General features: G+C 52.4%; 1 protein-coding gene across 1 annotated transcript; it reads left to right on the top strand.

Moving 5' to 3' along the window:
* Window positions 1-18,383: 18,383 nt before the first annotated feature.
* LOC129835456 (cytosolic phospholipase A2 zeta-like) lies at window positions 18,384-120,118 on the top strand. Its single transcript, XM_055901092.1, has 12 exons — window positions 18,384-18,398; window positions 19,022-19,164; window positions 19,575-19,770; window positions 19,912-20,017; window positions 20,621-20,761; window positions 23,144-23,326; window positions 23,411-23,584; window positions 25,945-26,016; window positions 26,184-26,267; window positions 27,081-27,235; window positions 115,406-115,580; window positions 119,502-120,118. The coding sequence occupies exons 1-12, from the start codon at window positions 18,384-18,386 to the stop codon at window positions 119,699-119,701; spliced, it is 1,644 nt and encodes a 547-aa protein (XP_055757067.1). The 3' UTR covers window positions 119,702-120,118.
* Window positions 120,119-135,113: the final 14,995 nt, after the last annotated feature.

The raw sequence follows: 135,113 nt of genomic DNA, 5'->3' as shown, positions 1-135,113 counted from the left end.
CTGGGGGTCCCAGATGCACACTGTGTACCCTGTATATGTGTACCCTGTAGATGTGTACCCTGTATATGTGTACACTGTATATGTGTACACTGTAAATGTGTACACTGTATATGTGTACCCTGTAGATGTGTACCCTGTAGATGTGTACCCTGTATATGTGTACCCTGTATATGTGTACACTGTATATGTGTACACTGTAAATGTGTACACTTTATATGTGTACCCTGTAGATGTGTACCCTGTAGATGTGTACCCTGTATATGTGTACCCTGTAGATGTGTACCCTGTATATGTGTACACTGTATATGTGTACACTGTATATGTGTACACTGTAAATGTGTACACTGTATATGTGTACCCTGTAGATGTGTACCCTGTAGATGTGTACCCTGTATATGTGTACCCTGTATATGTGTACACTGTAAATGTGTACCCTGTATATGTGTACCCTGTAGATGTGTACCCTGTATATGTGTACACTGTATATGTGTACACTGTAAATGTGTACCCTGTATATGTGTACCCTGTAGATGTGTACCCTGTAGATGTGTACCCGGTGTATGTGTACCCTGTATATGTGTACCCTGTAGATGTCTACACTGTAAATGTGTACACTGTATATGTGTACCCTGTAGATGTGTACCCTGTAGATGTGTACCCGGTGTATGTGTACATTTACATTTACATTTAAGTCATTTAGCAGACGCTCTTATCCAGAGCGACTTACAAATTGGTGCATTCACCTTATGACATCCAGTGGAACAGCCACTTTACAATAGTGCATCTAGATCTTTTAAGGGGGGGGGGGGGGGGGGCAGAAGGATTGCTTTATCCTAGGTATTCCTTGAAGAGGTGGGGTGTGTACCCTGTAGATGTGTGCCCTGTAGATGTGTACCCTGTATATGTGTATCATGTATATGTATACCCTGTACCCTGTGAATGAATAAATTCATTAATACAACACAACCCAAAGATCTTTTACATCTCCTTCTTTCCTGCCTTCCTTCCCTCCCGTCCTGGTGTCTGGGAAGCACCAGGACCGCCTGTCCCTGGCCAGAGGCTTCTACCTGGAGAAGACCTTCGGAGGCTGGAGAGACCCTGGAGCCGCCTGACCCGGGCCCATATCCATAAAGAAACTCAATAGTAGAAGTGCTGATCTAGGATCAGGTCACCCCTGCCCATGACTTCTTATTAATTATGATCTAAAAAAGTAAAACGGATCCTAGATCAGCTCTACTCTGAGACGCTACGAGGCCTGACCTGAGGATGCCACTGGCTCTGAGGGAAGGAGGAGGTAGAGGTTTCCCTTTGCTATTTTTAATGGTGAAGGGTAGAATTGTAGATAGGGTAATCTGATCCAAGATCTGTGGCTAAAGGCAGGGAGTAGGAAGAATATGTCCCTAATTGTTGATACAGGGATGTGTGTTCAGGGCAAATTCTACCTCAAGCCGTGCGCTCAGAATCTCACTCTCTCTCACACACACACAATTCAGATCTCATCCCAATGGAAATACATGGTTTAAACACCTTTCACTGAATGGAAATGTATGGTTTAAACACATCTCACTGAAGAATGAATGTCTGTTGTTTCTCTGCCATGCTCTTCTGTAGGTTGCTGCACTGAAAGCTAATGTTGTTTTGAATCACTTGGCCTAAATGTTGTTGGGAGAAAGAATGTCTAGTCAGCCATGATAGACATTTGTACTATGAAAGTATTACTTACTCTTTGTGTATTTCTCTGCTTCCATAAATAAATACCTTTTACTAAACAGATCATCTGATGATTCATAATTTGCTTGGATACTTGAACAAATAATAATAACTGATAATACATTAGACTTACATATATGTGACGCTTTACTTAAAAATGATTGGAAATAATATCCTGAATTGAAATAGAATTTACCCCAACCCTGGTCTTAACTATAAAATAACACCTTTAACCTAGTCATCATTGTGTTGTGTGGTTAAAAGATAAGGCAGGACTACCCACTAGTTCACAGTAGATTTTTCAGCCACTTAATCAGTCTTCCTCTCCTTCACGTATTTTCTCTCTTCATCATTGATGTAGTGAGACAGACGCACAGTCTGAAAGAATGAAGAAAGACACAGAAAAAACTGTGTACAGTATATTATTTCATAAATATTGCATTTGGTGAACTAAAGTGTTGATAGCTAAGGAGGGAGGAGGCAATACAACAGGGATGTTGTCTGATGATAAGGTAAACATTTGGGCCAGTAACAGTAAGTAACCGTAACCGAATCCCGAGCCGGCGAGGTGGAAAAATCTGCCGTTCTGCTATTGAGCAAGGCAGATACCCCCAACAATATCTGCACCGAGGACATTGAATTTGGCAGTCCCCCGCACCTCCCTGATTCAGAAGGGTTGGGTTAAATGCAGAAGACACATTTCGGTCGAATGCATTCAGTTGTACAACTGACTAGTTATGCCCTTTGCCTTTTAGAAGAGTTCTCTGGAAGAGGGAGGAGGAAGAAATTAAACAGAGGTGTGTGCTGATAAGGTAGAAGGGTTCTCTGGAAAAGGGAGGAGGAGGAGGAGGAGATACAACAGTTAGAGGTGTTGTGTGTCTGTTAATGTGTATTCATATCTAAACTCACCTAGAGCCAAAAAGCATGTCCCTTCAAGCCGAGTACAGATACAACAGCCAAGACAAGACACAATGGTTTGACAGTTTTAAAATGTGTTTTATTGATCTGAACTAACCAGTTTTAGAACGTCTCCTGTCGGCTGTTTCGTCTCCAAGATTCAATGTGTAAAACCTGAGCTTTTAGTCTGAAGCAATTCTGTTCAGTGTTGAAACTACAATCCCACTCTGCCCTTACACTAATACTCAGTCTAATTTGCCTATCCCAAGAACAGTCGATCATTACTTGTATCAGGTCAAGGGGGCCTGAAAAACGCAGATCAACATGATCAAATAGACTAGACACAGCTAGGAGACGTTATCTAGGCCCAAGCAGGATTGACAGTTTAGCGGGCATCCTCAGAGTCAAGGCTGCAACTTTCACTGGAGGCGGGGCGACATGTCCCACCCCACATTCTGAAATTGCATTTTTGTCTCCCCATTTTTTCTCCCCAAAAGAAGCCACGGTGTGCTTTAGGACCATGCGGACGCCTCCGATTGCTCATGTAGGCTGTTTGGAGTGTTTATCTGACTGGATAAGAAAATAAATAATGATAATAATAACTATGACCGGACCTGACCTTGGTCCGGTCATTTTCTCCCCACTCCTAAAACCAAAGTTGCACCCCTGCTCAGAGTCTAGGTATGGTGCCTCACTCTCTCAACCTAACAAGCTTCCCGCTGTCCGGGTCAGCGCTTCCACCATAGACATCTTAATGATAACCGCTCCTGGATTAAATCCTTTCCCCACTCCTACTGATGCAATAGTACAATAGGCTGGGTCTAGGTTTTAGGTCGATTTTTATTCAGTTAAGAAGCAGGTTCATGTGGTAAAATTAACAAATTCCTCATGGGTGGAATGTTAATAATATTGTTCATAATTTCCCTAATTATTAAACATTCTTTCAAAAAACAAGCTGAAGATCTGGTGTTTCTATGTCAAACGGTTTTGTTATATTTCAGTCTTCTGTGATGTATACAGTGTAATATTGGGATGCAAACTCAATATTGAATACATTTTAACTCTATACCTGACATGATACAGTGTCACGCCCTGACCTGAGAGAGCCGTTTTATTTCTCTATTTGGTTAGGTCAGGGTGGGATGTGGGGTGGGCATTCTATGTGTTGTATTTCTTTGTGTTTGGCCGAGTGTGGTTCCCAATCAGAGGCAGCTGTTGATCGTTGTCTCTGATTGGGAATCATACTTAGGCAGCCTGTTTTGCCACCTTAGTTGTGGGTAGTTGTCTTTGTTAGTGGCCTGTATAGCCCTAGTAAGCTTCACGGTCGTTTTTGTTGATTCTTGTTTTGTTGGCGACATTTATAATAATAAAGAGAAATGTACGCTCACCAAGCTGCACCTTGGTCCGGTCATTTCCCTGACGACGATCATGACATACAGGTGTCTTCTTTTTTTAAAGCCCATAAGCATGTGTGTGAGGTGTATACGTTTGTCTCAAAGTAGATACCAAGAAACACTCTGTGTGACCCTGATTTAGCCCAATGCGGTAAAAGGCTAACTAGATTCTAAAAATCCTCAATCAATTAACCTAATTAAGAAACTTAAGTAAAACAACACTGATGAAAAGTGTCCGTAAAAACAAAACTGAGTTTAATAGAAATTCCCAAAAGTCCATAAAAGTCTGGGTTTTATCGCAAAAATCACACAAGCATGTTACATGTAGATACAGTGCCTTTGGAAAGTATTCAGACCCCTTGACCTTTTCCACATTTTGCAATGTTACAGCCTTTTTCTAAAATCCATTTCCCAAAAAATGATCCTCTGCAATCTACACACAATACCCAACAGAGTAAAAACAGGTTTTTCGAAATGTTTGCAAATGTATTAAATATAAAAAACAGAAATACCTTATTTACACAAGTATTCAGACCCTTTTCTATGAGACTCAAAATTGAATTCAGGTGCATCCTGTTTCCATTGATCATCCTTGAGATGTTTCTACAACTTGGAGTCCACCTGTGGTCAATTCAATTGATTGGACATGATTTGGAAAGACACACCCCTGTCGATATACTGTAAGGTCCCACAGTGGACAATGCATGTCAGAGCAAAAACCAAGCCATGAGGTCAAAGGAATTGTCCATAGAGCGTCGAGACAGGATTGTATTGAGGCACAGATCTGGGGAAGGGTTCCAAAACGTCTCTGCAGCATTGAAGGTCCCCAAGAACACAGTGGCCTCCATCATTCTTAAATGGAAGACTCTTCCTAGAGCTTTCCGACCGGCCAAACTGAGCAATCGTGGGAGAAGGGCCTTGGTCAGGGAGGTGACCAAGAACTTAATGGTCTCTCTGACGGAGCTCTAGAGTTACTCTGTGGAGATGGGAGAACCTTCCAGAAGGGCAACCATCTCTGCAGCACTCCACCAATCAGGTCTTTATGGTAGAGTGGCCTGGCTGGACGGGTCCTGGCTGGACGGCTCTGGCAGGTCCTGGCTGGACGGCTCTGGCAGGTCCTGGCTGGACGGCTCTGGCTGGTCCTGGCTGGACGGCTCTGGCTGGTCCTGGCTGGACGGCTCGGGACAAACGGGCAGCTCTGACAGCTCGGGACAGACGGACAGTTTTGGGCAGACTGGCAGTGCAGGCGGCTCTGGGCAGACTGGCACACCTGTAGGGAGGAGACAGAGAGACAGCCTGGAGCGTGGGGCTGCCACAGGACCCACCAGGCTGGAGAGACCTACAGGAGGCTTGATGTTAAGAGGAGGCACCTGAAGGACCGGGCTGTGAGGGAGCACTGGAGCTCTGGTGCGCAGCCTTAGCACCACTCCCCCAGGCTGGAGTACTACTCCAGCCCATACCCTCCAGAGTGCAGGCACAGGTTGAACCGGGGTGTGGATGAGCACTGGAGATCTAGTGCCTACTCCACGCACCTCTCTCTTAGGCTCCACTCCCACATTTGCCCGGTATGAGCGAAGCGTAGGCACAGGATGCACTGCACCCTCCCAGCGCCCCGGAGACACAGCATGCAGAACCAGTGCAGGATACCCTGGACCGAAACTGCGTACCGCAGACCAGACTCGCTGAGCAGGCACAACATGCCCCGGCTGGATGCCCACACTCACACGACACTTTCGGGGGGCTGCCCTATAGCGCACCGGGCTATGGGCACGCACTGGCGACACCGTGCGCTTAACCGCATAACACGGTGCCTGACCAGTGACGCGTTGCTTATAATAAGCACGAGGAGTGCGCTCAGGTCTGCTACCTGGCTTAGCCACACTCCTCTCTAGCCCCCCCCCACAAAAAAATTATGTGGCTGCCTCTCGTACCTGTCACGCTGCCTTGCTGCCTCCTCATATCACCGCCGCTCAGCTTTCGCTTCCTCCAGCTCAGCTTTGGGGCGGCGATACTCCTCAGCCTGTGCCCAGGGTCCTTCTCCGTTCAAGACCTCCTCCCATGTCCATGAATCCTGGGATTTCTGCGGTTGCTGTCGCTGCCCTTTTCCCCTCTGCTTGATCCTTGAAAGGTGGGTGGCTCTGTAACGGTTTCTCTCCTCCTCTTGGTCTGAAGAGGAGGAGTAGGGATCAGACCAAAATGCAGCGGGTTGTGAATATATAAATGAATTTATTTCAAGACGAAGACGAACACGAAAAACACTTGGAAAATACAAAACAACAAAACGACGTAGACTGACCTAAAACATGAGAACTTACAAATACACGAAGAACGCACGAAAACAGGTACAGACTACAAACCAACGCTACACTCCCGTGTGGTACTAACATACATACAGACACGGAAGACAACCACCCCCAACAAACAATGTGAAACAACCTCCCTATATATGGTTCTCAATCAGAGGAAAACGTAAAACACCTGCCTCTGATTGAGAGCCATACAAGGTCAATTAAACCTGACACTTAACATCGAACAAACAACACAGACTGCCCACCCAGCTCACGTCCTGACCCACTAAACACAACTATACAAAAGGAAAACAAGGTCAGGAACGTGACAGGTATTGTGTGTAGATTGAGGAGGGGAAAAAATGATTTAATACATATTAGAATAAGGCTGTAACCTAACAAAAAGTCAATGGGTCTGTATACTTTCTGAGGTTACTGTATTCATTATACTTTTATTGCCACAAAACTCACATTCTTATAGGACTACAAATAAACTTTTTTTTAATATAAATAAAATCTGGTGTCTAAACAGGAAAACCACTTGAGACAAAGTTTATTTTATTCACTGGAGAATCCCCCCCAAAATGTATCACTTTTGAGTTATACTTTGCTTTTATACCTTATACTGGTATTTTTCTGTTGAAGCAATTAAGCCCTAAAAAAATTGCACCACTCCAAAATTGCACCACTCCACAAGGAAGTGTCATTAATAAGATGGCGCCGGAGAAGAAGACTGATGTTTTACGTATTCCCAACCAATTGTGTTTTTGTTAGTTTCATCTAGGAATCTAGGAATACTTCCTGCTGTTCAGGTCAGCGCTTCCACCATAGACATCATAATGATAATCTCTTCTGGATGGTTAAACCTCAGATTAAATCCTTTCCCCACTCCTACTAATACATCAGGCTGGGTCTAGGTTACTTTATTCCAAAAACCCAGAAACACATTCTTATTTAGTTAAGTAGTTCCCCTTTCGTGCCATCAAATGACCAAAACGCCCTCTAGTGGCCTCATAGGTGGACATTAATATTTTTCACAATTTCATAATTAAAAAACAATATTAAAAAAAAACGGCAGAAAATCCGGGGTTTCTAAGTCAAATGGTTTTGTTACACAGTATGAATGCCAAGAGTGTGCAAAGCTGTCATCAAGGCAAAATGTAGCTACTTTGAAGTATCTAAAATATAAAATACACTACCGTTCAAAAGTTTGGGGTCACTTAGAAATGTCCTTGTTTTCCATGAAAACATACATGAAATGAGTTGCAAAATGAATAGGAAATATAGTCAAAACGTTGACAAGGTTATAAATAAAGATTTTTAATTGAAATAATAATTGTGTCCGTCAAACTTTGCTTTCGTCAAAGAATCCACCATTTGCAGCAATTACAGCCTTGCAGACCTTTGGCATTTTAGTTGTCAATTTGTTGAGGTAATCTGAAGATATTTCACTCCATGCTTCCTAAAGCACCTCCCACAAGTTGGATTGGTTTGATGGGCCCTTCTTACGTACCACACGGTCAAGCTGCTCCCACAACAGCTCAATAGGGTTGAGATCCGGTGACTGTGCTGGACGCTCCATTATAGACAGAATACCAGCTGACTGCTTCTTCCCTAAATAGTTCTTGCATAGTTTGGAGCTGTGCTTTGGATCATTGTCCGGTTGTAGGAGAAAATTGGCTCCAATTAAGCGCCGTCCACAGGGTATGGCATGGCGTTGCAAAATGGAGTGATAGCCTTCCATCTTCAATATCCCTTTTACCCTTTAACCCTATAAATCTCCCATTTTACCACCACCAAAGCACCCCCAGACCATCACATTGCCTCCACCATGCATGACAGATGGCGTCAAGCATTCCTTCAGCATCTTTATATTTTTTCTGCGTCTCACGAATGGTCTTCTTTGTGATCCGAACACCTCAAACTTAGATTTGTCTGTCCATAACACCTTTTTCAAATCTTCCTCTGTCGAGTGTCTGTGATCATTTGTCCATCTTAATCTTTTATTTTCATTGGCCAGTCTGAGATATGGCTTTTTCTTTGCAACTCTGCCTAGAAGGCCAGCATCGCCTCTTCACTTTTAACGTTGAGACTTGTGTTTTGTGCGTAATATTTAATGAAGCTACCAGTTGAGGACTTGCGAGGCGTCTGTTTCTCAAACTAGACACTCTAATGTACTTGTCCTCTTGCTCAGCTGGGCACCTGGGCCTCTCACTCCTCTTTCTATTCTGGTTAGGGCAAGTTTGCACTGTTCTGTGAAGGGAGTAGTACACAGCGAGATCTTCAGTTTCTTGGCAATTTCTCACATAGAATAGCCTTCATTTCTCAGAACAAGAATAGACTGACGAGTTTCAGAAGAAAGTTGTTTGTTTCTGGCCATTTTGAGCCTTTAATCGAACCCACAAATGCTGATGCTCCAGATACTCAACTAGTCTAAAGAAGGCCAGTTTTATTGCTTCTTTAATCAGAACAACAGTTTTCAGCTGTGCTAACATAATTGCAAAAGGGTTTTCTAGTGATCAATTAGCCTTTAAAATTATAAACTTGGATTAGCTAATATAATGTGCCATTGGAACACAGGAGTGATGGTTGCTGATAATGGGCCCCTGTACACCTATGTAAATATTCAATAAAAAAAATCAGCATATTCCATTTGCAATAGTCATTTAAACATTAACAATGTCTACACTGTATTTCTGATCAATTTTATGCTATTTTAATGGACAAAAAATTTGCTTTTCTTTAAAAAACAACGACATTTCTAAGTGACCCCAAACTTTTGAACGGTAGTGTATATTTGTATTTGTTTAGCACTTTTTTGATCATTTCATTGTTTTGAAGTCTTCACTATTATTCTATAATGCAGAAAATAGTAAAAATAAAGAAAAATCCTTCAATGAGTCGGTGTGTCCAAACATTTGGCTGGTACTGTATTCCAGTCTTCTGTGATGTGTACAGTTTAATATTGGGATGTAAACTCAAAATTGAATACATTTAAACTCTATACTTGACATGGTGCAGGTGTCTTCTTTTTTTTAAAAGCCCATAACCATGTGTGTGAGGTGCACTCTTTTGTTTCAAAGTAGATTTGTTTAAGACTACCACTCAGTGTGGCCCTGATTCAGCCCAATGCGGTAAAAGGCTAACCAGATGCTAAAAATCCTCAGTCAATGAACCTGTCACGACTTCCTCCGAAGTGGGTCCCTCTCCTTGTTCGGTCGACGTTCGGTGGTCGACGTCACCGGTCTTCTAGCCATCGCGGATCCACTTTTATTTTCCATTTGTTTTGTCTTGTCTTTCCACACACCTGGTTTCATTTCCATCATTACATGTTGTGTATTTAACCCTCTGTTCCATTGTTTATTGTTAGTGCTTATGCACGTTATGCTGGTGTGTGACGGGTTTTACCCATTGATTTATTTGTACTGTTTACGGTGGTTTTATTTAGTAAACTGCGCCGTTGTAAATCAGTTTCGCTCTCCTGCGCCTGACTTCTCTGCCGCCAGTACGCACCCTTTACAGAATTCCGGACCCAAACTTATGGAGTCAGCAGGAGCAGGTAACACAGGTATAGGGGTGGAGGAGTGCGACCGGGAGCACGCAGCAATGCTCCACCATCTTGGCACCGTCATGAACCGCGTTGTCCAGACAATAGACCGCTGGGAGAGACAACCAGGAGTTCTCCCAGCGCCTCCACCAGCACAGCCGGGGTCTCCACTACGCGCCCCTCCTTCTCCTAGTCCCAGTGGGATTTGTCTCTCCATTCCCCAGGAATATGATGGGACGGCTGTGAACTGCCAGGGGTTTCTTCTTGCAGCTGGACTTTAAACCTGGCAATCATCCACCCCGCTCCTTCGGGCCATGAGAGGTTGTCCGCCCTCGTCTCGTGCCTCACCGGGAAAGCCCTGGAGTGGGCCAACGCCGTGTGGAGAGAGGGAGATGCGGTGTTGGACCAGTTTGAGGAGTGCACCCGCCGGTTCCGGGCAGTCTTTGACCACCCGCCCGAGGGTAGAGCTGCGCGTGAATGCCTATTCAATCTGAATACAGGGGACGAGGAGCGCCCAGGAGTTTGCCCTGGAGTTTCAGGCCCTGGATCGACCATTATCGCTGCAGTCTGCGCGAGGACGTCCGTCGGGAGTTGGCCTGCAGAGACACTACCCTCACGTTCGACCAGCGGGTGGACCTAACGTTCAGATCGGGGTCTGTTGGTTCCATCCCCGCGCACCCCCTCTCCGATAACCATGGAGCTGGGAGGGGCGGTGCGCAGGAAGACTGGAGGGGGTTCCAGCTCGTGCACCATCTGTGGCCGCAGAGGTCACACTGCCGGTCGGTGCCGGGTTGGTTCCTCTAGGTATCAAGGCAGCAGGCAGGGCGCTCTGGCGTCACCCCAGGTGAGCCGGCACCATTCTCACCCAGAGCCCTCTGTTGCACTTATGTTTGTGTATGTCACTTTCCTGAGTTTTCCCCGCATTCCCAGCATTAGGTGCTCGTTGATTCAGGCGCGGCTGGGAATTTTATAGATAGATCCTTCGCCCATAGTTTAGGGATCCCCATTGTACCCGTGGCTGTGCCCTTCCCCGTTCATGCATTAGATAGTCGACCATTAGGGTCAGGGTTGATTAGGGAGGCCACCGCTCCTCTGGGCATGGTGACGCAGGGGGGTCACAAGGAGAGAATTAGTCTCTTCCTTATTGACTCTCCTGCGTTTCCCATGGTGCTAGGCCTACCCTGGTTAGCTACCCTGGTGAGGACTCTCACGGGGTGGTCGCGAGAGTGCTCGGGGAGATGTTTAGGGGTTTCCGTTGGTGCTACTACGGTGGCAAGTCCAGACCAGGTCTCCACCGTGCGTATTCCCCCAGAATATGCCGATTTGGCTCTTGTCTTCTGTAAAAAGAAGGCGACTCAATTACCACCCCATCGACGGGGAGATTGTGCGATAAATCTACTGGTAGACGCTGCACTTCCCAGGAGTCATGTGTATCCCCTGTCGCAAGCGGAGACGGTGGCTATGGAGACATATGCCTCTGAATCCCTGCACGAGGGGTACATTCGGTCTTCCACTTCACTTGTGGTTAAGGCTTTGAAGGCGTGGAGACATTGGCTTGAGGGGGCTAAACACCCTTTCCTCATCTGGACTGACCACCGCAACCTGGAGTACAGCCGGGCAGCTAGGAGACTGAATCCTTGTCAGGTAAGGTTTGCCATGTTCTTTACCCATTTTGTGTTTACCCTGTCCTACAGACCAGGTTCCCAGAATGTGAAAGCAGACGCACTGTCCCGGCTGTATTACACAGAAGAGCGGCCCATGGATCACAGCGTGGGAGCAGGACACGGACTTTGAGCAGGCATTGCGTACAGAGCCCGCGTCAATACGTTCCGTCTGCTGTCCGTGACCAGTTGGTCTACTGGGCCCACACATCACCCTCCTCTGGTCATCCGGGGATTGGTCGGACGGTGTGTTGTCTGACTGGGAAGTACTGGTGGCCCACCTTGGCTCGGGACGTGAGGGTTTAGGTTTCCTCCTGCTCGGTGTGCGCCCAGTGTAAGGCTCCTAGACACCTGCCCAGAAGTAAGCGACATCCCTTACCCGTTCCACAACGGCCGTGGTCACACCTGTCGGTGGATTTTCTAACGGATCTTCCTCCCTCACAGGGAAACACCACGATCTTGGTCGTTGTGGATCGTTTCTCTAAGTCCTGTTGTCTCCTCCCTCTGCCCGGTCTCCCTACGGCCCTACAAACTGCGGAGGCCCTGTTTACACACGTCTTCCGGCACTACGGGGTGCCTGAGGATATAGTGTCTGATCGAGGTCCCCAGTTCACTTCGAGAGTCTGGAGGGCGTTCATGGAACGTCTGGCGGTCTAGAGTAATGGGCAGGTGGAAAGAGTGAACCAGGATGTTGGCAGGTTTCGGCAGTCTTATTGCCAGGAATGGCCGGGGGAGTGGGCGGCGTTCGTGCCCTGGGCAGAGATGGCCCAAAACTCGCTCCGCCACTCCTCCACTAACCTCTCCCCCTTTCAGTATGTATTGGGGTACCAGCCGGTTCTGGCACAGGGGCATCAGAGTCAAACCGTACCTCGTGGAGTGGGAGGGGGACGGTCTGGAGGAGAGGTGCTGGGTTCCAGTGGCGGAAGTATTGGACCCTGAACTGCTGCGGGAGTTCTACCGTTCACCGCTCCGCTGGAGCTGGGGGGGGGGGGGGGGGGTACTGTCACGATTTCTACTGAAGTCGGCTCCTCTACTTGTTCGGGTGGCGTTCGGCGGTCGACGTCACCGGCTTTCTAGCCATCGCCGCTCCATTTTTCATGTATCCGTTTGTTTTGTCTTGTTCCCTGCACACCTGGTTTTCATTCCCCAATCAATCTAGATGTATTTATTCCTCTGTTCCCCCTCATGCCTTTGTGTAAGATTGTTTGTGTGATATGTGTTTTTGTACGCACTAGGCTTGCATGCGTTTTGGAGGCCTGTTTGTATACATTTGATGGTTGTGACTGTTTTTGTGCGTTTTACACTTTGCCTTGTTGGTTGGAGGTTTTTGAACGTAGCTGCGTCCGTCTGTATATTCTCTCCTGCCGAAATAAAGTGTGCACCTGTTCACAATTCTCTGCTCACCTGCACCTGACTTCAGCACAAGTACGCACATGCCTGACAGCATGATAATGTAAATACTTATGATTATTTTTGCATCTCTAACTCACATCCCTATAGGACTACCAATAAATAAAAAATATCTAGTTATATGAGAAGCACAATATATTTTCTTCATAAAAGATGGTGTCTAAACAGGAAAACCACTTGAGACCAAGTTTCTTTCATTCACAATTTAAAAAAAAAGTAAAATACACCTACTCACTTTTGAGTTGTACTTTGCCTTCATAACTTATTACATAACATACTATATGTAGGCCTACTGGTATTTTTCTGTTGAAGCAAATAAGCCCTAAAAATAATCACACCACCCCTGTTTCTCAAGGTAGTGACGCTAAGACATACTCACCACCATGGAAAAGGTTACGTAAATTGGTCCGGCATATTTCTCCTTATCTGACTCTTGAGGGTATGGGTTTGTGTGTGTGTGTGTGTCTGTGTGTGTGTGTGTGTGTGTGTGTGTGTGTGTGTGTGCGTGCGTGCGTGCGTGCGTGCGTGCGTGTGTGTGTGTGTGTGTAACTGGGCCTATATAAGAGGACGGGACTAGAGTGTAGAGATCAAGAGGAGATCAACTGGAGGTGAAGATTAAGACTGGACTCGTCTGCTGTACTACACTATACATCTCTGGTAAGACTTCTCTGTCTATACACTGCATGTAGAGTTTGTGTGTTTTATTGTTTATATATATTATATTGTCATGTTGTAAAACACTTTGTAACAATCTGTCTTTGTAAAAGGTACAAAACAAATAAATGTTGTTGATTGTTGTGTAATAGGATGATGCAGGTGACCTTTATTCAAATCAGTCTTTGGCTTCTTTGGCTCTAGTTTTGCAGTCAGATTGATAGATGTGTTTATTACATAAAACATATATATTAGAATGTCTTTGGGTTTCCTATAGAGTCCTATAGGTTCTTGGAACCAAATGTGATAATTTTGAGTAATTGACTATCAAAGGTACTGTTATTATTATTATTATTATTATTATTATTATTATTATAATTTTCTTTCAAATAATATCTTATTGAGAGTTTCCTGATCGTATGACATGCATAAAAACAAAATGATTGGTTTGTGATTAAAGGATCTGTTTAAATGGACTCAGCAAGAGCAATGTTGAAACAAACAGTTACTCGTAAGGTAAGAAACTCATAATCACAATATAGAATAGGACATTTGAAGAGAATCAAACATAATACCTTTTTATTGAAATGATATGCTACTACATAGCTGATATCGCTCAAATGTACATTGAATAAAACTATTTTATGTTGCTTTCAATTGTAAGTTCTATCATAATGAAAGGAAACTTACTTCACTATGTTTATGTATAGTTTAAACACTCATAAGGCAAGAAAGTCATCAGAATATGAGGATGACATTAGTCTGCAACATACCACACTGTACTTTAAAACATATATATGAATATGCATCCAGAATGAAGGATCAAAATATACTTTAGCTACAAAGTGAGAGTATAAGCTGTCAGAATTATGTTTATTTATCTCCAAATAAAACGTGTTATTGAAATGCTATGTTACTTTAGAAGTGTTATGGCTTGATTATGGTTCGATGAAAGATGTTGAATAACACGTTTTCCTTAGCTATCAACACTTTAGTTCACCAAATGATATCATTATGAAATTATATCCTGTACAAATACTGTTTTGTCTCTCGTTCATTCTGTCAGACTGTGCGTCTGTCTCACTCCATCAATGATGAAGAGAGAAAATACGTGACGGCGAGGAAGACTTTGATTAAGGAGTGGCTGAACAGACAGGATATTGACTGTGAACTAGTGGGTACTCCAGTCTTTTCTTTCTTTTGATCACTCTCTCTCGCGCATGCGCTAGTTCTCTCTCTAACGCTGTGCTCTCTCCACATACATCTACATATGGATCCCTCCGCCACCCACATGTCTGCCTGTTGTTAGCCCAGCTCGCCACTCTTTCTTATATAAAATATGATGGAACACTGATGTGAAATTCTCTAGATCCGATGCCTTTCTTTCTTTCTTTCTTCTCTCTCTCTGTCTGTGTCTCTCTCTCTATCTTTGTCTCTCTCTCTTTCTCTGTGTCTCTCTCTCTCTCTCTCTCTCTGTCTGTGTCTCTCTCTCTCTCTGTGTCTCTCTCTCTCTCTCTCTCTCTGTCTCTCTGTCTGTCTCTCTCTCTGCCTGTGTCTCTCTCTCTCTCTGTGTCTCTCTCTCTCTCTCTCTCTCTGTCTGTGTCTCTCTCTCTGTCTGTGTCTCTCTCTCTCTGTGTCTCTTTCTCTCTCTCTCTGTCTGTGTCTCTCTCTCTGTCTGTGTCTCTCTCTCTCTGTGTGTCTGTCTGTGTCTCTCTCTTTGTCTGTGTCTCTCTCTCTCTGTGTCTCTCTCTCTCTCTCTCTCTGTGTCTGTCTGTGTCTATCTCTCTGTATGTGTGTCTCTCTCTCTCTCTCTGTCTGTGTCTCTCTCTATGTCTGTCTCTCTCCCTCTCTCTCCCTCTCTCTCTCTCTCTCTCTCTCTCAATTCAATTCAATTCAATTCAATTCAGTTCAATTCAAGGGGCTTTATTGGCATGGGAAACATGTGTTAACATTGCCAAAGCAAGTGAGGTAGACAATACACAAAAGTGAAACAAACAAAACGAATTAACAGTAAACATTACACATACAGAAGTTTCAAAACAATAAAGACATTACAAGTGTCATATTAAATATATACAGTGTTGTAACAATGTACAAATGGTTAAAGCACACAAGTTAAAATAAGTAAGCATAAATATGGGTTGTATTTACAATGGTGTTTGTTCTTCACTGGTTGCCCTTTTCTTGTGGCAACAGGTCACAAATCTTGCTGCTGTGATGGCACACTGTGGAATTTCACCCAGTAGATATGGGAGTTTATCAAAATTGGATTTGTTTTCGAATTCTTTGTGGATCTGTGTGATCTGAGGGAAATATGTGTCTCTAATATCAATCAATCAATCAATCAATTTTATTTTATATAGCCCTTCGTACATCAGATAATATCTCGAAGTGCTGTACAGAAACCCAGCCTAAAACCCCAAACAGCTAGAATGCAGGTGTAGAAGCACGGTGGCTAGGAAAAACTCCCTAGAAAGGCCAAAACCTAGGAAGAAACCTAGAGAGGAACCAGGCTATGAGGGGTGGCCAGTCCTCTTCTGGCTGTGCCGGGTGGAGATTATAACAGAACTATGCCAAGATGTTCAAAAATGTTCATAAGTGACAAGCATGGTCAAATAATAATCATGAATAATTTTCAGTTGGCTTTTCATAGCTGATCATTAAGAGTTGAAAAACAACAGGTCTGGGACAGGTGGCGGTTCCATAACCGCAGGCAGAACAGCTGAAACTGGAATAGCAGCAAGGCCAGGCGGACTGGGGACAGCAAGGAGTCACCACGGGCGGCAGTCCCGAAGCATGGTCCTAGGGCCCAGGTCCTCCGAGAGAAAGAAAGAGAGAAGGAGAAAATTAGAGAGCCAAGATTTTCAAAATGTTCATAAATGACAAGCATGGTCAAATAATAATCAGGAATAAATCTCAGTTGGCTTTTCATAGCCGATCATTAAGAGTTGAAAACAGCAGGTCTGGGACAGGTAGGGGTTCCATAACCGCAGGCAGAAGAGTTGAAACTGGAATAGCAGCAAGGCCAGGCGGACTGGGGGCAGCAAGGAGTCACCACGGCCGGTAGTCCCGACGTATGGTCCTAGGGCTCAGGTCCTCCGAGAGAAAGAGAGAAGGAGAAAATTAGAGAGAGCCAAGATTTTCAAAATGTTCATAAATGACAAGCATGGTCAAATAATAATCAGGAATAAATCTCAGTTGGCTTTTCATAGCCGATCATTAAGAGTTGAAAACAGCAGGTCTGGGACAGGTAGGGGTTTCGTAACCGCAGGCAGAAACAGTTGAAACTGGAATAGCAGCAAGGCCGGGCGGACTGGGGACAGCAAGGTGTCAGCATGCCCGGTAGTCCTGACGTATGGTCCTAGGGCTCAGGTTCTCAGAGAGAAAGAGAGAACGAGAGAATTAGAGAGAGCATACTTAAATTCACACAGGACACTGGATAAGACAGGAGAAGTACTCCAGGTATAACCAACTGACCCTAGCCCCCCGACACATAAACTACTGCAGCATAAATACTGGAGGCTGAGACAGGAGCGGTCAGGAGACACTGTGGCCCCATCCGAAGAAACCCCCGGACAGGGCCAAACAGGAAGGATATAACCCCACCCACTCTGCCAAAGCACAGCCCCCACACCACTAGAGGGATATCCTCAACCACCAACTTACAATCCTGAGACAAGGCCGAGTATAGCCCACAAAGGTCTCCACCACAGCACAACCAAGGGGGGGCGCCAACCCAGACAGGAAGTTCACGTCAGTAACTCAACCCACTCAAGTGACGCACCCCTCCTAGGGACGGCATGAAAGAGCACCAGCAAGCCAGTGACTCAGCCCCAGTAACAGGGTTAGAGGCAGAGAATCCCAGTGGAGAGAGGGGAACCGGCCCTGGAGAGACAGCAAGGGCGGTTCGTTGCTCCAGAGCCTTTCCGTTCACCTTCACACTCCTGGGCCAGACTACACTCAATCATATGACCTACTGAAGAGATAAGTCTTCAGTAAAGACTTAAAGGTTGAGACCGAGTCTGCGTCTCTCACATGGGTAGGCAGACTGTTCCATAAAAATGGAGATCTATAGGAGAAAGCCCTGCCTCCAGCTGTTTGCTTAGAAATTTTAGGGACAATTAGGAGGCCTGCGTCTTGTGACCGTAGCGTACGTGTAGGTATGTACGGCAGGACCAACTCGGAAAGATAGGTAGGAGCAAGCCCATGTAACGCTTTATAGATTAACAGTAAAACCTTGAAATCAGCCCTTGCCTTAACGGGAAGCCAGTGTAGGGAAGCTAGCACTGGAGTAATATGATCAAATTTCTTGGTTCTAGTCAGGATTCTAGCAGCCGTATTTAGCACTAACTGAAGTTTATTTAGTGCTTTATCCGGGTAGCCGGAAAGTAGAGCATTGCAGTAGTCTAACCTAGAAGTAACAAATGCATGGATTAATTTTTCAGCATCATTTTTGGACAGAAAATTTCTGATTTTTGCAATGTTATGTAGATGGAAAAAAGCTGTCCTTGAAACAGTCTTGATATGTTCGTCAAAAGAGAGATCAGGGTCAAGAGTAACGCCGAGGTCCTTCACAGTTTTATTTGAGACGACTTTACAACCATCAAGATGAATTGTCAGATTTAACAGAAGATCTCTTTGTTTCTTGGGACCTAGAACAAGCATCTCTGTTTTGTCCGGTCATACATTGGGCAGGAGGTTAGGAAGTGCAGCTCGGTTTCCACCTCATTTTGTGGGCAGTGTGCACATAGCCTGTCTTCTCTTGAGAGCCATGTCTGCCTACGGCGGCCTTTCTCAATAGCAAGGCTATGCGTCTGTACATATGAGTCTGTACATAGTCAAAGCTTTCCTTAAGTTTGGGTCAGTCACAGTGGTCAGGTATTCTGCCACTGTGTACTCTCTGTTTAGGGCCAAATAGCATTCTAGTTTGCTCTGTTTTTTTGTTAATTCTTTCCAATGTGTCAAGTAATTATCTTTTTGTTTTCTCATGATTTGGTTGGGTCTAATTGTGCTGTTGTCCTGGGGCTCTGTGGGGTGTGTTTGTGTTTGTGAACAGAGCCCTAGGACCAGCTTGCTTAGGGGACTCTTCTCCAGGTTCATCTCTCTGTAGGTGATGGCTTTGTTATGGAAGGTTTGGGATTCGCTTCTCTCTCTCTCTCTCTCTCTCTCTCTCTCTCTCTCTCTCTCTCTCTCTCTCTCTCTCTCTCTCTCTCTCTCTCTCTCTCTCTCAATTCAATTCAATTCAATTCAATTGACTTTATTGACATGGTAAGTTCGTTATTACTTACATTGTCAAAGTATACATATCGAAAAATAAAAATCAAATATATATGTATATATATACAAAATATATATATATTTATATATAAATAAATGGTGGGACCAACAGCAATAATAACAGTAGTAGTGGACATGGGATTACCATTAACAACAACTACAACTACAACATCTCTCTCTCAGGAGGATGTTCCTAAGATAGCATTGCTGGGGTCAGGTGGAGGACAGAGGGCAGCAGTGGGCATGCTAGGATCACTGCATCAGCTGGCACAGGACGACCTGCTGGGCAGCCTCCTCTACATGTGTGGGGTGTCAGGCACCACCTGGTACAAACACACACACACACACACACACACACACACACACACACACACACACACACACACACACACACACACACACACACACACACACACACACACACACAGAAACACACACACACACACACACACACACACACACACACACACACACATGCTTATTTATTATCATTCTTAGCAGTAAAGTTCATTTTGAATGTGCTGAAACAAATGAGGTATCTGGCTCTCTCTCACCCCCCCCTCTCTCTCTCTCGCCCCCCCCCCCCTCGCTCTCTCACACACACACACACACACACACACACACACACACACACACACACACACACACACACACACACACACACACACACACACACACACACACACACACACACACACACACACACACACACACACACACACACACACACACACAGGTGCATGTCATCCCTGTACAGCGATCCAGATTGGTCGTTGAATAAGCGCTGTGATGAGGTGATAGAGAAGCTGAAGGGTCCTACGGTGGACTTGAAGAAGGCTGTGGACTGGCTGAGACAGCGGAAAGTAAACGACCAGGACTTCAACCTCACTGACTTCTGGGGCGCCTCCACTGCCTCCTATTTCATGAAGGAGGTCAGTGTATGGTTTATGTGTGTGTGTTCGCGTGTGTGTCTGTGTGTCTGTCTGTCTGCCTGTATGTCTCTTTCTCTGTCTCTGTTGAGCTGATTATCTCTTCCCTGTCTCTTCCCCCTTTTTCTCTCTCTTTTGTATCAGATGGACACTCGCCATCTCTCGGACGATGCTCACAGGGACAGCACCAACCCCTACCCCATCTACAGTTCCATAGAACTGGACCGCAACAAACAGCATTGCACTAAAGGTGACTGTTATGCAGCATTCATGGAAACTCAGAAACTCAGAACTTCTGAGTTAAAATAAACGTTATTCCCGTAGAGCTTCCTAACGGTTGATTCTGATACTCTCAGAGTGGAAACCTCGGGTATCATCTTTGTATAATGAGTTCTGAGTGCACTGTGAACGCAGCATCAATCAATCAATGAAATGGATTTGTATAGCGCTTTTTACAAAGACAATTGTCTCAAAGTGTTTTAGAACTAGAACAATACAAACAACGTATACTATTAATACAATATGAACAAACACTCTACTGTAGACACCCAAAAAGCAAGCCAGGCATTAGTCGGGCTCTGTTTAGAAGTCTATAGTTCACCTTTATTTAACTAGGCAAGTCAGTTAACAACAACATTTTTATTTTCTATGACGGCTTAGGAACAGTGGGTTAACTGCCTTGTTCAGGGGCAGAACGACATATTTGTACCTTGTCAGGTCAGGGATTTGATCTAGCAACCTGTCGGTTACTAGTCCAATGCTCTAACCACTAGGCTACCTGCCTCCCTATACAGTGCACTATATTGTGAATATAGTGTCATTTCAGATAATTTCCCCCCACTGTTTTCTGTAGGGGTATGGTTTGAGATGACCCCCCACGAGAGTGGCTTCTCCGGATTGGGCGCTTTCATTCCCACTTCCTGTCTCAGGAGCCAGTTTGAAGGCGGGACTTTGAGAGAGAAGAGGAAGGAAATAGACATGGTTCTGCTGCAAGGTGGGGAACGCATAGACGCACACATGCACACACACACATGCACAAGCAAACGTGCACACACACATCAATTTATTGTTGTTTGCTTGTTGTTGCTGGGCAGGTATCTGTGGGAGTGCCATTGCAGACGGGCAGATGGACCATGCTTATGTGGTAAAAAGGATCTGGGGCTTAATTGGAGGTAAGTTACAGTTTACAGTGCATCGCGCTAGTTAGTCTGCAAGGCTAGTGTGTAGAATTGTAAGTTGTATTTCGGATCATTGAAACAACATTCTCTTTGAGTTCATTTGTGAAAAATAATGTTTATTTTTTCTGCTTTACCAAAATGTCTTAAAATCAGGTTAACTTCTTGCACTAAGGTAGTCTTTCACCCCTCCCCTTACCCCACCCATTAAGATGATAAAACACCCATCAAAGACAACGATAGAGAGACCATATAAAAAAGATAAGTCAATAAGAAAGAATACAACAACAATACAACCCAGGAACAGACCCAGTACAGACACACTAAGAAACAACAACAATACAACCCAGGAACAGACCCAGTACAGACACACTAAGAAACAACAACAGTACAACCCAGGAACAGACCCAGTACAGACACACTAAGAAACAACAACAATACAACCCAGGAACAGACCCAGTACAGCCACACTAAGAAACAACAACAATTCAACCCAGGAACAGACCCAGTACAGACACACTAAGAAACAACAACAATACAACCCAGGAACAGACCCAGTACAGACACACTAAGAAACAACAACAATACAACCCAGGAACAGACCCAGTACAGACACACTAAGAAACAACAACAATACAACCCAGGAACAGACCCAGTACAGACACACTAAGAAACAACAACAGTACAACCCAGGACCAGACCCAGTACAGACACACTAAGAAACAACAACAGTACAACCCAGGAACAGACCCAGTACAGACACACTAAGAAACAACAACAATACAACCCAGGAACAGACCCAGTACAGACACACTAAGAAACAACAACAATACAACCTAGGAACAGACCCAGTACAGACACACTAAGAAACAACAACAATACAACCCAGGAACAGACCCAGTACAGACACACTAAGAAACAACAACAGTACAACCCAGGACCAGACCCAGTACAGACACACTAAGAAACAACAACAGTACAACCCAGGAACAGACCCAGTACAGACACACTAAGAAACAACAACAATACAACCCAGGAACAGACCCAGTACAGACACACTAAGAAACAACAACAATACAACCTAGGAACAGACCCAGTACAGACACACTAAGAAACAACAACAATACAACCCAGGAACAGACCCAGTACAGACACACTAAGAAACAACAACAATACAACCCAGGAACAGACCCAGTACAGACACACTAAGAAACAACAACAATACAACCCAGGAACAGACCCAGTACAGACACACTAAGAAACAACAACAATACAACCCAGGAACAGACCCAGAACAGACACACTAAGAAACAACAACAATACAACCCAGGAACAGACCAAGTACAGACACACTAAGAAACAACAACAACGAATAGAATCACCTTCAATCAAAAACAAATACAAAAAATGTAAACATTACTAGACAATAAACTACAGGACAATACTAGACAATAAACTCCAGGACAGTAGTAGACAATAAACTACATGACAATACTAGACAATAAACTACAGGACAATACTAGACATTAAACTACAGGACAATAAACTACAGTACAATACTAGACAATAAACTACAGGACAATAGTAGACAATTAACTACAGGACAATAGTAGACAATTAACTACAGGACAATAGTAGACAATAAACTACAGGACAATACTAGACAATACTAGACAATAAACTACAGGACAATACTAGACAATACTAGACAATAAACTACAGGACAATACTAGACAATAAACTACAGGACAATAAACTACAGGACCATACTAGACAATAAACTACAGGACAATAAACTACAGGACAATAGTAGACAATTAACTACAGGACAATAGTAGACAATACGGTTGACTCCATTCCAGCCAATACAATGAGCCAGTCCTCTTATAGCTCCTCCCATCCAGCCTCCTCCAGTCCATGTATCTCCCCACACACAGATAGTCGGATGGTTAAAACAACTGCTTACTGTGTTGGGGACTCTCTGTGTGGGGAGATAAATGGATCAGAGGAGGCTGGTGGGAGGAACTATAGGAAGTCAGGCTCATTGTAATGGTTGGAATAGAATTCGCTAAGAGGACATCTTCAAGGTCCGAGGGAGACACATGAGTTTTACATGTCTCAGGCAGGGCTACTCACTATGAGAGGGGGGTGTGTTTCCAAATCACCTCCACTACACCTGACCAACCTGTTCTGTTCTGCAGGGTACGAGAGCATGATGTTCAAAGAGAACATGAATATGGTTGGAGAAAGCAGGAAGGTAAAGGTGTGTGAGTGTGTGCCCTCCCGAGTGGTGAAGTGTGTGTCTGAGCTGATGGTGAATGCTGAGGACCCAGATCCACTGAAGACAATGGAAGTCATCACCACACTGGGACAACTACTGGAAGGTGAGGCACACACTTATACACACACAAACATGCACAAAGACACCATAATCATGACCTGTGTGATAATGTGTGTAATGACTCCAGGTCATGTGAGCAGTAAGGGCGAGATGCTGTGGAACATGGACTCTGAGAGGTGGAAGAGAACCAGCCTGGTGGAGAGAAAGGAGTTCATAGAGACAGTCAGTCTGGAGCTCATCCTCTCCTCAGACAGCTGGACAAAAGACTGGGAGGACCAGTGCTGCATCTGCAACGGTAACGGTAACAAAGGCATTATATTACTCCAACACCAGGTTAGCCCATTGAACTACAGCCTGTACTCTGAGATAAAAAGAGTTCCAAAAGGATTCTTTGGTTTTCCGTGTGGGAGAACCCTTTGAAGAACCCTTATGGGTTTCATGTACTGTCGAACCCCATTAGGTTCCATTTATAACCTTTTCTGGAAAAGGTTCTACATGAAACCTAAAATTGATATTCAAAGGGTTCTCCCACAGAGACAACTGAAGAACCCTTTATAGGTAGGTAGCACTATGTAGTACTTTTATTCTTAGATTCATTAGACCCTGCACCTGCACAGGTAACACTAACTTTCACCCTGCCACTTCTATTACCTGACTGGCTTGATGACTCAAGACCATGTTAGTTCACTGAGCTGATGCCTTGGAGCTGAGATTTTTACAGAAGGTTTGGGGACCTGAATGTAAAATGCAGAATGGTTATGTGGTAATATGGTCTTAGTGTAAGAGGGTATATGGTACTAGGTTGTTATAAACAGTGGGCATCTGTATCTAGTACAGCTCCAATAGGGGAGGCTGGTGGAGGGAGAAATCAGAAGACGGCTTATTGTAATGCTTGGGAATGGCGTGAGGAACGGTATCAAACACATGTCAAACACGTGTTTGGTACGATTTCTCATTCCGTTCCATCCATTACAATGAACCCATTTGAAGCTAATGATTTACTGCTGTGCCACGGGGCTTTGCTAAAATCTGTGGAGAAAAAACACTGATAATCACACGTTGCTATTTATTGCTGACCAGGAGATGTGTTCACTAATGTGCATTGTGAACGGATAATGAACCTCCGAGTAATGAACCTATTCTCGACACAATTGGCTGGAAAGCCTCAATGCTTCAGGAAGCTTAGTTTCCCCATCACTAATCCTAACCAATCCAAGTTAAAGGATAGCTGAACTTCCTGATTTGGCCTGGTTTTAGATTTGGTTCATTAAGAAATGCTAGCTGCCATGACTGAATTCAAACGTGAGTTGGATTCGGGGTGTGAACTGATGTGGGTGTGTGATCGCAGATAGCTAGCCAAATTACTTCACGAATTATTGTGGTGTGTGACCGTGGCAAAATAGATTTGACTTTGGATAGCCAGGGCTACTTAGGGGCCGTCAATAAATGTAAAAGAGGCAATTGCACACCTTTTAGTTCTCAATAAATGTTTTAAATATTCATTTCTACAATTTATAGTTGGTTTGAGGTTTTGAAGTCATTGAAATTTGGAGCTATTGGAATTTGAACATATTGTCCCATGTACATTGTGTAATTTACCGATGGTCTCTAACTAGCCCCATAGGGATATCCAAAATCAAACCACATTTACCACTGCCATTACTATTTGGTCACGTGCAGCTGTCCTCTGAATTGATGATTACTTGTGTGCTGCCAGCTGTGGGCAGGACTGAAATAAACCCAACCTTCATTTACGTTGTGACATTCTCAAGAACAAAACTATGTTTTTGTTTAATACAGTCAAATGTTTCTGACTCAATGTCAGGCTGTTTTCTAAATGAGAAGTCGTTTTTTTAGGGAAAGTTTACTTTTAATGCCTAAACCTAAACTGTCGAAGTTCATGCTTAACCTAACCCTTCCCTTAACCACTCACAATTAACACCTACTACTGCTAATTGTACTTGTCAAGTTCCTGACCTGTTTTCTCTTGTTTTGTATGTGTTTATTGGTCAGGGCGTGAGCGGGGTGGGCATTTCTATGTGTTGTGTTTCTATGTTGGGTTAAAGGGTTGCCTGGTATGGCTCTCAATTAGAGGCAGGTGTTTGGCATTTCCTCTGATTGAGAGTCATATTAAGGTAGGTTGTTCTCACTGTTTGTTTGTGGGTGATTGTCTCCTGTGTCGTCCGTACCATACGGGACTGTTTGACTGTTCATTCGTTTGATGTAGTCTGTTCCTGTCCGTGAGTTCTACATGTAGTTATGTAAGTTCATGTTCAGGTTTCGTCTACGTCGTTTTCTTATTTTGTAATTTTCCAAGTGTTTTCGTATTCGTCTTTGTCTTTCAATAAATTACTTTGTCATCATACCTTGCTGCGTATTGGTCCACCGATCCTTCTCTCCTCTCCTCGTCTGAGGAAGAGGAGGAAGACGACAGCCGTAACAGTACTATGTAGTTGAGCTCTCTAACTTTTTTTTTACCCTTCAGTAATGCTTTGTAGAAATGTGCAGTTTCCACGCTACAGTCACTTGGACAGGTTATGGTGGCCTTGTACTATCGTTACAGCATGCACGTTTTGGTATGAGACTGTGTGGTACTGTCACGTTCCCAAACTCTCTCATCATAATGGCATGAGATAATGTTTATTCTCTTGTCCTCTGCAGATGAAGGGAAGCACGGGGTGACGATGGGAAAAAGGGAGAAGTCGGTCATGGTGTCATCCTGGTCCTCTGATAGTAATGTTTTTTTCATTACCTTTTCTATCCAGTATGATTACAGTATGAAGTGTGTGTGTGTGTATTCCAGTAAAGGAAGGATACAGAACAGACTATACTCCATCACTGAGATTATTTTTGACCAGTTGATATGAATCATTTGAAATTGGTGCGTGTGTCTCCTCCAGACTGGTGGATTGTACGGAACATTTTCCCTCTGGTCATAACATGGGAATGGGGAACAGTGTCCAACTTCCTCTTCAAGATCCAAGGTACAGTAACATCAGACCTCTTCCTAACATGATAGCATAACTAGTATCCATCATAGCCAGGATCTTATGTTTCCTTCCAAAATAGCAGCTTTCTTGGTTCTCTCTCTCTACCCCCCGTCCCCCTCTCTCTACCCCCCGTCCCTCTCTCTGTACCCTCTCTCGCTCTCTCTCTGTACCCTCTCTCGCTCTCTCTCTGTACCCTCTCTCGCTCTCTCTCTGTACCCTCTCTCGCTCTCTCTCTGTACCCTCTCTCGCTCTGTACATCCCCCCTCTCTTTCTGTTCACCCTCTCTCTCATTTTGCTCTCTCTCTGTACCCCCCTCTCTCTACACTGCCTTCCCTCTCTCTCGCTCTCCCTTTATACGCTCTCTCTCTTGCCCTCTCTCTACTCTCTCTCTTGCCCTCTCTCTACGCTTTCTCTCGCCCTCTCTCTCCCCCTCCCTCTCTCTGTTCAGCCGCCTCTCGCTCTCTACCTCGTCCTCGCTCTCTACCTTGCCCTCTACCTCCCCCTTGCTCTCCCTCTACCCCGCCCTCCCTCTCTCTCTCTGAACCCCTATCTCTGAACACCTACCCCCCCCTCTACCCTGTCCTCCCTCCTTCTCGCTCTCTCTCTACCCCACCCTCCCTCACTCCCCTCTCTCGCTTTACAATTCTCTTTTTCTCTCTCTCTACCCCCCTCTCTCTCTGTACCTCTCACCCCCTCTCGCTCTGTACACCCTCTCTCTATACCATCTCTTTCCATCCCCTCACTCAACCCCCCTCTCTCTCGCTCCCTCTCTCTCTACCCCCACCCCCTTTCTCTCTATCTCCCCAGATACTAACGTTGTGAGCAGCATGGCATCCAAAGAGAAGATTCACCTGGTAGATGCTGGGTTAAAGATCAACTCTCCTTACCCCCCCGTCCTGCGCACATCCAGGGAGGTCGACCTCATCATCTCCTTGGACTTCAGCGCGGGAGACCCCTTTGAGGCAAACACACACACACACACACACACACACACGTGCACACACACACGGTTTATTCCTGTTTCATTACCTTTCTATCCAGTATGATTAAAATGGAAGGTGTGTGTGGATTCCAGTAGTCTTTCAGAAGAACATGAAGTGCCTAGGTAGCAGTGACCCTCTCTCTCTTGCTCTCTCTCTAGGTAGTAGTGACCCTCTCTCTCTTGCTCTCTCTAGGTAGTAGTGACCCTCTCTCTCTTGCTCTCTCTAGGTAGTAGTGACCCTCTCTCTCTTGCTCTCTCTAGGTAGTAGTGACCCTCTCTCTCTTGCTCTCTCTCTAGGTAGTAGTGACCCTCTCTCTCTTGCTCTCTCTAGGTAGTAGTGACCCTCTCTCTCTTGCTCTCTCTAGGTAGTAGTGACCCTCTCTCTCTAGGTAGTAGTGACCCTCTCTCTCTAGGTAGCAGTGACCCTCTCTCTCTTGCTCTCTCTCTAGGTAGTAGTGACCCTCTCTCTCTTGCTCTCTCTCTAGGTAGTAGTGACCCTCTCTCTCTAGGTAGTAGTGACCCTCTCTCTCTAGGTAGTAGTGACCCTCTCTCTCTAGGTAGTAGTGACCCTCTCTCTCTAGGTAGTAGTGACCCTCTCTCTCTAGGTAGTAGTGACCCTCTCTCTCTAGGTAGTAGTGACCCTCTCTCTCTAGGTAGTAGTGACCCTCTCTCTCTAGGTAGTAGTGACCCTCTCTCTCTAGGTAGTAGTGACCCTCTCTCTCTAGGTAGTAGTGACCCTCTCTCTCTAGGTAGTAGTGACCCTCTCTCTCTAGGTAGTAGTGACCCTCTCTCTCTTGCTCTCTCTCTAGGTAGTAGTGACCCTCTCTCTCTAGGTAGTAGTGACCCTCTCTCTCTCTCTAGGTAGTAGTGACCCTCTCTCTCTCTCTAGGTAGTAGTGACCCTCTCTCTCTCTCTAGGTAGTAGTGACCCTCTCTCTCTCTAGGTAGTAGTGACCCTCTCTCTCTCTCTAGGTAGTAGTGACCCTCTCTCTCTCTCTAGGTAGTAGTGACCCTCTCTCTCTCTCTAGGTAGTAGTGACCCTCTCTCTCTCTCTAGGTAGTAGTGACCCTCTCTCTCTCTCTAGGTAGTAGGGTCTCTCTCTCTCTCTAGGTAGTAGGGTCTCTCTCTCTCTCTCTAGGTAGTAGGGTCTCTCTCTCTCTCTCTAGGTAGTAGGGTCTCTCTCTCTCTCTCTAGGTAGTAGTGGGTCTCTCTCTCTCTCTCTAGGTAGTAGTGACCCTCTCTCTCTCTCTAGGTAGTAGTGACCCTCTCTCTCTCTCTAGGTAGTAGTGACCCTCTCTCTCTCTCTAGGTAGTAGTGACCCTCTCTCTCTCTAGGTAGTAGTGTATCTCTCTCTCTCTCTAGGTAGTAGTGGGTCTCTCTCTCTCTCTCTAGGTAGTAGTGGGTCTCTCTCTCTCTCTCTAGGTAGTAGTGGGTCTCTCTCTCTAGGTAGTAGGGTCTCTCTCTCTCTCTCTCTAGGTAGTAGTGGGTCTCTCTCTCTAGGTAGTAGGGTCTCTCTCTCTCTCTCTAGGTAGTAGGGTCTCTCTCTCTCTCTCTAGGTAGTAGGGTCTCTCTCTCTCTCTCTCTCTAGGTAGTAGGGTCTCTCTCTCTCTCTCTAGGTAGTAGGGTCTCTCTCTCTCTCTCTAGGTAGTAGGGTCTCTCTCTCTCTCTCTAGGTAGTAGGGTCTCTCTCTCTCTCTCTAGGTAGTAGGGTCTCTCTCTCTCTCTCTCTCTAGGTAGTAGGGTCTCTCTCTCTAGGTAGTAGTGACCCTCTCTCTCTCTCTAGGTAGTAGTGACCCTCTCTCTCTCTAGGTAGTAGTGACCCTCTCTCTCTCTCTAGGTAGTAGTGACCCTCTCTCTCTCTCTAGGTAGTAGTGACCCTCTCTCTCTCTCTAGGTAGTAGTGACCCTCTCTCTCTCTCTAGGTAGTAGTGACCCTCTCTCTCTCTAGGTAGTAGTGACCCTCTCTCTCTCTAGGTAGTAGTGACCCTCTCTCTCTCTCTAGGTAGTAGTGGGTCCCTCTCTCTCTCTCTAGGTAGTAGTGGGTCCCTCTCTCTCTCTCTAGGTAGTAGTGGGTCTCTCTCTCTCTCTCTAGGTAGTAGTGGGTCTCTCTCTCTCTCTCTAGGTAGTAGTGGGTCTCTCTCTCTCTCTCTAGGTAGTAGTGGGTCTCTCTCTCTCTCTCTAGGTAGTAGTGGGTCTCTCTCTCTCTCTCTAGGTAGTAGTGGGTCTCTCTCTCTCTCTCTAGGTAGTAGTGGGTCTCTCTCTCTCTCTCTAGGTAGTAGTGGGTCTCTCTCTCTCTCTCTAGGTAGTAGTGGGTCTCTCTCTCTCTCTCTAGGTAGTAGTGGGTCTCTCTCTCTCTCTCTAGGTAGTAGTGGGTCTCTCTCTCTCTCTCTAGGTAGTAGTGGGTCTCTCTCTCTCTCTAGGTAGTAGGGTCTCTCTCTCTCTCTAGGTAGTAGGGTCTCTCTCTCTCTCTAGGTAGTAGGGTCTCTCTCTCTCTCTCTAGGTAGTAGGGTCTCTCTCTCTCTCTCTAGGTAGTAGGGTCTCTCTCTCTCTCTCTAGGTAGTAGGGTCTCTCTCTCTCTCTCTAGGTAGTAGGGTCTCTCTCTCTCTCTCTAGGTAGTAGGGTCTCTCTCTCTCTCTCTAGGTAGTAGGGTCTCTCTCTCTCTCTCTAGGTAGTAGGGTCTCTCTCTCTCTCTCTAGGTAGTAGGGTCTCTCTCTCTCTCTCTAGGTAGTAGGGTCTCTCTCTCTCTCTCTAGGTAGTAGGGTCTCTCTCTCTCTCTCTAGGTAGTAGGGTCTCTCTCTCTCTCTCTAGGTAGTAGGGTCTCTCTCTCTCTCTCTAGGTAGTAGGGTCTCTCTCTCTCTCTCTAGGTAGTAGGGTCTCTCTCTCTCTCTCTAGGTAGTAGGGTCTCTCTCTCTCTCTCTAGGTAGTAGGGTCTCTCTCTCTCTCTCTAGGTAGTAGGGTCTCTCTCTCTCTCTCTAGGTAGTAGGGTCTCTCTCTCTCTCTCTAGGTAGTAGGGTCTCTCTCTCTCTCTCTAGGTAGTAGGGTCTCTCTCTCTCTCTCTAGGTAGTAGGGCCTCTCTCTCTCTCTCTAGGTAGTAGGGCCTCTCTCTCTCTCTCTAGGTAGTAGGGCCTCTCTCTCTCTCTCTAGGTAGTAGGGCCTCTCTCTCTCTCTCTAGGTAGTAGGGCCTCTCTCTCTCTCTCTAGGTAGTAGGGCCTCTCTCTCTAGGTAGTAGGGCCTCTCTCTCTCTCTAGGTAGTAGGGTCTCTCTCTCTCTCTAGGTAGTAGGGTCTCTCTCTCTCTCTAGGTAGTAGGGTCTCTCTCTCGCTCTAGGTAGTAGGGTCTCTCTCTCTCTCTAGGTAGTAGGGTCTCTCTCTCGCTCTAGGTAGTAGGGTCTCTCTCTCGCTCTCTAGGTAGTAGGGTCTCTCTCTCGCTCTCTAGGTAGTAGGGTCTCTCTCTCGCTCTCTCTCTCTAGGTAGTAGGGTCTCTCTCTCGCTCTCTAGGTAGTAGGGTCTCTCTCTCGCTCTCTAGGTAGTAGGGTCTCTCTCTCGCTCTCTAGGTAGTAGGGTCTCTCTCTCGCTCTCTAGGTAGTAGGGTCTCTCTCTCGCTCTCTCTCTCTAGGTAGTAGGGTCTCTCTCTCGCTCTCTCTCTCTAGGTAGTAGGGTCTCTCTCTCGCTCTCTAGGTAGTAGGGTCTCTCTCTCGCTCTCTAGGTAGTAGGGTCTCTCTCTCGCTCTCTCTCTCTAGGTAGTAGGGTCTCTCTCTCTAGGTAGTAGGGTCTCTCTCTCTCTCTAGGTAGTAGGGTCTCTCTCTCTCTCTAGGTAGTAGGGTCTCTCTCTCTCTCTCTAGGTAGTAGGGTCTCTCTCTCTCTCTCTAGGTAGTAGGGTCTCTCTCTCTCTCTCTAGGTAGTAGGGTCTCTCTCTCTCTCTCTAGGTAGTAGGGTCTCTCTCTCTCTCTCTAGGTAGTAGGGTCTCTCTCTCTCTCTCTAGGTAGTAGGGTCTCTCTCTCTCTCTCTAGGTAGTAGGGTCTCTCTCTCTCTCTCTAGGTAGTAGGGTCTCTCTCTCTCTCTCTAGGTAGTAGGGTCTCTCTCTCTCTCTCTAGGTAGTAGGGTCTCTCTCTCTCTCTCTAGGTAGTAGGGTCTCTCTCTCTCTCTCTAGGTAGTAGGGTCTCTCTCTCTCTCTCTAGGTAGTAGGGTCTCTCTCTCTCTCTCTAGGTAGTAGGGTCTCTCTCTCTCTCTCTAGGTAGTAGGGTCTCTCTCTCTCTCTCTAGGTAGTAGGGTCTCTCTCTCTCTCTCTAGGTAGTAGGGTCTCTCTCTCTCTCTCTAGGTAGTAGGGTCTCTCTCTCTCTCTAGGTAGTAGGGTCTCTCTCTCTCTCTCTAGGTAGTAGGGTCTCTCTCTCTCTCTCTAGGTAGTAGGGCCTCTCTCTCTCTCTAGGTAGTAGGGCCTCTCTCTCTCTCTCTAGGTAGTAGGGCCTCTCTCTCTCTCTCTAGGTAGTAGGGCCTCTCTCTCTCTCTAGGTAGTAGGGTCTCTCTCTCTCTCTAGGTAGTAGGGTCTCTCTCTCTCTCTAGGTAGTAGGGTCTCTCTCTCTCTCTAGGTAGTAGGGTCTCTCTCTCTCTCTAGGTAGTAGGGTCTCTCTCTCTCTCTAGGTAGTAGGGTCTCTCTCTCGCTCTAGGTAGTAGGGTCTCTCTCTCGCTCTCTAGGTAGTAGGGTCTCTCTCTCGCTCTCTAGGTAGTAGGGTCTCTCTCTCGCTCTCTCTCTCTAGGTAGTAGGGTCTCTCTCTCTCTCTAGGTAGTAGGGTCTCTCTCTCGCTCTCTAGGTAGTAGGGTCTCTCTCTCGCTCTCTAGGTAGTAGGGTCTCTCTCTCGCTCTCTAGGTAGTAGGGTCTCTCTCTCGCTCTCTAGGTAGTAGGGTCTCTCTCTCGCTCTAGGTAGTAGGGTCTCTCTCTCGCTCTCGGTAGTAGGGTCTCTCTCTCGCTCTCTCTCTCTAGGTAGTAGGGTCTCTCTCTCTCTCTAAGTAGTAGGGTCTCTCTCTCTCTCTAGGTAGTAGGGTCTCTCTCTCTCTCTAGGTAGTAGGGTCTCTCTCTCTCTCTAGGTAGTAGGGTCTCTCTCTCTCTCTAGGTAGTAGGGTCTCTCTCTCTCTCTAGGTAGTAGGGTCTCTCTCTCTCTCTAGGTAGTAGGGTCTCTCTCTCTCTCTAGGTAGTAGGGTCTCTCTCTCTCTCTAGGTAGTAGGGTCTCTCTCTCTCTCTAGGTAGTAGGGTCTCTCTCTCTCTCTAGGTAGTAGGGTCTCTCTCTCTCTCTAGGTAGTAGGGTCTCTCTCTCTCTCTAGGTAGTAGGGTCTCTCTCTCTCTCTAGGTAGTAGGGTCTCTCTCTCTCTCTAGGTAGTAGGGTCTCTCTCTCTCTCTAGGTAGTAGGGTCTCTCTCTCTCTCTAGGTAGTAGGGTCTCTCTCTCTCTCTAGGTAGTAGGGTCTCTCTCTCTCTCTAGGTAGTAGGGTCTCTCTCTCTCTCTAGGTAGTAGGGTCTCTCTCTCTCTCTAGGTAGTAGGGTCTCTCTCTCTCTCTAGGTAGTAGGGTCTCTCTCTCTCTCTAGGTAGTAGGGTCTCTCTCTCTCTCTAGGTAGTAGGGTCTCTCTCTCTCTCTAGGTAGTAGGGTCTCTCTCTCTCTCTAGGTAGTAGGGTCTCTCTCTCTCTCTAGGTAGTAGGGTCTCTCTCTCTCTCTAGGTAGTAGGGTCTCTCTCTCTCTCTAGGTAGTAGGGTCTCTCTCTCTCTCTAGGTAGTAGGGTCTCTCTCTCTCTCTAGGTAGTAGGGTCTCTCTCGCTCTCTCTCTCTAGGTAGTAGGGTCTCTCTCGCTCTCTCTCTCTAGGTAGTAGGGTCTCTCTCGCTCTCTCTCTCTAGGTAGTAGGGTCTCTCTCGCTCTCTAGGTAGTAGGGTCTCTCTCGCTCTCTAGGTAGTAGGGTCTCTCTCGCTCTCTAGGTAGTAGGGTCTCTCTCGCTCTCTAGGTAGTAGGGTCTCTCTCGCTCTCTAGGTAGTAGGGTCTCTCTCGCTCTCGCTCTCTAGGTAGTAGGGTCTCTCTCGCTCTCTCTCTCTAGGTAGTAGGGTCTCTCTCGCTCTCTAGGTAGTAGGGTCTCTCTCGCTCTCTAGGTAGTAGGGTCTCTCTCTCTCTCTAGGTAGTAGGGTCTCTCTCTCTCTCTAGGTAGTAGGGTCTCTCTCTCTCTCTAGGTAGTAGGGTCTCTCTCTCTCTCTAGGTAGTAGGGTCTCTCTCGCTCTCTAGGTAGTAGGGTCTCTCTCGCTCTCTAGGTAGTAGGGTCTCTCTCGCTCTCTAGGTAGTAGGGTCTCTCTCGCTCTCTAGGTAGTAGGGTCTCTCTCGCTCTCTAGGTAGTAGGGTCTCTCTCGCTCTCTAGGTAGTAGGGTCTCTCTCGCTCTCTAGGTAGTAGGGTCTCTCTCGCTCTCTAGGTAGTAGGGTCTCTCTCGCTCTCTAGGTAGTAGGGTCTCTCTCGCTCTCGCTCTCTAGGTAGTAGGGTCTCTCTCGCTCTCTCTCTCTAGGTAGTAGGGTCTCTCTCGCTCTCTCTAGGTAGTAGGGTCTCTCTCGCTCTCTAGGTAGTAGGGTCTCTCTCGCTCTCTAGGTAGTAGGGTCTCTCTCTCGCTCTCTCTCTAGGTAGTAGGGTCGCTCTCGCTCTCTAGGTAGTAGGGTCTCTCTCTCTCTAGGTAGTAGGGTCTCTCTCGCTCTCTAGGTAGTAGGGTCTCTCTCGCTCTCTAGGTAGTAGGGTCTCTCTCGCTCTCTCTCTCTAGGTAGTAGGGTCTCTCTCGCTCTCTAGGTAGTAGGGTCTCTCTCGCTCTCTAGGTAGTAGGGTCTCTCTCGCTCTCTAGGTAGTAGGGTCTCTCTCTCTCTCTCTAGGTAGTAGGGTCTCTCTCTCTCTCTCTAGGTAGTAGGGTCTCTCTCTCTCTCTCTAGGTAGTAGGGTCTCTCTCTCGCTCTCTAGGTAGTAGGGTCTCTCTCTCGCTCTCTAGGTAGTAGGGTCTCTCTCTCTCTCTAGGTAGTAGGGTCTCTCTCTCTCTCTAGGTAGTAGGGTCTCTCTCTCTCTCTAGGTAGTAGGGTCTCTCTCTCTCTCTAGGTAGTAGGGTCTCTCTCTCTCTCTAGGTAGTAGGGTCTCTCTCTCTCTCTAGGTAGTAGGGTCTCTCTCGCTCTCTAGGTAGTAGGGTCTCTCTCGCTCTCGCTCTCTAGGTAGTAGGGTCTCTCTCGCTCTCTCTCTCTAGGTAGTAGGGTCTCTCTCGCTCTCTCTCTCTAGGTAGTAGGGTCTCTCTCGCTCTCTCTCTCTAGGTAGTAGGGTCTCTCTCGCTCTCTAGGTAGTAGGGTCTCTCTCTCGCTCTCTAGGTAGTAGGGTCTCTCTCTCGCTCTCTCTCTCTAGGTAGTAGGGTCTCTCTCTCGCTCTCTCTCTAGGTAGTAGGGTCTCTCTCTCTCTCTAGGTAGTAGGGTCTCTCTCTCTCTAGGTAGTAGGGTCTCTCTCTCTCTAGGTCGTAGGGTCTCTCTCTCTCTAGGTAGTAGGGTCTCTCTCTCTCTAGGTAGTAGGGTCTCTCTCTCTCTCTAGGTAGTAGGGTCGCTCTCGCTCTCTAGGTAGTAGGGTCGCTCTCGCTCTCTAGGTAGTAGGGTCTCTCTCTCTCTCTAGGTAGTAGGGTCTCTCTCGCTCTCTAGGTAGTAGGGTCTCTCTCTCTCTCTAGGTAGTAGGGTCTCTCTCTCTCTCTAGGTAGTAGGGTCTCTCTCTCTCTCTCTAGGTAGTAGGGTCTCTCTCTCGCTCTCTAGGTAGTAGGGTCTCTCTCTCGCTCTCTAGGTAGTAGGGTCTCTCTCTCGCTCTCTAGGTAGTAGGGTCTCTCTCGCTCTCTAGGTAGTAGGGTCTCTCTCGCTCTCTCTCTAGGTAGTAGGGTCTCGCTCTCTCTCTAGGTAGTAGGGTCTCTCTCTCTCTCTAGGTAGTAGGGTCTCTCTCTCGCTCTCTAGGTAGTAGGGTCTCTCTCTCGCTCTCTAGGTAGTAGGGTCTCTCTCTCGCTCTCTAGGTAGTAGGGTCTCTCTCGCTCTCTAGGTAGTAGGGTCTCTCTCTCTCTCTAGGTAGTAGGGTCTCTCTCTCTCTCTAGGTAGTAGGGTCTCTCTCTCTCTCTAGGTAGTAGGGTCTCTCTCTCTCTCTAGGTAGTAGGGTCTCTCTCGCTCTCTAGGTAGTAGGGTCTCTCTCGCTCTCTCTCTCTAGGTAGTAGGGTCTCTCTCTCGCTCTCTCTCTCTAGGTAGTAGGGTCTCTCTCTCGCGCTCTCTCTCTAGGTAGTAGGGTCTCTCTCTCGCGCTCTCTCTCTAGGTAGTAGGGTCTCTCTCTCGCTCGCTCTCTCTAGGTAGTAGGGTCTCTCTCTCGCTCGCTCTCTCTAGGTAGTAGGGTCTCTCTCTCGCTCGCTCTCTCTAGGTAGTAGGGTCTCTCTCTCGCTCGCTCTCTCTAGGTAGTAGGGTCTCTCTCTCGCTCGCTCTCTCTAGGTAGTAGGGTCGCTTTCTCTCTCTAGGTAGTAGGGTCTCTCTCTCGCTCGCTCTAGGTAGTAGGGTCGCTCTCTCGCTCGCTCTCTCTAGGTAGTAGGGTCTCTCTCTCTCTCTAGGTAGTAGGGTCGCTTTCTCTCTCGCTCTCTCTAGGTAGTAGGGTCTCTCTCTCGCTCGCTCTCTCTAGGTAGTAGGGTCTCTCTCTCGCTCTCTCTCTCTAGGTAGTAGGGTCTCTCTCTCGCTCGCTCTCTCTAGGTAGTAGGGTCTCTCTCTCGCTCGCTCTAGGTAGTAGGGTCGCTCTCTCGCTCGCTCTCTCTAGGTAGTAGGGTCTCTCTCTCTCTCTAGGTAGTAGGGTCGCTTTCTCTCTCTAGGTAGTAGGGTCTCTCTCTCGCTCGCTCTCTCTAGGTAGTAGGGTCTCTCTCTCGCTCGCTCTCTCTAGGTAGTAGGGTCTCTCTCTCGCTCGCTCTCTCTAGGTAGTAGGGTCTCTCTCTCTCTAGGTAGTAGGGTCGCTTTCTCTCTCTAGGTAGTAGGGTCTCTCTCTCGCTCGCTCTAGGTAGTAGGGTCGCTCTCTCGCTCGCTCTCTCTAGGTAGTAGGGTCTCTCTCTCTCTCGCTCTCTCTAGGTAGTAGGGTCTCTCTCTCGCTCTCTCTAGGTAGTAGGGTCTCTCTCTCGCTCGCTCTAGGTAGTAGGGTCGCTCTCTCTCTCGCTCTCTCTAGGTAGTAGGGTCGCTCTCTCTCTCGCTCTCTCTAGGTAGTAGGGTCGCTTTCTCTCTCGCTCTCTCTAGGTAGTAGGGTCTCTCTCTCGCTCGCTCTCTCTAGGTAGTAGGGTCTCTCTCTCGCTCGCTCTCTCTAGGTAGTAGGGTCTCGCTCGCTCTAGGTAGTAGGGTCGCTCTCTCGCTCGCTCTCTCTAGGTAGTAGGGTCTCTCTCTCTCTCTAGGTAGTAGGGTCGCTTTCTCTCTCTAGGTAGTAGGGTCTCTCTCTCGCTCGCTCTAGGTAGTAGGGTCGCTCTCTCGCTCGCTCTCTCTAGGTAGTAGGGTCGCTTTCTCTCTCGCTCTCTCTAGGTAGTAGGGTCTCTCTCTCGCTCGCTCTCTCTAGGTAGTAGGGTCTCTCTCTCGCTCGCTCTCTCTAGGTAGTAGGGTCGCTCGCTCGCTCGCTCTCTCTAGGTAGTAGGGTCTCTCTCTCTCTAGGTAGTAGGGTCGCTTTCTCTCTCTAGGTAGTAGGGTCTCTCTCTCGCTCGCTCTCTCTAGGTAGTAGGGTCTCTCTCTCTCTCTAGGTAGTAGGGTCGCTTTCTCTCTCTAGGTAGTAGGGTCTCTCTCTCTCTCTAGGTAGTAGGGTCGCTTTCTCTCTCTAGGTAGTAGGGTCTCTCTCTCGCTCGCTCTCTCTAGGTAGTAGGGTCTCTCTCTCGCTCGCTCTCTCTAGGTAGTAGGGTCGCTCTCTCGCTCGCTCTCTCTAGGTAGTAGGGTCGCTCTCTCGCTCGCTCTCTCTAGGTAGTAGGGTCGCTCTCTCGCTCGCTCTCTCTAGGTAGTAGGGTCGCTCTCTCTCTCTAGGTAGTAGGGTCTCTCTCTCGCTCGCTCTCTCTAGGTAGAAGGGTCGCTTTCTCTCTCTAGGTAGTAGGGTCTCTCTCTCGCTCGCTCTAGGTAGTAGGGTCGCTCTCTCGCTCGCTCTCTCTAGGTAGTAGGGTCTCTCTCTCTCTCTAGGTAGTAGGGTCGCTTTCTCTCTCGCTCTCTCTAGGTAGTAGGGTCTCTCTCTCGCTCGCTCTCTCTAGGTAGTAGGGTCTCTCTCTCGCTCGCTCTCTCTAGGTAGTAGGGTCTCTCTCTCGCTCGCTCTCTCTAGGTAGTAGGGTCTCTCTCTCGCTCGCTCTAGGTAGTAGGGTCGCTCTCTCGCTCGCTCTCTCTAGGTAGTAGGGTCTCTCTCTCTCTCTAGGTAGTAGGGTCGCTTTCTCTCTCTAGGTAGTAGGGTCTCTCTCTCGCTCGCTCTAGGTAGTAGGGTCGCTTTCTCTCTCTAGGTAGTAGGGTCTCTCTCTCGCTCGCTCTCTCTAGGTAGTAGGGTCTCTCTCTCTCTCTAGGTAGTAGGGTCGCTTTCTCTCTCTAGGTAGTAGGGTCTCTCTCTCTCTCTAGGTAGTAGGGTCGCTTTCTCTCTCTAGGTAGTAGGGTCTCTCTCTCGCTCGCTCTCTCTAGGTAGTAGGGTCTCTCGCTCGCTCGCTCTCTCTAGGTAGTAGGGTCGCTCTCTCGCTCGCTCTCTCTAGGTAGTAGGGTCGCTCTCTCGCTCGCTCTCTCTAGGTAGTAGGGTCGCTCTCTCGCTCGCTCTCTCTAGGTAGTAGGGTCGCTCTCTCTCTCTAGGTAGTAGGGTCTCTCTCTCGCTCGCTCTCTCTAGGTAGTAGGGTCGCTTTCTCGCTCGCTCTAGGTAGTAGGGTCGCTCTCTCGCTCGCTCTCTCTAGGTAGTAGGGTCTCTCTCTCTCTAGGTAGTAGGGTCGCTTTCTCTCTCTAGGTAGTAGGGTCTCTCTCTCGCTCGCTCTCTCTAGGTAGTAGGGTCTCTCTCTCGCTCGCTCTCTCTAGGTAGTAGGGTCTCTCTCTCGCTCGCTCTCTCTAGGTAGTAGGGTCGCTCTCTCGCTCGCTCTCTCTAGGTAGTAGGGTCGCTCTCTCGCTCGATCTCTCTAGGTAGTAGGGTCGCTCTCTCGCTCGCTCTCTCTAGGTAGTAGGGTCGCTCGCTCGCTCTCTCTAGGTAGTAGGGTCGCTCTCTCTCTAGGTAGTAGGGTCGCTCGCTCTCTCTAGGTAGTAGGGTCGCTCTCTCGCTCGCTCTCTCTAGGTAGTAGGGTCTCTCTCTCTCTCTAGGAAGTAGGGTCGCTTTCTCTCTCTAGGAAGTAGGGTCGCTTTCTCTCTCTAGGTAGTAGGGTCTCTCTCTCGCTCGCTCTCTCTAGGTAGTAGGGTCGCTCTCTCGCTCGCTCTCTCTAGGTAGTAGGGTCGCTCTCTCTCTAGGTAGTAGGGTCGCTCGCTCTCTCTAGGTAGTAGGGTCGCTCTCTCGCTCGCTCTCTCTAGGTAGTAGGGTCGCTCTCTCGCTCGCTCTCTCTAGGTAGTAGGGTCGCTCTCTCGCTCGCTCTCTCTAGGTAGTAGGGTCGCTCTCTCTCTCTAGGTAGTAGGGTCGCTCTCTCTCTCTAGGTAGTAGGGTCGCTCTCTCTCTCTAGGTAGTAGGGTCGCTCTCTCTCTCTAGGTAGTAGGGTCGCTCTCTCTCTCTAGGTAGTAGGGTCGCTCTCTCTCTCTAGGTAGTAGGGTCGCTCTCTCTCTCTAGGTAGTAGGGTCGCTCTCTCTCTCTAGGTAGTAGGGTCGCTCTCTCTCTCTAGGTAGTAGGGTCTCTCTCTCGCTCGCTCTAGGTAGTAGGGTCGCTCTCTCGCTCGCTCTCTCTAGGTAGTAGGGTCGCTCTCTCGCTCGCTCTCTCTAGGTAGTAGGGTCGCTCGCTCTCTCTAGGTAGTAGGGTCGCTCTCTCGCTCGCTCTCTCTAGGTAGTAGGGTCTCTCTCTCGCTCGCTCTCTCTAGGTAGTAGGGTCTCGCTCGCTCTCTCTAGGTAGTAGGGTCTCTCTCTCGCTCGCTCTCTCTAGGTAGTAGGGTCTCTCGCTCGCTCTCTCTAGGTAGTAGGGTCTCTCGCTCGCTCTCTCTAGGTAGTAGGGTCTCTCGCTCGCTCTCTCTAGGTAGTAGGGTCTCTCTCTCGCTCGCTCTCTCTAGGTAGTAGGGTCTCTCTCTCGCTCGCTCTCTCTAGGTAGTAGGGTCGCTCGCTCTCTCTAGGTAGTAGGGTCGCTCTCTCGCTCGCTCTCTCTAGGTAGTAGGGTCGCTCTCTCGCTCGCTCTCTCTAGGTAGTAGGGTCGCTCTCTCGCTCGCTCTCTCTAGGTAGTAGGGTCTCTCTCTCGCTCGCTCTCTCTAGGTAGTAGGGTCGCTTTCTCGCTCGCTCTCTCTAGGTAGTAGGGTCGCGCTCTCTCTAGGTAGTAGGGTCGCTCTCTCTCTAGGTAGTAGGGTCGCTCTCTCGCTCGCTCTCTCTAGGTAGTAGGGTCGCTCTCTCGCTCGCTCTCTCTAGGTAGTAGGGTCGCTCTCTCGCTCGCTCTCTCTAGGTAGTAGGGTCGCTCTCTCGCTCGCTCTCTCTAGGTAGTAGGGTCGCTCTCTCGCTCGCTCTCTCTAGGTAGTAGGGTCGCTCTCTCTCTCTAGGTAGTAGGGTCTCTCTCTCGCTCGCTCTCTCTAGGTAGAAGGGTCGCTTTCTCTCTCTAGGTAGTAGGGTCGCTCTCTCGCTCGCTCTCTCTAGGTAGTAGGGTCTCTCTCTCTCTCTAGGTAGTAGGGTCGCTTTCTCTCTCGCTCTCTCTAGGTAGTAGGGTCTCTCTCTCGCTCGCTCTCTCTAGGTAGTAGGGTCTCTCTCTCGCTCGCTCTCTCTAGGTAGTAGGGTCGCTCTCTCGCTCGCTCTCTCTAGGTAGTAGGGTCGCTCTCTCGCTCGCTCTCTCTAGGTAGTAGGGTCGCTCTCTCGCTCGCTCTCTCTAGGTAGTAGGGTCGCTCTCTCTCTCTAGGTAGTAGGGTCTCTCTCTCGCTCGCTCTCTCTAGGTAGTAGGGTCGCTTTCTCGCTCGCTCTAGGTAGTAGGGTCGCTCTCTCGCTCGCTCTCTCTAGGTAGTAGGGTCTCTCTCTCTCTAGGTAGTAGGGTCGCTTTCTCTCTCTAGGTAGTAGGGTCTCTCTCTCGCTCGCTCTCTCTAGGTAGTAGGGTCTCTCTCTCGCTCGCTCTCTCTAGGTAGTAGGGTCTCTCTCTCGCTCGCTCTCTCTAGGTAGTAGGGTCGCTCTCTCGCTCGCTCTCTCTAGGTAGTAGGGTCGCTCTCTCGCTCGATCTCTCTAGGTAGTAGGGTCGCTCGCTCGCTCTCTCTAGGTAGTAGGGTCGCTCGCTCGCTCTCTCTAGGTAGTAGGGTCGCTCTCTCTCTAGGTAGTAGGGTCGCTCTCTCTCTCTAGGTAGTAGGGTCGCTCTCTCGCTCGCTCTCTCTAGGTAGTAGGGTCTCTCTCTCTCTCTAGGAAGTAGGGTCGCTTTCTCTCTCTAGGAAGTAGGGTCGCTTTCTCTCTCTAGGTAGTAGGGTCTCTCTCTCGCTCGCTCTCTCTAGGTAGTAGGGTCGCTCTCTCGCTCGCTCTCTCTAGGTAGTAGGGTCGCTCTCTCGCTCGCTCTCTCTAGGTAGTAGGGTCTCTCTCTCTCTCTAGGTAGTAGGGTCGCTCTCTCTCTCTAGGTAGTAGGGTCGCTCTCTCTCTCTAGGTAGTAGGGTCGCTCTCTCTCTCTAGGTAGTAGGGTCGCTCTCTCTCTCTAGGTAGTAGGGTCGCTCTCTCTCTCTAGGTAGTAGGGTCGCTCTCTCTCTCTAGGTAGTAGGGTCTCTCTCTCGCTCGCTCTAGGTAGTAGGGTCGCTCTCTCGCTCGCTCTCTCTAGGTAGTAGGGTCGCTCTCTCGCTCGCTCTCTCTAGGTAGTAGGGTCGCTCGCTCTCTCTAGGTAGTAGGGTCGCTCTCTCTCTAGGTAGTAGGGTCGCTCTCTCGCTCGCTCTCTCTAGGTAGTAGGGTCTCTCTCTCTCTAGGTAGTAGGGTCGCTCTCTCTCTCTAGGTAGTAGGGTCTCTCGCTCGCTCTCTCTAGGTAGTAGGGTCGCTCTCTCGCTCGCTCTCTCTAGGTAGTAGGGTCTCGCTCGCTCTCTAGGTAGTAGGGTCGCTCTCTCGCTCGCTCTCTCTAGGTAGTAGGGTCTCTCTCTCGCTCGCTCTCTCTAGGTAGTAGGGTCTCGCTCGCTCTCTCTAGGTAGTAGGGTCTCTCTCTCGCTCGCTCTCTCTAGGTAGTAGGGTCTCTCTCTCGCTCGCTCTCTCTAGGTAGTAGGGTCTCTCGCTCGCTCTCTCTAGGTAGTAGGGTCTCTCTCTCGCTCGCTCTCTCTAGGTAGTAGGGTCTCTCTCTCGCTCGCTCTCTCTAGGTAGTAGGGTCTCTCTCTCGCTCGCTCTCTCTAGGTAGTAGGGTCTCTCTCTCGCTCGCTCTCTCTAGGTAGTAGGGTCTCTCTCTCGCTCGCTCTCTCTAGGTAGTAGGGTCTCTCTCTCGCTCGCTCTCTCTAGGTAGTAGGGTCGCTCGCTCTCTCTAGGTAGTAGGGTCGCTCGCTCTCTCTAGGTAGTAGGGTCGCTCTCTCGCTCGCTCTCTCTAGGTAGTAGGGTCTCTCTCTCGCTCGCTCTCTCTAGGTAGTAGGGTCGCTTTCTCGCTCGCTCTCTCTAGGTAGTAGGGTCGCTCTCTCTCTAGGTAGTAGGGTCGCTCTCTCGCTCGCTCTCTCTAGGTAGTAGGGTCTCTCTCTCGCTCTCTCTCTCTAGGTAGTAGGGTCGCTCTCTCTCTCTAGGTAGTAGGGTCGCTCTCTCTCTCTAGGTAGTAGGGTCGCTCTCTCTCTCTAGGTAGTAGGGTCGCTTTCTCTCTCTAGGTAGTAGGGTCTCTCTCTCGCTCGCTCTCTCTAGGTAGTAGGGTCTCTCTCTCGCTCGCTCTCTCTAGGTAGTAGGGTCGCTCGCTCTCTCTAGGTAGTAGGGTCGCTCTCTCGCTCGCTCTCTCTAGGTAGTAGGGTCTCTCTCTCGCTCGCTCTCTCTAGGTAGTAGGGTCGCTTTCTCGCTCGCTCTCTCTAGGTAGTAGGGTCGCTCGCTCTCTCTAGGTAGTAGGGTCGCTCTCTCTCTAGGTAGTAGGGTCGCTCTCTCGCTCGCTCTCTCTAGGTAGTAGGGTCTCTCTCTCGCTCGCTCTCTCTAGGTAGTAGGGTCGCTCTCTCTCTCTAGGTAGTAGGGTCGCTCTCTCTCTCTAGGTAGTAGGGTCGCTTTCTCTCTCTAGGTAGTAGGGTCGCTCTCTCTCTCTAGGTAGTAGGGTCGCTTTCTCTCTCTAGGTAGTAGGGTCTCTCTCTCGCTCTCTCTCTAGGTAGTAGGGTCGCTCTCTCTCTAGGTAGTAGGGTCGCTTTCTCTCTCTAGGTAGTAGGGTCTCTCGCTCGCTCGCTCTCTCTAGGTAGTAGGGTCTCTCGCTCGCTCTCTCTAGGTAGTAGGGTCGCTCGCTCGCTCTCTCTAGGTAGTAGGGTCTCTCTCTCGCTCGCTCTCTCTAGGTAGTAGGGTCTCTCTCTCGCTCGCTCTCTCTAGGTAGTAGGGTCGCTCGCTCGCTCTCTCTAGGTAGTAGGGTCGCTTTCTCTCTCTAGGTAGTAGGGTCGCTTTCTCTCTCTAGGTAGTAGGGTCGCTTTCTCTCTCTAGGTAGTAGGGTCGCTCTCTCGCTCGCTCTCTCTAGGTAGTAGGGTCTCTCTCTCTAGGTAGTAGGGTCGCTTTCTCTCTCTAGGTAGTAGGGTCTCTCGCTCGCTCTCTCTAGGTAGTAGGGTCTCTCTCTCGCTCGCTCTCTCTAGGTAGTAGGGTCGCTCTCTCGCTCGCTCTCTCTAGGTAGTAGGGTCTCTCTCTCGCTCGCTCTCTCTAGGTAGTAGGGTCTCTCTCTCGCTCGCTCTCTCTAGGTAGTAGGGTCGCTCTCTCGCTCGCTCTCTCTAGGTAGTAGGGTCGCTCTCTCTCTCTAGGTAGTAGGGTCGCTCGCTCGCTCGCTCTCTCTAGGTAGTAGGGTCTCTCTCTCGCTCGCTCTCTCTAGGTAGTAGGGTCTCTCTCTCGCTCGCTCTCTCTAGGTAGTAGGGTCGCTCTCTCGCTCGCTCTCTCTAGGTAGTAGGGTCGCTTTCTCGCTCGCTCTCTCTAGGTAGTAGGGTCTTTCTCTCTCTAGGTAGTAGGGTCTCTCTCTCGCTCGCTCTCTCTAGGTAGTAGGGTCTCTCTCTCGCTCGCTCTCTCTAGGTAGTAGGGTCGCTCTCTCGCTCGCTCTCTCTAGGTAGTAGGGTCGCTCTCGCGCTCGCTCTCTCTAGGTAGTAGGGTCTCTCTCTCGCTCTCTCTAGGTAGTAGGGTCGCTCTCTCGCTCGCTCTCTCTAGGTAGTAGGGTCGCTCTCTCTCTCTAGGTAGTAGGGTCGCTCTCTCTCTCTAGGTAGTAGGGTCTCTCTCTCGCTCGCTCTCTCTAGGTAGTAGGGTCTCTCTCTCGCTCGCTCTCTCTAGGTAGTAGGGTCGCTTTCTCGCTCGCTCTAGGTAGTAGGGTCGCTCTCTCGCTCGCTCTCTCTAGGTAGTAGGGTCTCTCTCTCTCTAGGTAGTAGGGTCGCTTTCTCTCTCTAGGTAGTAGGGTCTCTCTCTCGCTCGCTCTCTCTAGGTAGTAGGGTCTCTCTCTCGCTCGCTCTCTCTAGGTAGTAGGGTCGCTCTCTCGCTCGCTCTCTCTAGGTAGTAGGGTCTCTCTCTCGCTCGCTCTCTCTAGGTAGTAGGGTCTCTCTCTCGCTCGCTCTCTCTAGGTAGTAGGGTCGCTCGCTCGCTCTCTCTAGGTAGTAGGGTCGCTCGCTCGCTCTCTCTAGGTAGTAGGGTCGCTCTCTCTCTCTAGGTAGTAGGGTCGCTCTCTCTCTCTAGGTAGTAGGGTCGCTCGCTCTCTCTAGGTAGTAGGGTCTCTCTCTCGCTCGCTCTCTCTAGGTAGTAGGGTCTCTCTCTCGCTCGCTCTCTCTAGGTAGTAGGGTCGCTCTCTCGCTCGCTCTCTCTAGGTAGTAGGGTCGCTCTCTCGCTCGCTCTCTCTAGGTAGTAGGGTCGCTCTCTCGCTCGCTCTCTCTAGGTAGTAGGGTCGCTCTCTCGCTCGCTCTCTCTAGGTAGTAGGGTCGCTCTCTCGCTCGCTCTCTCTAGGTAGTAGGGTCGCTCTCTCGCTCGCTCTCTCTAGGTAGTAGGGTCGCTCTCTCGCTCTCTCTAGGTAGTAGGGTCTCTCTCTCGCTCGCTCTCTCTAGGTAGTAGGGTCGCTCTCTCGCTCGCTCTCTCTAGGTAGTAGGGTCGCTCTCTCGCTCGCTCTCTCTAGGTAGTAGGGTCGCTTTCTCGCTCGCTCTCTCTAGGTAGTAGGGTCGCTCGCTCTCTCTAGGTAGTAGGGTCGCTCTCTCTCTAGGTAGTAGGGTCGCTCTCTCGCTCGCTCTCTCTAGGTAGTAGGGTCTCTCTCTCGCTCGCTCTCTCTAGGTAGTAGGGTCGCTCTCTCTCTCTAGGTAGTAGGGTCGCTCTCTCTCTCTAGGTAGTAGGGTCGCTTTCTCTCTCTAGGTAGTAGGGTCTCTCTCTCGCTCGCTCTCTCTAGGTAGTAGGGTCTCTCTCTCGCTCGCTCTCTCTAGGTAGTAGGGTCGCTCTCTCGCTCGCTCTCTCTAGGTAGTAGGGTCTCTCTCTCGCTCGCTCTCTCTAGGTAGTAGGGTCGCTCTCTCGCTCGCTCTCTCTAGGTAGTAGGGTCGCTCTCTCGCTCGCTCTCTCTAGGTAGTAGGGTCGCTTTCTCTCTCTAGGTAGTAGGGTCGCTCTCTCTCTCTAGGTAGTAGGGTCGCTTTCTCGCTCGCTCTAGGTAGTAGGGTCGCTCTCTCGCTCGCTCTCTCTAGGTAGTAGGGTCTCTCTCTCTCTCTAGGTAGTAGGGTCGCTTTCTCTCTCTAGGTAGTAGGGTCTCTCTCTCGCTCGCTCTCTCTAGGTAGTAGGGTCGCTCTCTCGCTCGCTCTCTCTAGGTAGTAGGGTCGCTCTCTCGCTCGCTCTCTCTAGGTAGTAGGGTCTCTCTCTCGCTCGCTCTCTCTAGGTAGTAGGGTCTCTCTCTCTCTCTAGGTAGTAGGGTCTCTCTCTCGCTCGCTCTCTCTAGGTAGTAGGGTCGCTCGCTCGCTCTCTCTAGGTAGTAGGGTCGCTCTCTCTCTCTAGGTAGTAGGGTCGCTCTCTCTCTCTAGGTAGTAGGGTCTCTCTCTCGCTCGCTCTCTCTAGGTAGTAGGGTCGCTCTCTCGCTCGCTCTCTCTAGGTAGTAGGGTCTCTCTCTCGCTCGCTCTCTCTAGGTAGTAGGGTCTCTCTCTCGCTCGCTCTCTCTAGGTAGTAGGGTCGCTCTCTCGCTCGCTCTCTCTAGGTAGTAGGGTCGCTCTCTCGCTCGCTCTCTCTAGGTAGTAGGGTCGCTTTCTCTCTCTAGGTAGTAGGGTCGCTTTCTCTCTCTAGGTAGTAGGGTCGCTCTCTCTCTAGGTAGTAGGGTCGCTTTCTCGCTCGCTCTAGGTAGTAGGGTCGCTCTCTCGCTCGCTCTCTCTAGGTAGTAGGGTCTCTCTCTCTCTCTAGGTAGTAGGGTCGCTTTCTCTCTCTAGGTAGTAGGGTCGCTCTCTCGCTCGCTCTCTCTAGGTAGTAGGGTCTCTCTCTCGCTCGCTCTCTCTAGGTAGTAGGGTCGCTCTCTCGCTCGCTCTCTCTAGGTAGTAGGGTCGCTCGCTCGCTCTCTCTAGGTAGTAGGGTCGCTCGCTCTCTCTCTCTAGGTAGTAGGGTCGCTCGCTCTCTCTCTCTAGGTAGTAGGGTCGCTCTCTCGCTCGCTCTCTCTAGGTAGTAGGGTCGCTCTCTCGCTCGCTCTCTCTAGGTAGTAGGGTCTCTCTCTCGCTCGCTCTCTCTAGGTAGTAGGGTCGCTCTCTCGCTCGCTCTCTCTAGGTAGTAGGGTCGCTCTCTCGCTCGCTCTCTCTAGGTAGTAGGGTCGCTCTCTCGCTCGCTCTCTCTAGGTAGTAGGGTCGCTCTCTCGCTCGCTCTCTCTAGGTAGTAGGGTCGCTCTCTCGCTCGCTCTCTCTAGGTAGTAGGGTCGCTCTCTCGCTCGCTCTCTCTAGGTAGTAGGGTCGCTCTCTCGCTCGCTCTCTCTAGGTAGTAGGGTCTCTCTCTCGCTCGCTCTCTCTAGGTAGTAGGGTCGCTCGCTCTCTCTAGGTAGTAGGGTCGCTCGCTCTCTCTAGGTAGTAGGGTCGCTCGCTCTCTCTAGGTAGTAGGGTCGCTCTCTCGTTCGCTCTCTCTAGGTAGTAGGGTCGCTTTCTCTCTCTAGGTAGTAGGGTCTCTCTCTCGCTCGCTCTCTCTAGGTAGTAGGGTCGCTCTCTCTCTCTAGGTAGTAGGGTCGCTCTCTCTCTCTAGGTAGTAGGGTCGCTTTCTCTCTCTAGGTAGTAGGGTCGCTTTCTCTCTCTAGGTAGTAGGGTCTCTCTCTCGCTCGCTCTCTCTAGGTAGTAGGGTCTCTCTCTCGCTCGCTCTCTCTAGGTAGTAGGGTCTCTCTCTCGCTCGCTCTCTCTAGGTAGTAGGGTCTCTCTCTCGCTCGCTCTCTCTAGGTAGTAGGGTCTCTCTCTCGCTCGCTCTCTCTAGGTAGTAGGGTCGCTCTCTCGCTCGCTCTCTCTAGGTAGTAGGGTCTCTCTCTCGCTCGCTCTCTCTAGGTAGTAGGGTCTCTCTCTCGCTCGCTCTCTCTAGGTAGTAGGGTCTCTCTCTCGCTCGCTCTCTCTAGGTAGTAGGGTCGCTCTCTCGCTCGCTCTCTCTAGGTAGTAGGGTCGCTTTCTCTCTCTAGGTAGTAGGGTCGCTCTCTCTCTCTAGGTAGTAGGGTCGCTCTCTCGCTCGCTCTCTCTAGGTAGTAGGGTCGCTCTCTCGCTCGCTCTCTCTAGGTAGTAGGGTCTCTCTCTCGCTCGCTCTCTCTAGGTAGTAGGGTCTCTCTCTCGCTCGCTCTCTCTAGGTAGTAGGGTCTCTCTCTCGCTCGCTCTCTCTAGGTAGTAGGGTCTCTCTCTCGCTCGCTCTCTCTAGGTAGTAGGGTCTCTCTCTCTCTCTAGGTAGTAGGGTCGCTTTCTCTCTCTAGGTAGTAGGGTCTCTCTCTCGCTCGCTCTCTCTAGGTAGTAGGGTCTCTCTCTCGCTCGCTCTCTCTAGGTAGTAGGGTCGCTCTCTCGCTCGCTCTCTCTAGGTAGTAGGGTCGCTCTCTCGCTCGCTCTCTCTAGGTAGTAGGGTCGCTCTCTCGCTCGCTCTCTCTAGGTAGTAGGGTCGCTCTCTCGCTCGCTCTCTCTAGGTAGTAGGGTCGCTCTCTCGCTCGCTCTCTCTAGGTAGTAGGGTCGCTCTCTCGCTCGCTCTCTCTAGGTAGTAGGGTCGCTCTCTCGCTCGCTCTCTCTAGGTAGTAGGGTCGCTCTCTCTCTAGGTAGTAGGGTCGCTCTCTCTCTAGGTAGTAGGGTCGCTCTCTCTCTAGGTAGTAGGGTCGCTCTCTCGCTCGCTCTCTCTAGGTAGTAGGGTCGCTCTCTCGCTCGCTCTCTCTAGGTAGTAGGGTCGCTCTCTCGCTCGCTCTCTCTAGGTAGTAGGGTCGCTCGCTCGCTCTCTCTAGGTAGTAGGGTCGCTCGCTCTCTCTAGGTAGTAGGGTCGCTCTCTCGTTCGCTCTCTCTAGGTAGTAGGGTCTCTCTCTCGCTCGCTCTCTCTAGGTAGTAGGGTCGCTCTCTCTCTCTAGGTAGTAGGGTCGCTCTCTCTCTCTAGGTAGTAGGGTCGCTTTCTCTCTCTAGGTAGTAGGGTCTCTCTCTCGCTCGCTCTCTCTAGGTAGTAGGGTCGCTCTCTCTCTCTAGGTAGTAGGGTCGCTCTCTCTCTCTAGGTAGTAGGGTCGCTTTCTCTCTCTAGGTAGTAGGGTCTCTCTCTCGCTCGCTCTCTCTAGGTAGTAGGGTCTCTCTCTCGCTCGCTCTCTCTAGGTAGTAGGGTCTCTCTCTCGCTCTCTCTCTCTAGGTAGTAGGGTCTCTCTCTCGCTCGCTCTCTCTAGGTAGTAGGGTCGCTCTCTCGCTCGCTCTCTCTAGGTAGTAGGGTCTCTCTCTCGCTCGCTCTCTCTAGGTAGTAGGGTCTCTCTCTCGCTCGCTCTCTCTAGGTAGTAGGGTCGCTCTCTCGCTCGCTCTCTCTAGGTAGTAGGGTCGCTTTCTCTCTCTAGGTAGTAGGGTCGCTCTCTCTCTCTAGGTAGTAGGGTCGCTCTCTCGCTCGCTCTCTCTAGGTAGTAGGGTCTCTCTCTCGCTCTCTCTAGGTAGTAGGGTCGCTCTCTCGCTCGCTCTCTCTAGGTAGTAGGGTCGCTCTCTCGCTCGCTCTCTCTAGGTAGTAGGGTCGCTCTCTCGCTCGCTCTCTCTAGGTAGTAGGGTCTCTCTCTCGCTCGCTCTCTCTAGGTAGTAGGGTCTCTCTCTCGCTCGCTCTCTCTAGGTAGTAGGGTCTCTCTCTCGCTCGCTCTCTCTAGGTAGTAGGGTCTCTCTCTCGCTCGCTCTCTCTAGGTAGTAGGGTCGCTTTCTCGCTCGCTCTCTCTAGGTAGTAGGGTCGCTCGCTCTCTCTAGGTAGTAGGGTCGCTCTCTCGCTCGCTCTCTCTAGGTAGTAGGGTCGCTCTCTCGCTCGCTCTCTCTAGGTAGTAGGGTCGCTCTCTCGCTCGCTCTCTCTAGGTAGTAGGGTCTCTCTCTCGCTCGCTCTCTCTAGGTAGTAGGGTCGCTTTCTCGCTCGCTCTCTCTAGGTAGTAGGGTCGCTCGCTCTCTCTAGGTAGTAGGGTCGCTCTCTCGCTCGCTCTCTCTAGGTAGTAGGGTCTCTCTCTCGCTCGCTCTCTCTAGGTAGTAGGGTCGCTCTCTCGCTCGCTCTCTCTAGGTAGTAGGGTCGCTCTCTCTCTCTAGGTAGTAGGGTCGCTTTCTCTCTCTAGGTAGTAGGGTCTCTCTCTCGCTCGCTCTCTCTAGGTAGTAGGGTCTCTCTCTCGCTCGCTCTCTCTAGGTAGTAGGGTCGCTCTCTCGCTCGCTCTCTCTAGGTAGTAGGGTCTCTCTCTCGCTCGCTCTCTCTAGGTAGTAGGGTCGCTCTCTCGCTCGCTCTCTCTAGGTAGTAGGGTCGCTTTCTCTCTCTAGGTAGTAGGGTCGCTTTCTCTCTCTAGGTAGTAGGGTCGCTCTCTCTCTCTAGGTAGTAGGGTCGCTTTCTCGCTCGCTCTAGGTAGTAGGGTCGCTCTCTCTAGGTAGTAGGGTCTCTCTCTCTCTAGGTAGTAGGGTCGCTTTCTCTCTCTAGGTAGTAGGGTCTCTCTCTCGCTCGCTCTCTCTAGGTAGTAGGGTCTCTCTCTCGCTCGCTCTCTCTAGGTAGTAGGGTCGCTCTCTCGCTCGCTCTCTCTAGGTAGTAGGGTCGCTCTCTCGCTCGCTCTCTCTAGGTAGTAGGGTCGCTCTCTCGCTCGCTCTCTCTAGGTAGTAGGGTCTCTCTCTCGCTCGCTCTCTCTAGGTAGTAGGGTCGCTCTCTCGCTCGCTCTCTCTAGGTAGTAGGGTCGCTCTCTCTCTCTAGGTAGTAGGGTCGCTCTCTCTCTCTAGGTAGTAGGGTCGCTCTCTCTCTCTAGGTAGTAGGGTCGCTCTCTCGCTCGCTCTCTCTAGGTAGTAGGGTCGCTCTCTCGCTCGCTCTCTCTAGGTAGTAGGGTCGCTCTCTCGCTCGCTCTCTCTAGGTAGTAGGGTCGCTCTCTCGCTCGCTCTCTCTAGGTAGTAGGGTCGCTCTCTCGCTCGCTCTCTCTAGGTAGTAGGGTCTCTCTCTCGCTCGCTCTCTCTAGGTAGTAGGGTCTCTCTCTCGCTCGCTCTCTCTAGGTAGTAGGGTCGCTTTCTCGCTCGCTCTCTCTAGGTAGTAGGGTCGCTTTCTCGCTCGCTCTCTCTAGGTAGTAGGGTCGCTCTCTCGTTCGCTCTCTCTAGGTAGTAGGGTCTCTCTCTCGCTCGCTCTCTCTAGGTAGTAGGGTCGCTCTCTCTCTCTAGGTAGTAGGGCATCTCTCTCTTTAGGTAGTAGGGTCGCTTTCTCTCTCTAGGTAGTAGGGTCGCTTTCTCTCTCTAGGTAGTAGGGTCTCTCTCTCGCTCGCTCTCTCTAGGTAGTAGGGTCGCTCTCTCTCTCTAGGTAGTAGGGTCGCTCTCTCTCTCTAGGTAGTAGGGTCGCTTTCTCTCTCTAGGTAGTAGGGTCTCTCTCTCGCTCGCTCTCTCTAGGTAGTAGGGTCTCTCTCTCGCTCGCTCTCTCTAGGTAGTAGGGTCTCTCTCTCGCTCGCTCTCTCTAGGTAGTAGGGTCTCTCTCTCGCTCGCTCTCTCTAGGTAGTAGGGTCGCTCTCTCGCTCGCTCTCTCTAGGTAGTAGGGTCTCTCTCTCGCTCGCTCTCTCTAGGTAGTAGGGTCTCTCTCTCGCTCGCTCTCTCTAGGTAGTAGGGTCGCTCTCTCGCTCGCTCTCTCTAGGTAGTAGGGTCGCTTTCTCTCTCTAGGTAGTAGGGTCGCTCTCTCGCTCGCTCTCTCTAGGTAGTAGGGTCGCTCTCTCGCTCGCTCTCTCTAGGTAGTAGGGTCTCTCTCTCGCTCGCTCTCTCTAGGTAGTAGGGTCGCTCGCTCGCTCGCTCTCTCTAGGTAGTAGGGTCGCTCGCTCGCTCGCTCTCTCTAGGTAGTAGGGTCGCTCTCTCGCTCGCTCTCTCTAGGTAGTAGGGTCTCTCTCTCGCTCGCTCTCTCTAGGTAGTAGGGTCTCTCTCTCGCTCGCTCTCTCTAGGCAGTAGGGTCGCTTTCTCGCTCGCTCTCTCTAGGTAGTAGGGTCGCTCGCTCTCTCTAGGTAGTAGGGTCGCTCGCTCTCTCTAGGTAGTAGGGTCGCTCTCTCGCTCGCTCTCTCTAGGTAGTAGGGTCGCTCTCTCGCTCGCTCTCTCTAGGTAGTAGGGTCGCTCTCTCTCTCTAGGTAGTAGGGTCGCTCTCTCTCTCTAGGTAGTAGGGTCGCTTTCTCTCTCTAGGTAGTAGGGTCTCTCTCTCGCTCGCTCTCTCTAGGTAGTAGGGTCTCTCTCTCGCTCGCTCTCTCTAGGTAGTAGGGTCTCTCTCTCGCTCGCTCTCTCTAGGTAGTAGGGTCTCTCTCTCGCTCGCTCTCTCTAGGTAGTAGGGTCTCTCTCTCGCTCGCTCTCTCTAGGCAGTAGGGTCGCTTTCTCGCTCGCTCTCTCTAGGTAGTAGGGTCGCTCGCTCTCTCTAGGTAGTAGGGTCGCTCTCTCGCTCGCTCTCTCTAGGTAGTAGGGTCTCTCTCTCGCTCGCTCTCTCTAGGTAGTAGGGTCGCTCTCTCTCTCTAGGTAGTAGGGTCGCTCTCTCTCTCTAGGTAGTAGGGTCGCTTTCTCTCTCTAGGTAGTAGGGTCTCTCTCTCGCTCGCTCTCTCTAGGTAGTAGGGTCTCTCTCTCGCTCGCTCTCTCTAGGTAGTAGGGTCGCTCTCTCTCTCTAGGTAGTAGGGTCGCTTTCTCTCTCTAGGTAGTAGGGTCGCTCTCTCTCTCTAGGTAGTAGGGTCGCTTTCTCTCTCTAGGTAGTAGGGTCTCTCTCTCGCTCGCTCTCTCTAGGTAGTAGGGTCTCTCTCTCGCTCGCTCTCTCTAGGTAGTAGGGTCGCTCTCTCTCTCTAGGTAGTAGGGTCGCTTTCTCTCTCTAGGTAGTAGGGTCGCTCTCTCGCTCGCTCTCTCTAGGTAGTAGGGTCGCTCTCTCGCTCGCTCTCTCTAGGTAGTAGGGTCTCTCTCTCGCTCGCTCTCTCTAGGTAGTAGGGTCGCTCTCTCGCTCGCTCTCTCTAGGTAGTAGGGTCTCTCTCTCGCTCTCTCTAGGTAGTAGGGTCGCTTTCTCGCTCGCTCTCTCTAGGTAGTATGGTCGCTCGCTCTCTCTAGGTAGTATGGTCGCTCGCTCTCTCTAGGTAGTAGGGTCGCTCTCTCTCTCTAGGTAGTAGGGTCGCTCTCTCTCTCTAGGTAGTAGGGTCGCTTTCTCTCTCTAGGTAGTAGGGTCGCTCTCTCGCTCGCTCTCTCTAGGTAGTAGGGTCTCTCTCTCGCTCGCTCTCTCTAGGTAGTAGGGTCTCTCTCTCGCTCGCTCTCTCTAGGTAGTAGGGTCGCTCTCTCTCTCTAGGTAGTAGGGTCGCTCTCTCTCTCTAGGTAGTAGGGTCGCTCTCTCTCTCTAGGTAGTAGGGTCGCTTTCTCTCTAGGTAGTAGGGTCGCTCTCTCGCTCGCTCTCTCTAGGTAGTAGGGTCTCTCTCTCGCTCGCTCTCTCTAGGTAGTAGGGTCGCTCTCTCGCTCGCTCTCTCTAGGTAGTAGGGTCGCTTTCTCTCTCTAGGTAGTAGGGTCGCTCTCTCTCTCTAGGTAGTAGGGTCGCTCTCTCGCTCGCTCTCTCTAGGTAGTAGGGTCTCTCTCTCGCTCTCTCTCTCTAGGTAGTAGGGTCGCTTTCTCTCTCTAGGTAGTAGGGTCTCTCTCTCGCTTGCTCTCTCTAGGTAGTAGGGTCTCTCTCTCGCTCGCTCTCTCTAGGTAGTAGGGTCGCTCTCTCGCTCGCTCTCTCTAGGTAGTAGGGTCTCTCTCTCGCTCGCTCTCTCTAGGTAGTAGGGTCTCTCTCTCGCTCGCTCTCTCTAGGTAGTAGGGTCGCTCTCTCGCTCGCTCTCTCTAGGTAGTAGGGTCTCTCTCTCGCTCTCTCTAGGTAGTAGGGTCGCTTTCTCGCTCGCTCTCTCTAGGTAGTATGGTCGCTCGCTCTCTCTAGGTAGTAGGGTCGCTCTCTCTCTCTAGGTAGTAGGGTCGCTCTCTCTCTCTAGGTAGTAGGGTCGCTTTCTCTCTCTAGGTAGTAGGGTCGCTCTCTCGCTCGCTCTCTCTAGGTAGTAGGGTCGCTCTCTCGCTCGCTCTCTCTAGGTAGTAGGGTCTCTCTCTCGCTCGCTCTCTCTAGGTAGTAGGGTCGCTCTCTCTCTCTAGGTAGTAGGGTCGCTCTCTCTCTCTAGGTAGTAGGGTCGCTTTCTCTCTAGGTAGTAGGGTCGCTCTCTCGCTCGCTCTCTCTAGGTAGTAGGGTCTCTCTCTCGCTCGCTCTCTCTAGGTAGTAGGGTCGCTCTCTCGCTCGCTCTCTCTAGGTAGTAGGGTCGCTTTCTCTCTCTAGGTAGTAGGGTCGCTCTCTCTCTCTAGGTAGTAGGGTCGCTCTCTCGCTCGCTCTCTCTAGGTAGTAGGGTCTCTCTCTCGCTCTCTCTCTCTAGGTAGTAGGGTCGCTTTCTCTCTCTAGGTAGTAGGGTCTCTCTCTCGCTCGCTCTCTCTAGGTAGTAGGGTCTCTCTCTCGCTCGCTCTCTCTAGGTAGTAGGGTCGCTCTCTCGCTCGCTCTCTCTAGGTAGTAGGGTCTCTCTCTCGCTCGCTCTCTCTAGGTAGTAGGGTCGCTCTCTCGCTCGCTCTCTCTAGGTAGTAGGGTCGCTTTCTCTCTCTAGGTAGTAGGGTCGCTCTCTCTCTCTAGGTAGTAGGGTCGCTCTCTCGCTCGCTCTCTCTAGGTAGTAGGGTCTCTCTCTCGCTCTCTCTCTCTAGGTAGTAGGGTCGCTTTCTCTCTCTAGGTAGTAGGGTCTCTCTCTCGCTCGCTCTCTCTAGGTAGTAGGGTCTCTCTCTCGCTCGCTCTCTCCAGGTAGTAGGGTCGCTTTCTCGCTCGCTCTCTCTAGGTAGTAGGGTCGCTCTCTCTCTCTAGGTAGTAGGGTCGCTCTCTCTCTCTAGGTAGTAGGGTCGCTCTCTCTCTCTAGGTAGTAGGGTCGCTTTCTCTCTCTAGGTAGTAGGGTCTCTCTCTCGCTCGCTCTCTCTAGGTAGTAGGGTCTCTCTCTCGCTCGCTCTCTCTAGGTAGTAGGGTCGCTCTCTCGCTCGCTCTCTCTAGGTAGTAGGGTCGCTCTCTCTCTCTAGGTAGTAGGGTCGCTTTCTCTCTCTAGGTAGTAGGGTCTCTCTCTCGCTCGCTCTCTCTAGGTAGTAGGGTCTCTCTCTCGCTCGCTCTCTCTAGGTAGTAGGGTCTCTCTCTCTCTCTAGGTAGTAGGGTCGCTCTCTCTCTCTAGGTAGTAGGGTCGCCCTCTCTCTCTAGGTAGTAGGGTCGCTCTCTCGCTCGCTCTCTCTAGGTAGTAGGGTCTCTCTCTCGCTCTCTCTCTCTAGGTAGTAGGGTCGCTTTCTCTCTCTAGGTAGTAGGGTCGCTCTCTCTCTCTAGGTAGTAGGGTCGCTCTCTCTCTCTAGGTAGTAGGGTCGCTTTCTCTCTCTAGGTAGTAGGGTCTCTCTCTCGCTCGCTCTCTCTAGGTAGTAGGGTCTCTCTCTCGCTCGCTCTCTCTAGGTAGTAGGGTCTCTCTCTCGCTCGCTCTCTCTAGGTAGTAGGGTCGCTCTCTCTAGGTAGTAGGGTCGCTCTCTCTCTCTAGGTAGTAGGGTCGCTTTCTCTCTCTAGGTAGTAGGGTCTCTCTCTCGCTCGCTCTCTCTAGGTAGTAGGGTCTCTCTCTCGCTCGCTCTCTCTAGGTAGTAGGGTCTCTCTCTCGCTCGCTCTCTCTAGGTAGTAGGGTCTCTCTCTCGCTCGCTCTCTCTAGGTAGTAGGGTCGCTCTCTCTAGGTAGTAGGGTCGCTCTCTCTCTCTAGGTAGTAGGGTCGCTCTCTCTCTCTAGGTAGTAGGGTCGCTCTCTCTCTAGGTAGTAGGGTCGCTCTCTCTCTCTAGGTAGTAGGGTCGCTCTCTCTCTCTAGGTAGTAGGGTCGCTCTCTCTCTAGGTAGTAGGGTCGCTCTCTCTCTCTAGGTAGTAGGGTCGCTCTCTCTCTCTAGGTAGTAGGGTCGCTCTCTCTCTAGGTAGTAGGGTCGCTCTCTCTCTAGGTAGTAGGGTCTCTCGCTCGCTCTCTCTAGGTAGTAGGGTCGCTCGCTCGCTCTCTCTAGGTAGTAGGGTCGCTCGCTCTCTCTCTCTAGGTAGTAGGGTCGCTCTCTCTCTCTAGGTAGTAGGGTCGCTCTCTCTCTCTAGGTAGTAGGGTCGCTTTCTCTCTCTAGGTAGTAGGGTCGCTCTCTCGCTCGCTCTCTCTAGGTAGTAGTGTCTCTCTCTCGCTCTCTCTCTCTAGGTAGTAGGGTCTCTCTCTCGCTCGCTCTCTCTAGGTAGTAGGGTCTCTCTCTCGCTCGCTCTCTCTAGGTAGTAGGGTCGCTCTCTCGCTCGCTCTCTCTAGGTAGTAGGGTCTCTCTCTCGCTCTCTCTCTCTAGGTAGTAGGGTCGCTTTCTCTCTCTAGGTAGAAGGGTCGCTCTCTCGCTCGCTCTCTCTAGGTAGTAGGGTCTCTCTCTCGCTCGCTCTCTCTAGGTAGTAGGGTCTCTCTCTCGCTCTCTCTCTCTAGGTAGTAGGGTCGCTCTCTCTCTAGGTAGTAGGGTCGCTCTCTCTCTCTAGGTAGTAGGGTCGCTTTCTCTCTCTAGGTAGTAGGGTCTCTCTCTCGCTCGCTCTCTCTAGGTAGTAGGGTCTCTCTCTCGCTCGCTCTCTCTAGGTAGTAGGGTCGCTCTCTCGCTCGCTCTCTCTAGGTAGTAGGGTCGCTCTCTCTCTCTAGGTAGTAGGGTCGCTTTCTCTCTCTAGGTAGTAGGGTCTCTCTCTCGCTCGCTCTCTCTAGGTAGTAGGGTCTCTCTCTCGCTCGCTCTCTCTAGGTAGTAGGGTCTCTCTCTCGCTCGCTCTCTCTAGGTAGTAGGGTCTCTCTCTCGCTCGCTTTCTCTAGGTAGTAGGGTCTCTCTCTCGCTCGCTTTCTCTAGGTAGTAGGGTCTCTCTCTCGCTCGCTCTCTCTAGGTAGTAGGGTCGCTCTCTCTCTCTAGGTAGTAGGGTCGCTCTCTCTCTCTAGGTAGTAGGGTCGCTCTCTCTCTCTAGGTAGTAGGGTCGCTCTCTCGCTCGCTCTCTCTAGGTAGTAGGGTCTCTCTCTCGCTCTCTCTCTCTAGGTAGTAGGGTCGCTTTCTCTCTCTAGGTAGTAGGGTCTCTCTCTCGCTCGCTCTCTCTAGGTAGTAGGGTCTCTCTCTCGCTCGCTCTCTCTAGGTAGTAGGGTCGCTTTCTCGCTCGCTCTCTCTAGGTAGTAGGGTCGCTCTCTCTCTCTAGGTAGTAGGGTCGCTCTCTCTCTCTAGGTAGTAGGGTCGCTCTCTCTCTCTAGGTAGTAGGGTCGCTTTCTCTCTCTAGGTAGTAGGGTCTCTCTCTCGCTCGCTCTCTCTAGGTAGTAGGGTCTCTCTCTCGCTCGCTCTCTCTAGGTAGTAGGGTCGCTCTCTCGCTCGCTCTCTCTAGGTAGTAGGGTCGCTCTCTCTCTCTAGGTAGTAGGGTCGCTTTCTCTCTCTAGGTAGTAGGGTCTCTCTCTCGCTCGCTCTCTCTAGGTAGTAGGGTCTCTCTCTCGCTCGCTCTCTCTAGGTAGTAGGGTCTCTCTCTCGCTCGCTCTCTCTAGGTAGTAGGGTCTCTCTCTCGCTCGCTCTCTCTAGGTAGTAGGGTCGCTCTCTCTCTCTAGGTAGTAGGGTCGCTCTCTCTCTCTAGGTAGTAGGGTCGCTCTCTCTCTCTAGGTAGTAGGGTCGCTCTCTCTCTCTAGGTAGTAGGGTCGCTCTCTCTCTCTAGGTAGTAGGGTCGCTCTCTCTCTCTAGGTAGTAGGGTCGCTCTCTCTCTAGGTAGTAGGGTCGCTCTCTCTAGGTAGTAGGGTCTCTCTCTCGCTCGCTCTCTCTAGGTAGTAGGGTCTCTCGCTCGCTCTCTCTAGGTAGTAGGGTCGCTCGCTCGCTCTCTCTAGGTAGTAGGGTCGCTTTCTCTCTCTAGGTAGTAGGGTCGCTCTCTCTAGGTAGTAGGGTCTCTCTCTCGCTCGCTCTCTCTAGGTAGTAGGGTCTCTCGCTCGCTCTCTCTAGGTAGTAGGGTCGCTCGCTCGCTCTCTCTAGGTAGTAGGGTCGCTTTCTCTCTCTAGGTAGTAGGGTCGCTCTCTCTCGCTAGGTAGTAGGGTCGCTTTCTCTCTCTAGGTAGTAGGGTCGCTCTCTCGCTCGCTCTCTCTAGGTAGTAGTGTCTCTCTCTCGCTCTCTCTCTCTAGGTAGTAGGGTCTCTCTCTCGCTCGCTCTCTCTAGGTAGTAGGGTCTCTCTCTCGCTCGCTCTCTCTAGGTAGTAGGGTCGCTCTCTCGCTCGCTCTCTCTAGGTAGTAGGGTCTCTCTCTCGCTCTCTCTCTCTAGGTAGTAGGGTCGCTTTCTCTCTCTAGGTAGAAGGGTCGCTCTCTCGCTCGCTCTCTCTAGGTAGTAGGGTCTCTCTCTCGCTCGCTCTCTCTAGGTAGTAGGGTCGCTCTCTCGCTCTCTCTCTAGGTAGTAGGGTCGCTCTCTCGCTCTCTCTCTCTAGGTAGTAGGGTCTCTCTCTCGCTCGCTCTCTCTAGGTAGTAGGGTCTCTCTCTCGCTCGCTCTCTCTAGGTAGTAGGGTCTCTCTCTCGCTCGCTCTCTCTAGGTAGTAGGGTCGCTTTCTCGCTCGCTCTCTCTAGGTAGTAGGGTCGCTCTCTCTCTCTAGGTAGTAGGGTCGCTTTCTCTCTCTAGGTAGTAGGGTCGCTCTCTCGCTCGCTCTCTCTAGGTAGTAGGGTCTCTCTCTCGCTCGCTCTCTCTAGGTAGTAGGGTCTCTCTCTCGCTCGCTCTCTCTAGGTAGTAGGGTCTCTCTCTCGCTCGCTCTCTCTAGGTAGTAGGGTCTCTCTCTCGCTCGCTCTCTCTAGGTAGTAGGGTCTCTCTCTCGCTCGCTCTCTCTAGGTAGTAGGGTCTCTCTCTCGCTCGCTCTCTCTAGGTAGTAGGGTCGCTCGCTCTCTCTAGGTAGTAGGGTCGCTCTCTCTCTCTAGGTAGTAGGGTCGCTCTCTCTCTCTAGGTAGTAGGGTCGCTCTCTCTCTCTAGGTAGTAGGGTCGCTTTCTCTCTCTAGGTAGTAGGGTCGCTCTCTCGCTCGCTCTCTCTAGGTAGTAGGGTCTCTCGCTCGCTCTCTCTAGGTAGTAGGGTCGCTCGCTCGCTCTCTCTAGGTAGTAGGGTCGCTCGCTCGCTCTCTCTAGGTAGTAGGGTCGCTCGCTCGCTCTCTCTAGGTAGTAGGGTCGCTTTCTCTCTCTAGGTAGTAGGGTCGCTTTCTCTCTCTAGGTAGTAGGGTCGCTCTCTCTCTCTAGGTAGTAGGGTCGCTTTCTCTCTCTAGGTAGTAGGGTCGCTCTCTCGCTCGCTCTCTCTAGGTAGTAGGGTCGCTTTCTCTCTCTAGGTAGTAGGGTCGCTCTCTCTCTCTAGGTAGTAGGGTCGCTCTCTCTCTCTAGGTAGTAGGGTCGCTCTCTCGCTCGCTCTCTCTAGGTAGTAGGGTCGCTCTCTCGCTCGCTCTCTCTAGGTAGTAGGGTCGCTCTCTCGCTCGCTCTCTCTAGGTAGTAGGGTCGCTCGCTCGCTCTCTCTAGGTAGTAGGGTCTCTCTCTCGCTCGCTCTCTCTAGGTAGTAGGGTCTCTCTCTCGCTCGCTCTCTCTAGGTAGTAGGGTCGCTCTCTCGCTCGCTCTCTCTAGGTAGTAGGGTCGCTCTCTCTCTCTAGGTAGTAGGGTCGCTCTCTCTCTCTAGGTAGTAGGGTCGCTCTCTCTCTCTAGGTAGTAGGGTCGCTTTCTCTCTCTAGGTAGTAGGGTCGCTCTCTCGCTCGCTCTCTCTAGGTAGTAGGGTCTCTCTCTCGCTCTCTCTCTCTAGGTAGTAGGGTCTCTCTCTCGCTCTCTCTCTCTAGGTAGTAGGGTCTCTCTCTCGCTCGCTCTCTCTAGGTAGTAGGGTCTCTCTCTCGCTCGCTCTCTCTAGGTAGTAGGGTCGCTCTCTCGCTCGCTCTCTCTAGGTAGTAGGGTCTCTCTCTCGCTCTCTCTCTCTAGGTAGTAGGGTCGCTTTCTCTCTCTAGGTAGTAGGGTCGCTCTCTCGCTCGCTCTCTCTAGGTAGTAGGGTCTCTCTCTCGCTCGCTCTCTCTAGGTAGTAGGGTCGCTCTCTCGCTCTCTCTCTCTAGGTAGTAGGGTCGCTCTCTCGCTCTCTCTCTCTAGGTAGTAGGGTCGCTCTCTCGCTCTCTCTCTCTAGGTAGTAGGGTCTCTCGCTCGCTCTCTCTAGGTAGTAGGGTCGCTCTCTCGCTCGCTCTCTCTAGGTAGTAGGGTCTCTCTCTCGCTCGCTCTCTCTAGGTAGTAGGGTCTCTCGCTCGCTCTCTCTAGGTAGTAGGGTCGCTCTCTCGCTCGCTCTCTCTAGGTAGTAGGGTCGCTTTCTCTCTCTAGGTAGTAGGGTCGCTCTCTCTCTCTAGGTAGTAGGGTCGCTTTCTCTCTCTAGGTAGTAGGGTCGCTCTCTCGCTCGCTCTCTCTAGGTAGTAGGGTCGCTTTCTCTCTCTAGGTAGTAGGGTCGCTTTCTCTCTCTAGGTAGTAGGGTCGCTTTCTCTCTCTAGGTAGTAGGGTCGCTCTCTCGCTTTCTCTCTCTAGGTAGTAGGGTCGCTCTCTCGCTCGCTCTCTCTAGGTAGTAGGGTCTCTCTCTCGCTCTCTCTCTCTAGGTAGTAGGGTCTCTCTCTCGCTCGCTCTCTCTAGGTAGTAGGGTCGCTCTCTCGCTCGCTCTCTCTAGGTAGTAGGGTCGCTCTCTCGCTCTCTCTCTCTAGGTAGTAGGGTCTCTCTCTCGCTCGCTCTCTCTAGGTAGTAGGGTCTCTCTCTCGCTCGCTCTCTCTAGGTAGTAGGGTCGCTTTCTCGCTCGCTCTCTCTAGGTAGTCGGGTCGCTCGCTCTCTCTAGGTAGTAGGGTCGCTCTCTCTCTCTAGGTAGTAGGGTCGCTCTCTCTCTCTAGGTAGTAGGGTCGCTCTCTCTCTCTAGGTAGTAGGGTCGCTCTCTCTCTCTAGGTAGTAGGGTCGCTTTCTCTCTCTAGGTAGTAGGGTCTCTCTCTCGCTCGCTCTCTCTAGGTAGTAGGGTCTCTCTCTCGCTCGCTCTCTCTAGGTAGTAGGGTCTCTCTCTCGCTCGCTCTCTCTAGGTAGTAGGGTCTCTCTCTCGCTCGCTCTCTCTAGGTAGTAGGGTCTCTCTCTCGCTCGCTCTCTCTAGGTAGTAGGGTCTCTCTCTCGCTCGCTCTCTCTAGGTAGTAGGGTCTCTCTCTCGCTCGCTCTCTCTAGGTAGTAGGGTCTCTCTCTCGCTCGCTCTCTCTAGGTAGTAGGGTCTCTCTCTCGCTCGCTCTCTCTAGGTAGTAGGGTCTCTCTCTCGCTCGCTCTCTCTAGGCAGTAGGGTCTCTCTCTCGCTCGCTCTCTCTAGGTAGTAGGGTCTCTCTCTCGCTCGCTCTCTCTAGGTAGTAGGGTCTCTCTCTCGCTCGCTCTCTCTAGGTAGTAGGGTCTCTCTCTCGCTCGCTCTCTCTAGGTAGTAGGGTCTCTCTCTCGCTCGCTCTCTCTAGGTAGTAGGGTCTCTCTCTCGCTCGCTCTCTCTAGGTAGTAGGGTCTCTCTCTCGCTCGCTCTCTCTAGGTAGTAGGGTCTCTCGCTCGCTCTCTCTAGGTAGTAGGGTCTCTCGCTCGCTCTCTCTAGGTAGTAGGGTCGCTCTCTCGCTCGCTCTCTCTAGGTAGTAGGGTCTCTCGCTCGCTCTCTCTAGGTAGTAGGGTCTCTCGCTCGCTCTCTCTAGGTAGTAGGGTCGCTCTCTCGCTCGCTCTCTCTAGGTAGTAGGGTCGCTCTCTCGCTCTAGGTAGTAGGGTCGCTTTCTCTCTCTAGGTAGTAGGGTCGCTCTCTCTCTCTAGGTAGTAGGGTCGCTTTCTCTCTCTAGGTAGTAGGGTCGCTCTCTCGCTCGCTCTCTCTAGGTAGTAGGGTCTCTCTCTCGCTCTCTCTCTCTAGGTAGTAGTGTCGCTCTCTCGCTCGCTCTCTCTAGGTAGTAGGGTCGCTCTCTCGCTCTCTCTCTCTAGGTAGTAGGGTCTCTCTCTCGCTCGCTCTCTTTAGGTAGTAGGGTCTCTCTCTCTCTCGCTCGCTCTCTCTAGGTAGTAGGGTCTCTCTCTCTCTCGCTCGCTCTCTCTAGGTAGTAGGGTCTCTCGCTCGCTCTCTCTAGGTAGTAGGGTCGCTCTCTCGCTCGCTCTCTCTAGGTAGTAGGGTCGCTCTCTCGCTCGCTCTCTCTAGGTAGTAGGGTCGCTCGCTTTCTCTCTCTAGGTAGTAGGGTCGCTTTCTCTCTCTAGGTAGTAGGGTCGCTCTCTCTCTCTAGGTAGTAGGGTCGCTCTCTCGCTCGCTCTCTCTAGGTAGTAGGGTCTCTCTCTCGCTCTCTCTCTCTAGGTAGTAGGGTCTCTCTCTCGCTCGCTCTCTCTAGGTAGTAGGGTCTCTCTCTCGCTCGCTCTCTCTAGGTAGTAGGGTCGCTCTCTCGCTCGCTCTCTCTAGGTAGTAGGGTCTCTCTCTCGCTCTCTCTCTCTAGGTAGTAGGGTCGCTTTCTCTCTCTAGGTAGTAGGGTCGCTCTCTCGCTCGCTCTCTCTAGGTAGTAGGGTCTCTCTCTCGCTCGCTCTCTCTAGGTAGTAGGGTCGCTCTCTCGCTCTCTCTCTAGGTAGTAGGGTCGCTCTCTCGCTCTCTCTCTCTAGGTAGTAGGGTCTCTCTCTCGCTCGCTCTCTCTAGGTAGTAGGGTCTCTCTCTCGCTCGCTCTCTCTAGGTAGTAGGGTCTCTCTCTCGCTCGCTCTCTCTAGGTAGTAGGGTCGCTTTCTCGCTCGCTCTCTCTAGGTAGTAGGGTCGCTCTCTCTCTCTAGGTAGTAGGGTCGCTCTCTCTCTCTAGGTAGTAGGGTCGCTTTCTCTCTCTAGGTAGTAGGGTCGCTCTCTCGCTCGCTCTCTCTAGGTAGTAGGGTCTCTCTCTCGCTCGCTCTCTCTAGGTAGTAGGGTCTCTCTCTCGCTCGCTCTCTCTAGGTAGTAGGGTCGCTCTCTCTCTCTAGGTAGTAGGGTCGCTCTCTCTCTCTAGGTAGTAGGGTCGCTTTCTCTCTCTAGGTAGTAGGGTCTCTCTCTCGCTCGCTCTCTCTAGGTAGTAGGGTCTCTCTCTCGCTCGCTCTCTCTAGGTAGTAGGGTCTCTCTCTCGCTCGCTCTCTCTAGGTAGTAGGGTCTCTCTCTCGCTCGCTCTCTCTAGGTAGTAGGGTCTCTCTCTCGCTCGCTCTCTCTAGGTAGTAGGGTCGCTCTCTCTCTCTAGGTAGTAGGGTCGCTCTCTCTCTAGGTAGTAGGGTCGCTCTCTCTCTCTAGGTAGTAGGGTCGCTTTCTCTCTCTAGGTAGTAGGGTCGCTCTCTCGCTCGCTCTCTCTAGGTAGTAGGGTCTCTCGCTCGCTCTCTCTAGGTAGTAGGGTCGCTCTCTCGCTCGCTCTCTCTAGGTAGTAGGGTCGCTCTCTCGCTCGCTCTCTCTAGGTAGTAGGGTCGCTTTCTCTCTCTAGGTAGTAGGGTCGCTCTCTCTCTCTAGGTAGTAGGGTCGCTTTCTCTCTCTAGGTAGTAGGGTCGCTTTCTCTCTCTAGGTAGTAGGGTCGCTTTCTCTCTCTAGGTAGTAGGGTCGCTTTCTCTCTCTAGGTAGTAGGGTCGCTTTCTCTCTCTAGGTAGTAGGGTCGCTCTCTCTCTCTAGGTAGTAGGGTCGCTTTCTCTCTCTAGGTAGTAGGGTCGCTCTCTCGCTCGCTCTCTCTAGGTAGTAGGGTCTCTCTCTCGCTCTCTCTCTCTAGGTAGTAGGGTCTCTCTCTCGCTCGCTCTCTCTAGGTAGTAGGGTCTCTCTCTCGCTCGCTCTCTCTAGGTAGTAGGGTCGCTCTCTCGCTCGCTCTCTCTAGGTAGTAGGGTCTCTCTCTCGCTCTCTCTCTCTAGGTAGTAGGGTCGCTTTCTCTCTCTAGGTAGTAGGGTCGCTCTCTCGCTCGCTCTCTCTAGGTAGTAGGGTCTCTCTCTCGCTCGCTCTCTCTAGGTAGTAGGGTCGCTCTCTCGCTCTCTCTCTCTAGGTAGTAGGGTCGCTCTCTCGCTCTCTCTCTCTAGGTAGTAGGGTCTCTCTCTCGCTCGCTCTCTCTAGGTAGTAGGGTCGCTCGCTCTCTCTAGGTAGTAGGGTCGCTCGCTCTCTCTAGGTAGTAGGGTCTCTCTCTCGCTCGCTCTCTCTAGGTAGTAGGGTCTCTCGCTCGCTCTCTCTAGGTAGTAGGGTCGCTCTCTCGCTCGCTCTCTCTAGGTAGTAGGGTCGCTTTCTCTCTCTAGGTAGTAGGGTCGCTCTCTCTCTCTAGGTAGTAGGGTCGCTTTCTCTCTCTAGGTAGTAGGGTCGCTCTCTCGCTTTCTCTCTCTAGGTAGTAGGGTCGCTTTCTCTCTCTAGGTAGTAGGGTCGCTTTCTCTCTCTAGGTAGTAGGGTCGCTCTCTCGCTCGCTCTCTCTAGGTAGTAGGGTCGCTCTCTCGCTTTCTCTCTCTAGGTAGTAGGGTCGCTTTCTCTCTCTAGATAGTAGGGTCGCTCTCTCGCTCGCTCTCTCTAGGTAGTAGGGTCTCTCTCTCGCTCTCTCTCTCTAGGTAGTAGGGTCTCTCTCTCGCTCGCTCTCTCTAGGTAGTAGGGTCGCTCTCTCGCTCGCTCTCTCTAGGTAGTAGGGTCGCTCTCTCGCTCGCTCTCTCTAGGTAGTAGGGTCGCTCTCTCGCTCGCTCTCTCTAGGTAGTAGGGTCTCTCTCTCGCTCTCTCTCTCTAGGTAGTAGGGTCGCTCTCTCGCTCGCTCTCTCTAGGTAGTAGGGTCTCTCTCTCGCTCGCTCTCTCTAGGTAGTAGGGTCGCTCTCTCGCTCTCTCTCTCTAGGTAGTAGGGTCGCTCTCTCGCTCTCTCTCTCTAGGTAGTAGGGTCTCTCTCTAGGTAGTAGGGTCGCTCTCTCGCTCGCTCTCTCTAGGTAGTAGGGTCTCTCTCTCGCTCTCTCTCTAGGTAGTAGGGTCGCTCTCTCGCTCGCTCTCTCTAGGTAGTAGGGTCTCTCTCTCGCTCGCTCTCTCTAGGTAGTAGGGTCGCTCTCTCGCTCTCTCTCTCTAGGTAGTAGGGTCTCTCTCTCGCTCGCTCTCTCTAGGTAGTAGGGTCTCTCTCTCGCTCGCTCTCTCTAGGTAGTAGGGTCTCTCTCTCGCTCGCTCTCTCTAGGTAGTAGGGTCGCTCTCTCGCTCTCTCTCTCTAGGTAGTAGGGTCTCTCTCTCGCTCGCTCTCTCTAGGTAGTAGGGTCTCTCTCTCGCTCGCTCTCTCTAGGTAGTAGGGTCGCTTTCTCGCTCGCTCTCTCTAGGTAGTAGGGTCGCTCTCTCTCTCTAGGTAGTAGGGTCGCTCTCTCTCTCTAGGTAGTAGGGTCGCTTTCTCTCTCTAGGTAGTAGGGTCGCTCTCTCGCTCGCTCTCTCTAGGTAGTAGGGTCTCTCTCTCGCTCGCTCTCTCTAGGTAGTAGGGTCTCTCTCTCGCTCGCTCTCTCTAGGTAGTAGGGTCTCTCTCTCGCTCGCTCTCTCTAGGTAGTAGGGTCTCTCTCTCGCTCGCTCTCTCTAGGTAGTAGGGTCTCTCGCTCGCTCTCTCTAGGTAGTAGGGTCGCTCTCTCTCTCTAGGTAGTAGGGTCGCTCTCTCTCTCTAGGTAGTAGGGTCGCTTTCTCTCTCTAGGTAGTAGGGTCGCTCTCTCGCTCGCTCTCTCTAGGTAGTAGGGTCTCTCTCTCGCTCGCTCTCTCTAGGTAGTATGGTCTCTCGCTCGCTCTCTCTAGGTAGTAGGGTCGCTCGCTCGCTCTCTCTAGGTAGTAGGGTCGCTTTCTCTCTCTAGGTAGTAGGGTCGCTTTCTCTCTCTAGGTAGTAGGGTCGCTTTCTCTCTCTAGGTAGTAGGGTCGCTCTCTCTCTCTAGGTAGTAGGGTCGCTCTCTCGCTCGCTCTCTCTAGGTAGTAGGGTCGCTCTCTCGCTCGCTCTCTCTAGGTAGTAGGGTCTCTCTCTCGCTCGCTCTCTCTAGGTAGTAGGGTCTCTCTCTCGCTCGCTCTCTCTAGGTAGTAGGGTCGCTCTCTCGCTCGCTCTCTCTAGGTAGTAGGGTCGCTCTCTCTCTCTAGGTAGTAGGGTCGCTCTCTCTCTCTAGGTAGTAGGGTCGCTCTCTCTCTCTAGGTAGTAGGGTCGCTCTCTCTCTCTAGGTAGTAGGGTCGCTCTCTCTCTCTTGGTAGTAGGGTCGCTCTCTCTCTCTAGGTAGTAGGGTCGCTCTCTCTCTCTAGGTAGTAGGGTCGCTCTCTCGCTCGCTCTCTCTAGGTAGTAGGGTCGCTCTCTCGCTCGCTCTCTCTAGGTAGTAGGGTCGCTCTCTCGCTCGCTCTCTCTAGGTAGTAGGGTCGCTTTCTCTCTCTAGGTAGTAGGGTCGCTTTCTCTCTCTAGGTAGTAGGGTCGCTCTCTCTCTCTAGGTAGTAGGGTCGCTCTCTCGCTCGCTCTCTCTAGGTAGTAGGGTCTCTCTCTCGCTCTCTCTCTCTAGGTAGTAGGGTCTCTCTCTCGCTCGCTCTCTCTAGGTAGTAGGGTCTCTCTCTCGCTCGCTCTCTCTAGGTAGTAGGGTCGCTCTCTCGCTCGCTCTCTCTAGGTAGTAGGGTCGCTCTCTCTCTCTAGGTAGTAGGGTCGCTCGCTCTCTCTAGGTAGTAGGGTCGCTCTCTCTCTCTAGGTAGTAGGGTCGCTCTCTCTCTCTAGGTAGTAGGGTCGCTCTCTCTCTCTAGGTAGTAGGGTCGCTTTCTCTCTCTAGGTAGTAGGGTCGCTCTCTCGCTCGCTCTCTCTAGGTAGTAGGGTCTCTCTCTCGCTCGCTCTCTCTAGGTAGTAGGGTCTCTCTCTCGCTCGCTCTCTCTAGGTAGTAGGGTCTCTCTCTCGCTCGCTCTCTCTAGGTAGTAGGGTCGCTCGCTCTCTCTAGGTAGTAGGGTCGCTCTCTCTCTCTAGGTAGTAGGGTCGCTCTCTCTCTCTAGGTAGTAGGGTCGCTCTCTCTCTCTAGGTAGTAGGGTCGCTTTCTCTCTCTAGGTAGTAGGGTCGCTCTCTCGCTCGCTCTCTCTAGGTAGTAGGGTCTCTCTCTCGCTCGCTCTCTCTAGGTAGTAGGGTCTCTCTCTCGCTCGCTCTCTCTAGGTAGTAGGGTCGCTCTCTCTCTAGGTAGTAGGGTCGCTCTCTCTCTAGGTAGTAGGGTCGCTCTCTCTCTCTAGGTAGTAGGGTCGCTCTCTCTCTCTCTAGGTAGTAGGGTCGCTTTCTCTCTCTAGGTAGTAGGGTCGCTCTCTCGCTCGCTCTCTCTAGGTAGTAGGGTCTCTCTCTCGCTCGCTCTCTCTAGGTAGTAGGGTCTCTCGCTCGCTCTCTCTAGGTAGTAGGGTCGCTCGCTCGCTCTCTCTAGGTAGTAGGGTCGCTTTCTCTCTCTAGGTAGTAGGGTCGCTCTCTCTCTCTAGGTAGTAGGGTCGCTCTCTCTCTCTAGGTAGTAGGGTCGCTCTCTCGCTCGCTCTCTCTAGGTAGTAGGGTCTCTCTCTCGCTCTCTCTCTCTAGGTAGTAGGGTCTCTCTCTCGCTCGCTCTCTCTAGGTAGTAGGGTCTCTCTCTCGCTCGCTCTCTCTAGGTAGTAGGGTCTCTCGCTCGCTCTCTCTAGGTAGTAGGGTCGCTCGCTCGCTCTCTCTAGGTAGTAGGGTCGCTTTCTCTCTCTAGGTAGTAGGGTCGCTCTCTCTCTCTAGGTAGTAGGGTCGCTCTCTCTCTCTAGGTAGTAGGGTCGCTCTCTCGCTCGCTCTCTCTAGGTAGTAGGGTCTCTCTCTCGCTCTCTCTCTCTAGGTAGTAGGGTCTCTCTCTCGCTCGCTCTCTCTAGGTAGTAGGGTCTCTCTCTCGCTCGCTCTCTCTAGGTAGTAGGGTCGCTCTCTCGCTCTCTCTCTCTAGGTAGTAGGGTCGCTCTCTCTCTCTAGGTAGTAGGGTCGCTCTCTCTCTCTAGGTAGTAGGGTCGCTCTCTCTCTCTAGGTAGTAGGGTCGCTCTCTCTCTCTAGGTAGTAGGGTCGCTCGCTCGCTCTCTCTAGGTAGTAGGGTCGCTCGCTCGCTCTCTCTAGGTAGTAGGGTCGCTCGCTCGCTCTCTCTAGGTAGTAGGGTCGCTCTCTCGCTCGCTCTCTCTAGGTAGTAGGGTCGCTTTCTCTCTCTAGGTAGTAGGGTCGCTCTCTCTCTCTAGGTAGTAGGGTCGCTCTCTCTCGCTCGCTCTCTCTAGGTAGTAGGGTCTCTCTCTCGCTCTCTCTCTCTAGGTAGTAGGGTCTCTCTCTCGCTCGCTCTCTCTAGGTAGTAGGGTCTCTCTCTCGCTCGCTCTCTCTAGGTAGTAGGGTCTCTCTCTCGCTCGCTCTCTCTAGGTAGTAGGGTCGCTCTCTCGCTCGCTCTCTCTAGGTAGTAGGGTCGCTCGCTCTCTCTAGGTAGTAGGGTCGCTCTCTCTCGCTCTCTCTAGGTAGTAGGGTCGCTCTCTCTCGCTCTCTCTAGGTAGTAGGGTCGCTCTCTCTCGCTCTCTCTAGGTAGTAGGGACTCTCTCTCTCGCTCTCTCTAGGTAGTAGGGACTCTCTCTCTCGCTCTCTCTAGGTAGTAGGGACTCTCTCTCTCGCTCTCTCTAGGTAGTAGGGACTCTCTCTCTCGCTCTCTCTAGGTAGTAGGGACTCTCTCTCTCGCTCTCTCTAGGTAGTAGGGACTCTCTCTCTCGCTCGCTCTCTCTAGGTAGTAGGGTCTCTCTCTCTCGCTCGCTCTCTCTAGGTAGTAGGGTCTCTCTCTCTCGCTCGCTCTCTCTAGGTAGTAGGGTCTCTCTCTCGCTCGCTCTCTCTAGGTAGTAGGGTCTCTCTCTCGCTCGCTCTCTCTAGGTAGTAGGGTCTCTCTCTCGCTCGCTCTCTCTAGGTAGTAGGGTCTCTCTCTCGCTCGCTCTCTCTAGGTAGTAGGGTCTCTCTCTCGCTCGCTCTCTCTAGGTAGTAGGGTCTCTCTCTCGCTCGCTCTCTCTAGGTAGTAGGGTCTCTCTCTCTCTCGCTCTCTCTAGGTAGTAGGGTCTCTCTCTCGCTCGCTCTCTCTAGGTAGTAGGGTCTCTCTCTCGCTCGCTCTCTCTAGGTAGTAGGGTCTCTCTCTCGCTCGCTCTCTCTAGGTAGTAGGGTCTCTCTCTCGCTCGCTCTCTCTAGGTAGTAGGGTCTCTCTCTCGCTCGCTCTCTCTAGGTAGTAGGGTCTCTCTCTCGCTCGCTCTCTCTAGGTAGTAGGGTCTCTCTCTCGCTCGCTCTCTCTAGGTAGTAGGGTCTCTCTCTCGCTCGCTCTCTCTAGGTAGTAGGGTCTCTCTCTCGCTCGCTCTCTCTAGGTAGTAGGGTCTCTCTCTCGCTCGCTCTCTCTAGGTAGTAGGGTCTCTCTCTCGCTCGCTCTCTCTAGGTAGTAGGGTCTCTCTCTCGCTCGCTCTCTCTAGGTAGTAGGGTCTCTCTCTCGCTCGCTCTCTCTAGGTAGTAGGGTCTCTCTCTCGCTCGCTCTCTCTAGGTAGTAGGGTCTCTCTCTCGCTCGCTCTCTCTAGGTAGTAGGGTCTCTCTCTCGCTCGCTCTCTCTAGGTAGTAGGGTCTCTCTCTCGCTCGCTCTCTCTAGGTAGTAGGGTCTCTCTCTCGCTCGCTCTCTCTAGGTAGTAGGGTCTCTCTCTCGCTCGCTCTCTCTAGGTAGTAGGGTCTCTCTCTCGCTCGCTCTCTCTAGGTAGTAGGGTCTCTCTCTCGCTCGCTCTCTCTAGGTAGTAGGGTCTCTCTCTCGCTCGCTCTCTCTAGGTAGTAGGGTCTCTCTCTCGCTCGCTCTCTCTAGGTAGTAGGGTCTCTCTCTCGCTCGCTCTCTCTAGGTAGTAGGGTCTCTCTCTCGCTCGCTCTCTCTAGGTAGTAGGGTCTCTCTCTCGCTCGCTCTCTCTAGGTAGTAGGGTCTCTCTCTCGCTCGCTCTCTCTAGGTAGTAGGGTCTCTCTCTCTCTCTAGGTAGTAGGGTCGCTCTCTCTCTCTAGGTAGTAGGGTCGCTTTCTCTCTCTAGGTAGTAGGGTCGCTCTCTCGCTCGCTCTCTCTAGGTAGTAGGGTCGCTCTCTCGCTCGCTCTCTCTAGGTAGTAGGGTCTCTCGCTCGCTCTCTCTAGGTAGTAGGGTCGCTCGCTCGCTCTCTCTAGGTAGTAGGGTCGCTCTCTCGCTCGCTCTCTCTAGGTAGTAGGGTCTCTCTCTCGCTCGCTCTCTCTAGGTAGTAGGGTCTCTCTCTCGCTCGCTCTCTCTAGGTAGTAGGGTCTCTCTCTCGCTCGCTCTCTCTAGGTAGTAGGGTCGCTCTCTCTCTCTAGGTAGTAGGGTCGCTTTCTCTCTCTAGGTAGTAGGGTCGCTCTCTCGCTCGCTCTCTCTAGGTAGTAGGGTCGCTCTCTCTCTCTAGGTAGTAGGGTCGCTCTCTCTCTCTAGGTAGTAGGGTCGCTTTCTCTCTCTAGGTAGTAGGGTCGCTCTCTCGCTCGCTCTCTCTAGGTAGTAGGGTCGCTCTCTCGCTCGCTCTCTCTAGGTAGTAGGGTCTCTCGCTCGCTCTCTCTAGGTAGTAGGGTCGCTCGCTCGCTCTCTCTAGGTAGTAGGGTCTCTCTCTCGCTCTCTCTCTCTAGGTAGTAGGGTCTCTCTCTCGCTCGCTCTCTCTAGGTAGTAGGGTCTCTCTCTCGCTCGCTCTCTCTAGGTAGTAGGGTCGCTCTCTCTCTCTAGGTAGTAGGGTCGCTTTCTCTCTCTAGGTAGTAGGGTCGCTCTCTCGCTCGCTCTCTCTAGGTAGTAGGGTCTCTCTCTCGCTCGCTCTCTCTAGGTAGTAGGGTCTCTCTCTCGCTCTCTCTCTCTAGGTAGTAGGGTCTCTCTCTCGCTCGCTCTCTCTAGGTAGTAGGGTCTCTCTCTCGCTCGCTCTCTCTAGGTAGTAGGGTCGCTCTCTCGCTCGCTCTCTCTAGGTAGTAGGGTCTCTCTCTCGCTCGCTCTCTCTAGGTAGTAGGGTCTCTCTCTCGCTCGCTCTCTCTAGGTAGTAGGGTCGCTCTCTCTCTCTAGGTAGTAGGGTCGCTCTCTCTCTCTAGGTAGTAGGGTCGCTCTCTCTCTCTAGGTAGTAGGGTCGCTTTCTCTCTCTAGGTAGTAGGGTCGCTCTCTCGCTCGCTCTCTCTAGGTAGTAGGGTCGCTCTCTCGCTCGCTCTCTCTAGGTAGTAGGGTCGCTCTCTCGCTCGCTCTCTCTAGGTAGTAGGGTCTCTCGCTCGCTCTCTCTAGGTAGTAGGGTCGCTCGCTCGCTCTCTCTAGGTAGTAGGGTCTCTCTCTCGCTCTCTCTCTCTAGGTAGTAGGGTCTCTCTCTCGCTCGCTCTCTCTAGGTAGTAGGGTCTCTCTCTCGCTCGCTCTCTCTAGGTAGTAGGGTCGCTCTCTCTCTCTAGGTAGTAGGGTCGCTTTCTCTCTCTAGGTAGTAGGGTCGCTCTCTCGCTCGCTCTCTCTAGGTAGTAGGGTCTCTCTCTCGCTCGCTCTCTCTAGGTAGTAGGGTCTCTCTCTCGCTCTCTCTCTCTAGGTAGTAGGGTCTCTCTCTCGCTCGCTCTCTCTAGGTAGTAGGGTCTCTCTCTCGCTCGCTCTCTCTAGGTAGTAGGGTCGCTCTCTCGCTCGCTCTCTCTAGGTAGTAGGGTCTCTCTCTCGCTCGCTCTCTCTAGGTAGTAGGGTCTCTCGCTCGCTCTCTCTAGGTAGTAGGGTCGCTCTCTCGCTCGCTCTCTCTAGGTAGTAGGGTCTCTCTCTCGCTCTCTCTCTCTAGGTAGTAGGGTCGCTTTCTCTCTCTAGGTAGTAGGGTCGCTCGCTCGCTCTCTCTAGGTAGTAGGGTCTCTCTCTCGCTCGCTCTCTCTAGGTAGTAGGGTCGCTCTCTCGCTCTCTCTCTAGGTAGTAGGGTCGCTCTCTCGCTCTCTCTCTCTAGGTAGTAGGGTCTCTCTCTCGCTCGCTCTCTCTAGGTAGTAGGGTCTCTCTCTCGCTCGCTCTCTCTAGGTAGTAGGGTCTCTCTCTCGCTCGCTCTCTCTAGGTAGTAGGGTCGCTTTCTCGCTCGCTCTCTCTAGGTAGTAGGGTCGCTCTCTCTCTCTAGGTAGTAGGGTCGCTCTCTCTCTCTAGGTAGTAGGGTCGCTTTCTCTCTCTAGGTAGTAGGGTCGCTCTCTCGCTCGCTCTCTCTAGGTAGTAGGGTCTCTCTCTCGCTCGCTCTCTCTAGGTAGTAGGGTCTCTCTCTCGCTCGCTCTCTCTAGGTAGTAGGGTCGCTCTCTCTCTCTAGGTAGTAGGGTCGCTCTCTCTCTCTAGGTAGTAGGGTCGCTTTCTCTCTCTAGGTAGTAGGGTCTCTCTCTCGCTCGCTCTCTCTAGGTAGTAGGGTCTCTCTCTCGCTCGCTCTCTCTAGGTAGTAGGGTCTCTCTCTCGCTCGCTCTCTCTAGGTAGTAGGGTCTCTCTCTCGCTCGCTCTCTCTAGGTAGTAGGGTCTCTCTCTCGCTCGCTCTCTCTAGGTAGTAGGGTCTCTCTCTCGCTCGCTCTCTCTAGGTAGTAGGCTCGCTCTCTCTAGGTAGTAGGGTCGCTCTCTCTCTCTAGGTAGTAGGGTCGCTCTCTCTCTCTAGGTAGTAGGGTCGCTCTCTCTCTCTAGGTAGTAGGGTCGCTCTCTCTCTCTAGGTAGTAGGGTCGCTTTCTCTCTCTAGGTAGTAGGGTCGCTTTCTCTCTCTAGGTAGTAGGGTCGCTCTCTCGCTCGCTCTCTCTAGGTAGTAGGGTCGCTCTCTCGCTCGCTCTCTCTAGGTAGTAGGGTCGCTCTCTCGCTCGCTCTCTCTAGGTAGTAGGGTCGGTCTCTCGCTCGCTCTCTCTAGGTAGTAGGGTCGCTCTCTCTCTCTAGGTAGTAGGGTCGCTTTCTCTCTCTAGGTAGTAGGGTCGCTTTCTCTCTCTAGGTAGTAGGGTCGCTTTCTCTCTCTAGGTAGTAGGGTCGCTTTCTCTCTCTAGGTAGTAGGGTCGCTCTCTCTCTCTAGGTAGTAGGGTCGCTTTCTCTCTCTAGGTAGTAGGGTCGCTCTCTCGCTCGCTCTCTCTAGGTAGTAGGGTCTCTCTCTCGCTCTCTCTCTCTAGGTAGTAGGGTCTCTCTCTCGCTCGCTCTCTCTAGGTAGTAGGGTCTCTCTCTCGCTCGCTCTCTCTAGGTAGTAGGGTCGCTCTCTCGCTCGCTCTCTCTAGGTAGTAGGGTCTCTCTCTCGCTCTCTCTCTCTAGGTAGTAGGGTCGCTTTCTCTCTCTAGGTAGTAGGGTCGCTCTCTCGCTCGCTCTCTCTAGGTAGTAGGGTCTCTCTCTCGCTCGCTCTCTCTAGGTAGTAGGGTCGCTCTCTCGCTCTCTCTCTCTAGGTAGTAGGGTCGCTCTCTCGCTCTCTCTCTCTAGGTAGTAGGGTCTCTCTCTCGCTCGCTCTCTCTAGGTAGTAGGGTCGCTCGCTCTCTCTAGGTAGTAGGGTCGCTCGCTCTCTCTAGGTAGTAGGGTCGCTCGCTCTCTCTAGGTAGTAGGGTCTCTCGCTCGCTCTCTCTAGGTAGTAGGGTCGCTCTCTCGCTCGCTCTCTCTAGGTAGTAGGGTCGCTTTCTCTCTCTAGGTAGTAGGGTCGCTCTCTCTCTCTAGGTAGTAGGGTCGCTTTCTCTCTCTAGGTAGTAGGGTCGCTCTCTCGCTCGCTCTCTCTAGGTAGTAGGGTCGCTTTCTCTCTCTAGGTAGTAGGGTCGCTTTCTCTCTCTAGGTAGTAGGGTCGCTCTCTCTCTCTAGGAAGTAGGGTCGCTTTCTCTCTCTAGATAGTAGGGTCGCTCTCTCGCTCGCTCTCTCTAGGTAGTAGGGTCGCTCTCTCGCTCGCTCTCTCTAGGTAGTAGGGTCTCTCTCTCGCTCTCTCTCTCTAGGTAGTAGGGTCTCTCTCTCGCTCGCTCTCTCTAGGTAGTAGGGTCTCTCTCTCGCTCGCTCTCTCTAGGTAGTAGGGTCGCTCTCTCGCTCGCTCTCTCTAGGTAGTAGGGTCGCTCTCTCGCTCGCTCTCTCTAGGTAGTAGGGTCTCTCTCTCGCTCGCTCTCTCTAGGTAGTAGGGTCGCTCTCTCGCTCGCTCTCTCTAGGTAGTAGGGTCTCTCTCTCGCTCGCTCTCTCTAGGTAGTAGGGTCGCTCTCTCGCTCTCTCTCTCTAGGTAGTAGGGTCGCTCTCTCGCTCTCTCTCTCTAGGTAGTAGGGTCTCTCTCTAGGTAGTAGGGTCGCTCTCTCGCTCGCTCTCTCTAGGTAGTAGGGTCGCTCTCTCGCTCGCTCTCTCTAGGTAGTAGGGTCGCTCTCTCGCTCTCTCTCTCTAGGTAGTAGGGTCTCTCTCTCGCTCGCTCTCTCTAGGTAGTAGGGTCTCTCTCTCGCTCGCTCTCTCTAGGTAGTAGGGTCGCTTTCTCGCTCGCTCTCTCTAGGTAGTAGGGTCGCTCTCTCTCTCTAGGTAGTAGGGTCGCTCTCTCTCTCTAGGTAGTAGGGTCGCTTTCTCTCTCTAGGTAGTAGGGTCGCTCTCTCGCTCGCTCTCTCTAGGTAGTAGGGTCTCTCTCTCGCTCGCTCTCTCTAGGTAGTAGGGTCTCTCTCTCGCTCGCTCTCTCTAGGTAGTAGGGTCTCTCTCTCGCTCGCTCTCTCTAGGTAGTAGGGTCTCTCTCTCGCTCGCTCTCTCTAGGTAGTAGGGTCTCTCTCTCGCTCGCTCTCTCTAGGTAGTAGGGTCTCTCGCTCGCTCTCTCTAGGTAGTAGGGTCTCTCGCTCGCTCTCTCTAGGTAGTAGGGTCTCTCGCTCGCTCTCTCTAGGTAGTAGGGTCGCTCTCTCTCTCTAGGTAGTAGGGTCGCTTTCTCTCTCTAGGTAGTAGGGTCTCTCGCTCGCTCTCTCTAGGTAGTAGGGTCTCTCTCTCGCTCGCTCTCTCTAGGTAGTAGGGTCTCTCGCTCGCTCTCTCTAGGTAGTAGGGTCGCTCGCTCGCTCTCTCTAGGTAGTAGGGTCGCTCGCTCGCTCTCTCTAGGTAGTAGGGTCGCTTTCTCTCTCTAGGTAGTAGGGTCGCTCTCTCTCTCTAGGTAGTAGGGTCGCTCTCTCGCTCGCTCTCTCTAGGTAGTAGGGTCGCTCTCTCGCTCGCTCTCTCTAGGTAGTAGGGTCGCTCTCTCGCTCGCTCTCTCTAGGTAGTAGGGTCTCTCTCTCGCTCGCTCTCTCTAGGTAGTAGGGTCGCTCTCTCGCTCGCTCTCTCTAGGTAGTAGGGTCGCTCTCTCTCTCTAGATAGTAGGGTCGCTCTCTCTCTCTAGGTAGTAGGGTCGCTCTCTCTCTCTAGGTAGTAGGGTCGCTCTCTCTCTCTAGGTAGTAGGGTCGCTCTCTCTCTCTAGGTAGTAGGGTCGCTCTCTCTCTCTAGGTAGTAGGGTCGCTCTCTCGCTCGCTCTCTCTAGGTAGTAGGGTCGCTCTCTCGCTCGCTCTCTCTAGGTAGTAGGGTCGCTCTCTCGCTCGCTCTCTCTAGGTAGTAGGGTCGCTTTCTCTCTCTAGGTAGTAGGGTCGCTTTCTCTCTCTAGGTAGTAGGGTCGCTCTCTCTCTCTAGGTAGTAGGGTCGCTCTCTCGCTCGCTCTCTCTAGGTAGTAGGGTCTCTCTCTCGCTCGCTCTCTCTAGGTAGTAGGGTCTCTCTCTCGCTCGCTCTCTCTAGGTAGTAGGGTCTCTCTCTCGCTCGCTCTCTCTAGGTAGTAGGGTCGCTCTCTCGCTCGCTCTCTCTAGGTAGTAGGGTCGCTCTCTCTCTCTAGGTAGTAGGGTCGCTCGCTCTCTCTAGGTAGTAGGGTCGCTCTCTCTCTCTAGGTAGTAGGGTCGCTCTCTCTCTCTAGGTAGTAGGGTCGCTCTCTCTCTCTAGGTAGTAGGGTCGCTTTCTCTCTCTAGGTAGTAGGGTCGCTCGCTCGCTCTCTCTAGGTAGTAGGGTCTCTCTCTCGCTCGCTCTCTCTAGGTAGTAGGGTCTCTCTCTCGCTCGCTCTCTCTAGGTAGTAGGGTCTCTCTCTCGCTCGCTCTCTCTAGGTAGTAGGGTCTCTCTCTCGCTCGCTCTCTCTAGGTAGTAGGGTCGCTCTCTCTCTAGGTAGTAGGGTCGCTCTCTCTCTAGGTAGTAGGGTCGCTCTCTCTCTCTAGGTAGTAGGGTCGCTCTCTCTCTCTAGGTAGTAGGGTCGCTTTCTCTCTCTAGGTAGTAGGGTCGCTTTCTCTCTCTAGGTAGTAGGGTCGCTCTCTCGCTCGCTCTCTCTAGGTAGTAGGGTCTCTCTCTCGCTCGCTCTCTCTAGGTAGTAGGGTCTCTCGCTCGCTCTCTCTAGGTAGTAGGGTCGCTCGCTCGCTCTCTCTAGGTAGTAGGGTCGCTCTCTCTCTCTAGGTAGTAGGGTCGCTCTCTCTCTCTAGGTAGTAGGGTCGCTCTCTCGCTCGCTCTCTCTAGGTAGTAGGGTCTCTCTCTCGCTCTCTCTCTCTAGGTAGTAGGGTCTCTCTCTCGCTCGCTCTCTCTAGGTAGTAGGGTCTCTCTCTCGCTCGCTCTCTCTAGGTAGTAGGGTCTCTCGCTCGCTCTCTCTAGGTAGTAGGGTCGCTCGCTCGCTCTCTCTAGGTAGTAGGGTCGCTTTCTCTCTCTAGGTAGTAGGGTCGCTCTCTCTCTCTAGGTAGTAGGGTCGCTCTCTCTCTCTAGGTAGTAGGGTCGCTCTCTCTCTCGCTCTCTCTAGGTAGTAGGGTCTCTCTCTCGCTCTCTCTCTCTAGGTAGTAGGGTCTCTCTCTCGCTCGCTCTCTCTAGGTAGTAGGGTCTCTCTCTCGCTCGCTCTCTCTAGGTAGTAGGGTCGCTCTCTCGCTCGCTCTCTCTAGGTAGTAGGGTCGCTCGCTCTCTCTAGGTAGTAGGGTCGCTCTCTCTCTCTAGGTAGTAGGGTCGCTCTCTCTCTCTAGGTAGTAGGGTCGCTCTCTCTCTCTAGGTAGTAGGGTCGCTCTCTCTCTCTAGGTAGTAGGGTCGCTCTCTCGCTCGCTCTCTCTAGGTAGTAGGGTCGCTCTCTCGCTCGCTCTCTCTAGGTAGTAGGGTCTCTCTCTCGCTCGCTCTCTCTAGGTAGTAGGGTCGCTCTCTCGCTCGCTCTCTCTAGGTAGTAGGGTCGCTTTCTCTCTCTAGGTAGTAGGGTCGCTCTCTCTCTCTAGGTAGTAGGGTCGCTCTCTCGCTCGCTCTCTCTAGGTAGTAGGGTCTCTCTCTCGCTCTCTCTCTCTAGGTAGTAGGGTCTCTCTCTCGCTCGCTCTCTCTAGGTAGTAGGGTCTCTCTCTCGCTCGCTCTCTCTAGGTAGTAGGGTCTCTCTCTCGCTCGCTCTCTCTAGGTAGTAGGGTCGCTCTCTCGCTCGCTCTCTCTAGGTAGTAGGGTCGCTCGCTCTCTCTAGGTAGTAGGGTCGCTCTCTCTCGCTCTCTCTAGGTAGTAGGGTCGCTCTCTCTCGCTCTCTCTAGGTAGTAGGGTCGCTCTCTCTCGCTCTCTCTAGGTAGTAGGGACTCTCTCTCTCGCTCTCTCTAGGTAGTAGGGACTCTCTCTCTCGCTCTCTCTAGGTAGTAGGGACTCTCTCTCTCGCTCTCTCTAGGTAGTAGGGACTCTCTCTCTCGCTCTCTCTAGGTAGTAGGGACTCTCTCTCTCGCTCTCTCTAGGTAGTAGGGACTCTCTCTCTCGCTCGCTCTCTCTAGGTAGTAGGGTCTCTCTCTCTCGCTCGCTCTCTCTAGGTAGTAGGGTCTCTCTCTCTCGCTCGCTCTCTCTAGGTAGTAGGGTCTCTCTCTCGCTCGCTCTCTCTAGGTAGTAGGGTCTCTCTCTCGCTCGCTCTCTCTAGGTAGTAGGGTCTCTCTCTCGCTCGCTCTCTCTAGGTAGTAGGGTCTCTCTCTCGCTCGCTCTCTCTAGGTAGTAGGGTCTCTCTCTCGCTCGCTCTCTCTAGGTAGTAGGGTCTCTCTCTCGCTCGCTCTCTCTAGGTAGTAGGGTCTCTCTCTCGCTCGCTCTCTCTAGGTAGTAGGGTCTCTCTCTCGCTCGCTCTCTCTAGGTAGTAGGGTCTCTCTCTCGCTCGCTCTCTCCAGGTAGTAGGGTCTCTCTCTCGCTCGCTCTCTCTAGGTAGTAGGGTCTCTCTCTCGCTCGCTCTCTCTAGGTAGTAGGGTCTCTCTCTCGCTCGCTCTCTCTAGGTAGTAGGGTCTCTCTCTCGCTCGCTCTCTCTAGGTAGTAGGGTCTCTCTCTCGCTCGCTCTCTCTAGGTAGTAGGGTCTCTCTCTCGCTCGCTCTCTCTAGGTAGTAGGGTCTCTCTCTCGCTCGCTCTCTCTAGGTAGTAGGGTCTCTCTCTCGCTCGCTCTCTCTAGGTAGTAGGGTCTCTCTCTCGCTCGCTCTCTCTAGGTAGTAGGGTCTCTCTCTCGCTCGCTCTCTCTAGGTAGTAGGGTCTCTCTCTCGCTCGCTCTCTCTAGGTAGTAGGGTCTCTCTCTCGCTCGCTCTCTCTAGGTAGTAGGGTCTCTCTCTCGCTCGCTCTCTCTAGGTAGTAGGGTCTCTCTCTCGCTCGCTCTCTCTAGGTAGTAGGGTCTCTCTCTCGCTCGCTCTCTCTAGGTAGTAGGGTCTCTCTCTCGCTCGCTCTCTCTAGGTAGTAGGGTCTCTCTCTCGCTCGCTCTCTCTAGGTAGTAGGGTCTCTCTCTCGCTCGCTCTCTCTAGGTAGTAGGGTCTCTCTCTCGCTCGCTCTCTCTAGGTAGTAGGGTCTCTCTCTCGCTCGCTCTCTCTAGGTAGTAGGGTCTCTCTCTCGCTCGCTCTCTCTAGGTAGTAGGGTCTCTCTCTCGCTCGCTCTCTCTAGGTAGTAGGGTCTCTCTCTCGCTCGCTCTCTCTAGGTAGTAGGGTCTCTCTCTCGCTCGCTCTCTCTAGGTAGTAGGGTCTCTCTCTCGCTCGCTCTCTCTAGGTAGTAGGGTCTCTCTCTCGCTCGCTCTCTCTAGGTAGTAGGGTCTCTCTCTCGCTCGCTCTCTCTAGGTAGTAGGGTCGCTCTCTCTCTCGCTCTCTCTAGGTAGTAGGGTCGCTCTCTCTCTCTAGGTAGTAGGGTCGCTCTCTCTCTCTAGGTAGTAGGGTCGCTTTCTCTCTCTAGGTAGTAGGGTCGCTCTCTCGCTCGCTCTCTCTAGGTAGTAGGGTCTCTCTCTCGCTCGCTCTCTCTAGGTAGTAGGGTCTCTCGCTCGCTCTCTCTAGGTAGTAGGGTCGCTCGCTCGCTCTCTCTAGGTAGTAGGGTCGCTTTCTCTCTCTAGGTAGTAGGGTCGCTCTCTCTCTCTAGGTAGTAGGGTCGCTCTCTCTCTCTAGGTAGTAGGGTCGCTCTCTCGCTCGCTCTCTCTAGGTAGTAGGGTCTCTCTCTCGCTCTCTCTCTCTAGGTAGTAGGGTCTCTCTCTCGCTCGCTCTCTCTAGGTAGTAGGGTCTCTCTCTCGCTCGCTCTCTCTAGGTAGTAGGGTCGCTCTCTCTCTCTAGGTAGTAGGGTCGCTTTCTCTCTCTAGGTAGTAGGGTCGCTCTCTCGCTCGCTCTCTCTAGGTAGTAGGGTCTCTCTCTCGCTCGCTCTCTCTAGGTAGTAGGGTCTCTCGCTCGCTCTCTCTAGGTAGTAGGGTCGCTCGCTCGCTCTCTCTAGGTAGTAGGGTCGCTTTCTCTCTCTAGGTAGTAGGGTCGCTCTCTCTCTCTAGGTAGTAGGGTCGCTCTCTCTCTCTAGGTAGTAGGGTCGCTCTCTCGCTCGCTCTCTCTAGGTAGTAGGGTCTCTCTCTCGCTCTCTCTCTCTAGGTAGTAGGGTCTCTCTCTCGCTCGCTCTCTCTAGGTAGTAGGGTCTCTCTCTCGCTCGCTCTCTCTAGGTAGTAGGGTCGCTCTCTCGCTCGCTCTCTCTAGGTAGTAGGGTCGCTCTCTCTCTCTAGGTAGTAGGGTCGCTCTCTCTCTCTAGGTAGTAGGGTCGCTCTCTCTCTCTAGGTAGTAGGGTCGCTCTCTCTCTCTAGGTAGTAGGGTCGCTCTCTCGCTCGCTCTCTCTAGGTAGTAGGGTCGCTCTCTCGCTCGCTCTCTCTAGGTAGTAGGGTCTCTCTCTCGCTCGCTCTCTCTAGGTAGTAGGGTCGCTCTCTCGCTCGCTCTCTCTAGGTAGTAGGGTCGCTTTCTCTCTCTAGGTAGTAGGGTCGCTCTCTCTCTCTAGGTAGTAGGGTCGCTCTCTCGCTCGCTCTCTCTAGGTAGTAGGGTCTCTCTCTCGCTCTCTCTCTCTAGGTAGTAGGGTCTCTCTCTCGCTCGCTCTCTCTAGGTAGTAGGGTCTCTCTCTCGCTCGCTCTCTCTAGGTAGTAGGGTCTCTCTCTCGCTCGCTCTCTCTAGGTAGTAGGGTCGCTCTCTCGCTCGCTCTCTCTAGGTAGTAGGGTCGCTCGCTCTCTCTAGGTAGTAGGGTCGCTCTCTCTCGCTCTCTCTAGGTAGTAGGGTCGCTCTCTCTCGCTCTCTCTAGGTAGTAGGGTCGCTCTCTCTCGCTCTCTCTAGGTAGTAGGGACTCTCTCTCTCGCTCTCTCTAGGTAGTAGGGACTCTCTCTCTCGCTCTCTCTAGGTAGTAGGGACTCTCTCTCTCGCTCTCTCTAGGTAGTAGGGACTCTCTCTCTCGCTCTCTCTAGGTAGTAGGGACTCTCTCTCTCGCTCGCTCTCTCTAGGTAGTAGGGACTCTCTCTCTCGCTCGCTCTCTCTAGGTAGTAGGGTCTCTCTCTCTCGCTCGCTCTCTCTAGGTAGTAGGGTCTCTCTCTCTCGCTCGCTCTCTCTAGGTAGTAGGGTCTCTCTCTCGCTCGCTCTCTCTAGGTAGTAGGGTCTCTCTCTCGCTCGCTCTCTCTAGGTAGTAGGGTCTCTCTCTCGCTCGCTCTCTCTAGGTAGTAGGGTCTCTCTCTCGCTCGCTCTCTCTAGGTAGTAGGGTCTCTCTCTCGCTCGCTCTCTCTAGGTAGTAGGGTCTCTCTCTCGCTCGCTCTCTCTAGGTAGTAGGGTCTCTCTCTCGCTCGCTCTCTCTAGGTAGTAGGGTCTCTCTCTCGCTCGCTCTCTCTAGGTAGTAGGGTCTCTCTCTCGCTCGCTCTCTCCAGGTAGTAGGGTCTCTCTCTCGCTCGCTCTCTCTAGGTAGTAGGGTCTCTCTCTCGCTCGCTCTCTCTAGGTAGTAGGGTCTCTCTCTCGCTCGCTCTCTCTAGGTAGTAGGGTCTCTCTCTCGCTCGCTCTCTCTAGGTAGTAGGGTCTCTCTCTCGCTCGCTCTCTCTAGGTAGTAGGGTCTCTCTCTCGCTCGCTCTCTCTAGGTAGTAGGGTCTCTCTCTCGCTCGCTCTCTCTAGGTAGTAGGGTCTCTCTCTCGCTCGCTCTCTCTAGGTAGTAGGGTCTCTCTCTCGCTCGCTCTCTCTAGGTAGTAGGGTCTCTCTCTCGCTCGCTCTCTCTAGGTAGTAGGGTCTCTCTCTCGCTCGCTCTCTCTAGGTAGTAGGGTCTCTCTCTCGCTCGCTCTCTCTAGGTAGTAGGGTCTCTCTCTCGCTCGCTCTCTCTAGGTAGTAGGGTCTCTCTCTCGCTCGCTCTCTCTAGGTAGTAGGGTCTCTCTCTCGCTCGCTCTCTCTAGGTAGTAGGGTCTCTCTCTCGCTCGCTCTCTCTAGGTAGTAGGGTCTCTCTCTCGCTCGCTCGCTCTCTCTAGGTAGTAGGGTCTCTCTCTCGCTCGCTCTCTCTAGGTAGTAGGGTCTCTCTCTCGCTCGCTCTCTCTAGGTAGTAGGGTCTCTCTCTCGCTCGCTCTCTCTAGGTAGTAGGGTCTCTCTCGCTCGCTCTCTCTAGGTAGTAGGGTCTCTCTCTCGCTCGCTCTCTCTAGGTAGTAGGGTCTCTCTCTCGCTCGCTCTCTCTAGGTAGTAGGGTCGCTCTCTCGCTCGCTCTCTCTAGGTAGTAGGGTCTCTCTCTCGCTCTCTCTCTCTAGGTAGTAGGGTCTCTCTCTCGCTCGCTCTCTCTAGGTAGTAGGGTCTCTCTCTCGCTCGCTCTCTCTAGGTAGTAGGGTCGCTCGCTCTCTCTAGGTAGTAGGGTCGCTCTCGCTCTCTCTCTAGGTAGTAGGGTCTCTCTCTCGCTCTCTCTCTAGGTAGTAGGGTCTCTCTCTCGCTCGCTCTCTCTAGGTAGTAGGGTCTCTCTCTCGCTCGCTCTCTCTAGGTAGTAGGGTCTCTCTCTCGCTCGCTCTCTCTAGGTAGTAGGGTCGCTTTCTCTCTCTAGGTAGTAGGGTCGCTCTCGCTCTCTCTCTCTAGGTAGTAGGGTCTCTCTCTCTCTCGCTCTCTCTAGGTAGTAGGGTCTCTCTCTCTCTCTCGCTCTCTCTAGGTAGTAGGGTCTCTCTCTCTCTCTCGCTCTCTCTAGGTAGTAGGGTCTCTCTCTCTCTCGCTCTCTCTAGGTAGTAGGGTCTCTCTCTCGCTCGCTCTCTCTAGGTAGTAGGGTCTCTCTCTCGCTCGCTCTCTCTAGGTAGTAGGTTCTCTCTCTCGCTCGCTCTCTCTAGGTAGTAGGGTCGCTTTCTCTCTCTAGGTAGTAGGGTCGCTCTCGCTCTCTCTCTCTAGGTAGTAGGGTCTCTCTCTCGCTCGCTCTCTCTAGGTAGTAGGGTCGCTCTCTCGCTCGCTCTCTCTAGGTAGTAGGGTCTCTCTCTCGCTCTCTCTCTCTAGGTAGTAGGGTCTCTCTCTCGCTCTCTCTCTCTAGGTAGTAGGGTCTCTCTCTCGCTCTCTCTCTCTAGGTAGTAGGGTCTCTCTCTCGCTCTCTCTCTCTAGGTAGTAGGGTCTCTCTCTCGCTCTCTCTCTCTAGGTAGTAGGGTCTCTCTCTCGCTCTCTCTAGGTAGTAGGGACTCTCTCTCTCGCTCTCTCTCTCTAGGTAGTAGGGTCTCTCTCTCTCGCTCTCTCTAGGTAGTAGGGACTCTCTCTCGCTCTCTCTAGGTAGTAGGGACTCTCTCTCGCTCTCTCTAGGTAGTAGGGTCTCTCTCTCGCTCTCTCTCTCTAGGTAGTAGGGTCTCTCTCTCGCTCTCTCTCTCTAGGTAGTAGGGTCTCTCTCTCGCTCTCTCTCTCTAGGTAGCAGGGTCTCTCTCTCGCTCTCTCTCTCTAGGTAGTAGGGTCTCTCTCTCGCTCGCTCTCTCTAGGTAGTAGGGTCGCTTTCTCGCTCGCTCTCTCTAGGTAGTAGGGTCGCTTTCTCTCTCGCTCTCTCTAGGTAGTAGGGTCGCTTTCTCTCTCGCTCTCTCTAGGTAGTAGGGACTCTCTCTCTCGCTCTCTCTAGGTAGTAGGGTCTCTCTCTCGCTCGCTCTCTCTAGGTAGTAGGGTCTCTCTCTCGCTCGCTCTCTCTAGGTAGTAGGGTCTCTCTCTCGCTCGCTCTCTCTAGGTAGTAGGGTCTCTCTCTCGCTCGCTCTCTCTAGGTAGTAGGGTCTCTCTCGCTCTCTCTAGGTAGTAGGGACTCTCTCGCTCTCTCTAGGTAGTAGGGTCTCTCTCTCGCTCTCTCTCTCTAGGTAGTAGGGTCTCTCTCTCGCTCTCTCTCTCTAGGTAATAGGGTCTCTCTCTCGCTCTCTCTCTCTAGGTAGTAGGGTCTCTCTCTCGCTCTCTCTCTCTAGGTAGTAGGGTCTCTCTCTCGCTCTCTCTCTCTAGGTAGTAGGGTCTCTCTCTCGCTCGCTCTCTCTAGGTAGTAGGGTCTCTCTCTCGCTCGCTCTCTCTAGGTAGTAGGGTCGCTTTCTCTCTCGCTCTCTCTAGGTAGTAGGGTCTCTCTCTCGCTCTCTCTAGGTAGTAGGGTCTCTCTCTCGCTCTCTCTAGGTAGTAGGGTCTCTCTCTCGCTCGCTCTCTCTAGGTAGTAGGGTCTCTCTCTCGCTCGCTCTCTCTAGGTAGTAGGGTCTCTCGCTCGCTCTCTCTAGGTAGTAGGGTCTCTCTCTCTCGCTCTCTCTAGGTAGTAGGGTCGCTCTCTCTCGCTCTCTCTAGGTAGTAGGGACTCTCTCTCTCGCTCTCTCTAGGTAGTAGGGTCTCTCTCTCGCTCGCTCTCTCTAGGTAGTAGGGTCTCTCTCTCGCTCGCTCTCTCTAGGTAGTAGGGGCTCTCGCTCTCTCTCTAGGTAGTAGGGTCTCTCTCTCGCTCTCTCTCTAGGTAGTAGGGTCTCTCTCTCGCTCGCTCTCTCTAGGTAGTAGGGTCTCTCTCTCGCTCGCTCTCTCTAGGTAGTAGGGTCTCTCTCTCGCTCGCTCTCTCTAGGTAGTAGGGTCTCTCTCTCGCTCGCTCTCTCTAGGTAGTAGGGTCGCTTTCTCTCTCTAGGTAGTAGGGTCGCTCTCGCTCTCTCTCTCTAGGTAGTAGGGTCTCTCTCTCTCTCGCTCTCTCTAGGTAGTAGGGTCTCTCTCTCTCTCTCGCTCTCTCTAGGTAGTAGGGTCTCTCTCTCTCTCTCGCTCTCTCTAGGTAGTAGGGTCTCTCTCTCTCTCGCTCTCTCTAGGTAGTAGGGTCTCTCTCTCGCTCGCTCTCTCTAGGTAGTAGGGTCTCTCTCTCGCTCGCTCTCTCTAGGTAGTAGGTTCTCTCTCTCGCTCGCTCTCTCTAGGTAGTAGGGTCGCTTTCTCTCTCTAGGTAGTAGGGTCGCTCTCGCTCTCTCTCTCTAGGTAGTAGGGTCTCTCTCTCGCTCGCTCTCTCTAGGTAGTAGGGTCGCTCTCTCGCTCGCTCTCTCTAGGTAGTAGGGTCTCTCTCTCGCTCTCTCTCTCTAGGTAGTAGGGTCTCTCTCTCGCTCTCTCTCTCTAGGTAGTAGGGTCTCTCTCTCGCTCTCTCTCTCTAGGTAGTAGGGTCTCTCTCTCTCGCTCTCTCTAGGTAGTAGGGTCTCTCTCTCTCGCTCTCTCTAGGTAGTAGGGTCTCTCTCTCTCGCTCTCTCTAGGTAGTAGGGTCTCTCTCTCTCGCTCTCTCTAGGTAGTAGGGACTCTCTCTCGCTCGCTCTCTCTAGGTAGTAGGGACTCTCTCTCGCTCTCTCTCTCTAGGTAGTGGGGTCTCTCTCTCGCTCTCTCTCTCTAGGTAGTAGGGTCTCTCTCTCGCTCTCTCTCTCTAGGTAGTAGGGTCTCTCTCTCGCTCGCTCTCTCTAGGTAGTAGGGTCGCTTTCTCGCTCGCTCTCTCTAGGTAGTAGGGTCGCTTTCTCTCTCGCTCTCTCTAGGTAGTAGGGTCGCTTTCTCTCTCGCTCTCTCTAGGTAGTAGGGACTCTCTCTCTCGCTCTCTCTAGGTAGTAGGGTCTCTCTCTCGCTCGCTCTCTCTAGGTAGTAGGGTCTCTCTCTCGCTCGCTCTCTCTAGGTAGTAGGGTCTCTCTCTCGCTCGCTCTCTCTAGGTAGTAGGGTCTCTCTCTCGCTCGCTCTCTCTAGGTAGTAGGGTCTCTCTCTCGCTCGCTCTCTCTAGGTAGTAGGGTCTCTCTCGCTCTCTCTAGGTAGTAGGGACTCTCTCGCTCTCTCTAGGTAGTAGGGTCTCTCTCTCGCTCTCTCTCTCTAGGTAGTAGGGTCTCTCTCTCGCTCTCTCTCTCTAGGTAATAGGGTCTCTCTCTCGCTCTCTCTCTCTAGGTAGTAGGGTCTCTCTCTCGCTCTCTCTCTCTAGGTAGTAGGGTCTCTCTCTCGCTCGCTCTCTCTAGGTAGTAGGGTCTCTCTCTCGCTCGCTCTCTCTAGGTAGTAGGGTCTCTCTCTCGCTCGCTCTCTCTAGGTAGTAGGGTCTCTCGCTCGCTCTCTCTAGGTAGTAGGGTCTCTCTCTCGCTCGCTCGCTCTCTCTAGGTAGTAGGGTCTCTCGCTCGCTCGCTCGCTCTCTCTAGGTAGTAGGGTCTCTCTCTCTCTCGCTCGCTCTCTCTAGGTAGTAGGGTCTCTCTCTCGCTCGCTCTCTCTAGGTAGTAGGGTCTCTCTCTCGCTCGCTCTCTCTAGGTAGTAGGGTCTCTCTCTCGCTCTCTCTCTCTAGGTAGTAGGGTCTCTCTCTCGCTCGCTCTCTCTAGGTAGTAGGGTCTCTCTCTCGCTCGCTCTCTCTAGGTAGTAGGGTCTCTCTCTCGCTCGCTCTCTCTAGGTAGTAGGGTCTCTCTCTCGCTCGCTCTCTCTAGGTAGTAGGGTCGCTCGCTCTCTCTAGGTAGTAGGGTCGCTCTCGCTCTCTCTCTAGGTAGTAGGGTCTCTCTCTCGCTCTCTCTCTAGGTAGTAGGGTCTCTCTCTCGCTCGCTCTCTCTAGGTAGTAGGGTCTCTCTCTCGCTCGCTCTCTCTAGGTAGTAGGGTCGCTTTCTCTCTCTAGGTAGTAGGGTCGCTCTCGCTCTCTCTCTCTAGGTAGTAGGGTCTCTCTCTCTCGCTCTCTCTAGGTAGTAGGGTCTCTCTCTCTCTCGCTCTCTCTAGGTAGTAGGGTCTCTCTCTCTCGCTCTCTCTAGGTAGTAGGGTCTCTCTCTCGCTCGCTCTCTCTAGGTAGTAGGGTCTCTCTCTCGCTCGCTCTCTCTAGGTAGTAGGGTCTCTCTCTCGCTCGCTCTCTCTAGGTAGTAGGGTCTCTCTCTCGCTCGCTCTCTCTAGGTAGTAGGTTCTCTCTCTCGCTCGCTCTCTCTAGGTAGTAGGGTCGCTTTCTCTCTCTAGGTAGTAGGGTCGCTCTCGCTCTCTCTCTCTAGGTAGTAGGGTCTCTCTCTCGCTCGCTCTCTCTAGGTAGTAGGGTCTCTCTCTCGCTCGCTCTCTCTAGGTAGTAGGGTCTCTCTCTCGCTCGCTCTCTCTAGGTAGTAGGTTCTCTCTCTCGCTCGCTCTCTCTAGGTAGTAGGGTCGCTTTCTCTCTCTAGGTAGTAGGGTCGCTCTCGCTCTCTCTCTCTAGGTAGTAGGGTCTCTCTCTCGCTCGCTCTCTCTAGGTAGTAGGGTCGCTCTCTCGCTCGCTCTCTCTAGGTAGTAGGGTCTCTCTCTCGCTCTCTCTCTCTAGGTAGTAGGGTCTCTCTCTCGCTCTCTCTCTCTAGGTAGTAGGGTCTCTCTCTCGCTCTCTCTCTCTAGGTAGTAGGGTCTCTCTCTCTCGCTCTCTCTAGGTAGTAGGGTCTCTCTCTCTCGCTCTCTCTAGGTAGTAGGGTCTCTCTCTCTCGCTCTCTCTAGGTAGTAGGGTCTCTCTCTCTCGCTCTCTCTAGGTAGTAGGGACTCTCTCTCGCTCGCTCTCTCTAGGTAGTAGGGACTCTCTCTCGCTCTCTCTCTCTAGGTAGTGGGGTCTCTCTCTCGCTCTCTCTCTCTAGGTAGTAGGGTCTCTCTCTCGCTCTCTCTCTCTAGGTAGTAGGGTCTCTCTCTCGCTCGCTCTCTCTAGGTAGTAGGGTCGCTTTCTCGCTCGCTCTCTCTAGGTAGTAGGGTCGCTTTCTCTCTCGCTCTCTCTAGGTAGTAGGGTCGCTTTCTCTCTCGCTCTCTCTAGGTAGTAGGGACTCTCTCTCTCGCTCTCTCTAGGTAGTAGGGTCTCTCTCTCGCTCGCTCTCTCTAGGTAGTAGGGTCTCTCTCTCGCTCGCTCTCTCTAGGTAGTAGGGTCTCTCTCTCGCTCGCTCTCTCTAGGTAGTAGGGTCTCTCTCTCGCTCGCTCTCTCTAGGTAGTAGGGTCTCTCTCTCGCTCGCTCTCTCTAGGTAGTAGGGTCTCTCTCGCTCTCTCTAGGTAGTAGGGACTCTCTCGCTCTCTCTAGGTAGTAGGGTCTCTCTCTCGCTCTCTCTCTCTAGGTAGTAGGGTCTCTCTCTCGCTCTCTCTCTCTAGGTAATAGGGTCTCTCTCTCGCTCTCTCTCTCTAGGTAGTAGGGTCTCTCTCTCGCTCGCTCTCTCTAGGTAGTAGGGTCTCTCTCTCGCTCGCTCTCTCTAGGTAGTAGGGTCTCTCTCTCGCTCGCTCTCTCTAGGTAGTAGGGTCTCTCTCTCGCTCGCTCTCTCTAGGTAGTAGGGTCTCTCTCTCGCTCGCTCTCTCTAGGTAGTAGGGTCTCTCTCTCGCTCGCTCGCTCTCTCTAGGTAGTAGGGTCTCTCGCTCGCTCGCTCGCTCTCTCTAGGTAGTAGGGTCTCTCTCTCTCTCGCTCGCTCTCTCTAGGTAGTAGGGTCTCTCTCTCGCTCGCTCTCTCTAGGTAGTAGGGTCTCTCTCTCGCTCGCTCTCTCTAGGTAGTAGGGTCTCTCTCTCGCTCTCTCTCTCTAGGTAGTAGGGTCTCTCTCTCGCTCGCTCTCTCTAGGTAGTAGGGTCTCTCTCTCGCTCGCTCTCTCTAGGTAGTAGGGTCTCTCTCTCGCTCGCTCTCTCTAGGTAGTAGGGTCTCTCTCTCGCTCGCTCTCTCTAGGTAGTAGGGTCGCTCGCTCTCTCTAGGTAGTAGGGTCGCTCTCGCTCTCTCTCTAGGTAGTAGGGTCTCTCTCTCGCTCTCTCTCTAGGTAGTAGGGTCTCTCTCTCGCTCGCTCTCTCTAGGTAGTAGGGTCTCTCTCTCGCTCGCTCTCTCTAGGTAGTAGGGTCGCTTTCTCTCTCTAGGTAGTAGGGTCGCTCTCGCTCTCTCTCTCTAGGTAGTAGGGTCTCTCTCTCTCGCTCTCTCTAGGTAGTAGGGTCTCTCTCTCTCTCGCTCTCTCTAGGTAGTAGGGTCTCTCTCTCTCGCTCTCTCTAGGTAGTAGGGTCTCTCTCTCGCTCGCTCTCTCTAGGTAGTAGGGTCTCTCTCTCGCTCGCTCTCTCTAGGTAGTAGGGTCTCTCTCTCGCTCGCTCTCTCTAGGTAGTAGGGTCTCTCTCTCGCTCGCTCTCTCTAGGTAGTAGGTTCTCTCTCTCGCTCGCTCTCTCTAGGTAGTAGGGTCGCTTTCTCTCTCTAGGTAGTAGGGTCGCTCTCGCTCTCTCTCTCTAGGTAGTAGGGTCTCTCTCTCGCTCGCTCTCTCTAGGTAGTAGGGTCTCTCTCTCGCTCGCTCTCTCTAGGTAGTAGGGTCTCTCTCTCGCTCGCTCTCTCTAGGTAGTAGGGTCTCTCTCTCGCTCGCTCTCTCTAGGTAGTAGGGTCTCTCTCTCGCTCGCTCTCTCTAGGTAGTAGGGTCTCTCTCTCGCTCGCTCTCTCTAGGTTGTAGGGTCTCTCTCTCGCTCGCTCTCTCTAGGTAGTAGGGTCTCTCTCTCGCTCGCTCTCTCTAGGTAGTAGGGTCGCTTTCTCTCTCTAGGTAGTAGGGTCGCTCTCGCTCTCTCTCTCTAGGTAGTAGGGTCGCTCTCGCTCTCTCTCTCTAGGTAGTAGGGTCTCTCTCTCTCGCTCTCTCTAGGTAGTAGGGTCTCTCTCTCTCGCTCTCTCTAGGTAGTAGGGACTCTCTCTCGCTCTCTCTAGGTAGTAGGGACTCTCTCTCGCTCTCTCTCTAGGTAGTAGGGTCTCTCTCTCGCTCTCTCTCTCTAAGTAGTAGGGTCTCTCTCTCGCTCTCTCTCTCTAGGTAGTAGGGTCTCTCTCTCGCTCTCTCTCTCTAGGTAGTAGGGTCTCTCTCTCGCTCTCTCTCTCTAGGTAGTAGGGTCTCTCTCTCGCTCGCTCTCTCTAGGTAGTAGGGTCGCTTTCTCGCTCGCTCTCTCTAGGTAGTAGGGTCGCTTTCTCGCTCGCTCTCTCTAGGTAGTAGGGTCGCTTTCTCGCTCGCTCTAGGTAGTAGGGTCGCTTTCTCGCTCGCTCTCTCTAGGTAGTAGGGTCGCTTTCTCGCTCGCTCTCTCTAGGTAGTAGGGTCTCTCTCTCGCTCTCTCTAGGTAGTAGGGTCTCTTTCTCGCTCTCTCTAGGTAGTAGGGTCTCTCTCTCGCTCTCTCTAGGTAGTAGGGTCTCTCTCTCGCTCGCTCTCTCTAGGTAGTAGGGTCTCTCTCTCGCTCGCTCTCTCTAGGTAGTAGGGTCTCTCGCTCGCTCTCTCTAGGTAGTAGGGTCTCTCGCTCGCTCTCTCTAGGTAGTAGGGTCTCTCTCTCGCTCGCTCGCTCTCTCTAGGTAGTAGGGTCTCTCTCTCGCTCGCTCGCTCTCTCTAGGTAGTAGGGTCTCTCTCTCGCTCTCTCTCTCTAGGTAGTAGGGTCTCTCTCTCGCTCTCTCTCTCTAGGTAGTAGGGTCGCTTTCTCTCTCTAGGTAGTAGGGTCGCTCTCTCTCGCTCTCTCTAGGTAGTAGGGACTCTCTCTCTCGCTCTCTCTAGGTAGTAGGGACTCTCTCTCTCGCTCTCTCTAGGTAGTAGGGACTCTCTCTCTCGCTCGCTCTCTCTAGGTAGTAGGGACTCTCTCTCTCGCTCGCTCTCTCTAGGTAGTAGGGACTCTCTCTCTCGCTCGCTCTCTCTAGGTAGTAGGGACTCTCTCTCTCGCTCGCTCTCTCTAGGTAGTAGGGACTCTCTCTCTCGCTCGCTCTCTCTAGGTAGTAGGGACTCTCTCTCTCGCTCGCTCTCTCTAGGTAGTAGGGACTCTCTCTCTCGCTCGCTCTCTCTAGGTAGTAGGGACTCTCTCTCTCGCTCGCTCTCTCTAGGTAGTACGGACTCTCTCTCTCGCTCGCTCTCTCTAGGTAGTAGGGACTCTCTCTCTCGCTCGCTCTCTCTAGGTAGTAGGGACTCTCTCTCGCTCGCTCTCTCTAGGTAGTAGGGTCTCTCTCTCGCTCGCTCTCTCTAGGTAGTAGGGTCGCTTTCTCTCTCTAGGTAGTAGGGTCTCTCTCTCTCTCTCGCTCTAGGTAGTAGGGTCTCTCTCTCTCTCGCTCTAGGTAGTAGGGTCTCTCTCTCTCTCGCTCTAGGTAGTAGGGTCTCTCTCTCTCTCGCTCTCTCTAGGTAGTAGGGTCTCTCTCTCTCGCTCTCTCTAGGTAGTAGGGTCTCTCTCTCTCTCGCTCTCTCTAGGTAGTAGGGTCTCGCTCTCTCTAGGTAGTAGGGTCTCTCTCTCTCTCGCTCTCTCTAGGTAGTAGGGTCTCTCTCTCTCTCGCTCTCTCTAGGTAGTAGGGTCTCTCTCTCTCTCGCTCTCTCTAGGTAGTAGGGTCTCGCTCTCTCTCGCTCTCTCTAGGTAGTAGGGTCTCTCTCTCTCTCGCTCTCTCTAGGTAGTAGGGTCTCTCTCTCTCTCGCTCTCTCTAGGTAGTAGGGTCTCTCTCTCTCTCGCTCTCTCTAGGTAGTAGGGTCTCTCTCTCTCTCGCTCTCTCTAGGTAGTAGGGTCTCTCTCTCTCTCGCTCTCTCTAGGTAGTAGGGTCTCTCTCTCTCTCGCTCTCTCTAGGTAGTAGGGTCTCTCTCTCTCTCGCTCTCTCTAGGTAGTAGGGTCTCTCTCTCTCTCGCTCTCTCTAGGTAGTAGGGTCTCTCTCTCTCTCGCTCTCTCTAGGTAGTAGGGACTCTCTCTCGCTCGCTCTCTCTAGGTAGTAGGGTCTCTCTCTCGCTCGCTCTCTCTAGGTAGTAGGGTCGCTTTCTCTCTCTAGGTAGTAGGGTCGCTCTCGCTCTCTCTAGGTAGTAGGGACTCTCTCTCTCGCTCTCTCTAGGTAGTAGGGACTCTCTCTCTCGCTCTCTCTAGGTAGTAGGGACTCTCTCTCGCTCGCTCTCTCTAGGTAGTAGGGACTCTCTCTCGCTCGCTCTCTCTAGGTAGTAGGGACGCTTTCTCTCTCTAGGTAGTAGGGTCGCTCTCGCTCTCTCTCTCTAGGTAGTAGGGTCGCTCTCGCTCGCTCTCTCTAGGTAGTAGGGACGCTTTCTCTCTCTAGGTAGTAGGGTCGCTCTCGCTCTCTCTCTCTAGGTAGTAGGGTCGCTCTCGCTCTCTCTCTCTAGGTAGTAGGGTCTCTCTCTCTCTCGCTCTCTCTAGGTAGTAGGGTCTCTCTCTCTCTCGCTCTCTCTAGGTAGTAGGGTCTCTCTCTCTCTCGCTCTCTCTAGGTAGTAGGGTCTCTCTCTCTCTCGCTCTCTCTAGGTAGTAGGGACTCTCTCTCTCGCTCTCTCTAGGTAGTAGGGACTCTCTCTCTCGCTCTCTCTAGGTAGTAGGGACTCTCTCTCTCGCTCTCTCTCTCTAGGTAGTAGGGTCTCTCTCTCGCTCTCTCTCTCTAGGTAGTAGGGTCTCTCTCTCGCTCTCTCTCTCTAGGTAGTAGGGTCTCTCTCTCGCTCTCTCTCTCTAGGTAGTAGGGTCGCTCTCTCTCGCTCTCTCTAGGTAGTAGGGACTCTCTCTCTCGCTCTCTCTAGGTAGTAGGGACTCTCTCTCTCGCTCTCTCTAGGTAGTAGGGACTCTCTCTCTCGCTCTCTCTAGGTAGTAGGGACTCTCTCTCGCGCACTCTCTAGGTAGTAGGGACTCTCTCTCGCTCGCTCTCTCTAGGTAGTAGGGTCTCTCTCTCTCTCTAGGTAGTAGGGTCGCTTTCTCTCTCTAGGTAGTAGGGTCGCTCTCGCTCTCTCTCTCTAGGTAGTAGGGTCTCTCTCTCTCTCGCTCTCTCTCTCTAGGTAGTAGGGTCTCTCTCTCTCTCGCTCTCTCTAGGTAGTAGGGACTCTCTCTCGCTCGCTCTCTCTAGGTAGTAGGGTCTCTCTCTCGCTCGCTCTCTCTAGGTAGTAGGGTCTCTCTCTCGCTCGCTCTCTCTAGGTAGTAGGGTCTCTCTCTCGCTCGCTCTCTCTAGGTAGTAGGGTCGCTTTCTCTCTCTAGGTAGTAGGGTCGCTCTCGCTCTCTCTCTCTAGGTAGTAGGGTCGCTCTCGCTCTCGCTCTCTCTAGGTAGTAGGGTCTCTCTCTCGCTCGCTCTCTCTAGGTAGTAGGGTCTCTCTCTCGCTCGCTCTCTCTAGGTAGTAGGGTCTCTCTCTCGCTCGCTCTCTCTAGGTAGTAGGGTCTCTCTCTCGCTCGCTCTCTCTAGGTAGTAGGGTCGCTTTCTCTCTCTAGGTAGTAGGGTCGCTCTCGCTCTCTCTCTCTAGGTAGTAGGGTCTCTCTCGCTCTCGCTCTCTCTAGGTAGTAGGGTCTCTCTCTCGCTCGCTCTCTCTAGGTAGTAGGGTCTCTCTCTCGCTCGCTCTCTCTAGGTAGTAGGGACTCTCTCTCTCGCTCTCTCTAGGTAGTAGGGACTCTCTCTCGCTCTCTCTAGGTAGTAGGGACTCTCTCTCGCTCGCTCTCTCTAGGTAGTAGGGTCTCTCTCTCGCTCGCTCTCTCTAGGTAGTATGGTCGCTTTCTCTCTCTAGGTAGTAGGGTCGCTCTCACTCTCTCTCTCTAGGTAGTAGGGTCTCTCTCTCTCTCGCTCTCTCTAGGTAGTAGGGACTCTCTCTCTCGCTCTCTCTAGGTAGTAGGGACTCTCTCTCGCTCTCTCTAGGTAGTAGGGTCTCTCTCTCGCTCGCTCGCTCTCTCTAGGTAGTAGGGACTCTCTCTCGCTCGCTCTCTCTAGGTAGTAGGGACTCTCTCTCGCTCGCTCTCTCTAGGTAGTAGGGTCTCTCTCTCTCTAGGTAGTAGGGTCGCTTTCTCTCTCTAGGTAGTAGGGTCGCTTTCTCTCTCTAGGTAGTAGGGTCGCTCTCGCTCTCTCTCTCTAGGTAGTAGGGTCTCTCTCGCTCTCTCTAGGTAGTAGGGTCTCTCTCTCTCTCGCTCTCTCTAGGTAGTAGGGACTCTCTCTCTCGCTCTCTCTAGGTAGTAGGGACTCTCTCTCTCGCTCTCTCTAGGTAGTAGGGACTCTCTCTCTCGCTCTCTCTAGGTAGTAGGGACTCTCTCTCTCGCTCGCTCTCTCTAGGTAGTAGGGACTCTCTCTCTCGCTCGCTCTCTCTAGGTAGTAGGGTCGCTCTCGCTCGCTCTCTCTAGGTAGTAGGGTCTCTCTCGCTCTCGCTCTCTCTAGGTAGTAGGGTCTCTCTCTCTCTCGCTCTCTCTAGGTAGTAGGGACTCTCTCTCTCGCTCTCTCTAGGTAGTAGGGACTCTCTCTCTCGCTCTCTCTAGGTAGTAGGGACTCTCTCTCGCTCTCTCTAGGTAGTAGGGACTCTCTCTCGCTCTCTCTAGGTAGTAGGGACTCTCTCTCGCTCGCTCTCTCTAGGTAGTAGGGTCGCTTTCTCTCTCTAGGTAGTAGGGACTCTCTCTCGCTCGCTCTCTCTAGGTAGTAGGGACTCTCTCTCGCTCGCTCTCTCTAGGTAGTAGGGTCTCTCTCTCTCTAGGTAGTAGGGTCGCTTTCTCTCTCTAGGTAGTAGGGTCGCTCTCGCTCTCTCTCTCTAGGTAGTAGGGTCTCTCTCTCTCTCGCTCTCTCTAGGTAGTAGGGTCTCTCTCTCTCTCGCTCTCTCTAGGTAGTAGGGTCTCTCTCTCTCTCGCTCTCTCTAGGTAGTAGGGTCTCTCTCTCTCTCGCTCTCTCTAGGTAGTAGGGTCTCTCTCTCGCTCGCTCTCTCTAGGTAGTAGGGTCTCTCTCTCGCTCGCTCTCTCTAGGTAGTAGGGTCTCTCTCTCGCTCTCTCTCTCTAGGTAGTAGGGTCTCTCTCTCGCTCTCTCTCTCTAGGTAGTAGGGTCTCTCTCTCGCTCTCTCTCTCTAGGTAGTAGGGTCTCTCTCTCGCTCTCTCTCTCTAGGTAATAGGGTCTCTCTCTCGCTCTCTCTCTCTAGGTAGTAGGGTCTCTCTCTCGCTCTCTCTCTCTAGGTAGTAGGGTCTCTCTCTCGCTCGCTCTCTCTAGGTAGTAGGGTCTCTCGCTCGCTCTCTCTAGGTAGTAGGGTCTCTCTCTCGCTCGCTCTCTCTAGGTAGTAGGGTCTCTCTCTCGCTCGCTCTCTCTAGGTAGTAGGGTCTCTCTCTCTCTCTCTAGGTAGTAGGGTCTCTCTCTCTCTCTCTAGGTAGTAGGGTCGCTTTCTCTCTCTAGGTAGTAGGGTCGCTCTCTCTCTCTAGGTAGTAGGGTCTCTCTCTCTCTCGCTCTCTCTAGGTAGTAGGGTCTCTCTCTCTCTCGCTCTCTCTAGGTAGTAGGGTCTCTCTCTCTCTCGCTCTCTCTAGGTAGTAGGGACTCTCTCTCTCGCTCTCTCTAGGTAGTAGGGTCTCTCTCTCTCGCTCTCTCTAGGTAGTAGGGTCTCTCTCTCGCTCGCTCTCTCTAGGTAGTAGGGTCTCTCTCTCGCTCTCTCTAGGTAGTAGGGTCTCTCTCTCGCTCTCTCTAGGTAGTAGGGTCTCTCTCTCGCTCTCTCTCTCTAGGTAGTAGGGTCTCTCTCTCGCTCTCTCTCTCTAGGTAATAGGGTCTCTCTCTCGCTCTCTCTCTCTAGGTAGTAGGGTCTCTTTCTCGCTCGCTCTCTCTAGGTAGTAGGGTCTCTCTCTCGCTCGCTCTCTCTAGGTAGTAGGGTCTCTCTCTCTCTCTAGGTAGTAGGGTCGCTTTCTCTCTCTAGGTAGTAGGGTCGCTCTCTCTCTCTAGGTAGTAGGGTCTCTCTCTCTCTCGCTCTCTCTAGGTAGTAGGGTCTCTCTCTCTCTCGCTCTCTCTAGGTAGTAGGGTCTCTCTCTCTCTCGCTCTCTCTAGGTAGTAGGGTCTCTCTCTCTCTCGCTCTCTCTAGGTAGTAGGGACTCTCTCTCTCGCTCTCTCTAGGTAGTAGGGTCTCTCTCTCGCTCGCTCTCTCTAGGTAGTAGGGTCTCTCTCTCGCTCGCTCTCTCTAGGTAGTAGGGTCTCTCTCTCGCTCGCTCTCTCTAGGTAGTAGGGTCTCTCTCTCTAGGTAGTAGGGTCGCTTTGTCTCTCTAGGTAGTAGGGTCGCTCTCGCTCTCTCTCTCTAGGTAGTAGGGTCTCTCTCGCTCTCGCTCTCTCTAGGTAGTAGGGTCTCTCTCTCTCTCTAGGTAGTAGGGTCTCTCTCTCTCTCTAGGTAGTAGGGTCTCTCTCTCTCTCTAGGTAGTAGGGTCTCTCTCTCTCTCTAGGTAGTAGGGTCTCTCTCTCTCTCTAGGTAGTAGGGTCTCTCTCTCTCTCTAGGTAGTAGGGTCTCTCTCTCTCTCTAGGTAGTAGGGTCTCTCTCTCGCTCTCTCTCTCTAGGTAGTAGGGTCTCTCTCTCTCTCTAGGTAGTAGGGTCTCTCTCTCTCTCTAGGTAGTAGGGTCTCTCTCTCTCTCTAGGTAGTAGGGTCTCTCTCTCGCTCTCTCTCTCTAGGTAGTAGGGTCTCTCTCTCTCTCGCTCTCTCTAGGTAGTAGGGACTCTCTCTCGCTCTCTCTAGGTAGTAGGGACTCTCTCTCTCGCTCTCTCTAGGTAGTAGGGACTCTCTCTCTCGCTCTCTCTAGGTAGTAGGGTCTCTCTCTCGCTCGCTCTCTCTAGGTAGTAGGGTCGCTTTCTCTCTCTAGGTAGTAGGGTCGCTTTCTCTCTCTAGGTAGTAGGGTCGCTCTCGCTCTCTCTCTCTAGGTAGTAGGGTCTCTCTCTCTCTCGCTCTCTCTAGGTAGTAGGGACTCTCTCTCTCGCTCTCTCTAGGTAGTAGGGTCTCTCTCTCTCTCGCTCTCTCTAGGTAGTAGGGACTCTCTCTCTCGCTCTCTCTAGGTAGTAGGGACTCTCTCTCTCGCTCTCTCTAGGTAGTAGGGACTCTCTCTCTCGCTCTCTCTAGGTAGTAGGGACTCTCTCTCTCGCTCTCTCTAGGTAGTAGGGACTCTCTCTCTCGCTCTCTCTAGGTAGTAGGGACTCTCTCTCTCGCTCTCTCTAGGTAGTAGGGACTCTCTCTCTCGCTCGCTCTCTCTAGGTAGTAGGGTCTCTCTCTCGCTCGCTCTCTCTAGGTATTAGGGTCTCTCTCTCTCTCGCTCTCTCTAGGTAGTAGGGACTCTCTCTCTCGCTCTCTCTAGGTAGTAGGGACTCTCTCTCTCGCTCTCTCTAGGTAGTAGGGACTCTCTCTCTCGCTCTCTCTAGGTAGTAGGGACTCTCTCTCTCGCTCTCTCTAGGTAGTAGGGACTCTCTCTCTCGCTCTCTCTAGGTAGTAGGGACTCTCTCTCTCGCTCTCTCTAGGTAGTAGGGACTCTCTCTCGCTCTCTCTAGGTAGTAGGGACTCTCTCTCGCTCTAGGTAGTAGGGTCGCTTTCTCTCTCTAGGTAGTAGGGTCTCTCTCTCTCTCGCTCTCTCTAGGTAGTAGGGTCTCTCTCTCTCTCGCTCTCTCTAGGTAGTAGGGTCTCTCTCTCGCTCGCTCTCTCTAGGTAGTAGGGTCTCTCTCTCGCTCGCTCTCTCTAGGTAGTAGGGTCTCTTTCTCTCTCTAGGTAGTAGGGTCGCTCTCGCTCTCTCTCTCTAGGTAGTAGGGTCTCTCTCTCGCTCTCTCTCTCTAGGTAGTAGGGTCTCTCTCTCGCTCTCTCTCTCTAGGTAGTAGGGACTCTCTCTCTCGCTCTCTCTAGGTAGTAGGGACTCTCTCTCTCTCTCGCTCTCTCTAGGTAGTAGGGACTCTCTCTCTCTCGCTCTCTCTAGGTAGTAGGGACTCTCTCTCTCTCGCTCTCTCTAGGTAGTAGGGACTCTCTCTCGCTCGCTCTCTCTAGGTAGTAGGGTCTCTCTCTCGCTCGCTCTCTCTAGGTAGTAGGGTCGCTTTCTCTCTCTAGGTAGTAGGGTCGCTTTCTCTCTCTAGGTAGTAGGGTCGCTCTCTCTCGCTCTCTCTAGGTAGTAGGGACTCTCTCTCTCGCTCTCTCTAGGTAGTAGGGACTCTCTCTCTCGCTCTCTCTAGGTAGTAGGGACTCTCTCTCTCGCTCTCTCTAGGTAGTAGGGACTCTCTCTCTCGCTCTCTCTAGGTAGTAGGGACTCTCTCTCGCTCTCTCTAGGTAGTAGGGACTCTCTCTCGCTCTCTCTAGGTAGTAGGGACTCTCTCTCGCTCTCTCTAGGTAGTAGGGACTCTCTCTCTCTCTAGGTAGTAGGGTCGCTTTCTCTCTCTAGGTAGTAGGGTCTCTCTCTCTCTCGCTCTCTCTAGGTAGTAGGGTCTCTCTCTCGCTCGCTCTCTCTAGGTAGTAGGGTCTCTCTCTCGCTCGCTCTCTCTAGGTAGTAGGGTCTCTTTCTCTCTCTAGGTAGTAGGGTCGCTCTCGCTCTCTCTCTCTAGGTAGTAGGGTCTCTCTCTCGCTCTCTCTCTCTAGGTAGTAGGGTCTCTCTCTCGCTCTCTCTCTCTAGGTAGTAGGGACTCTCTCTCTCGCTCTCTCTAGGTAGTAGGGACTCTCTCTCTCTCTCGCTCTCTCTAGGTAGTAGGGACTCTCTCTCTCTCGCTCTCTCTAGGTAGTAGGGACTCTCTCTCTCTCGCTCTCTCTAGGTAGTAGGGACTCTCTCTCGCTCGCTCTCTCTAGGTAGTAGGGTCTCTCTCTCGCTCGCTCTCTCTAGGTAGTAGGGTCGCTTTCTCTCTCTAGGTAGTAGGGTCGCTCTCTCTCGCTCTCTCTAGGTAGTAGGGACTCTCTCTCTCGCTCTCTCTAGGTAGTAGGGACTCTCTCTCGCTCTCTCTCTAGGTAGTAGGGTCTCTCTCTCGCTCTCTATCTCTAGGTAGTAGGGTCTCTCTCTCGCTCGCTCTCTCTAGGTAGTAGGGTCTCTCTCTCGCTCGCTCTCTCTAGGTAGTAGGGTCTCTCTCTCGCTCGCTCTCTCTAGGTAGCAGGGTCTCTCTCTCGCTCGCTCTCTCTAGGTAGTAGGGTCTCTCTCTCGCTCGCTCTCTCTAGGTAGCAGGGTCTCTCTCTCGCTCGCTCTCTCTAGGTAGTAGGGTCTCTCTCTCGCTCGCTCTCTCTAGGTAGTAGGGTCGCTCTCGCTCGCTCTCTCTAGGTAGTAGGGTCGCTCTCGCTCGCTCTCTCTAGGTAGTAGGGTCGCTCTCGCTCTCGCTCTCTCTAGGTAGTAGGGACTCTCTCTCTCGCTCTCTCTAGGTAGTAGGGACTCTCTCTCGCTCTCTCTCTCGCTCTCTCTAGGTAGTAGGGACTCTCTCTCGCTCGCTCTCTCTAGGTAGTAGGGTCTCTCTCTCGCTCGCTCTCTCTAGGTAGTAGGGTCTCTCTCTCGCTCGCTCTCTCTAGGTAGTAGGGTCTCTCTCTCGCTCGCTCTCTCTAGGTAGTAGGGTCTCTCTCGCTCTCTCTCTAGGTAGTAGGGTCGCTCTCGCTCTCTCTCTAGGTAGTAGGGTCTCTCTCTCTCTCGCTCTCTCTAGGTAGTAGGGACTCTCTCTCGCTCGCTCTCTCTAGGTAGTAGGGTCGCTTTCTCTCTCTAGGTAGTAGGGTCGCTCTCGCTCTCTCTCTCTAGGTAGTAGGGTCTCTCTCTCTCTCGCTCTCTCTAGGTAGTAGGGACTCTCTCTCTCGCTCTCTCTAGGTAGTAGGGACTCTCTCTCGCTCTCTCTAGGTAGTAGGGACTCTCTCTCGCTCTCTCTAGGTAGTAGGGACTCTCTCTCGCTCTCTCTAGGTAGTAGGGACTCTCTCTCGCTCTCTCTAGGTAGTAGGGACTCTCTCTCGCTCTCTCTAGGTAGTAGGGTCTCTCTCTCGCTCTCTCTCTCTAGGTAGTAGGGTCTCTCTCTCGCTCTCTCTCTAGGTAGTAGGGTCTCTCTCTCGCTCTCTCTCTCTAGGTAGTAGGGTCTCTCTCTCGCTCTCTCTCTCTAGGTAGTAGGGTCTCTCTCTCGCTATCTCTCTCTAGGTAGTAGGGTCTCTCTCTCGCTCTCTCTCTCTAGGTAGTAGGGTCTCTCTCTCGCTCTCTCTCTCTAGGTAGTAGGGACTCTCTCTCTCGCTCTCTCTAGGTAGTAGGGACTCTCTCTCTCTCGCTCTCTCTAGGTAGTAGGGACTCTCTCTCTCTCGCTCTCTCTAGGTAGTAGGGACTCTCTCTCGCTCGCTCTCTCTAGGTAGTAGGGTCTCTCTCTCGCTCGCTCTCTCTAGGTAGTAGGGTCGCTTTCTCTCTCTAGGTAGTAGGGTCGCTTTCTCTCTCTAGGTAGTAGGGACTCTCTCTCTCTCGCTCTCTCTAGGTAGTAGGGACTCTCTCTCGCTCTCTCTAGGTAGTAGGGTCTCTCTCTCGCTCGCTCTCTCTAGGTAGTAGGGTCGCTTTCTCTCTCTAGGTAGTAGGGTCGCTCTCTCTCGCTCTCTCTAGGTAGTAGGGACTCTTTCTCTCGCTCTCTCTCTCTAGGTAGTAGGGACTCTCTCTCGCTCTCTCTCTCTAGGTAGTAGGGTCTCTCTCTCGCTCTCTATCTCTAGGTAGTAGGGTCTCTCTCTCGCTCGCTCTCTCTAGGTAGTAGGGTCTCTCTCTCGCTCGCTCTCTCTAGGTAGTAGGGTCTCTCTCTCGCTCGCTCTCTCTAGGTAGCAGGGTCTCTCTCTCGCTCGCTCTCTCTAGGTAGTAGGGTCTCTCTCTCGCTCGCTCTCTCTAGGTAGTAGGGTCTCTCTCTCGCTCGCTCTCTCTAGGTAGTAGGGTCTCTCTCTCGCTCGCTCTCTCTAGGTAGTAGGGTCGCTCTCGCTCTCTCTCTCTAGGTAGTAGGGTCGCTCTCGCTCTCTCTCTCTAGGTAGTAGGGTCGCTCTCGCTCTCGCTCTCTCTAGGTAGTAGGGACTCTCTCTCTCGCTCTCTCTAGGTAGTAGGGACTCTCTCTCGCTCGCTCTCTCTAGGTAGTAGGGTCTCTCTCTCGCTCGCTCTCTCTAGGTAGTAGGGTCTCTCTCTCGCTCGCTCTCTCTAGGTAGTAGGGTCGCTCTCGCTCTCTCTCTAGGTAGTAGGGTCGCTTTCTCTCTCGGTAGTAGGGTCGCTCTCTCTCGCTCTCTCTAGGTAGTAGGGACTCTCTCTCTCGCTCTCTCTAGGTAGTAGGGACTCTCTCTCTCGCTCTCTCTAGGTAGTAGGGACTCTCTCTCTCGCTCTCTCTAGGTAGTAGGGACTCTCTCTCTCTCTCTCTCTAGGTAGTAGGGTCTCTCTCTCTCTCGCTCTCTCTAGGTAGTAGGGACTCTCTCTCGCTCGCTCTCTCTAGGTAGTAGGGTCTCTCTCTCGCTCGCTCTCTCTAGGTAGTAGGGTCTCTCTCTCGCTCGCTCTCTCTAGGTAGTAGGGTCTCTCTCTCGCTCGCTCTCTCTAGGTAGTAGGGTCTCTCTCTCGCTCGCTCTCTCTAGGTAGTAGGGTCTCTCTCTCGCTCGCTCTCTCTAGGTAGTAGGGTCTCTCTCGCTCTCGCTCTCTCTAGGTAGTAGGGTCGCTTTCTCTCTCTAGGTAGTAGGGTCGCTTTCTCTCTCTAGGTAGTAGGGACTCTCTCTCTCTCGCTCTCTCTAGGTAGTAGGGACTCTCTCTCTCGCTCTCTCTAGGTAGTAGGGACTCTCTCTCTCGCTCTCTCTAGGTAGTAGGGTCTCTCTCTCGCTCGCTCTCTCTAGGTAGTAGGGTCGCTCTCTCTCGCTCTCTCTAGGTAGTAGGGACTCTCTCTCTCGCTCTCTCTAGGTAGTAGGGTCGCTCTCTCTCGCTCTCTCTAGGTAGTAGGGTCGCTCTCTCTCGCTCTCTCTAGGTAGTAGGGACTCTCTCTCTCGCTCTCTCTAGGTAGTAGGGACTCTCTCTCTCGCTCTCTCTAGGTAGTAGGGACTCTCTCTCTCGCTCTCTCTAGGTAGTAGGGACTCTCTCTCTCGCTCTCTCTAGGTAGTAGGGACTCTCTCTCGCTCGCTCTCTCTAGGTAGTAGGGTCTCTCTCTCGCTCGCTCTCTCTAGGTAGTAGGGTCTCTCTCTCGCTCGCTCTCTCTAGGTAGTAGGGTCTCTCTCTCGCTCGCTCTCTCTAGGTAGTAGGGTCTCTCTCTCGCTCGCTCTCTCTAGGTAGTAGGGTCTCTCTCTCGCTCGCTCTCTCTAGGTAGTAGGGTCTCTCTCTCGCTCGCTCTCTCTAGGTAGTAGGGTCTCTCTCTCGCTCGCTCTCTCTAGGTAGTAGGGTCGCTATCGCTCTCGCTCTCTCTAGGTAGTAGGGTCGCTCTCGCTCTCGCTCTCTCTAGGTAGTAGGGACTCTCTCTCTCGCTCTCTCTGGGTAGTAGGGTCTCTCTCTCGCTCGCTCTCTCTAGGTAGTAGGGTCGCTCGCTCTCTCTAGGTAGTAGGGTCGCTCTCTCTCTCTAGGTAGTAGGGTCGCTCTCGCTCTCTCTCTCTAGGTAGTAGGGTCTCTCTCGCTCTCGCTCTCTCTAGGTAGTAGGGTCTCTCTCTCGCTCGCTCTCTCTAGGTAGTAGGGTCGCTTTCTCTCTCTAGGTAGTAGGGTCGCTCTCGCTCTCGCTCTCTCTAGGTAGTAGGGTCTCTCTCTCTCTCGCTCTCTCTAGGTAGTAGGGACTCTCTCTCGCTCTCTCTAGGTAGTAGGGACTCTCTCTCGCTCTCTCTAGGTAGTAGGGACTCTCTCTCGCTCTCTCTAGGTAGTAGGGACTCTCTCTCGCTCTCTCTAGGTAGTAGGGTCTCTCTCTCGCTCGCTCTCTCTAGGTAGTAGGGTCGCTTTCTCTCTCTAGGTAGTAGGGTCTCTCTCTCTCTCGCTCTCTCTAGGTAGTAGGGTCGCTCTCGCTCTCGCTCTCTCTAGGTAGTAGGGTCTCTCTCTCTCTCGCTCTCTCTAGGTAGTAGGGACTCTCTCTCGCTCTCTCTAGGTAGTAGGGACTCTCTCTCGCTCTCTCTAGGTAGTAGGGACTCTCTCTCGCTCTCTCTAGGTAGTAGGGTCTCTCTCTCGCTCTCTCTAGGTAGTAGGGTCTCTCTCTCGCTCTCTCTCTAGGTAGTAGGGTCTCTCTCTCGCTCGCTCTCTCTAGGTAGCAGGGTCTCTCTCTCGCTCGCTCTCTCTAGGTAGTAGGGTCTCTCTCTCGCTCGCTCTCTCTAGGTAGTAGGGTCTCTCTCTCGCTCGCTCTCTCTAGGTAGTAGGGTCTCTCTCTCGCTCGCTCTCTCTAGGTAGTAGGGTCGCTCTCGCTCGCTCTCTCTAGGTAGTAGGGTCGCTCTCGCTCGCTCTCTCTAGGTAGTAGGGTCGCTCTCGCTCTCGCTCTCTCTAGGTAGTAGGGACTCTCTCTCTCGCTCTCTCTAGGTAGTAGGGACTCTCTCTCGCTCGCTCTCTCTAGGTAGTAGGGTCTCTCTCTCGCTCGCTCTCTCTAGGTAGTAGGGTCTCTCTCTCGCTCGCTCTCTCTAGGTAGTAGGGTCTCTCTCTCGCTCGCTCTCTCTAGGTAGTAGGGTCGCTCTCGCTCTCTCTCTAGGTAGTAGGGTCTCTCTCTCTCTCGCTCTCTCTAGGTAGTAGGGACTCTCTCTCTCGCTCTCTCTAGGTAGTAGGGACTCTCTCTCGCTCGCTCTCTCTAGGTAGTAGGGTCGCTTTCTCTCTCTAGGTAGTAGGGTCGCTCTCGCTCTCTCTCTCTAGGTAGTAGGGTCTCTCTCTCTCTCGCTCTCTCTAGGTAGTAGGGTCTCTCTCTCGCTCGCTCTCTCTAGGTAGTAGGGACTCTCTCTCTCGCTCTCTCTAGGTAGTAGGGTCTCTCTCTCGCTCGCTCTCTCTAGGTAGTAGGGTCGCTCTCTCTCGCTCTCTCTAGGTAGTAGGGACTCTCTCTCTCGCTCTCTCTAGGTAGTAGGGTCGCTCTCTCTCGCTCTCTCTAGGTAGTAGGGTCGCTCTCTCTCGCTCTCTCTAGGTAGTAGGGACTCTCTCTCTCGCTCTCTCTAGGTAGTAGGGACTCTCTCTCTCGCTCGCTCTAGGTAGTAGGGACTCTCTCTCTCGCTCGCTCTCTCTAGGTAGTAGGGTCTCTCTCTCGCTCGCTCTCTCTAGGTAGTAGGGTCTCTCTCTCGCTCGCTCTCTCTAGGTAGTAGGGTCTCTCTCTCGCTCGCTCTCTCTAGGTAGTAGGGTCTCTCTCTCGCTCGCTCTCTCTAGGTAGTAGGGTCTCTCTCTCGCTCGCTCTCTCTAGGTAGTAGGGTCTCTCTCTCGCTCGCTCTCTCTAGGTAGTAGGGTCTCTCTCTCGCTCGCTCTCTCTAGGTAGTAGGGTCGCTATCGCTCTCGCTCTCTCTAGGTAGTAGGGTCGCTCTCGCTCTCGCTCTCTCTAGGTAGTAGGGACTCTCTCTCTCGCTCTCTCTGGGTAGTAGGGTCTCTCTCTCGCTCGCTCTCTCTAGGTAGTAGGGTCGCTCGCTCTCTCTAGGTAGTAGGGTCGCTCTCTCTCTCTAGGTAGTAGGGTCGCTCTCGCTCTCTCTCTCTAGGTAGTAGGGTCTCTCTCGCTCTCGCTCTCTCTAGGTAGTAGGGTCTCTCTCGCTCTCGCTATCTCTAGGTAGTAGGGTCTCTCTCGCTCTCGCTCTCTCTAGGTAGTAGGGACTCTCTCTCTCGCTCTCTCTAGGTAGTAGGGACTCTCTCTCTCGCTCTCTCTAGGTAGTAGGGACTCTCTCTCTCGCTCTCTCTAGGTAGTAGGGACTCTCTCTCTCGCTCTCTCTAGGTAGTAGGGACTCTCTCTCTCGCTCTCTCTAGGTAGTAGGGTCTCTCTCTCGCTCGCTCTCTCTAGGTAGTAGGGTCTCTCTCTCGCTCGCTCTCTCTAGGTAGTAGGGTCTCTCTCTCGCTCGCTCTCTCTAGGTAGTAGGGTCTCTCTCTCGCTCGCTCTCTCTAGGTAGTAGGGTCTCTCGCTCGCTCTCTCTAGGTAGTAGGGTCTCTCTCTCGCTCGCTCTCTCTAGGTAGTAGGGTCGCTTTCTCTCTCTAGGTAGTAGGGTCGCTCTCGCTCTCGCTCTCTCTAGGTAGTAGGGACTCGCTCTCGCTCTCTCTAGGTAGTAGGGACTCTCTCTCGCTCTCTCTAGGTAGTAGGGTCTCTCTCTCGCTCGCTCTCTCTAGGTAGTAGGGACTCTCTCTCGCTCTCTCTAGGTAGTAGGGACTCTCGCTCGCTCTCTCTAGGTAGTAGGGTCTCTCTCTCGCTCGCTCTCTCTAGGTAGTAGGGTCGCTCTCGCTCTCGCTCTCTCTAGGTAGTAGGGTCTCTCTCTCTCTCGCTCTCTCTAGGTAGTAGGGACTCTCTCTCGCTCTCTCTAGGTAGTAGGGACTCTCTCTCGCTCTCTCTAGGTAGTAGGGACTCTCTCTCGCTCTCTCTAGGTAGTAGGGACTCTCTCTCGCTCTCTCTAGGTAGTAGGGACTCTCTCTCGCTCTCTCTAGGTAGTAGGGTCTCTCTCTCGCTCTCTCTCTCTAGGTAGTAGGGTCTCTCTCTCGCTCTCTCTCTAGGTAGTAGGGTCTCTCTCTCGCTCGCTCTCTCTAGGTAGTAGGGTCTCTCTCTCGCTCGCTCTCTCTAGGTAGTAGGGTCGCTTTCTCTCTCTAGGTAGTAGGGTCGCTCTCTCTCGCTCTCTCTAGGTAGTAGGGACTCTCTCTCTCGCTCTCTCTAGGTAGTAGGGTCTCTCTCTCGCTCGCTCTCTCTAGGTAGTAGGGTCGCTTTCTCTCTCTAGGTAGTAGGGTCGCTCTCGCTCTCTCTCTCTAGGTAGTAGGGTCGCTCTCTCTCTCGCTCTCTCTAGGTAGTAGGGTCGCTCTCTCTCTCGCTCTCTCTAGGTAGTAGGGTCTCTCTCTCTCTCGCTCTCTCTAGGTAGTAGGGTCTCTCTCTCTCTCGCTCTCTCTAGGTAGTAGGGTCTCTCTCTCTCTCGCTCTCTCTAGGTAGTAGGGACTCTCTCTCGCTCGCTCTCTCTAGGTAGTAGGGTCTCTCTCTCGCTCGCTCTCTCTAGGTAGTAGGGTCTCTCTCTCGCTCGCTCTCTCTAGGTAGTAGGGTCTCTCTCTCGCTCGCTCTCTCTAGGTAGTAGGGTCGCTCTCGCTCTCTCTCTCGCTCTCTCTAGGTAGTAGGGTCTCTCTCTCTCTCTCGCTCTCTCTAGGTAGTAGGGACTCTCTCTCTCGCTCTCTCTAGGTAGTAGGGACTCTCTCTCGCTCTCTCTAGGTAGTAGGGTCGCTCTCGCTCTCTCTCTCGCTCTCTCTAGGTAGTAGGGTCGCTCTCGCTCTCTCTCTCGCTCTCTCTAGGTAGTAGGGACTCTCTCTCTCGCTCTCTCTAGGTAGTAGGGTCTCTCTCTCGCTCTCTCTCTCTAGGTAGTAGGGTCTCTCTCTCGCTCTCTCTCTCTAGGTAGTAGGGTCTCTCTCTCGCTCTCTCTCTCTAGGTAGTAGGGTCTCTCTCTCGCTCTCTCTCTCTAGGTAGTAGGGTCTCTCTCTCGCTCTCTCTCTCTAGGTAGTAGGGTCTCTCTCTCGCTCTCTCTAGGTAGTAGGGACTCTCTCTCGCTCTCTCTAGGTAGTAGGGTCTCTCTCTCTCTCGCTCTCTCTAGGTAGTAGGGTCTCTCTCTCGCTCGCTCTCTCTAGGTAGTAGGGTCTCTCTCTCGCTCGCTCTCTCTAGGTAGTAGGGTCTCTCTCTCGCTCGCTCTCTCTAGGTAGTAGGGTCTCTCTCTCGCTCGCTCTCTCTAGGTAGTAGGGTCTCTCTCGCTCGCTCTCTCTAGGTAGTAGGGTCGCTCTCGCTCTCTCTCTCTAGGTAGTAGGGTCTCTCTCTCGCTCGCTCTCTCTAGGTAGTAGGGTCTCTCTCTCGCTCGCTCTCTCTAGGTAGTAGGGTCGCTCGCTCTCTCTAGGTAGTAGGGTCGCTTTCTCTCTCTAGGTAGTAGGGTCGCTCTCGCTCTCTCTCTCTAGGTAGTAGGGTCTCTCTCGCTCTCGCTCTCTCTAGGTAGTAGGGTCTCTCTCTCTCTCGCTCTCTCTAGGTAGTAGGGACTCTCTCTCTCGCTCTCTCTAGGTAGTAGGGACTCTCTCTCTCGCTCTCTCTAGGTAGTAGGGACTCTCTCTCTCGCTCTCTCTAGGTAGTAGGGTCTCTCTCTCGCTCGCTCTCTCTAGGTAGTAGGGTCTCTCTCTCGCTCGCTCTCTCTAGGTAGTAGGGTCTCTCTCTCGCTCGCTCTCTCTAGGTAGTAGGGTCTCTCTCTCGCTCGCTCTCTCTAGGTAGTAGGGTCTCTCTCTCGCTCGCTCTCTCTAGGTAGTAGGGTCTCTCTCTCGCTCGCTCTCTCTAGGTAGTATCGTCTCTCTCTCGCTCGCTCTCTCTAGGTAGTAGGGTCTCTCTCTCGCTCGCTCTCTCTAGGTAGTAGGGTCGCTTTCTCTCTCTAGGTAGTAGGGTCGCTCTCGCTCTCGCTCTCTCTAGGTAGTAGGGTCTCTCTCTCTCTCTCGCTCTCTCTAGGTAGTAGGGACTCTCTCTCGCTCTCTCTAGGTAGTAGGGACTCTCTCTCGCTCTCTCTAGGTAGTAGGGACTCTCTCTCGCTCTCTCTAGGTAGTAGGGACTCTCTCTCGCTCTCTCTCTCTAGGTAGTAGGGTCTCTCTCTCGCTCTCTCTCTAGGTAGTAGGGTCTCTCTCTCGCTCGCTCTCTCTAGGTAGTAGGGTCTCTCTCTCGCTCGCTCTCTCTAGGTAGTAGGGTCGCTTTCTCTCTCTAGGTAGTAGGGTCGCTTTCTCTCTCTAGGTAGTAGGGTCGCTCTCTCTCGCTCTCTCTAGGTAGTAGGGTCGCTCTCTCTCGCTCTCTCTAGGTAGTAGGGACTCTCTCTCTCGCTCTCTCTAGGTAGTAGGGACTCTCTCTCTCTCGCTCTCTCTAGGTAGTAGGGACTCTCTCTCTCTCGCTCTCTCTAGGTAGTAGGGACTCTCTCTCGCTCGCTCTCTCTAGGTAGTAGGGTCTCTCTCTCGCTCGCTCTCTCTAGGTAGTAGGGTCTCTCTCTCGCTCGCTCTCTCTAGGTAGTAGGGTCTCTCTCTCGCTCGCTCTCTCTAGGTAGTAGGGTCGCTTTCTCTCTCTAGGTAGTAGGGTCGCTTTCTCTCTCTAGGTAGTAGGGTCGCTCTCTCTCGCTCTCTCTAGGTAGTAGGGACTCTCTCTCTCTCGCTCTCTCTAGGTAGTAGGGACTCTCTCTCGCTCGCTCTCTCTAGGTAGTAGGGTCTCTCTCTCGCTCGCTCTCTCTAGGTAGTAGGGTCTCTCTCTCGCTCGCTCTCTCTAGGTAGTAGGGTCTCTCTCTCGCTCGCTCTCTCTAGGTAGTAGGGTCTCTCTCTCGCTCGCTCTCTCTAAATAGTAGGGTCGCTTTCTCTCTCTAGGTAGTAGGGTCGCTCTCGCTCTCTCTCTCTAGGTAGTAGGGTCTCTCTCTCTCTCGCTCTCTCTAGGTAGTAGGGTCTCTCTCTCTCTCGCTCTCTCTAGGTAGTAGGGTCTCTCTCTCTCTCGCTCTCTCTAGGTAGTAGGGTCTCTCTCTCTCTCGCTCTCTCTAGGTAGTAGGGACTCTCTCTCGCTCGCTCTCTCTAGGTAGTAGGGTCTCTCTCTCGCTCGCTCTCTCTAGGTAGTAGGGTCTCTCTCTCGCTCGCTCTCTCTAGGTAGTAGGGTCTCTCTCTCGCTCGCTCTCTCTAGGTAGTAGGGTCTCTCTCTAGCTCGCTCTCTCTAGGTAGTAGGGTCGCTCTCGCTCTCTCTCTCGCTCTCTCTAGGTAGTAGGGTCTCTCTCTAGCTCGCTCTCTCTAGGTAGTAGGGTCGCTCTCGCTCTCTCTCTCGCTCTCTCTAGGTAGTAGGGTCGCTCTCTCTCTCGCTCTCTCTAGGTAGTAGGGACTCTCTCTCTCGCTCTCTCTAGGTAGTAGGGACTCTCTCTCGCTCTCTCTAGGTAGTAGGGACTCTCTCTCGCTCTCTCTAGGTAGTAGGGACTCTCTCTCGCTCTCTCTCTCTAGGTAGTAGGGTCTCTCTCTCGCTCTCTCTCTCTAGGTAGTAGGGTCTCTCTCTCGCTCTCTCTCTCTAGGTAGTAGGGTCTCTCTCTCGCTCTCTCTCTCTAGGTAGTAGGGACTCTCTCTCGCTCTCTCTAGGTAGTAGGGACTCTCTCTCGCTCTCTCTAGGTAGTAGGGTCTCTCTCTCGCTCTCTCTCTCTAGGTAGTAGGGTCTCTCTCTCGCTCTCTCTCTCTAGGTAGTAGGGTCTCTCTCTCGCTCTCTCTCTCTAGGTAGTAGGGTCTCTCTCTCGCTCTCTCTCTCTAGGTAGTAGGGTCTCTCTCTCGCTCTCTCTAGGTAGTAGGGACTCTCTCTCTCGCTCTCTCTAGGTAGTAGGGTCTCTCTCTCTCGCTCTCTCTAGGTAGTAGGGTCTCTCTCTCTCGCTCTCTCTAGGTAGTAGGGTCTCTCTCTCTCGCTCTCTCTAGGTAGTAGGGTCTCTCTCTCTCGCTCTCTCTAGGTAGTAGGGTCTCTCTCTCTCGCTCTCTCTAGGTAGTAGGGTCTCTCTCTCGCTCGCTCTCTCTAGGTAGTAGGGTCTCTCTCTCGCTCGCTCTCTCTAGGTAGTAGGGTCTCTCTCTCGCTCGCTCTCTCTAGGTAGTAGGGTCGCTTTCTCTCTCTAGGTAGTAGGGACTCTCTCTCTCGCTCTCTCTAGGTAGTAGGGACTCTCTCTCTCTCGCTCTCTCTAGGTAGTAGGGACTCTCTCTCTCGCTCTCTCTAGGTAGTAGGGTCTCTCTCTCGCTCGCTCTCTCTAGGTAGTAGGGTCGCTTTCTCTCTCTAGGTAGTAGGGTCGCTTTCTCTCTCTAGGTAGTAGGGTCTCTCTCTCTCTCGCTCTCTCTAGGTAGTAGGGACTCTCTCTCTCGCTCTCTCTAGGTAGTAGGGACTCTCTCTCGCTCTCTCTAGGTAGTAGGGACTCTCTCTCGCTCTCTCTAGGTAGTAGGGACTCTCTCTCGCTCGCTCTCTCTAGGTAGTAGGGACTCTCTCTCGCTCGCTCTCTCTAGGTAGTAGGGACTCTCTCTCTCGCTCTCTCTAGGTAGTAGGGTCTCTCTCTCTCTCGCTCTCTCTAGGTAGTAGGGTCTCTCTCTCTCGCTCTCTCTAGGTAGTAGGGACTCTCTCTCTCTCGCTCTCTCTAGGTAGTAGGGACTCTCTCTCTCTCGCTCTCTCTAGGTAGTAGGGACTCTCTCTCTCTCGCTCTCTCTAGGTAGTAGGGACTCTCTCTCTCTCGCTCTCTCTAGGTAGTAGGGACTCTCTCTCGCTCGCTCTCTCTAGGTAGTAGGGACTCTCTCTCGCTCGCTCTCTCTAGGTAGTAGGGTCGCTTTCTCTCTCTAGGTAGTAGGGACTCTCTCTCGCTCGCTCTCTCTAGGTAGTAGGGTCGCTTTCTCTCTCTAGGTAGTAGGGACTCTCTCTCTCTCGCTCTCTCTAGGTAGTAGGGACTCTCTCTCTCTCGCTCTCTCTAGGTAGTAGGGACTCTCTCTCTCTCGCTCTCTCTAGGTAGTAGGGACTCTCTCTCTCTCGCTCTCTCTAGGTAGTAGGGACTCTCTCTCTCTCGCTCTCTCTAGGTAGTAGGGACTCTCTCTCGCTCGCTCTCTCTAGGTAGTAGGGACTCTCTCTCGCTCGCTCTCTCTAGGTAGTAGGGTCGCTTTCTCTCTCTAGGTAGTAGGGACTCTCTCTCGCTCGCTCTCTCTAGGTAGTAGGGTCGCTTTCTCTCTCTAGGTAGTAGGGACTCTCTCTCTCTCGCTCTCTCTAGGTAGTAGGGACTCTCTCTCTCTCGCTCTCTCTAGGTAGTAGGGACTCTCTCTCGCTCGCTCTCTCTAGGTAGTAGGGACTCTCTCTCGCTCGCTCTCTCTAGGTAGTAGGGTCACTTTCTCTCTCTAGGTAGTAGGGACTCTCTCTCGCTCGCTCTCTCTAGGTAGTAGGGTCGCTTTCTCTCTCTAGGTAGTAGGGACTCTCTCTCGCTCGCTCTCTCTAGGTAGTAGGGACTCTCTCTCTCTCGCTCTCTCTAGGTAGTAGGGTCGCTTTCTCTCTCTAGGTAGTAGGGACTCTCTCTCTCTCGCTCTCTCTAGGTAGTAGGGACTCTCTCTCGCTCGCTCTCTCTAGGTAGTAGGGTCGCTTTCTCTCTCTAGGTAGTAGGGTCTCTCTCTCGCTCTCTCTAGGTAGTAGGGACTCTCTCTCTCGCTCTCTCTAGGTAGTAGGGACTCTCTCTCTCTCGCTCTCTCTAGGTAGTAGGGACTCTCTCTCTCTCGCTCTCTAGGTAGTAGGGACTCTCTCTCGCTCTCTCTAGGTAGTAGGGTCTCTCTCTCTCTCTCGCTCTCTCTAGGTAGTAGGGACTCTCTCTCTCGCTCTCTCTAGGTAGTAGGGACTCTCTCTCGCTCTCTCTAGGTAGTAGGGTCGCTCTCGCTCTCTCTCTCGCTCTCTCTAGGTAGTAGGGTCTCTCTCTCTCTCTCGCTCTCTCTAGGTAGTAGGGACTCTCTCTCTCGCTCTCTCTAGGTAGTAGGGACTCTCTCTCGCTCTCTCTAGGTAGTAGGGTCTCTCTCTCGCTCTCGCTCTCTCTAGGTAGTAGGGTCTCTCTCTCGCTCTCTCTCTCTAGGTAGTAGGGTCTCTCTCTCGCTCTCTCTCTCTAGGTAGTAGGGTCTCTCTCTCGCTCTCTCTCTCTAGGTAGTAGGGTCTCTCTCTCGCTCTCTCTCTCTAGGTAGTAGGGTCTCTCTCTCGCTCTCTCTCTCTAGGTAGTAGGGTCTCTCTCTCTCTCGCTCTCTCTAGGTAGTAGGGTCTCTCTCTCGCTCGCTCTCTCTAGGTAGTAGGGTCTCTCTCTCGCTCGCTCTCTCTAGGTAGTAGGGTCTCTCTCTCGCTCGCTCTCTCTAGGTAGTAGGGTCTCTCTCTCGCTCGCTCTCTCTAGGTAGTAGGGTCTCTCTCGCTCGCTCTCTCTAGGTAGTAGGGTCGCTCTCGCTCTCTCTCTCTAGGTAGTAGGGTCTCTCTCTCTCTCGCTCTCTCTAGGTAGTATCGTCTCTCGCTCGCTCGCTCTCTCTAGGTAGTAGGGTCTCTCTCTCGCTCGCTCTCTCTGGGTAGTAGGGTCTCTCTCGCTCTCTCTAGGTAGTAGGGACTCTCTCTCTCGCTCTCTCTAGGTAGTAGGGACTCTCTCTCTCGCTCTCTCTAGGTAGTAGGGTCTCTCTCTCGCTCGCTCTCTCTAGGTAGTAGGGTCTCTCTCTCGCTCGCTCTCTCTAGGTAGTAGGGTCTCTCTCTCGCTCGCTCTCTCTAGGTAGTAGGGTCTCTCTCTCGCTCGCTCTCTCTAGGTAGTAGGGTCTCTCTCTCGCTCGCTCTCTCTAGGTAGTAGGGTCTCTCTCTCGCTCGCTCTCTCTAGGTAGTATCGTCTCTCTCTCGCTCGCTCTCTCTAGGTAGTAGGGTCTCTCTCTCGCTCGCTCTCTCTAGGTAGTAGGGTCGCTTTCTCTCTCTAGGTAGTAGGGTCGCTCTCGCTCTCGCTCTCTCTAGGTAGTAGGGTCTCTCTCTCTCTCTCGCTCTCTCTAGGTAGTAGGGACTCTCTCTCGCTCTCTCTAGGTAGTAGGGACTCTCTCTCGCTCTCTCTAGGTAGTAGGGACTCTCTCTCGCTCTCTCTAGGTAGTAGGGACTCTCTCTCGCTCTCTCTCTCTAGGTAGTAGGGTCTCTCTCTCGCTCTCTCTCTAGGTAGTAGGGTCTCTCTCTCGCTCGCTCTCTCTAGGTAGTAGGGTCTCTCTCTCGCTCGCTCTCTCTAGGTAGTAGGGTCGCTTTCTCTCTCTAGGTAGTAGGGTCGCTCTCTCTCGCTCTCTCTAGGTAGTAGGGTCGCTCTCTCTCGCTCTCTCTAGGTAGTAGGGACTCTCTCTCTCGCTCTCTCTAGGTAGTAGGGACTCTCTCTCTCTCGCTCTCTCTAGGTAGTAGGGACTCTCTCTCTCTCGCTCTCTCTAGGTAGTAGGGACTCTCTCTCTCTCGCTCTCTCTAGGTAGTAGGGACTCTCTCTCTCTCGCTCTCTCTAGGTAGTAGGGACTCTCTCTCTCTCGCTCTCTCTAGGTAGTAGGGACTCTCTCTCGCTCGCTCTCTCTAGGTAGTAGGGACTCTCTCTCGCTCGCTCTCTCTAGGTAGTAGGGTCGCTTTCTCTCTCTAGGTAGTAGGGACTCTCTCTCGCTCGCTCTCTCTAGGTAGTAGGGTCGCTTTCTCTCTCTAGGTAGTAGGGACTCTCTCTCTCTCGCTCTCTCTAGGTAGTAGGGACTCTCTCTCTCTCGCTCTCTCTAGGTAGTAGGGACTCTCTCTCTCTCGCTCTCTCTAGGTAGTAGGGACTCTCTCTCGCTCGCTCTCTCTAGGTAGTAGGGACTCTCTCTCGCTCGCTCTCTCTAGGTAGTAGGGTCGCTTTCTCTCTCTAGGTAGTAGGGACTCTCTCTCGCTCGCTCTCTCTAGGTAGTAGGGTCGCTTTCTCTCTCTAGGTAGTAGGGACTCTCTCTCGCTCGCTCTCTCTAGGTAGTAGGGACTCTCTCTCTCTCGCTCTCTCTAGGTAGTAGGGTCGCTTTCTCTCTCTAGGTAGTAGGGACTCTCTCTCTCTCGCTCTCTCTAGGTAGTAGGGACTCTCTCTCGCTCGCTCTCTCTAGGTAGTAGGGTCGCTTTCTCTCTCTAGGTAGTAGGGTCTCTCTCTCGCTCTCTCTAGGTAGTAGGGACTCTCTCTCTCGCTCTCTCTAGGTAGTAGGGACTCTCTCTCTCTCGCTCTCTCTAGGTAGTAGGGACTCTCTCTCTCTCGCTCTCTCTAGGTAGTAGGGACTCTCTCTCTCTCGCTCTCTCTAGGTAGTAGGGACTCTCTCTCTCTCGCTCTCTCTAGGTAGTAGGGACTCTCTCTCTCTCGCTCTCTCTAGGTAGTAGGGACTCTCTCTCTCTCGCTCTCTCTAGGTAGTAGGGACTCTCTCTCTCTCGCTCTCTCTAGGTAGTAGGGACTCTCTCTCTCTCGCTCTCTCTAGGTAGTAGGGTCTCTCTCTCGCTCGCTCTCTCTAGGTAGTAGGGTCGCTTTCTCTCTCTAGGTAGTAGGGACTCTCTCTCTCGCTCTCTCTAGGTAGTAGGGACTCTCTCTCTCTCGCTCTCTCTAGGTAGTAGGGACTCTCTCTCTCTCGCTCTCTCTAGGTAGTAGGGACTCTCTCTCGCTCGCTCTCTCTAGGTAGTAGGGACTCTCTCTCTCGCTCTCTCTAGGTAGTAGGGTCTCTCTCTCGCTCGCTCTCTCTAGGTAGTAGGGTCGCTTTCTCTCTCTAGGTAGTAGGGTCGCTTTCTCTCTCTAGGTAGTAGGGTCTCTCTCTCTCTCGCTCTCTCTAGGTAGTAGGGACTCTCTCTCTCGCTCTCTCTAGGTAGTAGGGACTCTCTCTCGCTCTCTCTAGGTAGTAGGGACTCTCTCTCGCTCTCTCTAGGTAGTAGGGACTCTCTCTCGCTCGCTCTCTCTAGGTAGTAGGGACTCTCTCTCGCTCGCTCTCTCTAGGTAGTAGGGTCTCTCTCTCTCTCGCTCTCTCTAGGTAGTAGGGTCTCTCTCTCTCTCGCTCTCTCTAGGTAGTAGGGTCTCTCTCTCTCTCGCTCTCTCTAGGTAGTAGGGTCTCTCTCTCGCTCGCTCTCTCTAGGTAGTAGGGTCTCTCTCTCGCTCGCTCTCTCTAGGTAGTAGGGTCTCTCTCTCGCTCGCTCTCTCTAGGTAGTAGGGTCTCTCTCTCGCTCGCTCTCTCTAGGTAGTAGGGTCTCTCTCGCTCGCTCTCTCTAGGTAGTAGGGTCGCTCTCGCTCTCTCTCTCTAGGTAGTAGGGTCTCTCTCTCTCTCGCTCTCTCTAGGTAGTATCGTCTCTCTCTCGCTCGCTCTCTCTAGGTAGTAGGGTCTCTCTCTCGCTCGCTCTCTCTGGGTAGTAGGGTCTCTCTCGCTCTCTCTAGGTAGTAGGGACTCTCTCTCTCGCTCTCTCTAGGTAGTAGGGACTCTCTCTCTCGCTCTCTCTAGGTAGTAGGGTCTCTCTCTCGCTCGCTCTCTCTAGGTAGTAGGGTCTCTCTCTCGCTCGCTCTCTCTAGGTAGTAGGGTCTCTCTCTCGCTCGCTCTCTCTAGGTAGTAGGGTCTCTCTCTCGCTCGCTCTCTCTAGGTAGTAGGGTCTCTCTCTCGCTCGCTCTCTCTAGGTAGTAGGGTCTCTCTCTCGCTCGCTCTCTCTAGGTAGTATCGTCTCTCTCTCGCTCGCTCTCTCTAGGTAGTAGGGTCTCTCTCTCGCTCGCTCTCTCTAGGTAGTAGGGTCGCTTTCTCTCTCTAGGTAGTAGGGTCGCTTTCTCTCTCTAGGTAGTAGGGACTCTCTCTCTCTCGCTCTCTCTAGGTAGTAGGGACTCTCTCTCTCTCGCTCTCTCTAGGTAGTAGGGACTCTCTCTCGCTCGCTCTCTCTAGGTAGTAGGGACTCTCTCTCTCGCTCTCTCTAGGTAGTAGGGTCTCTCTCTCGCTCGCTCTCTCTAGGTAGTAGGGTCGCTTTCTCTCTCTAGGTAGTAGGGTCGCTTTCTCTCTCTAGGTAGTAGGGTCTCTCTCTCTCTCGCTCTCTCTAGGTAGTAGGGACTCTCTCTCTCGCTCTCTCTAGGTAGTAGGGACTCTCTCTCGCTCTCTCTAGGTAGTAGGGACTCTCTCTCGCTCTCTCTAGGTAGTAGGGACTCTCTCTCGCTCGCTCTCTCTAGGTAGTAGGGACTCTCTCTCGCTCGCTCTCTCTAGGTAGTAGGGTCTCTCTCTCTCTCGCTCTCTCTAGGTAGTAGGGTCTCTCTCTCTCTCGCTCTCTCTAGGTAGTAGGGACTCTCTCTCTCTCGCTCTCTCTAGGTAGTAGGGACTCTCTCTCTCTCGCTCTCTCTAGGTAGTAGGGACTCTCTCTCTCTCGCTCTCTCTAGGTAGTAGGGACTCTCTCTCTCTCGCTCTCTCTAGGTAGTAGGGACTCTCTCTCTCTCGCTCTCTCTAGGTAGTAGGGACTCTCTCTCTCTCGCTCTCTCTAGGTAGTAGGGACTCTCTCTCTCTCTCGCTCTCTCTAGGTAGTAGGGACTCTCTCTCTCTCTCGCTCTCTCTAGGTAGTAGGGACTCTCTCTCTCTCTCGCTCTCTCTAGGTAGTAGGGACTCTCTCTCTCTCGCTCTCTCTAGGTAGTAGGGACTCTCTCTCTCTCGCTCTCTCTAGGTAGTAGGGACTCTCTCTCTCTCGCTCTCTCTAGGTAGTAGGGACTCTCTCTCGCTCGCTCTCTCTAGGTAGTAGGGTCGCTTTCTCTCTCTAGGTAGTAGGGACTCTCTCTCGCTCGCTCTCTCTAGGTAGTAGGGTCGCTTTCTCTCTCTAGGTAGTAGGGACTCTCTCTCGCTCGCTCTCTCTAGGTAGTAGGGACTCTCTCTCGCTCGCTCTCTCTAGGTAGTAGGGACTCTCTCTCTCTCGCTCTCTCTAGGTAGTAGGGACTCTCTCTCTCTCGCTCTCTCTAGGTAGTAGGGTCGCTTTCTCTCTCTAGGTAGTAGGGACTCTCTCTCTCTCGCTCTCTCTAGGTAGTAGGGACTCTCTCTCGCTCGCTCTCTCTAGGTAGTAGGGTCGCTTTCTCTCTCTAGGTAGTAGGGTCTCTCTCTCTCGCTCTCTCTAGGTAGTAGGGACTCTCTCTCTCGCTCTCTCTAGGTAGTAGGGACTCTCTCTCTCTCGCTCTCTCTAGGTAGTAGGGACTCTCTCTCTCTCGCTCTCTCTAGGTAGTAGGGACTCTCTCTCTCTCGCTCTCTCTAGGTAGTAGGGACTCTCTCTCTCTCGCTCTCTCTAGGTAGTAGGGACTCTCTCTCTCTCGCTCTCTCTAGGTAGTAGGGACTCTCTCTCTCTCGCTCTCTCTAGGTAGTAGGGACTCTCTCTCTCTCGCTCTCTCTAGGTAGTAGGGACTCTCTCTCTCTCGCTCTCTCTAGGTAGTAGGGACTCTCTCTCTCTCGCTCTCTCTAGGTAGTAGGGACTCTCTCTCTCTCGCTCTCTCTAGGTAGTAGGGACTCTCTCTCTCTCGCTCTCTCTAGGTAGTAGGGACTCTCTCTCTCTCGCTCTCTCTAGGTAGTAGGGACTCTCTCTCTCTCGCTCTCTCTAGGTAGTAGGGCCTAGGAAATAGGGACTAAGGGCTGGTTTTGAGAAGGACATTGACATAACCATACTACTGATCCTGCTCCTCACAGACGGTGTTTAGTGCCAAACAGTACGCGGATGAGCTGAAGCTCCCCTTTCCCCCAGTGAAGGAGAGTGTGAGGAAGGAGAAAGACCATCCTCAGGACTTCTACGTTTTTGAGGGGCGACGCCCTGAAGAGCCCACCGTCATGCACATGCCCCTGTTCAACCTGCGGAACTGCCAAGGTCTGTGGTAGTCATCATAGTAGTCAGTGTCTCTCTGTCTTTTATCCTTGTCTCTTTGACTGCGCCCTATTCTGACCTCTCTCTTATTTTCTGTCTCTTAGTTCATCTCTGTGTCATGTCTTTTTCTTGTTTATCGTCACCAACTGTCTGCTCTTTATGATGGCATTAGTATTTAGTATTTTTTTTATCAGGAACCCCATTAGCTACAGCCAAAGCTGCAGCTACTCTTCCTGGGGTCCACACACAACATACAATATGGCATACAAAACATTAAAAGACAATTGCAGCTGACAGAACTACTTAGAATGACATACATAACATTAATAGACAGGTACAGAACGACATAAATTAAAATAACACACTTTCATATTCTTATGTCTTAATAATCCATGCAACCTACACTCATAATAAAGGCTACACTGCAGTCCTCCATTTTGTTACAGTTGCTTACTGATCCTGATCTCTCAGAACCAGTTGTTCTGTAAACTCTAGTGAGAATCTCTCAACATTACCACCCGTGTCCTTGGTATTCCCGTTTGACATCAACACTATAAATCATGTGATTAATTGATGCTACGGCAACGAAAAATGACAATGGAAATGCAACAATTCTATTCAGCTCCTAAATGAGCCAAACAATGAGCTACAGATGTGTTCCTCCCCACTAAGGCTTCAATGTAATCATTCACCTCAGCAACCGTGTTGGAATTTCCTCCAGCTAAGTTTCAATTTACTACAAGTATTTGCATTAACCATTTTCTCCTCCCTTTGTCATGGTCTTTACTTACATGCTGACCAGACCTCACGCATGTTGATTTTGTCCCCCCACACCAGACACGATCATGACACGCATAATGATTTTGTCCCCCCACACCAGACACGATCATGACACGCATGTTGATTTTGTCCCCCCACACCAGACGGGATCAGGACACGCATGTTGATTTTGTCCCCCCCACACCAGACACGATCATGACACGCATAATGATTTTTTACCCCCCACACCAGACGGGATCATGACACGCATGTTGATTTTGTCCCCCCACACCAGACGGGATCAGGACACGCATGTTGATGTTGTCCCCCCACACCAGACGGGATCAGGACACGCATGTTGATGTTGTCCCCCCACACCAGACGGGATCAGGACACGCATGTTGATGTTGTCCCCCCACACCAGACGGGATCAGGACACGCATGTTGATGTTGTCCCCCCACACCAGACGGGATCAGGACACGCATGTTGATTTTGTCCCCCCACACCAGACGGGATCAGGACACGCATGTTGATTTTGTCCCCCCACAACAGACGGGATCAGGACACGCATGTTGATTTTGTCCCCCCACAGACGGGATCAGGACACAGATGTTGATTTTGTCCCCCCACACCAGACGGGATCAGGACACAGATGTTGATTTTGTCCCCCCACACCAGACGGGATCAGGACACGCGTGTTGATTTTGTCCCCCCACACCAGACGGGATCAGGACACGCGTGTTGATTTTGTCCCCCCACACCAGACGGGATCAGGACACGCGTGTTGATTTTGTCCCCCCACACCAGACGGGATCAGGACACGCGTGTTGATTTTGTCCCCCCACACCAGACGGGATCAGGACACGCGTGTTGATTTTGTCCCCCCACACCAGACGGGATCAGGACACGCGTGTTGATTTTGTCCCCCCACAACAGACGGGATCAGGACACGCATGTTGATTTTGTCCCCCCACAACAGACGGGATCAGGACACGCATGTTGATTTTGTCCCCCCACAACAGACGGGATCAGGACACGCATGTTGATTTTGTCCCCCCACAGACGGGATCAGGACACGCATGTTGATTTTGTCCCCCCACACCAGACGGGATCAGGACACGCGTGTTGATTTTGTCCCCCCACACCAGACGGGATCAGGACACGCGTGTTGATTTTGTCCCCCCACACCAGACGGGATCAGGACACGCGTGTTGATTTTGTCCCCCCACACCAGACGGGATCAGGACACGCGTGTTGATTTTGTCCCCCCACACCAGACGGGATCAGGACACGCGTGTTGATTTTGTCCCCCCACACCAGACGGGATCAGGACACGCGTGTTGATTTTGTCCCCCCACACCAGACGGGATCAGGACACGCGTGTTGATTTTGTCCCCCCACACCAGACGGGATCAGGACACGCATGTTGATTTTGTCCCCCCACAACAGACGGGATCAGGACACGCATGTTGATTTTGTCCCCCCACAACAGACGGGATCAGGACACGCATGTTGATTTTGTCCCCCCACAGACGGGATCAGGACACGCATGTTGATTTTGTCCCCCCACACCAGACGGGATCAGGACACGCGTGTTGATTTTGTCCCCCCACACCAGACGGGATCAGGACACGCGTGTTGATTTTGTCCCCCCACACCAGACGGGATCAGGACACGCGTGTTGATTTTGTCCCCCCACACCAGACGGGATCAGGACACGCGTGTTGATTTTGTCCCCCCACACCAGACGGGATCAGGACACGCGTGTTGATTTTGTCCCCCCACACCAGACGGGATCAGGACACGCGTGTTGATTTTGTCCCCCCACACCAGACGGGATCAGGACACGCAGGTTGATTTTGTCCCCCCACACCAGACGGGATCAGGACACGCAGGTTGATTTTGTCCCCCCACACCAGACGGGATCAGGACACGCAGGTTGATTTTGTCCCCCCACACCAGACACGATCATGACACGCAGGTTGATTTTGTCCCCCCACACCAGACACGATCAGGACACGCATGTTGAAATATCAAAACAAACTCGGAACCATATTAACTTGGGGACCGGTCGAAAAGCCTTAAACATTTATGGCTATTTAGCTAGCTAGTTTGTCCTATTTAGCTAGCCTGCTTGCTGTTGCTAGCTAATTTATCCTGGGATATTAATATTGGGTTTTTATTTTACCTGAAATGAACAAGGTCCTCTACTCCGACAATTAATCCACACATTAAACCGTCAACCGATTAGTTTCTAGTCATCTCAACCTTCAGGCTTCTTATTATTATTATTATTATTTGGACTTTATATGGCGGTTAGCAACTGAATGGAGTGTAGACCTCAGTTCATCTTTCAATCACCCACATGGGTATATGTTCCTAAAAACCAATGAGGAGATGGGAGAGGCGGGACTTGCAGCGTGTTGAGCATCACAAATAGAACCAAGTTTTATTTTAGCGCCTGGCCACGCAGATGCTTGATGACCACACGAGCAGTGTGGGTGTAGTGATTGAATAACATGTATGTGTACATTTTGCAACGCTCGCACACGCGACGTGAGCGGTGTGGTCAGCATGTAACGCCATGGTAAATCTAAGTGTTGGCGGAGCACTATAGCAGCCATACTCAAACGCAGTCGGGATCCGGTCCAAGAACGGGGTCAATACGGACCACGGGTACCAAGTGTAAAAAATAATAATAATATATAATGTGTGTTTTCTCATGGCTAAAATAATGTGGGCATGCCTACGATGCATAGATAAAAAGGGAATGTCAGCTCACTGTTTTATTCCTCTGAAACTTAATATTTAATAAAGTTTTGGTGATTAAGATGTATTTCCAAGCTGTGTCAGGAGTCAAATCCTTTATCGACAGTCTTGACTACTTTGCGAATGCTCTTGTTCTATGCGCATATGGGAAGTGTGTGTCACGCAAAAAAACAGTTTTTGATTGGTCTAAAATATCCCTATCAGCGCTGCCTGAGGACAAACCTCAAATATTTCCACTCCTCCCATCTGATTGCAAGGAGCTGATATTACATGACAAAATTGCAAATTTACGTGTATTTGACACTAGCGTCGCCTTAACACCCCAGCTGTAAATAGAACCCTCTGTGTTCAATATGTTCAAAGTTGTGTTGTAAGGCTCTCTGTTCTCTTCCTAGGCGAGGAGGAGATTAAGACGGAGAGGGATAAGTACACAACGTTCCAGCAGCACTACGGTGCGTCTGAGATCGATCACCTCCTGAAGAAGGCCAAGGACAACTTGAAGAACAACAGAGACAGGATCCTGGAGCAGATCTTGTTGGCTGTCAAACGCAGAAAGAATCGCAAGTCTGTGGCTCAGTCTTTATCTGTGGTGTAAAGTAATACTTAAGTACTTTATGGGAGTATCTTTACTTTACTATTTACGTATGACAACTATTGCTTCACTACATTCCTAAAGAAAATGATCAATGTTTTACTCCATACACTTTCCCTGACACCCAATAGTAGCCTAACTGTTTTTTGGTTACATTTTGAATGCTTAGCAGGACATAAATGTCTAAATCACACACTTATCAAGAGAACATCCCCTACATGTTCATCCCTACTGCCTTTGATCTGGCGGAATGATCAGAAGCACATGCTGCTCATGGGTTGCTCGTCTGTGTTCCCAACAAATGCTGTCTTGAATTAAAAAGTTTTGTACCTCCACACTGGAAAAACTGAAACGTCTGTGTACGCCATCCCTAATGCAGTCAAAATAAAAATTAAGTAAGTTTTATGTGAACACCTCACACACTGTGTTTGAATTTGGGGGTTTTATGCACCAGCCAAGCTTCTGGGAGAGAGAGATGATCCCCTTTTTGATTACGCTTCGTTTGATGTCTCAGACTGTTGGAGTGTGCCCCTGGCAAAACGGTAAAAATAAAATGTGCCATCTGGATTGCTTAACATAAGGATTTTGAAATTATTTATTATTTTACTTTTGATACTGAAGTATATTTAAAACCAAAGACTTAGACTTTTACTCAAGTAGTATTTTACTGGGTGACTTACACTTGAGTCACTTTTTATTAAAAGACGTCTTTTCCAGACATTGAAGTTAGGTTCAATATAGGTTCTGAATGAACGGTGAGGTATTTTCCGTATGTTTAAAATACATATTTTCCAGGACATTGAATTTAGAAATTTAGATTTAGAAATATATGTATTTTCCGAATGTTGAAACCAGGTTAATTTTCGGTCTCTGAATGAAAGTTGAAAATAAGTGATTTATAGATGTCTACGTTTGGGCCAAATCATGGCTGGTCCAGACCGAACAAAATCTGAACCAAACATAGCCGTCTATGATTGGTTCAGATTTGGTCCTGAGTGGACCAAAAGTGGAGGTAGAAATCAAGTCTGCTCCCGAACTGCACCCAAAAAGCTTCAGCGTTGGTCCGTCCTTACAGAGGTGTAGCCTACAGTGTTGCCTGAAATGTAATTGTATGAATGCCCATCTTTAGGATAAGCCTACCGACGTCCGGACAAGACCAAAAAAAGATGTCCAAAAGATGTCGGCTCGTGCTTGCTGGGGTGTAGCCTACCATGTCAGCCCCCAGTGGAATTTTCTGAATGACCATCCATGTGGTTGGCCCACCATTTGTAAAGTTGGCTTTATTAGGCTTGATTCCTGTGACTAATCAATTTGTCTATTTAAGCTCTGAACACCAGCTATCTAACTTTATCAGGAGTTATCACAAGCCTATTTGCAATGTGTTTACAAAGCAGGAAATGCAGAAGTATTTTATTTTTTGCTATGATAAGCTTATGAAATTTAGAAATACAAACTTGAAAGCAATGATCATGACAGTTGGGTGAAACTCCTGGAGAACAGTTGTGATTGTCCATTCCATATTGTCCATTTTACTTTGACCTGTCCTGTTATAGGATATGTTGTTAACATGACAGCTCATTATAACTGATTGAGTGCCATTTAGGTTATTAGCCTATTTGATCGGAAAACCTGCATGATGTAAAAGTGTCCTACATCTTCATACATTTTATATCCAGGCTGTAGGATACAGAAAAGGCCACATGCTCTTTCTACCATATCCTCTATCTGCTACATGATTTATGTTAGATCATGTTGTTCAATGAACGTTGGTGGAGCGCTGCAGAGATGCATCTCTCCAACAGCACCCTGGAGAGGCGCTGGGAATGGACAAGCAAAATATTATTCACCCCTGCCTTTGACAAAGTGGGCAATGCTTATCAAAGGGCGACATCAGCGCTCACCTAAAAAGCCCATATGTCACTGGTTAAGAGGTGTAACCTACAGTGAGGCTATAGGCTCCACAATGCATCATTTATCAATTTGTTTATTGGCTCTTTTAATCCACACATACTCTACAGTGACTATGCCTGAAACATAATACTCAAGTCACACCATTGTCGTAGATAATGTAACGGCTCTCGTTGAAAGGAGTGGACCAAAGCGCAGAGTGGAAAGTGTTCATGATCTTTATTTTCAAAAAACACTCAAACAAAATAACCAAAGTCAAAACGAAAGCGCACAGTTCCGTCAGGTACAGACACGAAACAGAAAACAAGATCCCACAAAACCCAAAAGGACCTCAAACGACCCCATATGGTAGTGCGCCATGGTTCTTTATCCAAACAAATACACATGGGAGATCATTTGGCTACTATAGTATGTCTAGGTCATTGATTCTACTGTCTATATCAGGGCTCTACAACCCTGTTCCTGGAGAGCTACCCTCCTGTAGGTTATCACTCCAACCCTGTTTCTGGAGAGTTACCCTCCTGTAGGTTTTTATTCCAATCCTTTTCCAGGAGAGCTACCCTCCTGTAGGTTATCACTCCAACCCTGTTCCTGGAGAGCTACCCTCCTGTAGGTTATCACTCCAACCCTGTTCCTGGAGAGCTACCATCCTGTAGGTTTTCACTCCAACCCTGTTCCTGGAGAGCTACCCTCCTGTAGGTTATCAATCCAACCCTGTTCCTGGAGAGCTACCATCCTGTAGCTTTTAACTCCAACCCTGTTCCTGGACAGCTACCCTCCTGTAGGTTTTCACTCCAACCCTGTTCCTGGAGAACTACTGTCCTGTAGGTTTTCACTCCAACCCTGTTCCTGGAGAGCTACCCTCCTGTAGGTTTTCACTCCAACCCTGTTCCTGGAGAGCTACCCTCCTGTAGGTTTTCACTCCAACCCTGTTCCTGGAGAACTACTGTCCTATAGGTTTTCATTCCAATCCTTTTTCTGGAGAGATACCTTCCTATAGGTTTTCGCTCCAACCCTAATGTAGCACACCTGATTCTAATAATTAGCTAGTTGATAAAGTGAATCATTATAGTTACAACTGTGGTTGGAGTGAAAACCTACAGGAGGGTAGCTCTTCAGGAACAGGATCTGAGAGCCCAGGTCTACTGTATATGCTCCTGACACAGACTATTCTTGACACGGTGGTTAGTGGTACCCCCTGGAGGAGAGACAGGGCACTAGGGTCAGCCACTAGAGGGGACACGGTGGTTAGTGGTACACCCTGGAGGAGAGACAGGGCACTAGGGTCAGTCACTAGAGGGGACACGGTGGTTAGAGGTACACCCTGGAGGAGAGACAGGGCACTAGGGTCAGTCACTAGAGGGGACACGGTGGTTAGTGGTACACCCTGGAGGAGAGACAGGGCACTACGGTCAGTAACTAGAGGACACACGGTGGTTAGTGGTACATCCTGGAGGAGAGACAGGGCACTAGGGCCAGTCACTAGAGGGGACACGGTGGTTAGTGGTACCCCCTGGAGGAGAGACAGGGCACTAGGGTCAGTCACTAGAGGGGACACGGTGGTTAGTGGTACACCCTGGAGGAGAGACAGGGCACTAGGGTCAGTCACTAGAGGGGACAGGGTGGTTGGTGGTACCCCCTGGAGGAGAGACAGGGCACTAGGGTCAGTCACTAGAGGGGACATGGTGATTAGTGGTACACCCTGGAAGAGAGACAGGGCACTAGGACCAGTCACTAGAGGGGACACGGTGGTTAGTGGTACCCCCTGTAGGAGAGACAGGGCATTAGGGCCAGTCACTAGAGGGGACACGGTGGTTAGTGGTACATCCTGGAGGAGGGACAGGGCAATTGGGTCAGTCACTAGAGGGGACATGGTGGTTGGTGGTACCCCCTGGAGGAGAGACAGGGTACTAGGGTCAGTCACTAGAAAGGACACGGTGGATAGTGGTACACCCTGGAGGAGAGACAGGGCACTAGGGCCAGTTACTAGAGGGGACACGGTGGTTAGTGGTACATCCTGGAGGAGGGACAGGTCAATTGGGTCAGTCACTAGAGGGGACATGGTGGTTGGTCGTACCCCCTGGAGGAGAGACAGGGTACTAGGGTCAGTCACTAGAAAGGACACGGTGGATAGTGGTACACCCTGGAGGAGAGACAGGGCACTAGGGCCAGTTACTAGAGGGGACACGGTGGTTAGTGGTACCCCCTGGAGGGGAGACAGGGCACTAGGGTCAGTCACTAGAGGGGACACGGTGGTTAGTGGTACACCCTGGAGGAGAGACAGGGCACTAGGGTTAGTCACTAGAGGGGACACGGTGGTTAGGGGTACATCCTGGAGGAGAGACAGGGCACTAGGGTCAGTCACTAGAGGGGACACGGTGGTTAGTGGTACATCCTGGAGGAGAGACAGGGCACTAGGGTCAGTCACTAGAGGGGACACGGTGGTTAGTGGTACACCCTGGAGGAGAGACAGGGCGCTAGGGTCAGTCACTAGAGGGGACACGGTGGTTAGTGGTACACCCTGGCGGAGAGACAGGGTACTAGGGCCAGTCACTAGAGGGACATGGTGGTTAGTGGTACACCCTGGAGGAGAGACAGGGCACCAGGGTCAGTCACTAGAGGGGACACGGTGGTTAGTGGTACATCCTGGAGGAGAGACAGGGCACCAGGGTCAGTCACTAGAGGGGACACTGTGGTTAGTGGTACATCATGGAAGAGAGATAGGGCACTAGGGCCAGTCACTAGAGGGGACACGGTTGTTAGTGGTACACCCTGGAAGAGAGACAGGGCACTAGGGTCAGTCACTAGAGGGGACAGGGTGGGTGGTGGTACCCCCTGGAGGAGAGACAGGGTACTAGGGTCAGTCACTAGAGGGGACACGGTGGTTAGTGGTACACCCTGCAGGAGAGACAGGGCACTAGGGCCAGTTACTAGAGGGGACACGGTGGTTAGTGGTACCCCCTGGAGGGGAGACAGGGCACTAGGGTCAGTCACTAGAGGGGACACGGTGGTTAGTGGTACACCCTGGAGGAGAGACAGGGCACTAGGGTTAGTCACTAGAGGGGACACGGTGGTTAGGGGTACATCCTGGAGGAGAGACAGGGCACTAGGGTCAGTCACTAGAGGGGACACGGTGGTTAGTGGTACATCCTGGAGGAGAGACAGGGCACTAGGGTCAGTCACTAGAGGGGACACGGTGGTTAGTGGTACACGCTGGAGGAGAGACAGGGCGCTAGGGTCAGTCACTAGAGGGGACACGGTGGTTAGTGGTACACCCTGGAGGAGAGACAGGGTACTAGGGCCAGTCACTAGAGGGACATGGTGGTTAGTGGTACACCCTGGAGGAGAGACAGGGCACCAGGGTCAGTCACTAGAGGGGACACGGTGGTTAGTGGTACATCCTGGAGGAGAGACAGGGCACCAGGGTCAGTCACTAGAGGGGACATGGTGGTTAGTGGTACACCCTGGAGGAGAGACAGGGCGCTAGGGTCAGTCACTAGAGGGGACACGGTGGTTAGTGGTACACCCTGGCGGAGAGACAGGGTACTAGGGCCAGTCACTAGAGGGACATGGTGGTTAGTGGTACACCCTGGAGGAGAGACAGGGCACCAGGGTCAGTCACTAGAGGGGACACGGTGGTTAGTGGTACATCCTGGAGGAGAGACAGGGCACCAGGGTCAGTCACTAGAGGGGACACGGTGGTTAGTGGTACACCCTGGAGGAGAGACAGGGCACTAGAGTCAGTCACTAGAGGGGACACTGTGGTTAGTGGTACATCATGGAAGAGAGATAGGGCACTAGGGCCAGTCACTAGAGGGGACACGGTTGTTAGTGGTACACCCTGGAAGAGAGACAGGGCACTAGGGTCAGTCACTAGAGGGGACAGGGTGGTTGGTGGTACCCCCTGGAGGAGAGACAGGGTACTAGGGTCAGTCACTAGAGGGGACACGGTGGTTAGTGGTACACCCTGCAGGAGAGACAGGGCACTAGGGCCAGTTACTAGAGGGGACACGGTGGTTAGTGGTACCCCCTGGAGGGGAGACAGGGCACTAGGGTCAGTCACTAGAGGGGACACGGTGGTTAGTGGTACACGCTGGAGGAGAGACAGGGCGCTAGGGTCAGTCACTAGAGGGGACACGGTGGTTAGTGGTACACCCTGGAGGAGAGACAGGGTACTAGGGCCAGTCACTAGAGGGACATGGTGGTTAGTGGTACACCCTGGAGGAGAGACAGGGCACCAGGGTCAGTCACTAGAGGGGACACGGTGGTTAGTGGTACATCCTGGAGGAGAGACAGGGCACCAGGGTCAGTCACTAGAGGGGACACAGTGGTTAGTGGTACATCCTGGAGGAGAGACAGGGTACTAGGGTCAGTCACTAGAGGGACATGGTGGTTAGTGGTACATCCTGGAGGATAGACAGGGCACTAGGGTCAGTCACTAGAGGGGACACGGTGGTTAGTGGTACACCCTGGAGGAGAGACAGGGCACTAGAGTCAGTCACTAGAGGGGACACTGTGGTTAGTGGTACATCATGGAAGAGAGATAGGGCACTAGGGCCAGTCACTAGAGGGGACACGGTTGTTAGTGGTACACCCTGGAAGAGAGACAGGGCACTAGGGTCAGTCACTAGAGGGGACAGGGTGGTTGGTGGTACCCCCTGGAGGAGAGACAGGGTACTAGGGTCAGTCACTAGAGGGGACACGGTGGTTAGTGGTACCCCCTGGAGGAGAGACAGGGCACTAGGGTCAGTCACTAGAGGGGACACGGTGGTTAGTGGTACACCCTGGAGGAGAGACAGGGCACTAGGGCCAGTCACTAGAGGGGACACGGTGGTTAGTGGTACATCCTGGAGGAGGGACAGGGCAATTGGGTCAGTCACTAGAGGGGACATGGTGGTTGGTGGTACCCCCTGGAGGAGAGACAGGGTACTAGGGTCAGTCACTAGAAAGGACACGGTGGATAGTGGTACACCCTGGAGGAGAGACAGGGCACTAGGGCCAGTTACTAGAGGGGACACGGTGGTTAGTGGTACCCCCTGTAGGAGAGACAGGGCATTAGGGCCAGTCACTAGAGGGGACACGGTGGTTAGTGGTACATCCTGGAGGAGGGACAGGGCAATTGGGTCAGTCACTAGAGGGGACATGGTGGTTGGTGGTACCCTCTGGAGGAGAGACAGGGTACTAGGGTCAGTCACTAGAAAGGACACGTTGGATAGTGGTACACCCTGGAGGAGAGACAGGGCACTAGGGCCAGTTACTAGAGGGGACACGGTGGTTAGTGGTACATCCTGGAGGAGGGACAGGTCAATTGGGTCAGTCACTAGAGGGGACATGGTGGTTGGTCGTACCCCCTGGAGGAGAGACAGGGTACTAGGGTCAGTCACTAGAAAGGACACGGTGGATAGTGGTACACCCTGGAGGAGAGACAGGGCACTAGGGCCAGTTACTAGAGGGGACACGGTGGTTAGTGGTACCCCCTGGAGGGGAGACAGGGCACTAGGGTCAGTCACTAGAGGGGACACGGTGGTTAGTGGTACACCCTGGAGGAGAGACAGGGCACTAGGGTTAGTCACTAGAGGGGACACGGTGGTTAGTGGTACACCCTGGAGGAGAGACAGGGCACTAGAGTCAGTCACTAGAGGGGACACTGTGGTTAGTGGTACATCATGGAAGAGAGATAGGGCACTAGGGCCAGTCACTAGAGGGGACACGGTTGTTAGTGGTACACCCTGGAAGAGAGACAGGGCACTAGGGTCAGTCACTAGAGGGGACAGGGTGGTTGGTGGTACCCCCTGGAGGAGAGACAGGGTACTAGGGTCAGTCACTAGAGGGGACACGGTGGTTAGTGGTACACCCTGCAGGAGAGACAGGGCACTAGGGTCAGTCACTAGAGGGGACACGGTGGTTAGTGGTACCCCCTGGAGGAGAGACAGGGCACTAGGGTCAGTCACTAGAGGGGACACGGTGGTTAGTGGTACCCCTGGAGGAGAGACAGGGCACTAGGGTCAGTCACTAGAGGGGACACGGTGGTTAGTGGTACCCCCTGGAGGAGAGACAGGGCACTAGGGTCAGTCACTAGAGGGGACACGGTGGTTAGTTGTACACCCTGGAGGAGAGACAGGGCACTAGGGCCAGTCACTAGAGGGGACACGGTGGTTAGTGGTACATCCTGGAGGAGGGACAGGGTACTAGGGTCAGTCACTAGAATGGACACGGTGGATAGTGGTACACCCTGGAGGAGAGACAGGGCACTAGGGCCAGTTACTAGAGGGGACACGGTGGTTAGTGGTACCCCCTGGAGGGGAGACAGGGCACTAGGGTCAGTCACTAGAGGGGACACGGTGGTTAGTGGTACACCCTGGAGGAGAGACAGGGCACTAGGGTTAGTCACTAGAGGGGACACGGTGGTTAGGGGTACATCCTGGAGGAGAGACAGGGCACTAGGGTCAGTCACTAGAGGGGACACGGTGGTTAGTGGTACATCCTGGAGGAGAGACAGGGCACTAGGGTCAGTCACTAGAGGGGACACGGTGGTTAGTGGTACACCCTGGAGGAGAGACAGGGCGCTAGGGTCAGTCACTAGAGGGGACACGGTGGTTAGTGGTACACCCTGGAGGAGAGACAGGGTACTAGGGCCAGTCACTAGAGGGACATGGTGGTTAGTGGTACACCCTGGAGGAGAGACAGGGCACCAGGGTCAGTCACTAGAGGGGACACGGTGGTTAGTGGTACATCCTGGAGGAGAGACAGGGCACCAGGGTCAGTCACTAGAGGGGACACAGTGGTTAGTGGTACATCCTGGAGGAGAGACAGGGTACTAGGGTCAGTCACTAGAGGGACATGGTGGTTAGTGGTACATCCTGGAGGATAGACAGGGCACTAGGGTCAGTCACTAGACGGGACACGGTGGTTAGTGGTACACCCTGGAGGAGAGACAGGGCACTAGAGTCAGTCACTAGAAAGGACACGGTGGATAGTGGTACACCCTGGAGGAGAGACAGGGCACTAGGGCCAGTTACTAGAGGGGACACGGTGGTTAGTGGTACCCCCTGTAGGAGAGACAGGGCATTAGGGCCAGTCACTAGAGGGGACACGGTGGTTAGTGGTACATCCTGGAGGAGGGACATGGCAATTGGGTCAGTCACTAGAGGGGACATGGTGGTTGGTGGTACCCCCTGGAGGAGAGACAGGGTACTAGGGTCAGTCACTAGAAAGGACACGGTGGATAGTGGTACACCCTGGAGGAGAGACAGGGCACTAGGGCCAGTTACTAGAGGGGACACGGTGGTTAGTGGTACATCCTGGAGGAGGGACAGGTCAATTGGGTCAGTCACTAGAGGGGACATGGTGGTTGGTCGTACCCCCTGGAGGAGAGACAGGGTACTAGGGTCAGTCACTAGAAAGGACACGGTGGATAGTGGTACACCCTGGAGGAGAGACAGGGCATTAGGGTCAGTCACTAGAGGGGACACGGTGGTTAGTGGTACACCCTGGAGGAGAGACAGGGTACTAGGGCCAGTCACTAGAGGGACACGGTGGTTAGTGGTACATCCTGGAGGAGAGACAGGGCACCAGGGTCAGTCACTAGAGGGGACACAGTGGTTAGTGGTACATCCTGGAGGAGAGACAGGGTACTAGGGTCAGTCACTAGAGGGACATGGTGGTTAGTGGTACATCCTGGAGGATAGACAGGGCACTAGGGTCAGTCACTAGAGGGGACACGGTGGTTAGTGGTACACCCTGGAGGAGAGACAGGGCACTAGAGTCAGTCACTAGAGAGGACACTGTGGTTAGTGGTACATCATGGAAGAGAGATAGGGCACTAGGGCCAGTCACTAGAGGGGACACGGTTGTTAGTGGTACACCCTGGAAGAGAGACAGGGCACTAGGGTCAGTCACTAGAGGGGACAGGGTGGTTGGTGGTACCCCCTGGAGGAGAGACAGGGTACTAGGGTCAGTCACTAGAGGGGACACGGTGGTTAGTGGTACACCCTGGAGGAGAGACAGGGCACTAGGGTCAGTCACTAGAGGGGACACGGTGGTTAGTGGTACATCCTGGAGGAGAGACAGGGCACTAGGGCCAGTCACTAGAGGGGACACGGTGGTTAGTGGTACCCCCTGGAGGAGAGACAGGGCACTAGGGTCAGTCACTAGAGGGGACACGGTGGTTAGTGGTACACCCTGGAGGAGAGACAGGGCACTACGGTCAGTCACTAGAGGACACACGGTGGTTAGTGGTACATCCTGGAGGAGAGACAGGGCACTAGGGCCAGTCACTAGAGGGGACACGGTGGTTAGTGGTACCCCCTGGAGGAGAGACAGGGCACTAGGGTCAGTCACTAGAGGGGACACGGTGGTTAGTGGTACACTCTGGAGGAGAGACAGGGCACTAGGGTCAGTCACTAGAGGGGACAGGGTGGTTGGTGGTACCCCCTGGAGGAGAGACAGGGCACTAGGGTCAGTCACTAGAGGGGACATGGTGATTAGTGGTACACCCTGAAAGAGAGACAGGGCACTAGGACCAGTCACTAGAGGGGACACGGTGGTTAGTGGTACCCCCTGTAGGAGAGACAGGGCATTAGGGCCAGTCACTAGAGGGGACACGGTGGTTAGTGGTACATCCTGGAGGAGGGACAGGGCAATTGGGTCAGTCACTAGAGGGGACATGGTGGTTGGTCGTACCCCCTGGAGGAGAGACAGGGTACTAGGGTCAGTCACTAGAAAGGACACGGTGGATAGTGGTACACCCTGGAGGAGAGACAGGGCACTAGGGCCAGTTACTAGAGGGGACACGGTGGTTAGTGGTACCCCCTGGAGGGGAGACAGGGCACTAGGGTCAGTCACTAGAGGGGACACGGTGGTTAGTGGTACACCCTGGAGGAGAGACAGGGCACTAGGGTTAGTCACTAGAGGGGACACGGTGGTTAGTGGTACACCCTGGAGGAGAGACAGGGTACTATGGCCAGTCACTAGAGGGACATGGTGGTTAGTGGTACACCCTGGAGGAGAGACAGGGCACCAGGGTCAGTCACTAGAGGGGACACGGTGGTTAGTGGTACATCCTGGAGGAGAGACAGGGCACCAGGGTCAGTCACTAGAGGGGACACAGTGGTTAGTGGTACATCCTGGAGGAGAGACAGGGTACTAGGGTCAGTCACTAGAGGGACATGGTGGTTAGTGGTACATCCTGGAGGATAGACAGGGCACTAGGGTCAGTCACTAGAGGGGACACGGTGGTTAGTGGTACACCCTGGAGGAGAGACAGGGCACTAGAGTCAGTCACTAGAGGGGACACTGTGGTTAGTGGTACATCATGGAAGAGAGATAGGGCACTAGGGCCAGTCACTAGAGGGGACACGGTTGTTAGTGGTACACCCTGGAGGAGAGACAGGGCACTAGGGTCAGTCACTAGAGGGGACAGGGTGGTTGGTGGTACCCCCTGGAGGAGAGACAGGGCACTAGGGTCAGTCACTAGAGGGGACATGGTGATTAGTGGTACACCCTGGAAGAGAGACAGGGCACTAGGACCAGTCACTAGAGGGGACACGGTGGTTAGTGGTACCCCCTGTAGGAGAGACAGGGCATTAGGGCCAGTCACTAGAGGGGACACGGTGGTTAGTGGTACATCCTGGAGGAGGGACAGGGCAATTGGGTCAGTCACTAGAGGGGACATGGTGGTTGGTCGTACCCCCTGGAGGAGAGACAGGGTACTAGGGTCAGTCACTAGAAAGGACACGGTGGATAGTGGTACACCCTGGAGGAGAGACAGGGCACTAGGGCCAGTTACTAGAGGGGACACGGTGGTTAGTGGTACCCCCTGGAGGGGAGACAGGGCACTAGGGTCAGTCACTAGAGGGGACACGGTGGTTAGTGGTACACCCTGGAGGAGAGACAGGGCACTAGGGTTAGTCACTAGAGGGGACACGGTGGTTAGTGGTACACCCTGGAGGAGAGACAGGGTACTATGGCCAGTCACTAGAGGGACATGGTGGTTAGTGGTACACCCTGGAGGAGAGACAGGGCACCAGGGTCAGTCACTAGAGGGGACACGGTGGTTAGTGGTACATCCTGGAGGAGAGACAGGGCACCAGGGTCAGTCACTAGAGGGGACACAGTGGTTAGTGGTACATCCTGGAGGAGAGACAGGGTACTAGGGTCAGTCACTAGAGGGACATGGTGGTTAGTGGTACATCCTGGAGGATAGACAGGGCACTAGGGTCAGTCACTAGAGGGGACACGGTGGTTAGTGGTACACCCTGGAGGAGAGACAGGGCACTAGAGTCAGTCACTAGAGGGGACACTGTGGTTAGTGGTACATCATGGAAGAGAGATAGGGCACTAGGGCCAGTCACTAGAGGGGACACGGTTGTTAGTGGTACACCCTGGAAGAGAGACAGGGCACTAGGGTCAGTCACTAGAGGGGACAGGGTGGTTGGTGGTACCCCCTGGAGGAGAGACAGGGTACTAGGGTCAGTCACTAGAGGGGACACGGTGGTTAGTGGTACACCCTGCAGGAGAGACAGGGCACTAGGGTCAGTCACTAGAGGGGACACGGTGGTTAGTGGTACACCCTGGAGGAGAGACAGGGCACTAGGGTAAGTCACTAGAGGGGACACGGTGGTTAGTGGTACCCCCTGGAGGAGAGACAGGGCACTAGGGTCAGTCACTAGAGGGGACACGGTGGTTAGTGGAACCCCCTGGAGGAGAGACAGGGCACTAGTGTCAGTCACTAGAGGGGACACGGTGGTTAGTGGTACCCCCTGGAGGAGAGACAGGGCACTAGGGTCAGTCACTAGAGGGGACACGGTGGTTAGTGGTACACCCTGGAGGAGAGACAGGGCACTAGGGCCAGTCACTAGAGGGGACACGGTGGTTAGTGGTACATCCTGGAGGAGGGACAGGGCAATTGGGTCAGTCACTAGAGGGGACATGGTGGTTGGTGGTACCCCCTGGAGGAGAGACAGGGTACTAGGGTCAGTCACTAGAAAGGACACGGTCGATAGTGGTACACCCTGGAGGAGAGACAGGGCACTAGGGCCAGTTACTAGAGGGGACACGGTGGTTAGTGGTACATCCTGGAGGAGGGACAGGTCAATTGGGTCAGTCACTAGAGGGGACATGGTGGTTGGTCGTACCCCCTGGAGGAGAGACAGGGTACTAGGGTCAGTCACTAGAAAGGACACGGTGGATAGTGGTACACCCTGGAGGAGAGACAGGGCACTAGGGCCAGTTACTAGAGGGGACACGGTGGTTAGTGGTACCCCCTGGAGGGGAGACAGGGCACTAGGGTCAGTCACTAGAGGGGACACGGTGGTTAGTGGTACACCCTGGAGGAGAGACAGGGCACTAGGGTTAGTCACTAGAGGGGACACGGTGGTTAGGGGTACATCCTGGAGGAGAGACAGGGCACTAGGGTCAGTCACTAGAGGGGACACGGTGGTTAGTGGTACATCCTGGAGGAGAGACAGGGCACTAGGGTCAGTCACTAGAGGGGACACGGTGGTTAGTGGTACACCCTGGAGGAGAGACAGGGCGCTAGGGTCAGTCACTAGAGGGGACACGGTGGTTAGTGGTACACCCTGGAGGAGAGACAGGGTACTAGGGCCAGTCACTAGAGGGACATGGTGGTTAGTGGTACACCCTGGAGGAGAGACAGGGCACCAGGGTCAGTCACTAGAGGGGACACGGTGGTTAGTGGTACATCCTGGAGGAGAGACAGGGCACCAGGGTCAGTCACTAGAGGGGACACAGTGGTTAGTGGTACATCCTGGAGGAGAGACAGGGTACTAGGGTCAGTCACTAGAGGGACATGGTGGTTAGTGGTACATCCTGGAGGATAGACAGGGCACTAGGGTTAGTCACTAGAGGGGACACGGTGGTTAGTGGTACACCCTGGAGGAGAGACAGGGTACTATGGCCAGTCACTAGAGGGACATGGTGGTTAGTGGTACACCCTGGAGGAGAGACAGGGCACCAGGGTCAGTCACTAGAGGGGACACGGTGGTTAGTGGTACATCCTGGAGGAGAGACAGGGCACCAGGGTCAGTCACTAGAGGGGACACAGTGGTTAGTGGTACATCCTGGAGGAGAGACAGGGTACTAGGGTCAGTCACTAGAGGGACATGGTGGTTAGTGGTACATCCTGGAGGATAGACAGGGCACTAGGGTCAGTCACTAGAGGGGACACGGTGGTTAGTGGTACACCCTGGAGGAGAGACAGGGCACTAGAGTCAGTCACTAGAGGGGACACTGTGGTTAGTGGTACATCATGGAAGAGAGATAGGGCACTAGGGCCAGTCACTAGAGGGGACACGGTTGTTAGTGGTACACCCTGGAAGAGAGACAGGGCACTAGGGTCAGTCACTAGAGGGGACAGGGTGGTTGGTGGTACCCCCTGGAGGAGAGACAGGGTACTAGGGTCAGTCACTAGAGGGGACACGGTGGTTAGTGGTACACCCTGCAGGAGAGACAGGGCACTAGGGTCAGTCACTAGAGGGGACACGGTGGTTAGTGGTACACCCTGGAGGAGAGACAGGGCACTAGGGTAAGTCACTAGAGGGGACACGGTGGTTAGTGGTACCCCCTGGAGGAGAGACAGGGCACTAGGGTCAGTCACTAGAGGGGACACGGTGGTTAGTGGAACCCCCTGGAGGAGAGACAGGGCACTAGTGTCAGTCACTAGAGGGGACACGGTGGTTAGTGGTACCCCCTGGAGGAGAGACAGGGCACTAGGGTCAGTCACTAGAGGGGACACGGTGGTTAGTGGTACACCCTGGAGGAGAGACAGGGCACTAGGGCCAGTCACTAGAGGGGACACGGTGGTTAGTGGTACATCCTGGAGGAGGGACAGGGCAATTGGGTCAGTCACTAGAGGGGACATGGTGGTTGGTGGTACCCCCTGGAGGAGAGACAGGGTACTAGGGTCAGTCACTAGAAAGGACACGGTCGATAGTGGTACACCCTGGAGGAGAGACAGGGCACTAGGGCCAGTTACTAGAGGGGACACGGTGGTTAGTGGTACCCCCTGGAGGGGAGACAGGGCACTAGGGTCAGTCACTAGAGGGGACACGGTGGTTAGTGGTACACCCTGGAGGAGAGACAGGGCACTAGGGTTAGTCACTAGAGGGGACACGGTGGTTAGGGGTACATCCTGGAGGAGAGACAGGGCACTAGGGTCAGTCACTAGAGGGGACACGGTGGTTAGTGGTACATCCTGGAGGAGAGACAGGGCACTAGGGTCAGTCACTAGAGGGGACACGGTGGTTAGTGGTACACCCTGGAGGAGAGACAGGGCGCTAGGGTCAGTCACTAGAGGGGACACGGTGGTTAGTGGTACACCCTGGAGGAGAGACAGGGTACTAGGGCCAGTCACTAGAGGGACATGGTGGTTAGTGGTACACCCTGGAGGAGAGACAGGGCACCAGGGTCAGTCACTAGAGGGGACACGGTGGTTAGTGGTACATCCTGGAGGAGAGACAGGGCACCAGGGTCAGTCACTAGAGGGGAC

This window comes from Salvelinus fontinalis, chromosome 36, assembly GCF_029448725.1.
Source record: "Salvelinus fontinalis isolate EN_2023a chromosome 36, ASM2944872v1, whole genome shotgun sequence".
NCBI lineage: Eukaryota > Metazoa > Chordata > Actinopteri > Salmoniformes > Salmonidae > Salvelinus > Salvelinus fontinalis.
Note: the sequence above shows the minus strand (reverse complement) of the source record. Positions and strands in the feature narration are given on the sequence as shown.

Excerpts from the sequence above, each read along its gene's own strand:
- LOC129835456 (XM_055901092.1), top strand. Across the intron at positions 26,017-26,183 it reads GTCATCCTGGTCCTCTGATA|ACTGGTGGATTGTACGGAAC; the intron begins GTAATGTTTTTT and ends TGTCTCCTCCAG. Across the intron at positions 115,581-119,501 it reads CAACCTGCGGAACTGCCAAG|GCGAGGAGGAGATTAAGACG; the intron begins GTCTGTGGTAGT and ends TTCTCTTCCTAG.